The sequence below is a fragment of the Eubalaena glacialis genome, chromosome 3, assembly GCF_028564815.1.
Source record: "Eubalaena glacialis isolate mEubGla1 chromosome 3, mEubGla1.1.hap2.+ XY, whole genome shotgun sequence".
NCBI lineage: Eukaryota > Metazoa > Chordata > Mammalia > Artiodactyla > Balaenidae > Eubalaena > Eubalaena glacialis.
This window is the reverse complement of record NC_083718.1, coordinates 54,145,686-54,276,959: the sequence shown is the minus strand read 5'-3', so window position 1 is coordinate 54,276,959 and position 131,274 is coordinate 54,145,686. Positions and strand designations below refer to the sequence as shown.

The window sequence follows — 131,274 nt, the reverse complement described above, 5'->3', positions numbered from 1 at the left end:
ATGGTGTGTTAGTTTCTGCTTTATAACAAAGTGAATCAGTTATACACATACATATGTTCCCATATCTCTTCCCTCTTGTGTCTCCCTCCCTCCCACCCTCCCTATCCCACCCCTCTAGGTGGTCACAAACCACTGAGCTGATCTCCCTGTGCTATGCGGCTGCTTCCCACTAGCTATCTATTTTATGTTTGGTGGTGTATATATGTCCATGCCACTCTCTCACTTTGTCACATCTTACCCTTCCCCCACCCCATATCCTCAAGTCCATTCTCTAGTAGGTCTGTGTCTTTATTCCCATCTTACCCCTAGGTTCTTCATGACCTTTTATCCCCCTTAGATTCCATATATATGTGTTAGCATACAGTATTTGTTTTTCTCTTTCTGACTTACTTCACTCTGTATGACAGACTCTAGGTCCATCCACCTCACTACAAATATCTCAATTTCGTTTCTTTTTATGGCTGAGTAATATTCCATTGTATATATGTGCCACATCTTCTTTATCCATTCATCCAATGATGGACACTTAGGTTGCTTCCACGTCCTGGCTATTGTAAATAGAGCTGCAATGAACATTTTGGTACATGACTCTTTTTGAATTATGGTTTTCTCAGGGTATATGCCCAGTAGTGGGATTGCTGGGTCGTATGGTAGTTCTATTTTTAGTTTTTTAAGGAACCTTCATACTGTTCTCCATAGTGGCTGTATCAATTTACATTCCCACCAACAGTGCAAAAGGGTTCCCTTTTCTTCACACCCTCTCCAGCATTTATTGTTTCTAGATTTTTTGATGATGGCCATTCTGACTGGTGTGAGATGATATCTCATTGTAGTTTTGATTTGCATTTCTCTAATGATTAATGATGTTGAGCATTCTTTCATGTGTCTGTTGGCAATGTGTATATCTTCTTTGGAGAAATGTCTATTTAGGTCTTCTGCCCATGTTTGGATTGGGTTGTTTTTTTGTTATTGAGCTGCATGAGCTGCTTGTAAATCTTGGAGATTAATCCCTTGTCAGTTGCTTCATTTGCAAATATTTTCTCCCATTCTGAGGGTTGTCTTTTGGTCTTGTTTATGGTTTCCTTTGCTGTGCAAAAGCTTTTAAGTTTCATTAGGTCCCATTTGTTTATTTTTGTTTTTATTTCCATTTCTCTAGGAGGTGGGTCAAAAAGGATCTTGCTATGATTTATGTCATAGAGTGTTCTGCCTATGTTTTCCTCTAAGATTTTGATAGTGTCTGGCCTTACACTTAGGTCTTTAATCCATTTTGAGTTTATTTTTGTGTATGGTGTTAGGGAGTGTTGTAATTTCATACTTTTACATGTACCTGTCCAATTTTCCCAGCACCACTTATTGAAGAGGCTGTCTTTTCTCCACTGTATATTCTTGCCTCCTTTATCAAAGATAAGGTGACCATATGTGCGTGGGTTTATTTTTGGGCTTTCTCTCGTGTTCCATTGATCTATGTTTCTGTTTTTGTGCCAGTACCATACTGTCTTGATTACTGTAGCTTTGTAGTATAGTCTGAAGTCAGGGAGCCTGATTCCTCCAGCTCCATTTTTCGTTCTCAAGATTGCTTTGGCTATTTGGGGTCTTTTGTGTTTCCATACAAATTGTGAAATTTTTTGTTCTAGTTCTGTGAAAAATGCCAGTGGTAGTTTGATAGGGATTGCATTGAATCTGTAGATTGCTTTGGGTAGTAGAGTCATTTTCATATTGTTGATTCTTCCAATCCAAGAACATGGTATATCTCTCCATCTATTTGTATCATCTTTAATTTCTTTCATCAGTGTCTTATAATTTTCTTCATACAGGTCTTTTGTCTCCTTAGATAGGTTTATTCCTAGATATTTTATTCTTTTTGTTGCAGTGGTAAATGGGAGTGTTTTCTTAATTTCACTTTCAAATTTTTCATCATTAGTGTATAGGAATGCCAGAGATTTCTGTGCATTAATTTTGTATCCTGCTACTTTACCAAATTCATTGATTAGCTATAGTAGTTTTCTGGTAGCATCTTTAGGATTCTCTATGTAGAGTATCATGTCATCTGCAAACAGTGACAGCTTTACTTCTTCTTTTCCGATTTGGATTCCTTTTATTTCTTTTTCGTCTCTGATTGCTGTGGCTAACACTTCCAAAACTATGTTGAATAATAATGGTGAGAGTGGGCAACCTTGTCTTGTTCCTGATCTTAGTGGAAATGGTTTCAGTTTTTCACCATTGAGGACAATGTTGGCTGTGGGTTTGTCATATATGGCCTTTATTATGTTGAGGAAAGTTCCCTCTATGCCTACTTTCTGCAGGGTTTTTATCATAAATGGGTGTTGAGTTTTGTCGAAAGCTTTCTCTGCATCTATTGAGATGATCATATGGTTTTTCTCCTTCAATTTGTTAATATGGTGTATCACGTTGATTGATTTGCGTATATTGAAGAATCCTTGCATTCCTGGAATAAACCCCACTTGATCATGGTGTATAATCCTTTTAATGTGCTGTTGGATTCTGTTTGCTAGTATTTTGTTGAGGATTTTTGCATCTATGTTCATCAGTGATATTGGCCTGTAGTTTTCTTTCTTTGTGACATCTTTGTCTGGTTTTGGTATCAGGGTGATGGTGGCCTCGTAGAATGAGTTGGGGAGTGTTCCTCCCTCTGCTATATTTTGGAAGAGTTTGAGAAGGATAGGTGTTAGCTCTTCTCTAAATGTTTGATAGAATTCCCCTGTGAAGCCATCTGGTCCTGGGCTTTTGTTTGTTGGAAGATTTTTAATCACAGTTTCAATTTCAGTGCTTGTGATTGGTCTGTTCATATTTTCTATTTCTTCCTGGTTCAGTCTTGGCAGGTTGTGCATTTCTAAGAATTTGTCCATTTCTTCCAGGTTGTCCATTTTATTGGCATAGAGTTGCTTGTAGTAATCTCTCATGATCGTTTGTATTTCTGCAGTGTCAGTTGTTACTTCTCCTTTTTCATTTCTAATTCTATTGATTTGAGTCTTCTCCCTTTTTTTCTTGATGAGTCTGGCTAATGGTTTATCAATTTTGGTTGGTTCAGTGGGCTGTGTAGGCTTCCTGGTGGAGGGGACTGGTGCCTGTGTTCTGGTGGATGAGGCTGGATCATGTCTTTCTTGTGGGCAGGACCACGTCCAGTTGTGTGTTTTGGGGTGTCTGTGACCTTATTATGATTTTAGGCAGCCTCTCTGCTAATGGGTGGGGTTGTGTTCCTGTCTTGCTAGTTGTTTGGCATAGGGTGTCCAGCACTGTAGCTTGCTGGTCGTTGAGTGAAGCTGGGTCTTGGTGTTGAGATGGAGATCTCTGGGAGATTTTTGCCGTTTGATATTACGTGGAGCTGGGAGGTCTCTTGTGGACCAGTGTCCTGAAGTTGGCTCTACCACCTCAGAGGCACAGCCCTGATGCCTGGCTGGAGCACCAAGAGCCTTTCATCCACATGGCTCAGAATAAAAGGGAGAAAAAATAGAAAGAAAGAGGGGGCTTCCCTGGTGGCGCAGTGGTTGAGAATCTGCCTGCCAATGCAGGGGACATGGGTTCAAGCCCTGGTCTGGGAGGATCCCACATGCCGCAGAGTAACTGGGCCCGTGAGCCACAATTACTGAGCCTGCGTGTCTGGAGCCTGTGCTCCGCAACAAGAGAGGCCACGATAGTGAGAGGCCCGCGCACCGCGATGAAGAGTGGCCCCCGCTTGCCGCAACTAGAGAAAGCCCTAGCACAGAAACGAAGACCCAACATAGCAATCAATCAATAAAAAAATAAATAAAAATCTTTAAAAAAAAAGCTTTCATTTAAAAAAAAAAGAATAAAATAAAGATAAAATAAAGTTATTAAAATAAAAAATAATTGTTAAAAAATTTTTTTAAAAGTAAAAAAAAACAAAAAAAGACGGACGGACAGAACCCTAGGACAAATGGTGAAAGCAAAGCTATACCGACAAAATCTCACACAGAAGCATACACATACACACTTACAAAAAGGAAAAGTGGAAAAAATAATATATCTTGCTACCAAAGTCCACCTCCTAAATTTGGGATGATTCGTTGTCTGTTCAGGTATTCCACAGATGCAGGGTACATCAAGTTGATTGTGGAGATTTAATTCGCTGCTCCTGAGGCTGCTGGGCGGGATTTCCCTTTCTCTTCTTTGTTCGCATAGCTCCCGGGGTTCAGCTTTGCATTTGGCCCCGCCTCTGTGTGTAGGTCACCTGAGGGCATCTGTTCTTCGCTCAGAGAGAATGGGGTTAAAGGAGCAGCTGATTCGGGGGCTCTGGCTCACTCAGGCCGGGAGAGGGAGGGGTACGGATGTGGGGCGAGCCTGCGGCGGCAGAGGCCGGCGTGACGTTGCGGCAGCCTGAGGCTCGCCCTGCGTTCTCCCGGGGAAGTTGTCCCTGGATCACGGGACCCTGGCAGTGGTGGGCTGCACAGGCTCCTGGGAGGGGAGGTGTGGATAGTGACCTGTGCTTGCACACAGGCTTCTTTTGGTGGCGGCAGCAGCAACCTTAGCGTCTCATGCCCGTCTCTGGGGTCCGCGCTGTTAGCCGCGGCTCGCGCCCGTCTCTGCAGCTCCTTTTTTTTTTTTTTTTTTTTAATTTTTATTTATTGGAGCTCCTTTAAGCAGAGCTCTTAATCCCCTCTTCTTGCGCACAAGGAAACAGAGAAGAAAAAGTCTCTCGCCTCTTCAGCAGGTCCATACTTTTTCCCGGACTCCCGGCTAGCTGTGGTGCACTAACCCCTTCAGGCTGTGTTCGCTCCGCCAACCCCAGTCCTCTCCCTGCGATCCAACCGAAGCCCGAGCCTCAGCTCCCAGCCCCCGCCCGCACGGGCGGGTGAGCAGACAAGCCTCTCAGGCTGGTGAGTGCTGGTCGGCACCGAGCCTCTGTGCAGGAATCTCTCCGCTTTGCCCTCCGCACCCCTGTTGCTGTGCTCTCCTCCGATCCTCTGTGCGGGAATCTCTCCGCTTTGCCCTCCGCACCCCTGTGGCTGCGCTCTCCTCCGTGGCTCCGAAGCTTCCCCCCTCAGCCACCCGCTGTCTCTGCCCGCGAAGGGGCTTCCTAGTGTGTGGAAACCTTTCCTCCTTCACAGCTCCCTCCCACTGGTGCAGGTCCCTTCCCTATTCTTTTGTCTCTGTTTTTTCTTTTTTCTTTTGCCCTACCCAGGTACGTGGGGAGTTTCTTGCCTTTTGGGAGGTCTGAGGTCTTCTGCCAGCGTTCAGTGGGTGTTCTATAGGAGCAGTTCCACGTGTAGATGTATTTCTGATGTATCTGTGGGGAAGAAGGTGATCTCCGCGTCTTACTCTTCCGCCATCTTCCTCTGGAAGGGTTTTTGAAGACCATGTAGGTTCAACCCAAAGAAGGGAGACTTATGAATTACCCAAAATTTGAGAAGCAGCCCACTTGAGAAACTATCTTGGTATTCTAGCAGCCCTACTGCTATCCAGAAAGTTTTGAGAAATCTTTTTCTAATTGTTTTCAAAAAGTTAGTTTGAATCTCACAAGAAGGTAAGTAGAGTTTCTTAATAGTCACAACTTAATTTGTACCACAGGTTCTCAGCTAAGTTTTCCATACCTTTGGTCCAGTTGAGTTTAGGCAAATCCAACCTCAACAGACGAAAGTGTACCTCAAAGAAGGTTCTTTTTAAAAGGGTATTCCAGGACTTCCCTCGTGGCGCAGTGGTTAAGACTCTGCCTGCCAATGCAGGGGACATGGGTTCAAGCCCTGGTCCAGGAAGATCCCACATGCCGCGGAGCAACTAAGCCCGTGCGCCACAACTACTGAGCCTGCGCTCTAAAGCCCAGAGCCACAACTACTGAGTCCACGTGCCACAACTGCCGAAGCCTGCATGCCACAACTACTGAAGCCTGCACGCTTAGAGCCTGTGCTCCACAACAAGAGAAGACACCACAATGAGAAGCCCACGCACCGCAACCAAGAGTAGCCCCTGCTTGCCGCAACTAGAGAAAGCCCGCGCACAGCAACAAAGACCCAATAAGAAATTAATTAATTAAAAAAAAAGAAAAGTAATGAGTTTAAAATTTCTTTCCTATAAAGTATTAATGATAGTAATCATTACTTTGGGTGTGTTATATAAGAGAACAACTAAGATCTCTAACTTTGTCATAAATTTGTTAGAAGCTGTTATTCTCAATTCTGGGTAGAGAGGAAAAATGGAGGGGTTTTTTGTTTGTTTTTGGTGGATTAATTACTGCAATTGCCTAGGTAAAGTTGCTTCCTCATGTTAGAGCTTAATTAGAAAATTGAGGCTGCTTTTACGCCTCTCGGTAACCACAACATTTGGAAGCAAAAGGAGTAGTGGAAATGTTTTTTTCCATTTTCAATAGTTACAGGGTGTAAGTGGGTGATATTTGCAGGTTAAGAAAGTACAGTGTGTAAGTATTCTATATTTGCATACACAGATTATGTTGTAGAAGTAATTCATTTAGTATAGGCAATTTTCATCATAGTTTAAAAATTATACTTACCTGAAAAATTGAATCCTGAAGTCTTTATAGGAAACCTAACAGAACATTTTATGTTTTAGAAGTTGGTCATGTGGGCTACATAGCCTAAAAAGATATGTTATGAATTCTTAAAGTCCTTTATGCAAACATATTTTTGTTTTGTGCGGTCACAAGTAATTTTGAGTAAAGTTCATTGTTTTCTTTGGCGGAAAATAACGAAGATGAACTAACATAGCTGTAGTAAGCAGGTGGCCTGGTGTAGTATAGTAATTTATACATGTTAGTTTTGAAACCTTTAAAAAAAATTGTTAGGCTTAAGCCCAGCATGTAAAACAGATAAAATATAGCTGTTTCTGGTTGAGAAAGGGATGCAGGGCTGGAGCCCTTGTTTGGCTATATCCATTTCCTCCTACCCCCAAATACCCAGTTTGAAAACCACTGGTGTGGTGAAAAAAGTCCATGCACAGACTTGTGATTAAGATAGCCCCATACTTACTAGCAGTGGCACCCAAAGTTGCTTAATTTATCAGAGCCACAGTTTTCCTCATCTGTAAAATGGGGATTAATAACTACCTCATTCGGTTGCTGCAAACCACTAGCCCAGGCAGAAATAGGGCCTCGTTATTTTCTTACTCTCTGTAAATTCCAAACCTAAATCCTTACTATTATTTCATTGGAATCCTTAAAAAAAGACCTGGGATTGGGGGGGTGGGTGTTTCAAATGCTGCACACTCCCAAGAATATATACTTTTAAATAGACTCTCAGGCTGATGGTGAATTGGCTTTGCACCTTGATAGATACAGGCTCTCACATAATAGAATTGGTAAGAATTTAACAGGATTGCTAAAAGCATTCTTGTTTCCAGCTCTCCAAAATTATTGATACTTTCAGATTTATCTGTTTAGCATTAGGGTAGGGTGGCAAGCTTCTGAAAAGAAATGCATTTCTGCTTTTACCTAAGCATTAAATCAAGTGTTTAGAACTAGTGTGTATACTTTATACTTAAGTTTTAGAAATTATGGAGAGGAAGGAAACTAATGAGGCCTTACTTTTGCCAGTGTAAGGATGCCTCTAGTCTTGGAAGGCAGAATGAATTTCTTAATGGAAGATAGTTCAATGACTTGCTTGCTGATGCAAAATTTCATGTAACTTATGTAGTTTATATAATAGTTATATATGTGTGTGTGTATATATATATTTACTATCAAAGAAAGACCTGTCTTGGACATTCTTTCACATATCTTATCTCTAGGCTTTATGATTATGGCTCAGAAATGGAGGGAACTGGGATGTAAATGTTTTGAGGAACAAAATGAATATTGTTAGTGAAGCTTATGTAAGTATTTGATTAGTTTCTAACATCACTAAAGTCTCTTATCAGGTCACAGAGTGTTGGAACCCAGTTTATAAAGGAGGTAGAATACATCTACTCTGGTTGAAGTGGAGAGGAGTCCTTACTTGGTCCACCCGTGCTCTTCCCCACCCTGAATTTAATGTCCAGTGTGAAAATCAGTAGATACTGATAAAATTCATAAGCTTTAGGTTAGTAGGAAAGCTGTACAATCTATATAATCTGCTAAATCCTTAATAAAGTTTCCTTTTTTTCTTGTAAAGTATAAAGACTTTTAAATAGCTAATTTGGATTTGAGAAAAATAAAGGCTTAATTTCAGAAGTTATGCAGTTTTTAAAAAAATCTAAAACTGTCTCTGTGCTCTTTTTCTAAATGCTTTCTTCCTTCTGCATTATTACATTCACATTTCTGCTGTCAATATGCCCTTCCCAACAGAGTGCTACCCTTTATGCCAGCAGATACTTCACCATGCTTTGTGGTGTTCTTTAGTTTGTCTTAATGAGATGGTAGGTGTAGTTCTCTTCTCTTAGGGATACAATTTGAATTCCCATGTGCAAACCTGCCACTTGGGTGGGAAGAGAGCTGAAGCCCTAGTCAAGGCTCTGCCATTGGGGCCAGTAAGGCAGTTTCCTTCCTGTGTTAGTACCTTTCCAGCATGTGCATTAAACCCATAGTGTTTTCGTTTTTTTTTTGGAGCCTTGGCTAAACCTTTTTTTTTTTTTTAAATAAACTTATTTATTTTATTTATTTATTTTTGACTGCCTTGGGTCTTCGTTGCTGCGCGCGGTCTTTCTCTAGTTGCGGCGAGCGGGGGCTACTCTTCGTTGCGGTGCGCGGGTGGCTTCTCTTGTTGTGCAGCACGGGCTCTAGGCGCACAGGCTCAGTAGTTGTGGCTCACGGGCTCTAGAGCACAGGCTCGGTAGTTGTGGCGCACGGGCTCAGTTGCTCCGTGGCATGTGGCATCTTCCCGGACCAGGGTTTGAACCCGTGTCCCCTGCATTGGCAGGCGGATTCTTAACCACTGCGCCACCAGGGAAGCCCTAAACCCATAGTGTTTTAAGAGCTGCAGAAAAGTCCCGGGAATCTGAAGTTGTTATAAGGGTTATTCTGTAATTAACGATGTTTTTTCTAATTCGTTCTTGTTTACTCTTTTCCTGAATTACTATTCCTCCTCCCCCACCCCCTATATCTTTGTCTAATCACTGGTATCATCACTTTGTTTAGCACACATTGTATTAGCATTAACATTTTTTAAACTTTAAAAAGAATACATACAAAAGGGCAAAATAATTGCATATGTGAAGAATGTGGTAAATAAATTTGGAAAAACATGTCTCGTTTTAAAAGTAACTCAAGTTTGATATTAACCCTATATTAACTATGTATTTCATGTTCATAAATGGTTTTCACCTTAATATCACACAGCTTTATATGCTGAATATAGCCAATAATTTTTATTGGAGTATAGTTGATTTACAATGTTGTTAGAATTTTCTTTTTCAGGATAATGGAGGGAGCCATGTTACAGATTACAAAGAAATAATGGGGCCCAGTTGTGATTTTGTATTTGCATCAAGAAAAGCAGTGACACTGGTTCTTCAGCCTCCTCTCTTTCTGTGGTCATTATTTGTTGCTTGACTTCTTTTCCTGTAGGCCTTTTAAAACTTGTGAATGGGTATTTCTAAAAGTGTACTGCCCACCCCGCTCCCCAGTGGGTAGAAATGGATTTAGGTTTCTAATGAAAAGAGAAAATCTGTTGACTGGGAAGTGTGCCTTTTCAAACAAGACTTGGGGAAACTAATTTTGAAGCAAGATAGGTTACTTCCCTTCCCTCCAAAGAATCTCCTTATAATAGGAAACTACTATGAGTAGGATTTGACATCATAACATTCTATACATTGAAGCATATATCATAGTAACAGCCAAGAAGTACTGAGTTAGCCTCCATGGTCTGGCTCTACCCACCTGCCTCTGCAGTGCCAGAGGAGTGGGAAGGGGGAAGTCCCTTCAGAAATTAGATGTGCTCCTGATTCTTGGACCAAGTGACTATTCTTTGCCACTGGGGGTGAATCCACAGTGTGGCAATTTTCCTTGATGAATTTACTAAAGTTTAGGGTCTTGTCCTTTTAGGCTCAGCTTGTGTTTGGACCCAAGTTAACTGCATTCATGAATCTGACTTACAGAACTGGAACACCAGTTTGTAAATGTAGCATGAGAAATTGCACATGGGGTGGCATACTCAGGTTGGCCATGGTCACTGAATTTACTCTCTTGCAGAAGCCCAGCTTACTGTACAATGAGAAAGATGAATTTTTTTGCCTAGATGGCATCAATACCATGTGATGCGCACTGAAGATAGGCTTGTGAACCAGACGAAAAGCCTATTTCTTCCTCAAGGCACAGCCATGTTGTTACCGGAACGCAACTCTGTGTGCCCGATGCACAGTGAGGCCAAACACCACCAAAACACTGGAGTTTGGGACAGAGAAAGGTTTATTGCAGGGCCATGCAGGGAGATGGGTGGCTCATGCCTTAAAAAACCCCCCAAACTCCCTGAAATCTTTCAGCAAAGCCCTTTTATAGGAAAGGTGAGGGAGGGGCATGGTTAGTTGTTGCAAACTTCTTGGTGTCAGATCCTTTGTTCTTGAGGTCCGGTCATGGTCAGGTCACGATGTAACATCGTGGGACATAACAGGGACAGGTTTACAGGGACATAACAAATAAACGTTATCCTTTGTTCTGACAGGAAAGGGCAAGGTTCCAAGGCTCAACTTTCGCCCTCCGAGGTCCAGGCCTGGCTAAGAGAAGGGAGTCCCTGCGAGGTCGGGCGCGGGGAGGGTGGGCGGTTACCGTGCCCCAGAGCGTTCGTCCAGCACCCAGTCTGGGTCCTCCCGCCAGTGCCCAGGCCTGGCTGAAGAGGCAGATCTCAGTTGGTGGCTCCCTCAGGGCCAGGTCCCCAGACACTGCCCAGCTGTCATCACTGAGGGAGCCAGGCGCCCAGGACCCAGCCGGCCCTCAGGCTCCTCAGGCTGCCCAAACGGTGGGGGCCAGGTGCCCCAGGCTGTGTCCCATGCAGACGGCCGCTGCCATTAGGTTGCAGAGGCAGGGATGGGGGAGAGGTTCACTTCCGCCTCAGGGCCTGGGCCCGGCCAGTGGGCGGTCCTGGTGAGGCCTCTGGAGCCCGAAGCTGGGTGAGCTGGAGGGCCCCAGGGAGAAGGCTGGGATCTGCCTCTTACTCTCCACCTGACGACCACCACTCTGCCAGCCCCTCTAGGGGTCGCCCATTGACGCTGGCTCGCTTGGGGGAGGGGCCCACTGCGGCACCGACCAATGGCTGAATGGGGCCCCCTGTGGCGCCGACCAATGGCTGAGCAGGAACCTCTAACGCTGGTCTAACCGTCCCGCATTAATGGTCTCTCTATTATAAGGTGAAATCCGAAGGAGGGTACTTGGGTGAATTGCATGACGTAAAGACTAAGACAGACTGAAGCATCATTTCAGTTTTACAGATGCCATTGTTTTATGGAAGCAATACTCTTCCATACTACTCTTCCCCTGGGAAGTGTTTGCTGAGCAGTGTCCAGGTTTCTTTCTCAGTGTCTCCTTTTAAACATTTGTGATTGATACCTTCATTTTTCTGTTATGTTAAATACAGATACTGGCTTACTTCCCACTCAGACTTAAGGGAGCTTTGCGTGCTATATTTAAGCACCCATGGATGTGTGTATCACCCTTGTTCACACTTAGGAAATGAGTTGGTAAAAAGATTGGTGCATAAGCACACACTGTCTGTGTTTGTTTGGTCCTAGTTCAGGGTATGTTTGGTGATTTCACTGACTGGCTGTCTTCCGAGATATTGTTTTGTCCACTTGAAGCCCTGGAAGACTCTACTGCTGAGTGGGTATAAAGCTGCCACAGAAGTCAGCCAACATCAAGAAGCACAGTTAGCCCTGTTTCTAACTGTGTCACTTTTACTATGTCTTGAAATTTTCTATTTAGGAAAATTATTATCTGCTTGCATTTTGCTATGGTATTTTCCATCAAAGACCTTAGTAATACTTTATCTTAACAACATTTCAGCGTTCATCATTGTGTATAATTCACAATGATGAGAGGAGTTTCCCAAGAGTAGCAATTGTATTCTTCAATAGTTATGGTCTTATTGTAATGTTCTTATGTTATCTTTTCTTGTACTTATATTTCATATACTTCTACAACTTTAACCCAGACCTTTGGTCAGGAACTGGTATGTATAATCACCACACCATTGTACAGGATAGAAAATGAGAAGTAACATTTGATGTCTTTTTCTTCACACCATAGAGCCAATCACTTCCCAAATCCTATAGATTTTACTTTCTATGTATCTCTTGAATCTGTTCATTTATCCCCATCTTATCAATGCCCTACTTTAGATTTTTTTAAAACTTAAGAATGTGAAAGATGAATTACTCTGTTCCTCTAATACCTAAAAGCTTGATAAACCATGTATAAACTGATGCTGGAGTTTTGGGACCGCTGAAGTTCAGTATCCTGGTTATGGTTCCAAACTCTAATGTAGAGTCAGGACACCAGTGAAGAGGGAGGAAGACAAACTTTGGAGGAAAATTACCTTCCACCTGCTTGTGCATTGCTTCTGCCCCTCACCTGTTTTGATGGCTGCCAGTCCTTAAGGTGAAATATGTGTGTGCCATGTGTATTTTAATTCTTGGAAAATCTAGAAAAAACCTAGGATGATGGGAGATAGGGCTAAAGGCTAAAATGTTTAGATACCCAAGGTGTTTAGAAGAATTAAAAGGGGCATAGAGAGTGTACTGTTTTTGTTTTCAACACTTTGCTCATATTTCTTTGAGTTATTATGAGTCTCCCAAAACCCAGAGACTTAAGCATATAAACACAGAAGTATTAGAACTGTCCAGCTGATTTTCAAACATCATGTATTGAAGGTGTTTGTGCCAGGCACTATGCTTGGTACTAAGGAATATGATGACTGAACAAGAGAAGTTTTCTTCCCTCCTGAAATTTATTTTTCAGACTAGAGGCATCTAGATGCTGGGAATCCACCAGCATTACTTGGCATTAAGGTTCCATCCTAATACAAAATGATCCTGAAACCAAGCAGCAGGACCCTGTGAAGCCCTTCGGGGGAAAGACACCGCGCCACACCTCCATTCCCTGCCTCTTGTTTGCAGAAAAGCTTCAGCCTCCTAGGCCTTCCCCAAGTTCCAAAGAGCAAATTCAGAGAAGTGAGAAAATGCAGAAAGAAAGGAAAACAGTTCAAGTAAAATAATAGTTTAGCTGTAAAGCAAAACTCAAGGACCCTTAGTTTCTACTCAAGGGCTATAGATAATATTCTGAGCCATATCCTTGAGTTTTTTACATACACTAACTCCCCCACCAGATGGAAGAAGTTGACTGCATGTTAACAAAAGCACATAGACCCCAGACCGTTTGGAACCATAAGGCTGATGATGTTGCCTCCCGAAATACCACCTGGTTACCTCCCCACCAACCAGAAATCAATCAGAAAAATGTCCACAAGCAGATCAGGCACCTGTGACTCTCTCCCTCACCCTGCCTTTAAAAACCCTTCCCTGAAAGCCACTGGGGAGTTCAGGTCTTTTGAGCCTATTCTCCTTGCTTAGCACCTTGCAATAAACTCTGTATTTTCCTTCATCACACCTTGTAATAAACTCTACTTTCCTTCATCACAACCAGGCTATGCTTTGGGCGAGCAGACCCAAGTTTGGTTGGCTAACAATCCTGGTGGTGGTAAGAGGCGGGTTCTCAGCTTCTCCGTTCTAATGTGTTTATCCCATTACCTCCTGAGAACAGGTTTTTAAGCAGTAAGACCCAACGATTTGACTTGGGTTGGCTCTGCCTGAAGTGCAGTCTCCTTACCTGCCTCCAGCCAAAAAAAGTCTGGACCTAGGAATGCCTTCCCCCTGCACGGAAAGGGAAGAGTAGGATGGGAAGGGGGGCGGGGGCGGTGCTTAATTATCCAAGAAAGACTCGATGGAAATGCCAAGGACAGGAGCAGCTTCTGCAATAATGCCTCAACTGATAGGAACACAGAGTTTTTGTTTACCCAATTTCCCCCTGAATGTGGCTTTTAGAAAAACAGAGGAAACAAAAAAAAGTGGGAGAGAGTGATGCGAGAAACTCTTGCTCAAGTCCTACCCCGCCTTTGGTCACAAGCCTGAGAAGTCTTCCCGGGACAGGGGGAGAGCGACCCCAGGAACCGCTAGCGCCTGCGCACTGGCGCCGGCCTGCCGCGGAAGCGCCGGCATCCAGACACTTTCTGACTCCGTGAGAACCGCCCTATTAAACATTTTTATTCTTCATTGGTGTTGAATCTATGTTGAGATTTAAAACACATCGGATCCCCGAGAGACTCTTTCTTAGCCGTCTCTGTCCTCCGCCGGCACCGCCGAAGGCAGCCGCCATTGAGGGTTGCTAAGGCTTGGGGTCCTGGGTTTCTATGACGACACGCAGGCGTTTGGGAAAAGGTGCGGCTACAAGATATCTGGCGGGAAGCACAGTTTACCGGTACGGGCTGCAAGTGTCGGTTTCCCATCACTTCTGATGCAGAAACGGTGCGAACTCTGCCCGACCGCGAGTCGGTGGGGTGCGTGCGCCAGGCGCTGCCTGTGGGGAGGCCGGGACGTCGAGCGAGGGGCGCCTTCAGGTGATGCCGGTGGCCGGAGGGGTGGGCCGAGCGTGTACTTCCCGACCTGGGCCCAGACTCCAGGCTTCTCAGTCGCATCAGAGGACTTTAGAGCCCAGAAGTCTCCCCAAAGAAAACCCATGCTAGATGAATTGTAAACTCCAATTTTAACATAAACAGTTATCGGGTCTCTCTCTCTCTCTCTTTCTCTCTTTCTTTTCTCTCTCTCTCTTTCCTGCAGGTCAATGTGGCAGCCCTGCCAAATCCCAGTAATGCCGCTGATTTGTTTCTAGGTTAGCTTTCTGGAGTAATTAGTAATTTCAAATTACTAGAGAGTGATAGGAGGCATTGCTTACTATGTCGCTCCCGAAAACGCCCTCAACGTCAATACCTGAGGACAAAAATGTGAAAATCTCTGCATCCAAGGAAGAGACAGGTAAAGTTCTTCAAGGCATAAATAATCATGGCCATAGTCAGAAATCACAATACGTTCACTATTTTCCTTAATCTGAGATTTCAGGATACTTTAACTAGTTTCGTTTTTCCAATACACTTGTTTCAATAAAATCAAAAGCCATTCCTTTTATAGTATTTTTCACTACTCTGCGTAAGGACTGTGTTTGTAAGTTTTTTCAAATGCTAATGAGTTTTATATTGTTCTAAATTCAACCTATTTTAAATACCAGTGGTTGTATGAAACAGTACCTTTTTTGGGTATTTGGTAAGGAACCAGTTTGTATCAGGTTTTAGTAATTCTTCTGAATGAAAGTAATTATTTGTATAAGATTTTCATTCATATATAGGTAAATGCAGATCTGTACTGGAATAAGAATCTGCTAGTGACTTCCCTGGCGGTCCAGTGGTTAAGACTCCGCGCTTCCATTTCAGGGGACTCCGGTTCGATCCCTGGTCTGGGAACTAAGATCCTGCATGCCAAAAAAAAAAAACCCAAAGAATCTGCTAGACTCATTCCTACCCCTCATTATGTTAAAGCTTCCTCCAACTCACCTACATCTTGTTTTTAGGGGAGATTCTGCTGAAGTCCCACCTAACTTTTTTTTTTTCCTTATTTCCTCTGATATTCTGACTCCATCCCAAACTTTCAAGAGATAGGCATTTGGTAATGTGAACTTCAGAGGTTTTGGTGGTGATCAAAGCATGATACATCCTTACAGAAATTAACATAAACCATTCTATGTGAGGGGCATAGATTAGTTGAGAGTTCTTTAAGAAGAGTGACAACCCAACCCTCCTTGCTGACTGCATAGGAGACCTTTTCCTATATTAGGCCTACTCCCCTACCTTTATAACTCCTCTGCCCTAGTCAAGCTGAGTAGAACACTCTTTGTACTGAGTCTTACTCCACTAATCTGCTCAGATTATTCCACTCTCTTCATTTCTAAGGATCCCAATTCTACATTTAAATCCAACTCAGATCCCTTTCACTCTATAAATATTCAAGTTTAATTTTCACCTTTGAACTTATATGGAAAAAATTACTAAATAATTTGACAGTTTTGAGGAGAGGACATTTCTTTTGTCATTTTCACATCAAAGGGAAAATAGACATTCCCATCATCTTCATGCTATCTCGGTTAGTTGATCAAGTGAAGTGAGTTTAATTTTCAACTTTGAATTTGGAATAATGGAGGTTCATCTTTGTACCTGAGTTTTTGAACTCATGTCTGATGTAAGTGTGAGTAGGGCAGACAATATGAGTTTCTTTTTCTTACCTAGTTGATTTTCAGTGTTTTAAATATTGCTGCTATTCTTGGCAACCGGAAGCAATGTTTCTCTCTGTTAGCAACATATATATGGGATTGATGAGGTAGCCTGGGAATCTCTAATTAACTCTCAAAAAAACTACAGTAAGCTTTTCTTTCCCATTATTTTCTTAGGACTTCCTAAGCTAAGGGAGAAAAAAAGTCTGGTGGATCCATCAAAACCCCTTCCTACTTCCCTTCAGAATGAGTTCATCCCTCAGGAAGTTCTACTTTCTCTGACCTATGCAGCTAATGCTGGTCCTTGTCCTGAAAACTTACTGCCTCCTAAGAAAATTAAAACCCCAAAGGTGTGTATATACATATATAAAGTACTTGGGAACATTTATCTTTTGGTATCCAGTTCATTAAGTATTTATTTAGCATATGTTATATATTCCAGATTGTCTTAAGAATATTTTAAAATTAATTTCCTAGATTGAAAACTAAAATCTTTTGCATGAATATTTTCAAGGAAATACTTGAGTATTTCCATTAACCTGTTTTTATGTGATTTACCTAAATGATCATTACTACTCTTAGTCTTGATATTTTTCTTTCACTATTGAATTGTCCTAGTTTCAGTCTTTCTCCTTGGTATTAAATAAGAATTCTGCTCTCTTTTTCCATAGAATATTCAAATGCCTTTAATGTAAATACTCAAAAATGATTAAGAATAGATTTCACTTGACTAGAGCACCCTCTGCTGTGTAGTCATGTTTTTCTTTTTCCCAGGGTACTCTTCCACGCCCTGTAGACCACGTCTGGCATAACCCTATTCGAAGAAATAAGTTCAAATATCTGATTGACCATCCTGTTTCCCTAACAGGAGCTGGAAGGTAAAGAAGGAAGATAGTTGGGTAGATGCAGATGAATAGAGTCATTATCTCATTTTGTATGATTTCCTTGGGAGGAGCAGAATCAGAAAAATTGTAAAATCATAGAATCATCAATTTTAAATCAGAGAATAAAATCATAGAATCAAGATTTCAAAGCTTGAAGTATCTTTTTTCTTGAAATAAATTTATTTATTTATTTTTGGCTGCATTGGGTCTTCGTTGCTGTGCGCGGGCTTTCTCTAGTTGTGGCGAGCGGGGGCTACTCTTCGTTGCGGTGCGCGGGCTTCTCATTGCGGTGGCCATTCTTGCTGCGGGCTCTAGGTGCACGGGCTTCAGTAGCTGTGGCACACGGGCTCAGTAGTTGTGGCTTGTGGGCTCTAGAGCGCAGGCTCGGTAGTTGTGGTGCACGGGCTTAGTTGCTCTGCGGCATGTGGGATCTTCCCAGACCAGGGCTTGAACCGGTGTCCCTTGCTTTGACAAGCAGATTCTTAACCACTGTGCCACCAGGGAAGCCCGCTTGAAGTATCTTTAATGAACCAGAATACAATCTGAAGAGGACATGGGTCTACATTTTTGTGTATGATTATTAACAGGATGGCAATAGGTGCTGGCTCTGTTGACTTTTCACTTGTTTTAAATTTGCTTTTGCATGCCTTCATGTACTTGTCCCCTTACTCTCCTATTCTTTGTTGTACCCTAGTAGAAGGGACAATATCAGGCAGAATGCCTTTAGGGCCTCTTTTATTTGCACATCTGAGAAGAGCTCGGTAAAATAGCTTCATCACCTGCAAAACCTTGAAAAACAAGTGCTTAATCCCTGCTTTTCCTCAAAGCGAACCCTTAACCTTTACACTGTTTTAGATCAAATCAGCAAATTATATTTGTTGTTTTTATATCATTCCTAAAAATATCCAAAATGTCAACATTTTCCCTGTGAAGATTGTAATCTGCTAATTTTCTGTGTATGGTTCATTTATCAATTTACTCCCTCCAAAAAAAAATTTACTCCCTCCATGCTCCTTACTGAAATATCACTTAATAGTAAGTTTACAGTTACTAATACTTGGGTAGGTTATTTAGTCTTTCTGAGTTCCATTTTCTCACTTTTAAAAAGGGAATAATAGACTTGCTCCATTTTGTGTACCTTCCAGGGATATAGAAAGCACAAATGAGATAATGCAACAGCACTTGTAAAACTATACACTGCTATGTAAATATAAGGTGTTATTACTCAGCTATGTCTCAGTGCTAGAAAAAGTGGCAGAAATTTAGGCTATTCACTTCTGTGTCCTGGGGCTTTGGTGTTATAAGTATTGGTACTTTATGCCATCAGACCATGGCTATAATTATTACTATATAATAATTAGTAATTATGAGATGTTTGAAGTACTTTAAAAAATAATTAGCTATATCTGAATGCAGCAATAAACTGACATTAAAGTTTTAATGTCAAATGACATCTGAGTTGGCATTTTTTAAAATGTGAAGATCTGTAGTGTGATAGACAGGATAATGACCTCCCTGAAATGTCCTCACTGCAGTCCTTGGAACCTGTGGATAGATACCTTACATGGCAAAAGTTACCTTGATTTGGCATTGGCAAGAGACAAGAGCAGGGTGACTGTAAAATTAATAAGTGTTAGTGATAGATATTGAGGACAAAGGATGGGACGGAATCAATTATGGATGCTGAGATTTTTGATGAGTTGAGTGGTGGTGCTAACTGACAGAATTAGTGAATATAGAAGGGTGAAAAGTGAGAATGAAGGAGAATTATTCAGTCGTATCTAGAGGTAACAAATATGATAAGGTGAGATTTGATAGCATTGCCAAGGGAGAAAGTGTAGGGAGAGCGCAGAGGGATGACGACAGGACGTTGTGGAGCATTTCCATTTGGTAGGCAGGAGGTCACGGAGATGTTCAAGAAGGGGTAGGTAAGATGAAAGAACCAGGAGAGTCCAGTCATACAGAGGATAGAGGAGAGGAGAGTGTTTTTAAGAAGAGAGGTGATCAACCCTGGAAAATATTCCAGGAAAATAGTGGAAGATGAGAACTGATGACTTAGCTTAGAAAGTCATCCTCAGCTTTCTGGAGAATGATTTCAGAAGAGAAATGGGAATGAAATCCGATTGCAGGGAAATTTTAAGAAGTCTGATGTTTAGCAGAAAGTGAGAGATAGATAGATCAAGGTAACTTGACAACAATGCATGGTCAAGGGAAGATTTTTAGAAGGGGAGAAGACTTGAGTTATAGACCAGGGGGAATGTTCCAAGAGAGAAGGAAATACACAGAAATTAGGATTGATGGAATGAGGTCCCCAAGGATGTGGGCAAAGATGAAATGAAGGACTTAAGTGGAGGAAATAATCCTGGGGAAGAGAATACATCTTAACATGAGGCTGAAGGAAAGGCGAATGAGAAATTTGAGATGGAGAAGAGGAAGAGTGCGGGGGCGGGGGGAACCCTAGTGCCTCAGCCTTCTTAGTAAAGTATGAGGTAAGGAGACCAGTTTTGTGTCCCTTTTTATCCACTAGAAGGATGTGTGTGGACTTTACCCACTCTTATCCAGTAGCCAGACAAAATTTATTTTGTAAATATATTTTTCTTATCTTTCAGGGATATTTCTTTTCTGTACGATGTTAAATATGTTAAAGGAGAGACAAGGGAGAACACAGTTTGTCCCCCACAAATGGACCGTTCATTTCAGCCACGTGATGGTGTCCTTGTGCCTCATAAGGTAAATAAAGTATTTGACAAATAATTTCCTCTCCCTCTCTCTACTTAAAAAAAAAATTTCCCCAAAATATAAAGCCATGTCATACTATAACAACCTGCATTGTTTATGTTTTCCTAGCACTTTCTAATTATTTCTAGAAAAGGGCATTTAGTGGGAGATGATCAAACATATCTTATTTTAAGCCATTTTCCAAGCTACAGTTATTTAATCTAGATAATACAGTGTAGGAGACTAGATTTTTTAAAAAAAGAAACCAACAGCTTAAAGTTGTAGAATTCTTGAAAGTAACACAACATTGTAAATCAACTATACTTCAGTTTAAAAAAAGACAGAAAAAAGAATTGTAGAATTCTTTTGGCTTGTTGCTAAGGTGAATTTTAAATTCCTATTGAATTTTAAAGTTGATAGATTTTTGTGTAATTAATACTAAAACCAAGATTGTTCTTTAGTTCATGGCTAATTTTTTATTTTATTTATTTATTTATTTTAACATTTATTTATTTATTTTTGGCTGCGTTGGGTCTTCGTTGCTGTGCGCGGGCTTTCTCTAGTTGCAGTGAGCGGGGGCCACTCTTTGTTGCGGTGCATGGGCTTCTTATTGCGGTAGCTTCTCTTGTTGCGAAGCATGGACTCTAGGTGCGTGGGCTTCAGTAGTTGTGGCACATGGGCTCAGTATTTGTGGCTTGTGGGCTCTAGAGCACAGGCTCAGTAGTTGTGGTGCACGGGCTTAGTTGCTCCGCGGCATGTGGGATCTTCCCAGACTAGGGGTCGAACCCGTGTCCCCTGCATTGGCAGGCGGATTCTTAACCACTGAGCCACCAGGGAAGCCCCATGACTAATTTTTAAATTTGTGCTCTGCTAAAAGTTTATTACTCCTTGCCATGACCCATATTACTAATATTGTTATTTCTTTAATCAAAAACTCTTAATAAATAGTATCCCTTTGGTATAGGAATTAGGATTTGTGAAACTCAATTTTTTTCATCTGCTTGTTTTTATTCTTGTTGTTCTTTGTTTCTTTTTAAGCCAAAGAAACTATCAGATACTTTGATTCCTGAAGAATTTCATATTGTGTCAAATACAGGAGTTTCAGGTTTGGAGTGTTATGATGAGTGAGTACTGTGGTATATACTGAATATCTGACAAGTTGAACTATTTCCTACTTCCCAGACATAGAGGAACCTGAGCAGTTCACTCATGTTCCCAGGCAATATCTACAGTGAAATGAGTAAACATCTGGCTTACCATCCTAATACAATTTAAGAAAGGTATCAAAAACTAATGAAAAAAGTCTTACTTAAAAGAGTTTGAAGCAACAAGAATTTACTGTATAGCACAGGGAACTGTGCTATTACAGGATATTGAATATCTTGTAATAATCTATAATGGAAAAAAATCTGAAAAAAATATATAACTGAATCATTTTGCTGTACACCTAAAACTAACATAATATTGTAGATCAATTATATTTCAATTTAAAAAAAGAGTTTGAGATTTTAGTTTAGATTAAATTGTTCTCTGTCTTTTCCTACTGTTTAATTTTGAATTAAAAAAAAAAAAGATCTTTGTTCTGAATGCTTGCTATGCCTCTTTGGGAATGGTTTTGAGCAATGACAAAGGAAAGTAGCCCTCTAAGTTGGAATCTCATAATGCACACTCTAGGGCTTAGCTCCAGACTTCAGACTAGTCATTTCAAGTTTTCTTTGATTCCTGCTAATGGGATTGAAAATGGGATCTTGCTTTTATTTTCTGAAACAACACTTGAATGTTTCATAGTTTAAAAAACTAGAACTTTGGACTAGGTTTTATAGTAAAATATCCAGAAGCTGTCACTCTTTTTACCTTATCCAGTACATATGTTAAACGTCATTTCCTTATGATGGTGGGTTTCAGAATAATATTTTGCCAAAGGGAACTAAATGGAACTCATTTTTGGGGTAACTTTTAATTCTTATATAATTTCAAAGTTATAAAGAAGTTACAAAAATGAGACAGGGAACTCCTGTATACCCTCTATCCTGACTCACTGAGTGTTTACATTTTGCCTCATTTGCTTTAATACACACACACACACACTTAAACTATTCAAGAGTAAGTTGGAGGCCCTCATGACCCTTTGCCACCAAATACTTTAGTGTGTATTTCCTTGTAACCCACTACTTTTAGATCTTTTTGATGACTTTTTTAGCTCTGTCATTCTTGTATATATTAGTTGCCGTTTTACAATATAGACTCATAGATTTCTGTTTTTTTCACTGAGTTATAATTCTTTGCTATCGTTGATGTTCAGATTTTTCCTGATTTTGCTAATGCCAGATCCTTTGAGCTGGCTCTTGTGTTCTTTAGGCATGTCCCCATCATTCTTTGAATGTTCTCTTATTTTCTGGCTCAATGAGATTTTTAGGTTCATCTTGTATTTCCCAACTCCAGCTTTGGAGTGAGCTATGAGTCACTTCTCCACAGAGTACCGTTTTCCTTTTAGTGGAGAAGGGTTCTTAGAAACCAAGATCTCGGTGCTAGGTGTACTCATTGCTCCTGGGGTGTCATTGCTTCTAGTCCCGCTCACATACTCATTTTTGAAACTTTATTTTGAGTCTTTATATTCCCTGGATATTTTTCACTAATCTAAATTCTGAAAATGGACCTTATTAACCAACTGTGTTCCAGTAGGGGGCAGAACCAAAGGAGATGTTTTTTAACTAGGGGAAGAAAAAAGATATATAAATAATAATGAATTTGAAGAATTACCATGAGGTTCTCATTGTGATATCCATTTAGGTATAAGCAAGTACTTCCGGAGGACAGATATACATGCTGGGCATCAGGAAAATTGGGTTCTAGTTTCATCTCTGCTTATTAGTTTTACAACCTGTTTAGTCACTTAACTTTGTTGACTTTAGTGTTCTTAAAACATTCTTCCACCTTTGAAATGTAATTTTTTTTAATGAATCAAAGAAATTTTTGTATTGTGATACATTGAGGAATGTGATTAAAGCTCTTTTACTTAAAATTTTTAAAAATATGATAAGTATCATTATATCTGTGTCTGTAGATGTCTAAGGCTATTCAAGTATCCTCTTGTGTGTAAAACGATGGACCTTTCTGATTGTCTCCAAGCTTCTCAATTCTGTGAGGTCTTAAGTTTTTCATGTGCTGTTATGTGATAAATAGGCCAGACAGTTTTCTTACAATAATATTTACCTGTCTTAATTATTTCAGCAAATATACTACTCTCCTCACAGATAGTGAGAATAGACTATTGCTCTTCCCATCCATGTAAGTACAGTTTATTTTTGAGAGTGTTTCTAAGAAAGAATAACTATATACACATATTTTCCTTTTTATTGGTACTTTATTACACAAAAATATTAAAATTACTGCAGAAAGCCAAGACAATAATTGCCTACAATTCTATCATTTAGTCAGTGTTTTCATTTGTCCAACTGCATATTGATTTTTTACATATTTATAATAATATCAAAGTGCTAAAAACACTTTTTTTAAACCATTTTAAATGGTTTTTTTTGGTTTGGTTTTAAATTTTATTTTATTGTGGTAGGAATACTTAACATGAGATCTACCCTCTTAAAAAAATTTTAAGTGTGCAATACAATATTGTAATTATAGGCACAGCATTGTATAGCAGAACTGTAGAACCTTGCATAACTGAAATATTATGCCCATTGATTAGCAACTTTCCATTTCCTTCTCCCCTCAGCCCCTGCATACCACCATTCCACTTTCTGATTCTATGAGTTTGACTATTTTAGATACCCCATGTAAGTGGAATCACACAGTATTTGTTTTTCTGTGACTGGCTTATTTCACTTAGCATAATGTCCTCTAGGGACATTCATGTTGTTGCATATTGCAGAATTTCCTTCTTTTTTTAAGGCTGAACGATATTCCAGTGTGTGTGTATGTATGTATGTATGTGTGTGTGTGTATACATATATATATATGTGTATACACACACACACCACATTTTCTTTATCCATTCATCAATGGACATTTAGGTTGTTTCCACATCTTGGCTGTTGTGAATAGCTTCAATGAACACGGGAGTGTTAATATCTCTTCAAGATCCTTTTTTTTTTTTTTTCTTTTGGCCACACCATACGGCATGCAGTATCATAGTCCCCTGACCAGGGATCAAACCCGTGCCCCCTGCAGTGGAAGCATGGATTCTTAACCACTGGACTGCCAGGGAAGTCCCTCTCTTCGAGATCCTGATTTCAAGTGGGATTGCTGGATCATATATAACTTTATAAAAGTTATAAAAATTTATAACTTTTATATTCTAAATTTATCCATTAGTGTTTCTCCATTTTGCTATAGGCTTTTTTTCTTATCTATCCCTTGTCCCTTTTCTTTTATATTGTGAAGTAGCGGATCTTAGCAGCTTGGTGTTTATTACTCCACATTTTTCTGTGTTCTTACAATCTTACACAATAGGGGTATAGAGTTTATTTGGGAGGTGGAACATTATTTTCTTTTATGAAAAAGAGGATCATACATTGCGTTTTTGTTGGTTTTTGTTTTGTTTTGTTTTTGTATTTTGTTTTACTGTATTATTGATATCCCACTAGATTAGTATTGTACATATAGGTATAACGCTTTAAAATACCATTAATATTCCATAGTATGTACATTTTCTTTATACATATTATGTTCCTTTTGCCATCTGAGCATGACCAATTGTAACACTAATTATATATGTCTGCCATCTTAATCTTTTAGGAAACCTAATAAAAGAGTAGAAGTGGTCCAGCTGAATGATGTGATGGATACTATGCTAGAGAGGGCTGGTGTGGAAAATCAGGCATATACAGGGCCAACCAAGGTAATTGCAAAGATCAGTGTAAACCAGTGGTTAAGAGCATGCACTCTGGAGGTAGAATGCCTGGATTGGACTCCTGACCCTGCCGTTTATTAGCTGATGACCTTGGGCAGGTCATTTAGTGTATTTGTATCTTGATTTCCTCATCTGCAAATTACAGATAATAATATTATTTACCTCGTAGGGTTGTTGTAGAGATTAAGTGACATAATGAATGTAGATTGCTTAGGACAGTGCTTGGCATGTGGTAAACATTGTATAATTAATTTTTAGTCATTATTATTGTACTTAATTGAATATAAGGCACCACTGATTATAAGACCCTTATTATTTTATGTACCACTAAAAACACTGCCAATTAAACCATGCTTTCTTATCACTTATAATTTTTATTTTGCACCTAATGAAAGAGCTCTTTCAGTCTTACATAGATACAGATTTTTTTTCTTTATGGGGCTATTTCTCTTTTGTTTTATAAATTTTTATTTTTATAGAATTTGAAACTTATAGACAAGTTCAATACAAGGCACTCCTATGTAACCTTTACCCAGGTTTGCTAATTGTTTACACTGTGGCCTATTTGCTTTATCATTCTCTTTCCCTCTCTATGTATCTCTATGTGTATGGTTTTTTTCTGAACCATTTTAGAGTAAGCTGGCAACCTCATGCCTCTTTATCACCAAACATTTTAGGGTATATTTCCTATAAATAAGGACAATCTCTTATATATCCATAATACAGTTATCAAAATCAGGAAATTTAACATTGATATGATAGTATTATCTAATATAGTTCATATTCAAGCTTCAAATTTTATTAATTTTCCCTGTAATGGCTTTTATAGCTATTTTCCCCTCCATTTCGGGATCCCAGGATCACACAGTGCTTTTAGTTGTCATGTTCCTTTAGACAGCTATAACCTGAAACTGTTCTTTGTTTTTCTTGACCTCAATATCTATAGAATGTTCCTCAATTTTGGTTTGTCTGATGTGTACTTATTCAATTCAGGTTTTGTATTTTTGGCAGGTATAACATAGTGGTGATATTGTGACTTTCTCAGTGCATCATATAAAGACGTGCATGATTAGACATAGATTTGTTTTAAATGTATCATTTTTTATATATGTTTATAAAGGAAAATGTAAGTGAACAAATTAATCAAGGTATTTCTAAAACTTATTCACATTGAGTGCTTACCTCCTAAGATGTTTTTTCCTGCAAGACTGTGATAAATACTGATTATCTTACTTATCTTTTGCCAGATGCACAAACTACTTCATATATTAAAGAAGGAACAGACCATTTATAATACAGTATTTCATGAACTTATTCGACAAGTCAGTGTGGACTGTGCAGATAGAGGAGAACTACTATCCAAAATCAGGTTAGAGCTGTTATTGGAGTACCCCAGTTTCCTCCTGAATTTTATATTAGAATTATATTTATATCTGCTTTTAAGAAAATCACAAAAGTAACTTCTCTACTCTATTGATAATAAGGGACCTAAGTGCATTTCTATTATATTTTCTATAGTAAAAATATATTGGTTGAGAACTTCCTTAAGGTGATTTCTGTTCGGATGTTTGACACCATATTCTTTTATGATTGGGAGTGAAGTGTCTCTTAGGCCTGTTACCATAGAAGGAGGGTTTCATATGAAACAGAGGTTCATAATAACCATTTTTCATAGAGGGAAGAATAACTGACAGATTGGTTATAAGCTGAATAAGACTCAGATTACACAGAAATAGGGCTACTGCAGTAATTAATTTTGGTTGACACTATAAATATCTTTGGATGTAGCCATCTGACATTTTTCAGTTATTGTTATTTTTATTTTTTCCAATATTTTATTAAGGGAATTTCCAAATACCCACATAAAAATTGAAAGAATTTTACTGTGAGCACACATATATCTAGATTCTGCCATTAACATTATACTGTTCTCGCTTTATTGCTTGTCTGTCCATCTAGCCATGCTTCTATTTATCCACCAACTTCATGTACTTCAAAGTAAAATGCAGACATCAGTGTATTTCCTTCAAATACTTCAGCATGTATATCATTAATCAGAGTTCATTATTTATTTGCCTTTTTTTCCATTTTAAGTAAAATTTACATATAATAAAATGAACAAATCTTGTCTGCATTTGTTGACTTTTGACAGATACATACACTTAAATAACCCAAACCCTTATCAAGATATAGGGTATTATGGTCACCTCACAAAGTTCCTTAATGCTCTTTCCCTGGAAATGCCCACCCCTGCTTCTCCAGAAGTTCTGACTTCTTTGAATCTTAGATTAGTTTTGCCTATTTAGGAACTTCATACAAATGGGATCATACAGTATATACTCTTTTATGTAAGGCTTCTTTCACAGAGCATGCTTTTGAAATTCATCCACATTGTGCATATATGGGCTGTTTGTTCTTTTTTATTGCTGAGTGGTATTCCATTGTATGAATGGAACAAAAAGCAGTTTATCTGTTTTCCTATTGATGGGCACTGTTTCCAGTTTGGGGCTATTATGAATAAAGCTACTGTGACCATTCTTGTAAGAATCTTTCTGTGAACATATGCTTTCATTTCTTGGGTAAATATGTAGGAATGGGATTGCTAGTTCATAAGTTTGTTTTTTTAAATTTTTTTCGAAAATTGTTTATTTTTATACAAATTTTAAAGATTACTTTCCATTTACACTTATTAAAAAATATTGGCTATATTCCCCATGTTGTACAAAACATCATAAAGTAAGTTTAAGTTTATCTATTTATTTATTGGCCATGCCTCATGGCATGCGGGATCTTAATTCCCCAACCAGGGATCGGACCTGTGCCCCCTGTAGTGGAAGCACGGAGTCTTTACCATTGTACCGCCAGGGAAGTCCTGGTTTAAGTTTATTCTTATAAGAAATTATCAAGGGGTGAAGTCAAGATGGCGGTGTGGGAAGATGTGGAGTTAGCATCTCCCCACAACTAGGGTGCCTGCTGCTGGTGGAGGACTCTTGACACCCAAGGAGATGGGAGGAACCCCAAACTGAACCGGTAGGACATGGGGGGACTGAGGGGGGAGGAGAAGTGGAGGCCAGACAGGATCGGTGACCCTGAGGCAGGGGAGATCAGGAGAGGCAGGCAGGAGGGGCACTTGGGGAGGAGTGGGAGAGAAGCGGAGGGCGATTGCCCCGCCCACTCAGGCCTGGGGAGCCTGCTGAGCTCCCAGGCGGGTCCCCTGCCCTCCAAGCCTCCCCCCTCCCCGCCCCAGCCGCATTGGTCCTGGAGGCATAGGAAGGAGGCCAGGGAGATCAGGAGAGGCAGGCAGGAGGGGCCCTCCCAGACTGGAGGAGCAGGAGAGGAGAGGAGGGCGTTTGCCCCACCCACTCGAGCCCAGGAAGCCTGCTGGGCTCCCAGGTGAGGTCCCCTGCCCTCTGAGACCAGGGGTGGGGGGCACGCCTGGGCCCCGTCTGTTCTTTGAGCCTAAGCCCCACCCCCCACAACCCCCAGGGCCTTTTCCAGCCCTGTGGGTCCTGAGCATTGGCCCCGCCCACTCCCAAAGCTCGCCCTTGCTTAGGCCCTGCCCTCTACAGCCAAGGCCTTCCCCCTCCCTTTTCTTTTTCCTTTTCCCTCCTCCCCTTTTTTACTATTATGGTACTGATGTACCTTCTGGTTGTTGATTCACCTATATTTTAATTGTTATATTCTTTCTAACATATCTGTTAGTTTCCTGGTCTAATTTTATTTTTTACTTTGTTATTGTTAGTTTTTGGTTTGTTTTGCTGCCCCATGCGGCTTGCAGGAACTTGGTTCATGAGCCAGAAGTTGGGCTGAAGTTCCTGCGGTGGGAGCTCCAAGTCTGAACCACTGGACTAACAGAGAACCTCAGACCCCGGGGAATATTCATCGGAGTGAGGTCTCATGGAGTTCCTCATCTCAGCACCAAGACGCAGCTCTACCCAATAGCCTACAAACTCCAGTGTTGGAAGCCTCAAGCCAAACAACCAGTAAGACAGGAACACAATCCCACTCATAAAAAAAAAAAAAAAATGATGGCAAAAAAATATGTCACAGATGAAGGAGTAAGGTAAAAACCTAGAAGACCAAATAAATGAAGAGGAAATAGGCAATCTACCTGAAAAAGAATTCAGAGTAATGATAGTAAAGATGATCCAGAATCTCAGAAATAGAATGGAGGCATGGATTGAGAAAATACAAGAGATGTTTAACAAAGAACTAGAAGAACTAAAGAACAAACAAGGATGAACAACACAATAACTGAAATGAAAAATACACTAGAAGGAATCACTAACAGGATAACTGAGGCAGAAGAACGGATAAGTGAGCTGGAAGACAAAATGGTGGAAATAACTACTGAGGAGCAGAATAAAGAAAAAAGAATGAAAAGAATTGAAGACAATCTGAGAGACCTCTGGGACAACACTAAACGCACCAACATTCAAATTATAGGGGTCCCAGAAGAAGAGAAAAAGAAAGTGTCTGAGAAAATATTTGAAGAGATTACAGTCAAAAACTTCCCTAACATGGGAAAGGAAATAGTCACCCAGGTCCAGGAAGCACAGAGAGTCCCATACAGGATAAACCCTAGGAAAAAAACACCAAGACACATATTAATCAAACTAACAAAAATTAAATTCAAAGAAAAAATATTAAAAGCAGCAAGGGAAATACAAAAAATAACATACAAAGGAATCCCCATAAGGTTATCAGCTGATTTTTCAGTGGAAACTCTGCAGGCCAGAAGGGAGTGTGATGAAAGTGTGTGTGATAAAGTGATGAAAGAGAAAAACCTACAACCAAGATTACTCTACCCAGCAAGGATCTCATTCAGATTTGATGGAGAAGTCAAAAGCTTTTCAGACAAGCAAAAGCTAAGAGAATTCAGCACCACCAAACCAGCTTTAAAACAAATGCTAAAGAAACTTCTCTAGGCAGGAAACACAAGAGAAGGAAAAGACCCACAAAAACAAACCCAAAACAATTAAGAAAATGGTAATGGGAACATACATATCGATAATAACCTTGAATGTAAATGGATTAAATGCCCCAACCAAAAGACACAGACTGGCTGAATAGATGCAAAAACAAGACCCATATATATGCTGTCTACAAGAGACCCACTTCAGACCTAGGGACACATACAGACTGAAAGTGAAGGGATGGAAAAAGATATTCCATGCAAATAGAAATCAAAAGAAAGCTGGAGTAGCAATACTCATATCAGATAAAATAGACTTTAAAATAAAGACTGTTACAAGAGACAAGGAGGGACACTACATAATGATCAAAGGATCAATCCAAGAAGAAGATATAACAATTATCAATGTTTATGCACCCAACACAGGAGCACCTCAATACATAAGGCAAATGCTAACAATCATGAAAGGAGGAATCGACAGTAACACAATAATAGTAGGGGACTTTAACACCCCACTTACACCAATGGACAGATCATCCAAGCAGAAAATAAATAAGGAAACACAAGCTTTAAATGATACAATAGACCAGATAGATTTAATTGATATTTATAGAACATTCCACCCAAAAGTGCAGAGTACACTTTCTTCTCAAGTGCACATGAAACATTCTCCAGGATAGATCACATCTTGGGACACAAATCAAGCCTTGGAAATTTTAAGAAGACTGAAATCGTATCAAGCATCTTTTCTGACCACAGCACTATGAGATTGGAAATCAATTACAGGAAAGAAACTGTAAAAAACACAAATACATGGAGGCTAAACAGTGCACTACTAAATAACCAAGAGATCACTGAAGAAATCAAAGAAGAAATTTAAAAATACATAGAAACAAATGACAACGAAAACACGATGACCCAAAACCTATGGGATGCAGCAGAAGCAGTTCTAAGAGGGAAGAATCAATCTCACCTCAAGAAACAAGAAAATCTCAAGTAAGCAATCTAACTCTACCCTTAAAACAACTAGAGAAAGAAGAACAAAGAAAACCCGAGGTCAGTAGAAGGAAAGGAATCATAAAGATCAGAGCAGAAATAAATGAAATAGAAATGAAGAAAACAATAGCAAAGAGCAATAAAACTAAAAGCTGGTTCTTTGAGAAGATAAACAAAATTGATAAACCCTTAGCCAGACTCATCAAGAAAAAAAGGGAGAGGACGCAAAGCAATAATATTAGAAATGAAAAAGGAGAAATCACAACTGACACTGTAGAAATAAAGGTTTATAAGAGACTACTCCAAACAACTGTATGCCAATAAAATGGACAACCACGAAGAAATGGACAAATTCTTGGAAAGGTACAATTTTCCAAGACTGAACCAGGAAGAATTAGAAAATATAAACAGACCTATCACAAGTAATGAAATTGAAACCGTAATTTAAAATATTCCAACAAACAAAAATCCAGGACCAGTTGGCTTCACAGGTGAATTCTATCAAACATTTAGAGAAGAGCTAACACCCATCCTTCTCAAACTCTTCCAAAAAATTGCAGAGGGAGAAACACTCCCAAGTTCATTCTACGAAGCCACCATCACCCTGATACCAAAACCCGACAAAGATACCACAAAAAAAGAAAATTATAGACCAATATCACTGATGAACAGATGCAAAAATCCTGAACAAAATACTAGCAAACAGAATCCAACAGTGTATTAAAAGGATCATACACCATGATCAAGTAGGATTTACCCCAGGGATGCAAGGATTCTTTAATATATGCAAATCAATCAATGTGATACACCACATTAACAAATTAAGGAATAAAAACCATATGATCATCTCAATAGATGCAGAAAAAACTTTTGACAAAATTCAACACCCATTTATGATAAAAATTCTCCAGAAAATGGGCATAGAGGGAACCTACCTCAACATAATAAAGGCCATATATGAGAAACCCACAGCAAGCATCATACTCAATGGTGAAAAACTGAAAGCATGTCCACTAAGATCAGGAACAAGACAAGGATGACCACTCTTGCCACTCTTATTCAACATAGTTTTGGAAGTCCTAGACACAGCAATCAGAGAAGAAAAAGAAACAAAAGGAATACAAATTGGAAAAGAAGAAGTAAAACTGTCACTCTTTGCCAATGATATGATACTATACATAGAAAATCCTAAAGATGCCACCAGAAAACTACTAGAACTAATCAATGAATTTGGTAAAGTTGCAGGATACAAAATTAATGCATGGAAATCTCTGGCTTTCCTATACACCGACAACAAAAAATCAGAAAGAAAAATTAAGGAAACACTCCCATTTACCATTGCAACGAAAAGAATAAAGTACCTAGGAATAAACCTGCCTAAGGTGGAGAAACACTTGTACTCAGAAAACTATAAAACTCCGATGAAAGAAATCAAAGATGACATAAACAGATGGAGAAATATACCATGTTCTTGGATTGGAAGAATCAATATTGTGAAAATGACTGTACTACCCAAAGCAATCTACAGATTCAGTGTAGTCCCTGTCAAACTACCAATGGCATTTTTCACAGAATTAGAACAAAAATATCTTACAATTTGTATAGAAACACAAAAGACCCCAAATAGCCAAGGCAATCTTGGGAAAGAAAAACAGATTTGGAGGAATCAAGCTCCCTGATTTCAAACTGTACCACAACGCTACAGTAATCAAGACAGTGTGGTACTGGCACAAAAACAGAAATATAGATCAATGGTACAGGATAGAATGCCCAGAGATAAACCCACACACATATGGGCACCTAATTTACGACAAAGGAGGCAAGAACTTACAATGGAGAAAAGACAGCCTCTTCAATAAGTGGTGCTGGGAAAACTGGACAGCTACATGTAAAAGAATGAAATTAGAACACTACCTGACACCATACACAAAAATAAACTCCAAATGGATTAAAGACTTAAATGTAAGACCAGACAGTGTAAAACTCTTAGAGGAAGACATAGGAAAAACACTCTTTGACATAAACCACAGCAAGATCTTTTTTTGACCCACCTCCTAGAGTAATGGAAATAAAAACAAAAATAAACAAATGGCACTTAATTAAACTTAAAAGCTTTTGCACAGCAATGGAAACCATAACTAAACAAAAAGACGACCCTCAGAATGGGAGAAAATATTTGCAAATGAAACAACAGACAAAGGATTAATCTCCAAAATATACAAACAGCTCATGGAGCTCAATATCAAAAAAACAAACAATCCAGTTAAAAAATGGACGGAAGATCTAAATAGACATTTAACCAAGGAAGACATACAGATGGCCAAGAGGCACATGAAAAGATGCTCAACATCGCTAATTATTAGAGAAATTCAAATCAAAACTACAATGAGGTATCACCTCGTGCCAGTGAGAATGACCATTATCAAAAAATCTAGAAACAATAAATGCTGGAAAGGGTGTGGTGAAAAGGGAACCCTCCTGCACTGTTGGTAGGAATGTGAATTGATACAACCACTATGGAAAACTGTATGGAGGTTCCTTAAAAAACTAAAAATAGAACAACCATATGACCCAGCAATCCCACTAGTGGGCATATACCCTGAGAAAACCATAATTCAAAAAGAGACATGTACCACAATGTTCATTGCAGCACTATTTACAATAGCCAGGACATGGAACCAACTGAAATGTCTATTGACAGATGAATGGATAAAGAAGATATGGCACATATATACAATGGAATATTACTCAGCCATAAAAACAAATGAAATTGAGTTATTTGTAGTGAGGTGGATGGACCTAGAGTCTCTTGCACAGAGTGAAGTAAGTCAGTAAGTGAAAAACAAATACCATACGCTAACACATATATATGGAATCTAAAAAAAAAATAAGTACTGATGAACCTAGTTGCAGGGCAGGAATAAAGAGGTAGACATAGAGAATGGACTTGAGGACATGGGGTGGGAGGGTGAAGCTGGGATGAAGTGAGAGTAGCATCGATATATGTACACTACCAAATGTAAAATAGTTGACTGGTGGGAGGCAGCAGCACAGCACAGGGAGATCGGCTCAGTGCTTTGTGATGACCTAGAGGGGTGGGATAGGGAGGATGGGAGGGAGGCTCAAGAGGCGGGGGATATGGGGACATGTGTATGCATGTGGCTGATTCACTTTGTTGTGCAACAGAAACTAACACAGTATTGTGAAGCAGTTATACTCCAATAAAGATCTATTAGAAATATATATATATATGAAAAAAAAGGGGGATAATCATATCATACTTTTCCCTAAAGTGTTTGTACCATTATATACTCCTGCTAACAATGTGTGAGAGTTCTGGTTGCTCCATATTTTTGCCAACATTTAGTTATGTAGTTCTTTTTAATTTTGGACATTATGGTGGATGTATAATAGTATGTTATTATGCTTTTAACCTACATTTCCCTGCCAACTCTTTTTTTTTCTTTTAAGATTTATTTATTTATTTATTTTTGGCTGTGTCAGGTCTTAGTTGCAGCACATGGGATCTTTTTTGTTGAGGTATGTGGATCTTTTGTTGTGGTGCGTGGGCTCTTTGTTGTGATGTGTGGGCTTCTCTCTAGTTGTGACATGCGGGGTTTTTTTTTTTTCTCTTCTTTAGTTGTGATGTGCAGGTCCAGGGCGGGTGGGCTCTGTAGTTGTGGTGCATGGGTTCCAGAACGCATGGGCTCTGTAATTTGTGGCATGCAGCCTCTCTAGTTGAGGCATGCAAGCTCAGTAGTTGTAGCACACAGGCTTAGTTGCCCCGTGGCATATGGCATGTTAGTTCCCTGACCAGGGATCGAACCCACGTCCCCTGCATTGCAAGGCAGATTATTTACCACTGGACCATCAGGGAAGTCCCTCCCTGCCAACTCTTGATGTTGAACACTTTTTCATGAGCTTATTGACCGTATATTCTTTTTGTGAAATGTCTGTTCAAATCTTTTGCCTAGTTTTAAATCAGGTTGTTTGTCTTTTTATTATTGAGCTTTAAGAGTTCTTTATACATCTCAGAAACTAGTCTTTTGTTATATATATAATTTTATTTTATATTTACATATATTTTAATGTATTTAAAAATATACATACAGCTGACCCTTGAACAACGTGAGTTTAAACTGCATGGGCCTACTTAAGCATGGATTTTTTTTTTTTTTTTCTAATAAATACAGTACTACATGATCCATGGTTGGTTGAATCTGTGGATTTCAAACCTTAGATACAGAGGGCTAACTATGGGACTTGAGCATCGTTGCATTTTGGTGTCCACAGTGGGTCCTGGAACCAATCCCCCACAGATACCAAGGGATGACTGTTCACAGATTTTCAACTGCAGAGGTGTGGGCGCCCCAACCCCTGCAGTGTTCAAGGATTGACTATACTTAATATTTTCTCCCAGCTTGTTACTTGCCTATTCATTTTTTTAAAAATGTGCTCACCTTACTTTCTTTTAAAAAATAAAAAGTTAAAAAAAAAAAAATTTTAGGACTTCCCTGGTTGTGCAGTGGTTAAGAATCCGCCTGCCAATGCAGGGGACACGGGTTGGAGCCCTGGTCCGGGAAGATCCCACATGCTGTGGAGCAACTAAGCCCATGCGCCACAACTACTGAAGCCTGTGCGCCTAGAGCCCGTGCTCCTCAACAAGAGAAGCCACCATAATGAGGAGCCCACACACCGCAACCAAGAGTAGCCCCCGCTCGTCGCAACTAGAGAAAGCCCGCGTGCAGCAACAAACACCCAATGCAGCCAAAAATAAATAAATAAAATAAATAAATTTATTTAAAAAATAGTTTTAGATCTACAGAAGAATTGAACAGATAATACAGAGAGTTTCCATATACCCCTCCTTCCTCTATATACAGTTTGTCTCATTATTAACATCTTGTGTTAATGTAGTATATTTGTTATAATTAATGAACCAATATATCAATATTATTGACTAAAGTTCATAGTTTACATTAAGGTTTAGTCTTTTGTTATACAGTTCTATGGGTTTTGACAAATGCATATTTTTCAACCATAGAAAGGAATGAAGTACTGATACATGATTTACCATGGATGAACCTTGAAAACATTATGCTAAGTGAAAGAGGCTAGTCACAAAAGATCACATATTGTATGACTCAATTTATATGAAATGTCCAGAAGAGGCAAATCTAGACAGAAAGTAGATTAGTAGTTGCCAGGAAATGAGAGAAAGAGGAATGGAGAGTGACTGCTAACGGGTACCGTTAAGAGGTGTTTGAGGATGATGAAAATACTCCAGAATTAGACAGGTTGAGGGTTTCACAACTTTGTGAATGTACTAAACACATTATCATACACTTTTTTTTTTAATAAATTTATTTATTTATTTTTGGCTGTGTTGGGTCTTCGTTTCTGTGCGAGGGCTTTCTCCAGTTGCGGCGAGTGGGGGCCACTCTTCATCGCGGTGCGCGGGCCTCTCACTGTCGCGGCCTCTCCCGTTGCAGAGCACAGGCTCCAGACACGCAGGCTCAGTAGTTGTGGCTCACGGGCTTAGTTGCTCTGCGGCATGTGGGATCTTCCCAGACCAGGGCTCGAACCCGTGTCCCCTGCATTGGCAGGCAGATTCCCAACCACTGCGCCACCAGGGAAGCCCTATCATACACTTTTTTTTTTTTTTTTTTTTTAAACATCTTTATTGAAGTATAATTGCTTTACAATGGTGTGCTAGCTTCTGCTTTACAACAAAGTTAATCAGTTACACATATACATATGTTGCCATATCTCTTCCCTCTTGCATCTCCCTCCTTCCCACCCTCCCTATCCCACCCCTCTAGGTGGTCACAAAGCACCGAGCTGATCTCCCTGTGCTATGCGGCTGCTTCCCACTAGTTATCTATTTTACATTTGGTAGTGTATATATGTCCATGACACTCTCTCACCCTGTCACATCTCACCCCTCCCCCTCCCCATATCCTCAAGTCCATTCTCTAGTAGGTCTGTGTCTTTATTCCCGTCTTGCCACTAGGTTCTTCATGACCTTTTTTTTTTTTTTTCCTTAGATTCCATATATATGTGTTAGCATACTGTATTTGTTTTTCTCTTTCTGACTTACTTCACTCTGTATGACAGACTCTAACTCCATCCACCTCATTACAAACACCTCCATTTCATTTCTTTTTATGGCTGAGTAATATTCCACTGTATATATGTGCCACATCTTCTTTATCCATTCATCCGATGATGGACACCTAGGTTGCTTCCATGTCCTGGCTATTGTAAACAGAGCTGCAATGAATATTTTGGTACATGACTCTTTCTGAATTATGGTTTTCTCAGGGTATATGCCCAGTAGTGGGATTGCTGGGTCATATGGTAGTTCTATTTTTAGTTTTTTAAGGAACCTCCATACTGTTCTCCATAGTGGCTGTATCAATTTACATTCCCACCAACAGTGCAAGAGTGTTCCCTGTTCTCCACACCCTCTCCAGCATTTATTGTTTCTAGATTTTTTGATGATGGCCATTCTGACCGGTGTGAGATGATACCTCATTGTAGTTTTGATTTGCATTTCTCTAATGATTAATGATGTTGAGCATTCTTTCATGTGTCTGTTGGCAATCTGTATCTCTTCTTTGGAGAAATGTCTATTTAGGTCTTCTGCCCATTTTTGGATTGGGTTGTTTGTTTTTTTGTTATTGAGCTGCATGAGCTGCTTGTAAATCTTGGAGATTAATCCTTTGTCTGTTGCTTCATTTGCAAATATTTTCTCCCATTCTGAGGGTTGTCTTTTGGTCTTGTTTATGGTTTCCTTTGCTGTGCAAAAGCTTTTAAGTTTCATTAGGTCCCATTTGTTTATTTGTGTTTTTATTTCCATTTCTCTAGGACCTGGGTCAAAAAGGATCTTGCTGTGACTTATGTCATACAGTGTTCTGCCTATGTTTTCCTCTAAGAGTTTGATAGTGTCTGGCCTTACACTTAGGTCTTTAATCCATTTTGAGTTTATTTTTGTGTATGGTGTTAGGGAGTGTTCTAATTTCATACTTTTACATGTACCTGTCCAATTTTCCCAGCACCACTTATTGAAGAGGCTGTCTTTTCTCCACTGTATATGCTTGCCTCCTTTATCAAAGATAAGGTGACCATATGTGCGTGGGCTTATCTCTGGGCTTTCTCTCCTGTTCCATTGATCTATATTTCTGTTTTTGTGCCAGTACCAAACTGTCTTGATTACTGTAGCTTTGTAATATAGTCTGAAGTCAGGGAGCCTGATTCCTCCAGCTCCATTTTTTGTTCTCAAGATTGCTTTGGCTATTCGGGGTCTTTTGTGTTTCCATACAAATTGTGAAATTTTTTGTTCTAGTTCTGTGAAAAATGCCAGTGGTAGTTTGATAGGGATTGCATTGAATCTGTAGATTGCTTTGGGTAGCAGAGTCATTTTCACAATGTTGATTCTTCCAATCCAAGAACATGGTATATCTCTCCATCTATTTGTATCATCTTTAATTTCTTTCATCAGTGTCCTATAATTTTCTGCATACAGGTCTTTTGTCTCCTTAGGTAGGTTTATTCCTAGGTTTTTTATTCTTTTTGTTGCAATGGTAAACGGGAGTGTTTTCTTAATTTCACTTTCAGATTTTTCATCATTAGTATACAGGAATGCAAGAGATTTCTGTGCATTAATTTTGTATCCTGCTACTTTACCAAATTCATTGATTAGCTCTAGTAGTTTTCTGGTAGCATCTTTTGGATTCTCTATGTATAGTATCATGTCATCTGCAAACAGTGACAGCTTTACTTCTTCTTTTCCGATTTGGATTCCTTTTATTTCTTTTTCGTCTCTGATTGCTGTGGCTAACACTTCCAAAACTATGTTGAATAATAGTGGTGAGAGTGGGCAACCTTGTCTTGTTCCTGATCTTAGTGGAAATGGTTTCAGTTTTTCACCATTGAGGACAATGTTGGCTGTGGGTTTGTCATATACGGCCTTTATCATGTTGAGGAAAGTTCCCTCTATGCCTACTTTCTGCAGGACTTTTATCATAAATGGGTGTTGAATTTTGTCGAAAGCTTTCTCTGCATCTATTGAGATGATCATATGGTTTTTCTCCTTCAATTTGTTAATATGATGTATCACGTTGATTGATTTGCGTATATTGAAGAATCCTTGCATTCCTGGAATAAACCCCACTTGATCATGGTGTATGATCCTTTTAATGTGCTGTTGGATTCTGTTTGCTAGTATTTTGTTGAGGATTTTTGCATCTATGTTCATCAGTGATATTGGCCTGTAGTTTTCTTTCTTTGTGACATCTTTGCCTGGTTTTGGTATCAGGGTGATGGTGGCCTCGTAGAATGAGTTGGGGAGTGTTCCTCCCTCTGCAATATTTTGGAAGAGTTTGAGAAGGATAGGTGTTAGCTCTTCTCTAAATGTTTGATAGAATTCGCCTGTGAAGCCATCTGGTCCTGGGCTTTTGTGTGTTGGAAGATTTTTAATCACAGTTTCAATTTCAGTGCTTGTGATTGGTCTGTTCATATTTTCTATTTCTTCCTGGTTCAGTCTTGGCAGGTTGTGCATTTCTAAGAATCTGTCCATTTCTTCCAGGTTGTCCATTTTATTAGCATAGAGTTGCTTGTAGTAATCTCTTATGATCATTTGTATTTCTGCAGTGTCAGTGGTTACTTCTCCTTTTTCATTTCTAATTCTATTGATTTGAGTCTTCTCCTTTTTTCTCTTGATGAGTCTGGCTAATGGTTTATCAATTTTGTTTATCTTCTCAAAGAACCAGCTTTTAGTTTCATTGATTTTTGCTATTGTTTCCTTCATTTCTTTTTCATTTATTTCTGATCTGATCTTTATGATTTCTTTCCTTCTGCTAGCTTTGGGGTTTTTTTGTTCTTCTTTCTCTAATTGCTTTAGGTGCAAGGTTAGGTTGTTTATTCGAGATGTTTCCTGTTTCTTGATGTAGGCTTGTATTGCTATAAACTTCCCTCTTAGAACTGCTTTTGCTGCATCCCATAGGTTTTGGATCGTCGTGTCTCCATTGTCATTTGTTTCTAGGTATTTTTTGATTTCCCCTTTGATTTCTTCAGTGATCACTTCGTTATTAAGTAGTGTATTGTGTAGCCTCCATGTGTTTGTATTTTTTACAGATCTTTTCCTGTAATTAATATCTAGTCTCATAGCGTTGTGGTCGGAAAAGATACTTGATACGATTTCAATTTTTTTAAATTTACCAAGGCTTGATTTGTGACCCAAGATATGATCTATCCTGGAGAATGTTCCATGAGCACTTGAGAAAAATGTGTATTCTGTTGTTTTTGGGTGGAATGTCCTATAAATATCAATTAAGTCCATCTTGTTTAATGTATCATTTAAAGCTTGTGTTTCCTTATTTATTTTCATTTTGGATGATCTGTCCATTGGTGAAAGTGGGGTGTTAAAGTCCCCTACTATGATTGTGTTACTGTTGATTTCCCCTTTTATGGCTGTTAGTATTTGCCTTATGTATTGAGGTGCTCCTATGTTGGGTGCATAAATATTTACAATTGTTATACCTTCCTCTTGGATCGATCCCTTGATCATTATATAGTGTCCTTCTTTGTCTCTTGTAATTGTCTTTATTTTAAAGTCTATTTTGTCTGATATGAGAATTGCTACTCCAGCTTTCTTTTGATTTCCATTTGCATGGAATATCTTTTTCCATCCCCTCACTTTCAGTCTGTATGTGTCTCTAGGTCTGAAGTGGGTCTCTTGTAGACAGCATATATATGGGTCTTGTTTTTGTATCCATTCAGCCAGTCTGTGTCTTTTGGTGGGAGCATTTAATCCATTTACATTTAAGGTAATTATCGATATGTATGTTCCTATTCCCATTTTCTTAAATGTTTTGGGTTTGTTATTGTAGGTGTTTTCCTTCTCTTGTGTTTCTTGCCTAGAGAAGTTCCTTTAGCATTTGTTGTAAAGCTGGTTTGGTGGTGCTGAACTCTCTCAGCTTTTGCTTGTCTGTAAAGGTTTTAATTTCTCCATCAAATCTGAATGAGATCCTTGCTGGGTAGAGTAATCTTGGTTGTAGGTTTTTCTCCTTCATCACTTTAAGTATATCCTGCCACTCCCTTCTGGCTTGCAGCGTTTCTGCTGAAAGATCAGCTGTTAACCTTATGGGGATGCCCTTGTGTGTTATCTGTTGTTTTTCCCTTGCTGCTTTTAATATGTTTTTTTTATATTTAATTTTTGATAGTTTGATTAATATGTGTCTTGGTGTGTTTCTCCTTGGATTTATCCTGTATGGGACTCTCTGTGCTTCCAGGACTTGATTAACTATTTCCTTTCCCATATTAGGGAAGTTTTCAACTATAATCTCTTCAAATATTTTCTCAGTCCCTTTCTTTTTCTCTTCTTCTTCTGGGACCCCTATAATTCGAATGTTGGTGCGTTTAATGTTGTCCCAGAGGTCTCTGAGACTGTCCTCAGTTCTTTTCATTCTTTTTTCTTTATTCTGGTCTGCAGTAGTTATTTCCACCATTTTATCTTCCAGGTCACTTATCCATTCTTCTGCCTCAGTTATTCTGCTATTGATCCCATGTAGAGTATTTTTAATTTCATTTATTGTGCTTGTCATCGTTTCTTGGTTCCTCTTTAGTTCTTCTACATCCTTGTTAAATGTTTCTTGCATTTTGTCTATTCTATTTCCAAGACTTTGGATCATCCTTACTATCATTATTCTGAATTCTTTTTCAGGTAGACTACCTATTTCCTCTTCATTTGTTAGGTCTGGTGTGTTTTGACCCTGCTCCTTCATCTGCTGTGTGTTTTTCTGTCTTCTCATTTTGCTTATCTTACTGTGTTTGGGGTCTCCTTTTCACAGGCTGCAGGTTCGTAGTTCCCGTTGTTTTTGGTATCTGTCCCCAGTGGCTAAGGTTGGTTCAGTGGGTTGTGTAGGTTTCCTGGTGGAGGGAACTAGTGCCTGTGTTCTGGTGGATGAGGCTGGTTGTTGTCTTTCTGGTGGGTTCGTCCACGTCTGGTGGTGTGTTTTGGGGTGTCTGTGGCCTTATTATGATTTTAGGCAGCCTCTCTGTTAATGGATGGGGCTGTGTTCCTGTCTTGCTAGTTGTTTGGCATAGGGTGTCCAGCACTGTAGCTTGCTGGTCGTTGAGTGAAGCTGGGTCTTGATGTTGAGATGGAGATCTGTGAGAGATTTTCGCCGTTTGGTATTACGTGGAGCTGGGAGGTCTCTTGTGGACCAGTGTCCTGAAGTTGGCTCTCCCACCTCAGAGGCACAGCCCTGATGCCTGGCTGGAGCACCAAGAGCCTTTCATCCACACGGCTCAGAATAAAAGGGAGAAAAAATGGAAAGAAAGAAAAAAAGAGGATAAAATAAAATAAAATAAAGCAATTATAATAAAAAATAAGAAAAAAAATTATTAAGAGTAAATTTATTAAGAAAAAAAAATTTTTTTTAATTTTTAAAAATAGATTTATTAATTTTTTATACTAAAAATAAGAAAAAAATTATTTAGAAAAAATTTATTAAGAAAAAAAATTTTTTTAAATAAAAAATATGAAAAAACTTATTAAAAATTTTTTTAAAAATAGAAAATAAGGAAAAAATTATTAAGAAAACATTTATTAGGGAAAAAAAATATTTTTAAGCCAAAAAAAAAAAAAAAAACAAAAACGGACGGACCTAACCCTAGGACTAAGGGTGAGAGCAAAGCTATACAGACAAAATCTCACCCAGAAGCATACACATCTACACTCACAAAAAAAAGGAAAAGGGGAAAAGTTAATATATCCTGCTCCCAAAGTCCATCTCCTAAATTTGGGATGATTCGTTGTCTATTCAGGTATTCAACAGATGCAGGCACATCAAGTTGTTTGTGGAGCTTTAATCCGCTGCTTCTGAGGCTGCTGGGAGAGATTTCCCTTTCTCTTCTTTGTTCGTACAGCTCCCGGGGTTCAGCTTTGGATTTGGACCCGCCTCTGCATATAGGTCCCCTGAGGGCGTCTGTTCCCCGCCCAGACAGAACGGGGTTAAAGGAGCAGCTGATTCGGGGGCTCTGGCTCAGTCAGGCCGGGGGGAGGGAGCGGTACGGAGGAGGCGGGGCGAGCCTGCGGCGGCAGAAGCCGGCGTGACGTTGCAGCAGCCTGAGGCGCGCCGTGCGCTCTCCCGGGGAAGTTGTCCCCGGATTACGGGAGCCTGGCCGTGGCGGGCTGCACAGGCTCCCGGGAGGGGCGGTGTGGAGAATGACCTGTGCTCGCCCACAGGCTGTTTGGTGGCGGCAGCAGCAGCCTTAGCGTCTCATGCCCGTCTCTGGGGTCCGCGCTGATAGCCGCGGCTCGCGCCCGTCTCTGGAGTTCGTTTAAGTGGCGCTCTGAATCCCCTCTCCTTGCACGCCGCGAAACAAAGAGGCAAGAAAAAGTCTCCCGCCTCCTCGGCAGCTGCAGACTTTTTCTCGTGCACCCTCCCGGCTAGTTGTGGTGCGCTAGACCCTTCAGGCTGTGTTCACACAGCCAACCCCAGTCCTCTCCCTGGGATCCGACCGAAGCTCGCGCCTCAGCTCCCAGCCCCCGCCCGCCCCGGCGGGTGAGCAGACAAGCCTCTCGGGCTGGTGAGTGCTGCTCGGCGCCGAGCCTCTGTGCGGGAATCTCTCCGTTTTTCCCTCTGCGTCCCTGTTGCTGTGGGATCCGTGCTGATAGCCGCGGCTCGCGCCCGTCTCTGGAGCTCGTTTAGGCGGCGCTCTGAATCCCCTCTCCTTGCGCGCCGCGAAACAAAGAGGCAAGAAAAAGTCTCCTGCCTCTTTGGCAGCTGCAGTCTTTTTCCCGGACTCCCTCCCGGCTAGCACCGAAGCCCGAGCCCCAGCTCCCAGGCCCCGCCCGCCCCGGCGGCTGAGCAGACAAGCCTCTCGGGCTGGTGAGTGCTGGTCGGCACCGCTCCTCTGTGCGGGAATCTCCGCTTTGCCCTCCGCACCACTGTGGCTGCGCTCTCCTCCGTGGCTCCGAAGCTTCCCCCCTCTGCTACCCGCAGTCTCTGCCCACGAAGGGGCTTCCTAGTGTGTGGAAACCTTTCCTCCTTCACGGCTCCCTCCCACTGGTGCAGGTCCCGTCCCTATTCTTTTGTCTCTGTTATTTCTTTTTTCTTTTGCCCTACCCAAGTACGTGGGGATTTTCTTGCCTTTTGGGAGGTCTGACGTCTTCTGCCAGCGTTCAGTGGGTGTTCTGTAGGAGCAGTTCCACGTGTAGATGTATTTCTCATGTATCTGTGGGGAGGAAGGTGATCTCCGCGTCTTACTCTTCCGCCATCTTGCCCCTCCCTCTATCATACACTTTTAAAGGGTGAATTTTATGGCATGTAAATTATATCTCAATAAAAATTACGAAGTGTACATCAGTAGTCATCTCATCATTGTGATTCCTCATTTACATTGCCCATATTACTTTGTGTATCAAATTTCACATAAGAAAAAATTTAAACACCTTCTTTATATAAGTGTAATCTACCTTCCTATAACTTCTACCTGCTAATCCTAATTTTGTACTCTGAAAATCCTCAAAAGTAGTCCATTCTTTCTTTCACCTTATAGCTCTTTAAATATTTGAAAACAGCCATTTTGTCTTTCCTCTTATGCATTCTGTTACTTAGGCTAAATATCCCCAGTTCTTTCAAGTTTTCTTAGTGAAATATACTACACATGGAAAGCACACTAATTTGTCCATGTTGATTTCAAAATATGGTATCAGTCGGTATCACAACATTACAGTATCATACAGAATAGTTCACGGTCCTAAAAACCCTTGCGCATCACCTATTTATCCCTCCTCCCTTCCCATCCCCCCTCACCCTGAACCTTCAGTAACCACCGATCTTTTTACTGTCTCTATCCTTTTTCTCTTTTCTAGACCATCATACAGTTGAGGTAATATGTTATGTGGTCTTTCCAGACTGGTTTCTTTACTCTCACTTGAATTTTAATCTGATGAAAAATTTCCTGACCATTATTTTGTGGAATTCATTAAATTCTGGGCACCATATCATTGCTTTGGAACAATTTGACTATGATGTGTCTTGGTGTAGTTTTCTTCATGTTTCTTATGCTTGGTATTCATTGAGCTTTTTGGATCTGTGAATTTATATTTTTCATGAAATATGGAAATTTTTTGGCTCATTTTTCTTCAAGTATTTTTTCTGCCCTCCCCCTCTTCAGGGGAGTCTATTTATATATATCTTAGGCCACTAATAATTAAATTATCCCACAGGTCACTGATGTTGTGAAATCTTTAAATTATTTTTTTCTCTTTTTCTGTTCATTTTGGATAGCTTCTATTGCTGTATCTTCAAGTTCACTAATCTTTTCTTCTGCAGTATCTAATCTGCTTTTAATCCCACCCAGTGATATTTTCATCTGAGATGCTGTAGTTTTCATTTCTAGAAGCTCAATTAGGGTCTTTTAAAAAATACTATCCATGTCTCCTTAACTTTTTGAACATATGGAATATAGTTATGATAACTTTTAATGTTCTTGTCTGTTAATTCTAACATTTATGCCATTTCTGGGTCAGTTTTGATTGACTGATTTTTCACCTCATGGTTGTGTTTTCCTACTTCTTTGCATGCTTGGTAATTTTGATTGAATGGCAGACATTGTGAATTTTACGTTAGTGGATGCTATGTATTTTTGTACTCTGAAAAATATTCTTGAGCTTTATTCTGGGACACAACTGTTACTTGAAAACAGTTTGACCTTTTGGGACCTTTAGGCAGGACCAGAACAGTGCTCAATTTAGGGCTAATTATTCCTGAATACTGAGACTAGACTTTTCTTTGTATTTTATCCTCTTCCCCATGAATCATGAATTTTTCCAGTTTGGCTAGGTGGAACAGGCATGATTTTGAGCCATGTGTGAGTGCCAGGCACTCTTACCTTTGATCCTTTCAGATGGTTCTTTCCCTGGTCTCAGATAGTTTCTTCGCATTTATGCCCTGATCATTACTTAGCTGAATACTTGAGGGGGTCCCTCTGTAGACCTCCAGAGGTCTCTCTGTGCAGCTCTTTTCTCCCTGGTAGCTTGTCCTCTGAACTCTAGCCACTTTCATCTCTCTAGACTCTTAGCTCTGTCTCCTTAAATTAGGGAGTCCAGTGGGGTCCTCATGGGTTCCATCTCCTTATTGCATGGCCTGAAAACTCTCTCAGGCCAGCAAGTTGGAGCAATCATAGTGCTTACCTTATTTATTTCTGGTGTCTCAGTAATCACTTTCTTTCATTGCTTGATACCCAGTGTCTCAAAAATTGTTTCACATACTGTGTCTTTTTTTGTTGTTGTCATTGTTATTTTAGGAAGGAGAATGTATTTGGTTCCTCTGGATTTCTTTTTTTATTTCTTGTACCTATATCTGTACCACGATCCTATGTATAAATTAATGTCCTTCATAAGTTTTGGAGAAGTATCAGTGATGATCTCTTTGATGAATTCTCTCTGTTTTCTCTTTCTGGAACTCTAATTAGACATATTAGATCTTCTCATTCTATGCTCTTTGTCTCTTTATCTCTATTTCATAATTTCCACCTCCTTGTCTCTGTGCTGCATTCTCGGTATTTTTTCCAGGACATTAATACCCTCTTTAGCTACATCTATTCTGCTGTAACTCATCTATTGAGTTTTACAGTTTGATAATTACATTTTTCCCCTGAGAGTTCTGTTGGTTTGTGTCCATATCTGTCTCATCATATTTGATAAGTTTTTTGTTGCTTATTCATGTTTAAATTCCACCTTTTATTTCTCAGACATTTCATGCATAGTTTTGTATTCTAAATCTGATAATTCTAATACATGAAGACCATTGGTATTTAAATCTACTGTGTTGTTTCTTCTGCATCTCATTCATGATGGTTTATTTACATGAGTATTTTCCAGTCTTTGCTTGTGTGACTAATATTTGGCTAATCTTAATCATGAAATCCTCAGGGTATAAATCATGGATGCTTCCTGAAGAGATGATTTGTATTTTTTCTTTTCTGGAATCTTGGCTTCATCCAATAGTCCTACTCCCAGGTTGCCCACTTTGAAGAAAGCCCAAGGCTTAGTCTCTGGGACCCAATGTTGGTATTTTTACTGGGCCACCTCTGACCTTGGGTTTTCCTAGTGAATACTGGTTCCACCTCCCACTCCATTGTTATCTTACCGTATTTAGTTTGTTGTTGTTTTTTCATCCCTAGAGACTTCTATTTCTTTCTGTGAGCCCAGTAATGCTTCAAGAAGTATGCTTTATCATGGATATAGTTGTGTTGTAATGGGAAGGCCCTTCAGAATACTTTGTCCCTATATTGCCATGAGGGAAGGTCCTAAAGAAGGTGTTTTAAAAATTGATACGTCCCAATGTATGAGCTGCACATTGAGCTGATAAACTCCCTGTCACTTTAAGTGTTTAAGCAAGGGCTGGATAATTCTTTTTGTCAGTGGGTGAGAGATCAAGCTAAATGATTATTTCAACTCAAAGATATTAAAATTCTAGGGTCTCAGGCTTAGAATACAATACCTAGATCACTTTTAAAATAAATGAAGACTGCTCAGTTACGGTATTTATAATTTATCATCTGTGATCATTTCCAAATATTTTGTTTGGTTTTATTCAGAAGCAAGAGAAATTACTTCTTAGTACTTAAAGACTTCTTTGTCTTTGTTTATTTTTAAACAGTTGGTGTCTTTTTACATTTTGGTCAGTTTGAGAAAGTGGTTTTATTCATGAATTCAACTATTTACAAAAAAAACTATTTAGAAAAATTCTAATATATTCAAGGCACTCTGTTAGATGTTGTAAATGTGTAAATATGTAAGACATAGTTTTTATCCTGATAGAGTTTATAATTTAGAAGAAGAAATTAAAAAGTCCTTATTTTGTTTTACATCTCAGACATTTATATTCCAAATAATTATGACTCTGATTAAAATTCTCCACATTTCATTCACTTGGAATGCTCATTCATTCATGAGCATGGCAGGAATTCACAGCCTAGATCCTTTTCTTTTTCTGTCTTTTTCTCCCCACGTATCTTTTGTGAGTATCTGTTCACTATTTCTTTCCCTAACATTACTTTCTCTCTCACATATTTTCTGGCTCGTTTTTCCTTTTCTTCTGCATGATGTCTTGGTTTCCTTCTTTCTCATACAGAGAGCGGTATGTACAAATGCTTGACCAAATTGCCTGGCATATGACTGACTTCTACAAAGACATGGTAACTCAGCGAGTGATGGACCAGCGCATTTTAGAAGAACTGTACAATTTTAAGAATGTTATTGAGGAACTGACCAGGTAAAAACTGTGCTTATCAAAGCCCTGTCTCTAAAGAGAGTAAAAAATACTCAGGGAAAGTAGAATGATTAAAGGTGAGGACTCTCTGATTCTCTTTTCGTGTTTTGCAAGAGAACAGAAAGACCTGGATATAACTGTAGAAACGGGTTACACAGGTTAACACAAAACTAGGGCTCTGTTGTATGTTTGATAGGGAAAAGACTCTTGTTCTTCCTTCCAAAATAGAGATGCTTATCTTAGTTTGGTTTACAGAGCAGTGCCGTGATTATGGATGTTAAGGTTCAAATCCCAAAGAGAATAAACATTATATATAATAGCAATCACATTTAGTGATCAACCAGCCTTGTGGCAAGATGATTAGTGGCAAGAATGAAGAGGATAGGATAGGCATGTCAGAGGGTAGGATAGAGCAGCCTTAAGGCCTTGCCTGCCAGCATCTGCCTTCACTCCATTCTAAAGAATCCTCCCCATCTTCCTTCTGCCTTTTCTAGCCAGTCTGATACCATTTCCAAACCTGGTAAGAGTCCACCTGAATGAACACTAGATTTCTTGATTTGGTTTATAAGGTAGAAAAACTAGGAAGAGATGTACACATAATAACTGAGAAGATTCCTGAGTATAAATCTGATTTCCTAGGTAGAAACATTTTCAAAATCTTCAACTATGAATACAAAATTTCCTTGCTTTATTTCAGGGAGCTGTGTTTGGTTCGGGCACATGATATGAAATTAACAAAGGAAGCAGAGAAGGCCCACAGAGCTTTGGCACAAGCTCTTTTAGACGCTGAAAAGAATGCCAGGTGACTTACCGAATGTTAGCCATTATGTCATACTTGCTTCACACCTTATTTCAAGAAATAAAATTTTTTAGAAGCATTTGAAGTTTTTTGAATTACAACAGTGCTTGAAGGAGTTAATATATGTTAAAGTTCATTGTATATATTAACTCTTCCACACACTGTTGTAATACACATCTTGTGTCGTCCTTGTGTGAGAATTTTCCAAGGGGGGTAAACCTAGAAGTGGAATTACTGGGTCATAGGATATGCATAGCCTTGTCTTGCTGGATGTTACCAGATACTCCACAAAGTAGTTGTACCAGTGTATCCTCTAATCAGTGTATGAGATTTCCCTTTTGCTCATATCTTTTATCAGTCTGATAGATATGAAATGTACCTGGTTTTTGTTTGCATTTTCCTAGTTAGTAGTGTGAGTCTAGTTCTTTTTTAGATTTTAGTGACTCTACTGTGGTCCTAATGTTTTTATTCTATTTCAGGGGTTAGCAGACTTTTTCTGTAAAGGGCCAGATGGTGAGATATGGTTTCTGATGCAACTACTCAATCAACTCTTCCTTTGTAATGTGTGCCACTGTAGTGCAAAAGCAGCCAAGGACAATACCAGAACATGATTGTGTTCCAATAAAATTTATTTATTGACACCGAAATCTGAATTTATAATATTTCCATGTGTTACAGAATATTATTCTCCTATTGTTTTTTAACCATTAAAAAATATAAAAAGTAAATCAAATATATAAAAAATAAAAAAAGTAAAATTCTTCGCTCATGTGCTATATAAAAACAAGTGGTGGGCCGGGTTTGACCCACAGGCTGTAGTTTGCTAACCTCTATTCTATTTCATTTTCATATTCTATTTTGTTTTCTGTTAGAGTTCTGATTACTAGGAAGCTCTTGGGTATGTATCAAAAGATATATTTGATTGCATTTTAATTTTTTATTTAGTTGATTTAAAATATTATTATATTATCATAGAAGCAGTACATGTGCCTTATAAGAAAATTAGAAAACACAGACAAGTGAAAATAAATTTTTAAAAATCACAATTTCGGGACTTCCCTGGTGGTCCAGTGGTTAAGACTCCGCTCTACCAATGCAGGGGACCTGAGTTCAATCCCTGGTCAGGGAACTAGATCCTGAATGCCGCAACTAAAGATCCCGCATGCCTCAACGAAGATCCCACACGCAACAATGAAGATCCTGTGTGCTGCAACTGAGACCTGATGCAGCTAAAAATAAAATAAAATTAAAAAATAAAAAATAAATAAATCTTTAAAAAATAAATAAATTAGAATTTTCTTTTGTGCTAATGTCGATTATCAGAACAAAACATCTTCTAAAATCAGAGAGAAGGGGAAGAAAAGACAGAAAAAAAAATCTCATTTTCTTTAAACATTGATGGTTCTGAAGTATGATGGTTCATTTTTTGTGTGTGTGATTAGATATTGTAGGTAATATTTTTTTCTTATAATGACTAATTATTTTGTTGAAAATTTGGAAAATACAGAAACATAAATAAAAAAATTAAAAACATTCACAATTCTCTTACAGTTAACTACTATTAATATTTCAATATATTTTTCTTTTTTCTATATATTTTTTATAAAAATGATATAAACTGAATATGTACTATTATCATTTGGGTTTTCTTGTTTTATGTTGTACACAAAAATTTTTCCTATGTACCAGAGTATTAAGAACATGATCTTTATTTTTTATTTATTTTTAAAATTATTAATTAATTAATTATTTTTGGCTGTGTTGGGTCTTCATTGCTGTGCATGGGCTTTCTCTAGTTGCGGTGAGCCGGGGCTACTCTTCGTTGAGGTGCGCAGGCTTCTCATTGCGGTGGCTTTTCTTGTTGCGGAGCACGGCTCTAGGAGTGTGGGCTTCAGTAGTTGTGGCACGTGGGCTCTAGAGTGTAGGCTCAGTAGTTGTGGCTCATGGGCTTAGTTGCTCCGCGGCATGTGGGATCTTCCCGGACCAAGGCTTGAACCCATGTCCCCTGCATTGGCAGGCAGATTCTTAACCACTGCACCACCAGGGAAGTCCTAAGAACATGATCTTTAATTAGCTACAGAATATTTTCATCATAGAGCTGCATTATATATTTTATTTGGCCAGTCCCTTGTTGTTGGACATTAAGATTGTTTCTGAATTTTTTCTTTGGCTGCTATAAATAAGGGTCATTCATATATACACTACCAAATGTAAAATGGGTGGCTTTTTGGAGCTGCTGCGTAGCACGGGGAGATCAGCTTGATGCTTTGTGACAACCTAGAGTGGTGGGATAGGGAGGGTGGGAGGGAGGCTCAAGAGGGAGGGGATATGGGGATATATGTATACATATAGCTGATTTACTTTGTTGTACAGCAGAAACTAACACAACATTGTAAAGCAATTATACTCCAATAAAGATATTTTTTTAAAAAGATAAATAAGGATCATTAATTCCCTTTTTAAAATTGAGGTCTTTTAGATAGTAAAGTGCATAACTCTTAAGGTTATTGCTTGTTGAATTTTTATATGTATATTCATCTGTGTGCCACCTACAGTGATTAATTTTTTCTCAGTTTGAACACGTGGAAGCCTCCAAATAGAAGGAGGCTTTAGGAACTGGTGTTGGCAGTTAATGGCTTTCAACAAAATTAGAAGAATTTTGTGTCACTGGCCTTTTATTCTTACAGAAAAGTTAATATTCCTTAGGAGGAAGTGTTTCAAAAGGTTTGTGAAAGGCTACCAATCACTTTACAAATTCTGTGTTTGTATTTAATCTCAGAAGGGCTTTTAATTCTAAAAGAAGCTTCAGTGTAAGTTAGAAGGAAAAGGTATGTTCTGGTAAACAAGAAGAAAAAAGATTTAAGAAAAATGTACTTAATTATACTTAAGCTTTTGGTTGATTGGTAGAGAATTTCTTTAAATCTTATACTAATTATATATAATTTTTAAATGTAGCTCACAATTATTGGGCTTTGTGCCTTTGTATCTTCTTAATAAAGAATCCTAAATTCTGTGAGAAAAAAATAAATGAAAACAGCTATATTACTACTACTTGTATTCAGAATTTTTCATTAGATATAGTGTTGTTATACCACTGGAGTACCATGGTGTGAAAATTCTAGTGAATAAAGAAGAATATGATGAAAAGTGTTTAGAGCAGGGAACAATATATTGAACTTTTTACTTTAGGACCTTTGTAAGATTTATTCATGAAATGTGAGTATTTTTCTTCTATTTCACTGTATATTAGTGTTACTAATATATCCAGAAGTTATACCATAATTACCTTGTGACGAGTTTTAAAGGAACAAATTGCCTACTTTAGAACAAAGTTATTTTTTAAGATATGTATTTATATAGCTGTTTTTAAATTTTTCTTTTAGAATTGTAGAAGAATATCATGACTTATATACATTACAAAGAGGAAGGATGGAGAGTGATATTAAACAGTTAATGGCAGAAAGAGATATCTGGAGCTCAGCCACATATGAATTGTCCGTAAAGGTTGGTTCATCTGAAATTGTAACTTATTTTTTGGCTAGATAAAGTTTCATTTTACAGTTTTCAATAATCTAGACAAAATTTTTATTTTTATTTTAATTTTTAATTTCTTTTTTACTTTTTTTTTTTTGGCTGCGTTGGGTCTTCGTTGCTGCATGTGGGCTTTCTCTAGTTGCAGTGAGCGGGGGCTACTCTTTGTTGCAGTGTGCGGGCTTCTCATTTTGGTGGCTTCTCTTGTTGCGGAGCATGGGCTCTAGGTGCGCGGGCTTCAGTAGTTGCAGCACGTGGGCTCAGTAGTTGCAGCATGCGGGCCCTAGAGTGCATGGGCTTCAGTAGTTGCGGTGCATGGGCTCTAGGGTGCGCAGGCTTCAGTAGTTGTGGCCTGCGGGCTTTAGAGCGTAGGCTCAGCAGTTGTGGCACATGGGCTTAATTGCTCCACGGCATGTGGGATCTTCCTGGACCAGGGCTTGAACCCATGTCTCCTCCATTGGCAGGCGGATTCTTGACCACTGCACCACCAGGGAAGTCCCCAAAATTTTATTTTATTTTTAAATTTTTATTGAAGTACAGTTGATTTACAATGTTGTGTTTAATTTCTGCTGTACAGCAAAGTGACTCAGTTATACATATATATACATTGTTTTTCATATTTTCCATTGTGGTTTATCAGAGGATATTGAATATAGTTCCCTGTGCTATACAGTAGGACCTTGTTGTTTATTTGTCCTATATATAATAGCTTGCATCTGCTAATCCCAAACTCCCAATCATTCCCTCCCCGATCCCCCTTACCTTTGGCAACCACAAGTCTGTTCTCTATATCTGTGAGTCCGTTTTTGTTTTGTAGATATGTTCATTTCTGTCATATTTTAGATTCCACATGTAAGTGATATTGTGGTATTTGTTTCTGACTTACTTCACTTAGTATGATAATCTCTAGGTCCATCCATGTTGCTGCAAATGGCATTATTTCATTCTTTTTAATGGCTGAGTAATATTTCATTGTGTGTGTGTATATATATATATATCTTTTTAAATTTTTTAAAATTTTTATTTTTTTAATTAATTTTTTATTGGCGTATAGTTGATTTACAATGTTGTATTAGTTTCTGCTGTACAGCAAAGTGAATCAGTTATACATATACATATATCCACTCTTTTTTAGATTCTGTTCCCATGTAGGTCATTACAGAGTACTGAGTTCCCTGTGCTATACAGTAGGTTCTTATTCATTATCTGTTTTATATATAGTAGTGTGTATATGTCAATCCCAATCCCCCAATTTATCCTTCCCAACCCCTCTTTCCCCCTTGGTAACCATGTTTGTTTTCTACATCTTTGACTCTATTTCTGTTTTGTAAATAGGTTCATTTGTACTTTTTTTTTAGGTTCCACATGTAAGAGATATCATATGATATTTGTCTTTCTCTGTCTGACTTACTTCACATGGTCTCTAGGTCCATCTGTGTTGCTGCAAATGGCATTATTTTGTTCTTTTTAATGGCTGAGTAATATTCCATTGTGTGTGTGTGTGTTTGTGTGTACCACATCTTTATCCATTCATCTGCTGATGGACATTTAGGTTGGTTCCATGTAGACAAAATTTTAAAAAATGAAGATGTATATTTAATTGATGAATAATGCAGCTATTCTATTATGGGCCTTGAAAAGGAAAAGTTACATTGTTTTCTTTTGTTTATTCTCTATTGGATAGCTGGCTATTGTCCAATTAAGGGCTCTTTTTCCACCAGAACCTATGAGTATGAGCCAGAATTCTATTTCTGTTGTTTGTGAACATGTTAAAACTTTCAACTTTAATTATACACTAATAAACTAGGGAAAGTGGTTCTTATTTTTTTACATAATGTAACTGTATTACGATCACTTGATAACTCACTTTGGTTCTATTACCTTGGTACCCAAGATGACAACTGACTTGAAATATAGCAGCCTGTGGACAATTATAGTGATGCTTTAGGAAAATAGTAATGTCCCACAATACAGTGTTCTATTTTTCTAAAATGTTTGCTGGTTGGTTGCCTAATTTCACATCTGAGAATTATAATATTAACAATAAATTATGACCCTCAACAGATTCAAATTTTTATCCCATTTTCCTCTTTAATAGTCAGACCTCATCTACGACACAGATGTTCCATTCTGATGCAGAACTTTAAAAGGGACATTGACATGTCGGAGAAAACAATTGTGAAAGTAAATATATAATATAAGAAACAAACCTGGAAAAGAAACAGACTCACAGATTCAGAGAACAAACTAGTAGTTACCAGTGGGGAGAGGGAAAGGGGGAGGGGCAAGATAGGGTAGGGGATTGAGGTACGAACTACTAAGTATAAAATAAATAAGCTACAAGGATACATTGTACAGCACAGAGAATATAGCCAATATTTTATAATAACTATAAATGGAATATAACCTTTAAAAATTGTCTGTCACTATGTTGTACACCTGAAACTTATATAATATTGTACATCAACTATACCTCAGTCTAAAAGAAAAAAGAAACAAATCTGGGAGCTAGCATGTTCAGTAGGAGAAAAACAGATGACAAGTGAGTTCCCTCACTCTAGAAGTATTTAAACAGTAGAGAACTAACTGACCAGTGGTAAGAGATTTCTGTAGAAGAATACCTTGAATTAATGGGGCTTTGTGTTGGATCATCCCTAATAGGAAATAACAGCTATAATGTCAACTCCCTGAAAATAAGGACTTTGTTCACCGATATACGCACAGTGTCCTGAACAGTCAGTCATTCACTGAATGACTATATAATTGATTCAGTATATCAGTGGTTCTCAAAGTATGGTCCATGGACCCCCTTGAAGGTCCATAAAACCCTTCATGAGGTGAAAACTAGTGTCATTGTAACACTGAGTTATCATCTGCCTTTTTCATTCTCATTCAGATATGAATGTACAGTGGATTTTTCTTGAAGCTACATGGTATGGGATATTGCAACAGATTGAATTCAAAAACAAATGAAAATCCAGCTCTATTCTATTAAAACAAACATTAAAGAGATTTGTAGAAATGTGAAACTGCGTGTTCTTTTCACTAATTTTTTTTGTTTTAGAAAATATAGTTATTTTTCAGAAAAACTATGTTAAATATATAATGGGCTTATTAATGTTTAAGTGAATTAACAAATACATATTTTAAATAATTTCAGTTTTCCAATGCAATAAGTAAAAATAGATATAATCCATATAAACAAAAGCTCTTCGGAGTTCTCAATAATTTTTAAGAGTATAAAGGAGTTTTGAGATAAAAATTGAGAACCTCTGCTATATACTATGTTCAACTTGGTTCCAGTTCAGTAGTTTCAGAAAACGAATTTATGATTCAAGTTAGTTCATGATTTAAATAAGAAATTGTGATTGAATTAATGATTCAATGAAAAATTGGTACGTGAAATTGGTTTGGGTTTAAAAAATTATAATGGTTTGTTAATGTTTTAGGTTCCTAATCTTAGTACTTTCTAAAAATAGGTAATTGAAAGAAATAACGTCATGTTGGCTAAAAGACTTTACCTCAATGAAAAAGGCTGGAATAAATATACTAAGCATTTCATCATACTGCTGTCAACTAAGGTAAAGCTCAATTCACTTAAGTCATGGGAAAAGCGACTCCAACTGTTGAGGGTTGAGGCTACAAGAAGCCTTTGTTAATTTATAGATTTTTTTAAAATTTAATTAATTAATTAATTTATTTTTGGCTGTGTTGGGTCTTCGTTGCTGCGCATGGGCTTTCCCTAGCTGCGGCCAGCAGGGGCTACTCTTCTTTGCTGTGCGTGGGCTTCTCACTGCGGTGGCTTCTCTTGTTGTGGAGCATGGGCTCTGGAGCACAGGCTCAGTAGTTGTGGCGCACGGGCTTAGTTGCTCTGCGGCATGTGGGATCTTCCCCCCCGAACCCGTGTCCCCTGCATTGACAGGTGGATTCTTAACCACTGCGCCACCAGGGAAGTCCCTAATTTATAGATTAAATTTTAAATATAGTTTTATATTTGTGCTTTATTGGGAGCAAAATGAAAAATCTAAGGAAAAGTGAATAAAGGCCCTTCTTTACATTTGTCTTCTATAATAATTAGAGCAATTTAAGCAATTTGTCTAAGTTAATAACACTGCACATGTTACTTATAGTGTTATAGTGCTTAAACAAAAGTGTAACTGTGTTCATTGAAATAATTGCATTATTGATGCATTCTGTGCAATATTATGGAAAAATTCAGTGAGCACACTAGGTTGAAAAGGAAGGAGGTGACATTTAGTATGTTTCTAGAGCCAAACCATTTACACTAGTCATTTCGTTTAATTCTTATAACAGTCCTGTGAGATATATATTAGGGTCTTTATTTTATAGATAAGAAAACTTAATCTCAAGTTAAATAATATCCCCCAAGATTATACAGCCAGTCAATGGCTAAGATTTACATTTGGTTCTGTTTGGCTTTGAAATTCCTGTTCTTTCCAATGTACTGCACTGCCTGCCAAATCCTATGAGGAAACTGGGTTCATGTTGCAAAGGAAAAAATCTTGTTCCTAATGCTTTTTTTATTGTGGAAAAATTCACCACCAAAGGGACTGTGTAATAGTGTCACTGATATCTTGAAAGAGGAATATCTTTTCAATTTTTGGATCCATTTTCTACATATGACTCTAGTATTGCAATATTAATAATGGCCTGGTGTATGCTAATAAATATTTGTTACATGAATAAATGGATCAATGGTTTAATTCCATGCATTTATCTAGGACACTGCAGACCTTGCACTGTTGCAGAAGTTGACGGAGAAATGGAGAAATTTAGTGAATAAATTTAAACAGGAAGTGGAACAAAATGAAGAGTCTACAAGAGAAAAATTGCAAAGTGTTAAGGATGGCCTTGTCAAATGGCAGCAGTTCTTCAGAAATAATACGTGGGTCTCCAAGAATCTTGTTTTTCTGATTATGTGACATCATGTTTGATAACTCAGTCCAATTCTTCCTCTCTTTTTATCTTGTTTCTCTTTTACCTTGTAATTACTCTACCATTGATTTTCGTTAGGTAACCAGCTGCCCTTACATGGGCACAATCCTGCTAGGAGCTTGAATGGTCTTGCAGTTTCTAGTGCTAATCATCTCTGATCATCTTGATCCCTGTACCCAACTGCTGCTGCTTCCACTTAAGTCCAACTCTTTTTCTTTTCTTCTCTTCACTCTCTTTTTAAAATCAAGTCAACTTATGTCATTACTCTTGGCAAACTTGAATATCTGGATCCATCTGCAAATTCTGTAGCATAGTGCATGTGCTGAGAAGTGGAATCAATGACTGGCAGTTATAAGGAGGTTGATTCTGATTGGATATCATATCTTGTAACAATTAGAGAAATTTGACAATGGAAGAAGCTGCCTTCCTTTGTTAATTAACAAAGTAGTTAATTGGAGACTGGATGACTACATCACAGCCAAGGTTAGTGGGAATCCATACTTTGAATGCAGGCTGGACTCAGTGATTTCTAAAGGTTTTTTTTGTTTTTTAAACTTTAAGATGCTTCGTCTGTTGAGGAAACACATTTAGGTACCATTTCCATTTCAAATTGAGAAGAGCGGTTTCAGCTTTTCATATCCTCTAAGACAGCTGTCCCCAGCCTTTTTGGCACCAGGGACCGGTTTCGTGGAAGACAGTTTTTCCACGGACTGGTTGGGAGGGATGATTTCGGGATGATTCAAGAGCATTACATTTATTGTGCACTTTATTTCTATTATTATTACATCCGCTCCAGCTGAGATCATCAGGTATTAGATCCTGGAGGCTGGGATCTAAACCCAAACTGCCTGGATCTAAACCTGCTCTAAGAGGTTTCCCAGTGAGTAGATTTGGAAGTTGTGGAAGCTGAAGCTGGTACATATCCGAGCTGGTTGCTGCTGCCATTGCCGGCTTCTACTGTGTGTTGACGCTCAGCTGGGAGAGGAGCACAGGTGGCAGTGGTTCCCTTCTCCCTTTCTCCTCAGGAACTTCTTTACCAAGAGCTTTCTCCTTGTGAGGCTTCAAAAGATACTAAAGGAAACTCTTAACAGAAGTTGGGGCTCCTGACCTAAATGTTGAGTTTTAATTGTTCTTTAGGCTTCCTTTCTATTTATATATTGTTTTGGCCGCTGTGTTCCACAGGAATCATTCTTATGATGACCTAATTTTGGGTGCTGAGGACCCAGAGACCACTCTTTTAATACTGTCATGGCCTCTGACCCTGTAACTTGCTTACTCAGGTCTGATTAGGGTCTAAATTTATATTTATATTTGTAAATTTAAAAATAAATGCCTATGAGGGAGAGGCTGAACCTGAAAGGCATTTGGGAAAATCATCAGGGAGAAACATATTATTAATTGTTATAAATGTGTGGATTCACGATTTTCTCTGTTTATATCTTGTTATGAGACCATGCTCTTGCTCTTTTTCCTTCTTTCAGTGGAAAAGACATTTTATCCCCTAGTAAAGAAAATACATTTGAATCAGTTGTTCCAGACTTCAAGCAGTGGCGAAAGGTAAGACTTTCTAGTAAACAGCTTGGTAATCAAAATGCTGTTTGTAAACTTGTCACTCTTCACCTACAACTGAGTCACATCTCATCCTTTAAAAATGCCATACTAGGTTTTACTAGGAAAGCATCAAGACTACAGGGGCTTTTAAAAGTACTCTTAAAGATTCTATTTTCAGTTCTATTTTAGATTTTCGAGTCAAAGTTAGGCTGCCAGAAAAAAATTGGGAAAAGATACTTGGATGGCAGTTAGGGTAGTTCTGATTCTCTCATCTAATTGTCGGACATAAGTAACATCTGTGCCTCTCATGTACCTGGCTTTTTTCTTTCTTTTTTTAAAATAAATAAATTTATTTATTTATTTTATTTTTGGCTGCTTTGGGTCTTCGTTGCTGCATGCAGGCTTTCTCTAGTTGCGGCAAGCGGGGGTTACTCTTTGTTGCGGTGCACGGGCTTCTCATTGCGGTGGCTTCTCTTGTTGTGGAGCACGGGCTCTAGGCACAAGGGCTTAAGTAGTTGTGCTCGTGGGCTCTAGAGCACAGGCTCAGTAGTTGTGGCGCATGGGCTTAGTTGCTCCGTGGCCTGCGGGATCTTCCCGGACCAGGGATGGAACCTGTGACCCCTGCATTGGCAGGCGGATTCCCTGCCACCAGGGAAGTCCCTACCTGGCTTTTTTCTTAAGGACAAATTGGACTTTTAAAATTAATAACATCTTTTTTAAAAATTGTGGTAAAATATACATAACATAAAATTTACCATTTTAATCATTTTTAAGTGTACAGTTCAGTGGCATTAAGTACATTCACATTGTTGTGCAACCATCACCACCATTCATGTCCAGAACTTTTTTATCTTCCTGAACTGAAACTCTACCCATTAAACAAACAATAAGTCCTCATTTCCTCCTCCTCCCAGCCCCTGGCAACCACCATTCTACTTTCTGTCTTTATAAATTTGACTACTCTAGGCACCTCATATGAATGAAATCATATAGAATTAGTCCTTTTGTGACTGACTTATTCCCTTCAGCATAATATCCATAAGGTTCATCCATGTTACGGCATATATCGGAATTTCCTTCCTTCTTAAGGTCAAATCATATTCCATTGTATGTATATATCACACTTTGTTTATTAATAACATCTTTTTAAAAGGGTTCAAACTTTGAAAATAGGTTTCATTAATCAAATTACTATCATGTTATAGTAGTCTGACAAGGAAAAATATATGATATTGAAATCCTCCAATGTGAACATCAAACTCATGACCTAATGAAATCTCATCCAGATCCCAGGAAACCATTTTCTTTTGTTTTGGAATGATTTGAGCAGAATATTCTAAGAATTGAAGATGTTTGTTGTCATATATACAACATAGCTAGTTTAGTGACTTTTTTTTTTTTTTTTACTGTTTATCTGTTTGACATTGCATAGATAAAATTGAAAAAAATCATGCTTTTTTTAGTAGGAATAATAATAATTCTCATTCATTAACTTGTCAGGCTGAAGGTGCTTTCCACATGTTGCTTTACTTATTCTTCATAGCATCCACATGATGCAGGTTTTATAATCCCCATCTCACAGATGTGGAAATTGAAGGTTAGAAATGTTAAGTAACTTGCCTTAGTTTTCTGTAAATGGTAAATGGCTGAGTCAGAATTTGAGTCCATGTCTCTCCAATTCCAAAATTCTTACCCTTAATTGCTCTGCTACAGTGCTTCCCTATACTGATTACTGATAAGTGTGGGTGATTTGTTTCCATTATCTGAGTCACAAATAATGGCAAGCTTTATATATAGGTTGCACTTTATTTTTTCCACAAATATTTATTGATATGTCAGATATAGCACTTGGACTTGGGGTTAAACAGATAAATGAAAACCTATACATTCTACGAACTTTCCCAGTTTAGTGGGGATCATGTAAACAGAAATATTACATCCTTACCAAAGCAAATAGTAATTAAAAATGCTCAGCTCTCTGAGACTTAATTGCCTATCACTAATTTTTTTACCTATATAGGATATAATATAATTATTTTCATCCCTGGTAAACTATGGGTTATCTTACAGAGTACCAAAATTAATTAAAATTCACTTTAACTTTGAAAATAAAGTATATGTCATATGAAGAAATGGTACGACAAATAATAATAAGATATGTAATTCCAAAATATTTAGGAGTCACCTGAGTAGACTTTGAAATCAGTGAACAATGTGCTAACTTCCTCATCCCCCTTTCACTCTCTAGATGTTGACTGAAGACAAAGACAAGTTTTCTGGGGATCTTCTAGTGTCAAAATATGCTTCTCTCAAGATTATTAAACATTTACAGGAAAGCTGGACAGATATTGGGCTTGGGATATTTAGTCGCCATAAAAGTATGGAGGGAAGGATACCACCAGAGCAGAAGCACATGGAGGAAATTGTGAAAAGTACAGGAAGACTCTACGAAGAATTTGAAATAAGAATAAATGGGGATAATGGTAAGGAAAAAAAAAACAATGATAATGATAATTAGATGGCTTGACAATATAAAGCATTTTAATAGTAATTATTTTCAATACAATTAATATTTAAAAACAAAATAATACATATAGTTTTAAAAATCAAGGAATATAAAGCATGGAGCATCACTTTATTGAGATATAAGTCATATACTGTACAATTCATCTATTTAAAGTATACAATTTGATGATTTTTAGTATATTCACAGACATATGCAACCAGATGGTAAATGGTTTAAAATAAAAGAGGAAGTCAAAATGATGAATGAGAGTGAAATTAACAAATCATTTTGAATACTCCTAAAAGATTAAAGTTTACTGATGAAGGCAGTGGGAATATTTTCATCAAGGACAAGAAAAAGTTTGTTTTTAAATTATTTCTCTTTATATATCTCTGAGATGGGAGCATTTTCATATCTTATTTTGCAAATGAGTTTAGACAAAATTATAGAGAGGGTATTTTGCCATGATCTCACAGTGACTCAGTCAAAAATTAGAATCGGAACTTGATACTTATTCAGACCAAAACGATAAACTTCATGTAAACCTGAACAATGACCTAAAAAATGACTCGGGCTTCCCTGGTGGCGCAGTGGTTGAGAATCTGCCTGCTAATGCAGGGGACACGGGTTCGAGCCCTGGTCTGGGAAGATCCCACATGCCGCGGAGCAACTGGGCCCGTGAGCCACAACTGCTGAGCCTGCGCGTCTGGAGCCTGTGCTCCACAACAAGAGAGGCCACGATAGTGAGAGGCCCGCGCACCGCGATGAAGAGTGGCCCCCGCTTGCTGCAGCTAGAGGAAGCCCTCGCACAGAAACGAAGACCCAACACAGCCCAAAAAATAAATAAATAAATAAATAATAATTAAAGGTGCTAAAAAATAAATAAATGTATTAAAAAAAATGACTCAAGAACTATATCTGTTCTAGTTTCTGTTATTAACTATCTTATAATCATGAAGAAGCTGTTTTTCATCATTGTCTTCTTAACAGGATAACTCAGTGAATTAATACCTTTAACAGAAACTGCAGTTCATGGTTTCTGGGTTTAATGCATTTCATTCTCAGCTGAGAAGAGAAGACAGAGTAAAAACTGTCATCAGCGAAATAGTCCATCAGTCAGAAAAGCACTGATTACGTAGTTTTTATTCACTAAATATTTATTTAGGAACTACTCTTTGCAAGATTCTCTGCTAGGCAAGCTGTAGGATAATAAGAAAATGAAAAAAGATATGCACCTGCCCATTAGTATTTCATAATTTATTATTGAAATAGTAGACTTACAAGTACTTCTAAAAGTTAATGCTTTTCTCACTTTTCCAGGTATCTCTAAAATTCTTCCAGATTTGGTTAGTTCTCTTGAATTCTGTTTTTTCAAGTTGGAAAACCTCCTGGAGTTTCCTGAACTGCTTCTTGAAGAATGGGAGGGACTTAATGAAAAAATTAATGAAATGAAATCTCAGTTGGATGCATCGTTAAACATTATTGGTACTGTTCCGCAGTACATAGATGTGGATTCTGGCTCGTAAGTTCCCATAGGTCTCTGCTGGGTAGAAGGGAATCCCCACTTCTCAACTGCATTTTCTCGGTACTTCGCCTCAGCAATGGGTATTTGAGGTCAGATAAAAAACCTTGACATCCTCTTCCTCCAAGTAAGAAAGCCATCTGACTGGGAGCTGGAGGGTGAGGGAGTCCTGGCTTCTTAACTACAGCAGTCTAGGATGGAGTTTCTGCCTCACTGAGCTGAGAAGGGGAAGAGCGGGAGTAGTTTTGGTTCAAATACCATAGACTCTTGCCTTTCCTACTGAATCTTCATAAATTGTCTTGAATATAAGTTTCTTCAGTTGCTGTTTGTCCTTAGAACCATTTCCAGAAGCTTTCAATGGTTTTTGTTTTGTTTTAGTAATTTTCACTAATTTCACTGGAGAGTGGGTCACCTTTTCTCCTCCCACTGTCATGTTGGAAGTTGATCTCTTGAGAGGGTTTTAAAACTCATTCTTCTCACTTTGTGGCCTCAGTGGTCTAGAAGTAAATGTAAAGGGAGTGAGTGTAAGTTTTTACAGTAGAGGTCTAACACTGAAAGTAAGGTCTACATTGTCCAGAGTGCATTACACCTAACCTACGTGAGGTTAGGAAGGCTGTCAGTGAGTAGCCATTCTACCAGATAATTCAAGGATTTGATTCACCTTTCTCTGAGTTCTCAAACAGTTGTCCACACTGAAGTTTACTAGGCCCAGCCAAATAAAACCCTTTCTTTTATCCGATAGTTACTTTCATACTCTTAAGTAAGTCACTTATCTTTATCTTACTTGCTTTTTCCTTCAGGGTACTCCAAACACGTATATTTAACATGATTCAACAATGGCTTTTGAAGACAGGCAATGAGATTAACAATGGTAACATGGAACTTCAGCACCAAGTATGTACTTGTAGGAATTTGTTAGATTATTTTTTGCCTTGGCTGGGAGTTTTCTTCAAGGAAAAACCAAGTTATGCCTATCCAATTGAAGCAGGAGGTTGGGAGGGCAAAATGGGAACTTATATAATATAATTACTGAAATGATTTTCAGTGGATTTTTAAATGCGGTATGTTCCTACCTTTGGAATGAAGTTTCACAGATGATCAAAAGTTTTTGTGATCTAATTAATATCTTTACTCTTTACTCAGTATACCGAAAAAATTTTCCCTCAATAGCATTAATCATTTTAAGAATTTATGTTGGCGCCCTTGACTGGCTGAAGGGATGACAGAAACATGTTTCTAAGAAGAAAGACAAGATGCTACAGTACTATTGGTCTACAGTTATTAGAAGAAATAGGGAATTGTCCTGCAGTTCTGAAGAACTAAACCTGTGGAATTCTTAACTAGCACAACATGAAATAATAATTTCCAAAGGATGTCTTAGTTTTTTACATTTACTGCCACTTCCTAGTCTTAATTATAATCTAAATTTATACAGGAATCTCTTATTATAAGTCAACTTAATATGCAAGTATTTGACCTTACAAAATTGATAAAATGAATTTAATTAATTTTAATATTGCTTAAATTGGGAATTTGAAAGGCAGAGATCAGCATGTTGTATGGGAATACTACTTATGAAGCATTATATCACAGTCTATGAGCATGTTGTGAACATAGAGACATCAAGAGTTGAGGAGCAAATGTGTTAAGACTGGCAGTATGGATCCAGGGGATCCCCAGGCTTGGGAGAAATTTCTATGACTTAGAACACAACCAAAATTAAGAAGAAAAAGGGTAGGAGAGTGCCTGTCACATAGTGGAACTCAATAAATATTTCTTGAATGAAGTAAGGAAGAACATTCCAGCATTGTTGATGTTTTATGGTGTTGCTACATTAACCCCTTCTTTGGTAAGTTTACCATTGGATACTCAGTTTACCATTGGGGATTATCTCTGGGGAATCATATTCTCAATTTTTAAAATTGTGGAATTCAATTTTTATAATATAGGATTATTTAGAAAGTACCTTTATATACTTCTCATTTTTATATTTTATATACTTCTCTATTTTAACACTACAGCATTATAATATAGTTAAGCTGCCTAGAAAACTTGCAAGATTATACATTCCTCGAGGAACTATGTGTATCTATATTAACTGGTATAAGTATTTAAAAATGGAAAAGTTTATCTTTTTTTAACCCACCATTCATTTTCCTTTCTGATCCATTTTCTTTCAGATTTTTTGGTTTTGTTTTGTTTTTTTCTTTATACCTTTACTCCATCTAATCTGTGCTGCTTGGCAGTCTAAAACAGTGATCTTCAAATATTTTTTATCATGTATCTCTATCAGCAAAAAATCTTTGAACAAGTCATTTCTAACTTACTATTTCTAACTTACTTATGAGAATTTCTCTGTTAACCTTTTTGGTACATTATAAAATATAAACAAATAGTCAAAAGAGATGAAATGAATAATATTTAAAAATAATTTTTAGTAATGGTTTTAAAAAAACTGATGTGATTGAACAGGCTTCATAATTTTTTTTACAATCACAGGTTAATACTTAGTGATAAAACCATTTGAAGGTCTGCTCCTAAGTTCAGTTTACTTCGTTACTTGTTTTTAAGGACTGTCATTGCTGAAATAATAGCTCACAAAAGAACAATGCAAATTGAAGAAGTGCATTATTGGCAGTATTTATTAAATAATGCTCATTTTTCAATTCCATCAATCAGTTATGTAAAGATATTTTAAAAATTGATCAGTAAAATTTTCCATCTACCATAATGTCAATCAGTTGTTCTTATAAACATTAGGCAATGTAGCATTTCTTTTTTCTAACAAAAGATCCCCAACCAATTGATACACTTTATTTGTAAGATTTTAAAAGAATTAGAAACATATTTCCAGATTTTCAAGTATATAAATTTGAGAGTTTTTAAAAGTGAGCTATGTATCATTTTCAGCAACAAAATCATACCAAGATGGAAATCCTTCCAACTCTCCATTTTCAAAATGACTGCTCCATAATGTAAATTTCTTTTACTCATTGTTAAACATCAATTATATTTTGAAGGGACAAATTAAGTGTGATTTTTTTTTTTTTATATCAGCTAGGAGATGGGCATGTTGCCACTTGCCATCCCTGAAAAGATTAGTAAATTTGAAACAAGCCGTTTTATAAAAAAACACTTCATATTAAAGTTTCTCTTAAGAATTTTACATCAGAATCACAGTAAATCTCTGGTTTATTATACAAATTATCATTTTCACTCTCCATCTAATTAAAGAGAATGATTCCATATCTTAGTGAAAGTAAAAGATATTCTGTGTTTATTTTGATTCTAATTTTAAATTCACCTATGACCTATTGCATGACCTTGATTTTACCATTTAATCTCTCTAATATAACTATGAAATGAAGATAACACATATTTGTGTTTATTTCACAGGGGTGGTTTAAGGATTTATTAATATTTTATGTAAGCAAAAATGAGTTATTTCAATGACAGTATCATCTAGGCCATAGGTATATGAAAGAACAGTTTAGAGAATTAATTAATTCTCTAAGAAGAATTAATGCAATTGAGTAGCAGCAGGGGCTTAGTGGGGAAAATATCTTTGGCTTGTGAAAAGAAGGTCGTAGTTTTTTAAACTCTTTCTCAGGAAGAGTTGCCCTTTTCCTGACGTGTTAATTCAGGTGTAAAAATACACTAATCAAGATTACTTTAGGGACTTCCCTGGTGGCACAGTGGTTAAGAATCCGCCTGCCAATGCAGGGGACATGAGTTCGATCCCTGGGCTGGGGAGATCCCACATGCCACAGAGCAACTAAGTCCATGAGCCACAACTACTGAGCCCGCATGCCACACCTACTGAAACTTGCACGCCTAGAGCCCGTGCTCCACAACAAGAGAAGCCACCGCAATGAGAAGCCCGCGCAACGTAGCGAAGAGTAGCCCCCGCTCGCTGCAACTGGAGAAAGCCCGTGCACAGCAATGAAGACCCAACACAGCCAAAAATAAATAAATAAAATAAAATAAATTTATTTAAAAAAAAAAAGATTGCTTTAGGTCGTTTATGGCCTTTTCTTTTGAGGCAGGAAGTTTGGGTTTTAGTACAAGGATAGACGACCAAGCTTCATTTTTATTCATTAATTTAACAAACATTTATTTATTTTTTTTTTAATTTTTATTTATTTTATTTATTTATGGCTGTGTTGGGTCTTCTTTTCTGTACGAGGGCTTTCTCTAGTTGTGGCAAGCGGGGGCCACTCTTCATCGTGGTGCGCGGGCCTCTCACTATCGCGGCCTCTCTTGCTGCGGAGCACAGGCTCCAGATGCGCAGGCTCAGTAATTGTGGCTCACGGGCCCAGTTGCTCCGCGGCATGTGGGATCTTCCCATACCAGGGCTCGAACCCGTGTCCCCTGCATTGGCAGGCAGATTCTCAACCACTGCGCCACCAGGGAAGCCCTAACAAACATTTATTAAGCACTTACTCCCTGCTAAGTACTGTGTGTGGTATTGAGGGATAAAATGATGGTGCATGCCTTAAAAAGACTCACAGACTAAATGAGGAGACAGATACGCAAACAATTATAATAGAGATATGTACAAAGTACTATAACAACATAGGATAAGGAGCAAATTAAGTCCAGTGAAAGTTAAAAAGTCTTCTCAAAGTAGATTATATTTAAGCCAAGAAGAACACTTAGGAACTCACCAGAGAAAGGGACTAGACTACATAGGGCATTGAGGAGAATGGTTGACGTTTGCATTTCATAAAGTTTTTTGCATCTTATTTCTGGGACCCAGCCTCAGCAAACGCCATTTGCGAAGGTTCCCAAACTTTCTCTGTTCTCTGTGCCTAAGGGTACCCCAGTATTTTCACACTCCTAAGCCAAAAAATTACCACACAGTCCAATTTATTATTACATAGGTAGGTTCAAACAGCTTACTAAATATTTATGTCCTAAATATTAGTATAACTTTTGGAAAAATATTATAATACATGTTAAAATAGTTAAACAAGGAGACCATTGGACTGTAGCTTTAGTGCTTTTAGTAGCCTGTGTAAACAAACCAAAGCCAGAGTCGATGCACTCGAATCCAAGAAAACGAAACTCAAGAACAACTAATTCTAAACAGTCCACTAGATCTTCTCGAATATGAAAAAATGAAACTCAAGAACAACTCTCATAACAGCCAGATAACTAAATTTTCCTAAATAAGGCAAACATTGAAATTACAGCCAATTAAATAATTGCTTTGCTTTGCTTAGTGTCTTCTCTGTAGAAATCTCTGTCCTAGCTCCCACCTACAGAGTGCCTCTAACCATTTTTTGGGTTTGGCACTGCCTGATTGGAATTGTTGTTTGCCCAAAGATATTTTGTAAAATTTAATGTGTCTCAGTTTAACTTCATTGAAAGAAAAAACCCTTTTATTAATTAATTAATCTTTAATTGAGGTATATTGACTTAAAATATTAGTTTCAGGTGTACAACATAGTGATTCGATATTTTTATACATTACAAAATGATCACCATGATAAATTCAGTTACCATTTGTCACCATACAAAGTATAACAATATTCTTGACTATATTCTCTATGCTACACATTACATCCCCATGACTTATTTATATTTCATGACTGGAAGTTTTTTTTTTGTTTGTTTGTTTTAGAATTTTTTGGTAGGAACTTTATAAATTTATTTATTTTTGCTGTGTTGGGTCTTCGTTTCTGCGCTAGGGCTTTCTCTAGTTGCGGCAAGTGGGGGCCACTCTTCATCGCGGTGCGCGGGCCTCTCACTATCGCGGCCTCTCTTGTTGCGGAGCACAGGCTCCAGACGCACAGGCCCAGTAGTTGTAGCTCACGGGCCCAGTTGCTCTGCGGCATGTGGGATCTTCCCAGACCAGGGCTCGAACCCGTGTCCCCTGCATTGGCAGGCAGATTCTCAACCACTGCGCCACCAGGGAAGCCCTGACTGGAAGTTTTTACTTCTTAATCTTCCTCACCTATTTCACTCATCTCCCCACCTCCACTTAAAAAATCCTTTTATTTTATTCTCATTTAATCAAAGTTACTTACTAATGGAATGTATATACTTTTGCACTGTAAAACCTCTCTAACCTTGAAATCAGATTGGACGTTGCCATCCTCACTTCCTGTCCCACCTTGATTTTCACACAGTAATTGTTTTTAATCACACAACCACCAATAAAACCAGCTTTCAAAGATACAGTGTCATCAAAAGTGATATAGTGTATCTAAGTTTGAAACTGTGATCATGTCAAATTCATGCTATGTCTGACAGGTGTCACATATCATTATTATCTCCCTCAAGAATTTTAAATCCCATGGCATCCTTGAGAGCTCACTGTGAAGCCCTGGAATGCCTTGGTGCACACTGGTGGGAACTTAACTGTGGCCTTAACTGGTTAATATGCTTGACCAAGCTAAAGAAGAGGGTAGTTTAATGTAGTATAGTGAGCAAAAGAAAGTAAGGTTACAGTAGTTGAGTAGTGATGATTTGATTTCATTAAGAATAATAGTGTTGTTGAAAATTGGACACAGGTATGATCAGTTCTGTTTTTATATGGTTTTTACTGTTTGATTTATTTTAAATGGGTCATTTGTATTATAATCATTTTTTTAAACAGATGGATGAATTGCATATACCCATGATTCAATGGATGGTAAATTTGCTGATTTTAATGGTACCTGACTTTCCTGATCCAGATACTCTCATAAAGTTGGAGGAGGAAAGTGCTGAAAAACGTGACCTAGGAATTGCCAAGTTGGAGCTAGATGCGATTGCCCTGGCAAAAAAGTTGTCCCAATATTCCATCTATTTGAGCAGGTGAAACTATCTGGTTATTTTATTACTTCCCTTTTGAAGATTAAATGCAACATAAAACAGAGGAGAAACTAATGCAACATTGTAAATCAACTATACTCTAATAAAAATTAAGGAAAAAAAAAAGCAGAGGAAAGGAGGGCAGTTAAGTAGCAGCAATAAAAGATTGTTTTAAAACCTTGAAAGAAATGCTAGTTCGGTTTTTAAACTAGCTTCAACACTGCCATGTTGGAATATGAGATTTTGGTGTTTTCTTAATGGCTTTAGAATTCCTTTGAAAACAATGTTAGCATAGGCAGGATGGGAAGTGTATATGTATGTGGGAGTGAGAATTAGTAAAAAAACAAAACAAAACAAATCACTTGCATAAATAAGTTGCATCTTGCATTTTTGCACCTACTGTGGGGGGGGTAGGTATCATTTGCCTGTGTAATTCCATGCAAAGCTGAAGGTATACTTTTATATATATCACTAAACACCAACCAAAACATCTCTTAAAAAAACAAAAAAGTGAAAAAAAGCCTTATATCTGAAAAGCTAGAAGATTCCTGTCAAATAAAGAAGATGTCTATAAAAATTGTAATTCATTAACTAGGAAGCATACTGTCACTATGATTACTTCAAATTCGGGAAGTAGCTTTTACAATCTAGCCAGTTTCCCCTTCATTTCCATTCAGTGTTACCAGTGGTCAAGAGTGACGGGAAGGGAGGGGAGGAAGAGGACAAGAGTGAGAAACTGAGCAAGAAACAAATTATTCTCTGGTCAGTCAGTAGCTTAATTATTATGGTAAACTTCTACTGTATCTGGACTTAGGAGAGGAACCAACAATAAAAAGGTCATGCTCTGTATGTGTGCTCTTTTTTTTTTTTTCCAGTTGTTGGAAAGAGATGGTAACAGCTATGGCTCCGAGTAAAGCAGGTCACTTAGAAAAAAATCCTACTAAGGAACTTAATGAACTGGATAAGATGAAGGTAATAACTGTATTCCCCTTACTTCTGTTTTGTTGTTTTAAGTAGACTTTTTAGGTTTAATTGATTTACAACAAACTGCACGTATTTAAATGTGCAATTTGATAATTTCTAAAATGTACATACACCTGTAAAATCACTGTGATTAAAAAAGGTACATATCCAACAAACTCAAAGTTTCCTTGTACCCCTTTTTAATCTCTCCTTGCAGCCTCCTCCTGTCCCGAGACAATGTCTAATCCACTTTCTAACACCAAAGATTAGTTTTCATTTTATAAATGGAATCATATGGAATGTATACTTTGTCTGACTTCTTTGACTAAGCATAATTATTTTGAGATTCACACATATTGTTGCTTTTATCAAAAGTTCATGCTTTTTAGTGCTGAGCAGTATTTCATTCTACAGATCTACACAGTTTATTTATCAACCATTCTTTGTTGATGAACGTTTGAATTGTTTCCATTTTTTTATTATTACAAGCAAAGCTTCAATGCTTATCCTTGTACATATGCATTGCTTTCATTTGTCTTAAATAAGTGCCTAGAAATGGAATGGCTAAGTCATATGGCATGTATGTTTAGCTTCTTAAGAAACTCAAACTGTCTTCCAAAGTGGTTAAACCATTTTACATTCCTGCCAGCAGTGTATGAGAGTTCCAGTTGCTTCACATCCTCATCAACACTTGATATGGTCAGTGATTTCAATTTTAGACATTCCAATAAGTGGGTAGTGGTATGCCATTGTGGTTTTAATTTGCATTTCCTTCATGATCAATGATGTTAAACATCTTTTCATGGGCTTATTTGTCATTACATCTCCTGTGGTGAAAGTTATATTTGAAAGTTGCTAAGAGGGTAGATCTTAAAAGTTCTCATCACAAGAAAAAAAATTGTAACTATGTGAGGTAATGGATGTTAACTGAATTTGTTGTGGTAATCATTTTGTAATACGTACATATATCAAATCATTATGCTGTACATCTTAAACTTACACAATGTTATATACATCAATAATATCTCAATAAAACTGGGGAAAATGCTAAAAAAATGCAATTGTTTTATAATTTGGGTAGTGGATAATTGAGATATTTAAACCATTACAAGTGAAATAAAATTAACTATTTATGGGAAAAAACGTGAAATGTCTGCTCAAATCTTTGGCCATTTATTATTGGTTTGCTTGTTTTCTTATTATTGAATTTGAGAGTTCTTTATATATTCTTGATACAAGTCCTTTATCAGATATGTGATTTAGAAATATTTTCTCTCAGTCTGTGACTTGCCTTTTCTTCTCTTAACGTCTTTCAAAGAGGGGAACTTCTTAACTGTGATGAAGTTCAATCTATCATTTTTTTTCTTTTATGGGTCTTGCTTTTGATGTTGTATCTAAGAAAAATTTTGTATAGTAACATCATGAAGATTTTCTCCTAGAAGTATTACAGTTTTAGGTTTTGTATATTCAGATCTGTGACCCATTTTGAGTGACCCATTTTTTTTCTTATCTGGTGCCAGGCAGGTATAGGTTGAAGTTCAATTTTTGGCATTTGGATATCCAATTGTTTTAGCACCGTTTGTTGAAAAGACTATCCTTTCTCTATTAAGATGTCTTTTCATCTTTGTTGAAAATCTATTGACCGTATACATGTGCATATTATTCTGGACATTCTATTATGTTCTGTTGATCTTTGTGTCAACATTGTCACCATTATCAAACTGTCTTGATTACTGTAGTTTTAAAATAAGTTTTGAGATTAGGTAATGTAAATCCTCCAAATTTTTTCTTTTTCAAGTTTGACCAGGCTATTCTAGGTCCTTTGCTTTCCATATTTAAAGTTTTTAGAATTAGCTTATCAATTTTTCCAAAAAAGCCTATTGGGATTTTTATTATGATTATATTTTATCTATTGATCAATTTGTGGAGAATTGACATCTTAACAGTATTGAGTCTTTGGGTCTGCGAACATGGTATATTTCTTCATTTACTTAAGTCCTTCTTTATTTCTTTCAACAAAATTTTGTAGTTTCAGTGTACAGGTCTTACATATCTTTTGTAAGATTTGTCCCTATGTATTTCATATTTTGGTACTATTACAAGTTATATTCTTCTGTAATTTCAATTTCTGATTATTCTTTGCTAACAGAATTATCATTGATTTTTAAAACATTTTAATTTTATTGGAGTATAGTTGATTTACAATGTTGTCTGAGTTTCAGGTGTACAGCAAAGTGATTCAGTTATACATATACATGTATTCATTCTTTTTTAGATTCTTTTTTCTTATAGGTTATCACAGAATATTGAGTAGAGTTCCCAGTGCTATATAGCATGTCCTTGTTGGTCATCTATCTGGTATAAAGTAGTTTGTGTATGTTCATCCCAAGCTCCTGATTTATCCTTCCCCCCAAATTTCCCCTTTGGTAACCATAAGTTTGTTTTCGATATCTGTAAGACTGTTTCTGTTTTGTAAATAAGTTCATTTGTATCATTTTTTAAAAATCAGATTCTAGAATGAGTGATATCATATGATATTTGTCTTTCTCTGTCTGACTTACTTCACTTAGTGTAATACTCTCTAGGTCCATCCATGTTCCTGCAAATGGCATTATTTTATTCTTTTTTATGGCCGAGTAATAGTCCATTGTACATATGTACCACATCTTCCTTATCCATTCCTGTGTCGATGAACATTTAGGTTGCTTCCATGTCTTGGCTATTGTAAATAGTGCTGCAATGAAGGTTGTATCATTGACTTTTTTTTTTTCTTTAAAGTTTCCTTTTTTTTTTTTCACAACTCACACACACACACTGTATTTTAGTTTTACAAGAGATAAAGAAGCTGACACCAAGCATTGTAACTGGATGACCACAACAAAAGCAACAGTGATTGCAATTACCAAACACGAAACACACTCATACTATGTCATAACATTGACATTCAGTCCAGTAATCCTCCACTGTAACAGCTCCTTTACTTTGCAGTGAAAATTGATTTGCATATTTTTTGCCTCTGAGTCCTTGTGGGATTTTTTTTTTTATTCAAACAGAAAGTCACAAAAATTATAATCATCCTCATCAGTTCACTCAGTCCCATGTAATTAATTTTTTTTTCATCTTGATCTTTTGTTAGCACTTTTATGAATTCATCAGTTTTCCATTAGAGTTCTGAAAATGCTTATTCATTCAGTTCAGCAGTATAGTCAGTTACCAGAAACCTGTACTTGTTAGAGTCTTTTCCATGAATTCCTTGAAGATGAAACCCTTTTATAGGAACATTTTTGCGAAAGCATCAGAGTACACCCAGAACTGTCTGTAAATGACAAAAGACTTAAAAATGACCACAGTTAAAGATTTGATGAAAGTTCATAATAATGCAATTGACAAGGAAATTTAGTTATTTCTGAGATATACATTTTAAACTAATAACTAGAATTATGACTTATAACATTATACCAGAACATATAAGATTTTTAGAAATTTCATGTAATATCTGAAACATTTATATTAACATATTTCCATACAAATACCCAAAGAAAGTTTAGTGTTAGTTGTTTTTTTGTTTCTTTGTTTTTTTATACTGCAGGTTCTTATTAGTCATCAATTTTATACACATCAGTGTATCAGTGTATACATGTCAATCCCAATCGCCCAATTCAGCACACCACCATTCCCACCCCACCGTGGTTTTCCCCCCTTGGTGTCCATATGTTTGTTCTCTACATCTGTGTCTCAATTTCTGCCCTGCAAACCGGTTCATCTGTACCATTTTTCTAGGTTCCACATACATGCATTAATATACGATATTTGTTTTTCTCTTTCTGACTTACTTCACTCTGTATGACAGTCTCTACATCCATCCACGTCTCAACAAATGACCCAATTTCATTCCTTTTTGTGGCTGAGTAGTATTCCATTGTATATATGTACCACATCTTCTTTATCCATTTGTCTGTCGATGGGCATTTAGGTTGCTTCCATGACCTGGCTATCGTAAATAGTGCTGCAATGAACATTGGGGTGCATGTGTCTTTTTGAATTATGGTTTTCTCTGGGTATATGCCCAGTAGTGTGATTGCTGGGTCATATGGTAATTCTATTTTTAGTTTTTTAAGGAACCTCCATACTGTTCTCCATAGTGGCTGTATCAATTTACATTCCCAGCAACAGTGCAAGAGGGTTCCCTTTTCTCCACACCCTCTCCAGCATTTGTTGTTTGTAGATTTTCTGATGATGCCCATTCTAACTGGTGTGAGGTGATACCTCATTGTAGTTTTGATTTGCATTTTTCTAATAATTAGTGATGTTGAGCAGCTTTTCATGTGCTTCTTGGCCATCTGTATGTCTTCTTTGGAGAAATGTCTATTTAGGTCTTCTGCCCATTTTTGGATTGGGTTGTTTTTTTAATATTGAGCTGCATGAGCTGTTTATATATTTCGGAGATTAATCCTTTGTCCGATGATTCATTTGCAAATATTTTTTCCCATTCTGAGGGCTGTCTTTTCGTCGTGTTTATGGTTTCCTTTGCTGTGCAAAAGCTTTTAAGTTTCATTAAGTCCCATTTGTTTATTTTTGTTTTTATTTCCATTACTCTAGGAGGTGGATCAAAAAAGATCTTGCTGTGATTTATGTCAAAGAGTGTTCTGCCTATGTTTTCCTCTAAGAGTTTTATAGTGCCTGGTCTTACATTTAGGTCTCTAATCCATTTTGAGTTTATTTTTGTGTGTGGTGTTAGGGAGTGTTCTAATTTCATTCTTTTACATGTAGCTGTCCAGTTTTCCCAGCACCACTTATTGAAGAGACTGTCTTTTCTCCATTGTATATCCTTGCCTCCTTTGTCATAGATTAGTTGACCAAGGGTGCATGGGTTTACCTCGGGGCTTTCTATCTTGTTCCATTGATCTATGTTTCTGGTTTTGAGCCAGTACCATATTGTCCTGATTACTGTAGCTTTGCAGTACAGTCTGAAGTCAGGGAGTCTGATTCCTCCAGCTCCGTTTTTTTCCCTCAAGACTGCTTTGGCTATTCGGGGTCTTTTTTGTCTCCATACAAATTTTAAGATTTTTTGTTCTAGTTCTGTTTAAAATGCCATTGGTAATTTGATAGGGATTGCATTGAATCTGTAGATTGCTTTGGGTAGTATAGTCATTTTCACAATATTGATTCTTCCAATCCAAGAACGTGGTATATCTCTCCATCTGTTGATATCATCTTAATTTCTTTCATCAGTGTCTTATAGTTTTCTGCATACAGGTCTTTTGTCTCCCTAGGTAGGTTTATTCCTAGGTGTTCTATTCTTTTTGTTGCAGTGGTAAATGGGAGTGTTTCCTTAACTTCTCTTTCAGATTTTTCATCATTAGTGTTTAGGAATGCAAGAGATTTCTGTGCATTAATTTTGTATCCTACAACTTTACCAAATTCATTGATTAGCCCTAGTAGTTTTCTGGTGGCATCTTTAGGATTCTCTATGTATAGTATCATGTCATCTGCAAACAGTGACAGTTTTACTTCTTCTTTTCCAATTTGGATTCCTTTTATTTCTTTTTCTTCTCTGATTGCCATGGCTAGGACTTCCAAAACTATGTTGAATAATAGTGGTGAGAGTGGACATCCTTGTCTTGTTCCTCATCTTAGAGGAAAAGCTTTCAGTTTTTCACCATTGAGAATGATGTTTGCTGTGGGTTTGTCACATATGGCCTTTATTATGTTGAGGTAGATTCCCTCTCTGCCCACTTTCTGGAGAGTTTTTATCATAAATGGGTGTTGAATTTTGTCAAAAGTTTTTTCTGCATCTATTGAGATGATCCATATGGTTTTTATTCTTCAATTTGTTATTATGGTGTATCACATTGATTGATTTGTGTATATTGAAGAATCCTTGCATCTCTGGGAAAAATCCCACTTGATCATGGTGTATGATCCTTTTAATGTGTTGTTGGATTCTGTTTGCTAGTATTTTGTTGAGGATTTTTGCATCTATATTCATCAGTGATATTGGTCTGTAATTTTCTTTTTTTTGTAGTATCTTTGTCTGGTTTTGGTATCAGGATGATGGTGGCCTCGTAGAATGAGTTTGGGAGTATTCCTTCCTCTGCAGTTTTTTGGAAGAGTTTGAGAAGGATGGGTGTTAGCTCTTCTCTAAATGTTTGATAGAATTCACCTGTGAAGCCATCTGGTCCTGGACTTTTGTTTGTTGGGATATTCTTTTTTTTTTTTAATAAATTTATTTATTTATTTATTTATTTATTTTTGGCTGTGTTGGGTCTTCGTTTCTGTGCGAGGGCTTTCTCTAGTTGCGGCGAGCGGGAGCCACTCTTCATCGTGGTGCGCGGGCCTCTCACTGTCGCGGCCTCTCTTGTTGCGGAGCACAGGCTCCAGACGCGCAGGCTCAGTAGTTGTGGCTCACGGGCCTAGCTGCTCCGTGGCATGTGGGATCTTCCCAGACCAGGGCTCGAACCCGTGTCCTCTGCATTGGCAGGCAGATTCTCAACCACTGCACCACCAGGGAAGCCCTGTTGGGAGATTTTTAATCACAGTTTCAATTTCATTACTTGTGATTGGTCTGTTCATATTTTCTGTTTCTTCTGGTTCAGTCTTGGAAGGTTATACCTTTCCAAGAATTTGTCCATTTCTTCCAGGTTGTCCATTTTATTGGCATAGAGTTGCTTGTAGTAGTCTCTTAGGATGCTTTGTATTTCTGCGGTGTCTGTTGTAACTTCTCCCTTTTCATTTCTAATTTTATTGATTTGAGTCCTCTCCCTCTTTTTCTTGATGAGTCTGGCTAATGGTTTATCAATTTTGTTTATCTTCTCAAAGAACCAGCTTTTAGTTTTATTGATCTTTGCTATTGTTTTCTTTGTTTCTATTTCATTTATTTCTGCTCTGATCTTTATGATTTCTTTCCTTCTGCTAACTTTGGGTTTTGTTTGTTCTTCTTTCTCTAGTTCCTTTAGGTGTAACGTTAGATTGTTTATTTGAGATTTTTCTTGTTTCTTGAGGTAGGCTTGTATAGCTATAAACTTCCCTCTTAGAACTGCTTTTGCTGCACCCCAAAGGTTTTGGATTGTTGTGTTTTCATTGTCATTTGTCCCTAGGTATTTTTTGATTTCCTCTTTGATTTCTTCAGTGATCTCTTGGTTATTTAGTAACGCATTGTTTAGCCTCCATTTGTTTGTGTTTTTTACGTTTTTTTCCCTGTAATTGATTTCTAATCTCATAGTGTTTTGGTCAGAAAAGATGCTAGATATGATTTCAGTTTTCTTAAATTTACTGAGGCTTGATTTGTGACCCAAGATGTGATCTATCCTGGAGAATGTTCCGTGCACACTTGAGAAGAAAGTGTAATCTGCTGTTTTTGGATGGAATGTCCTATAAATATCAATTAAATCTATCTGGTCTATTGTGTCATTTAAAGCTTTTGTTTCCTTATTAATTTTCTGTTTGGATGATCTGTCCATTGGTGTAAGTGAGGTGTTAAAGTGCCCCACTATTATTGTGTTACTGTCGATTTCCTCTTTTAGAGCTCTTAGCAGTTGCCTTATGTATTGAGGTGCTCCTATGTTGGGTGCATATATATTTATAATTGTTATATCTTCTTCTTGGATTGATCCCTTGATCATTACATAGTGTCCTTCCTTGTCTCTTGTAACATTCTTTATTTTAAAGTCTATTTTATCTAATATGAGTATTACTACTCCAGCTTTCTTTTGATTTCCATTTGCATGGAATATCTTTTTCCATCCCCTCCCCTCAGTCTGTATGTATCCCTAGGTCTGAAGTGGGTCTCTTGTAGACAGCATATATAGGGGTCTTGTTTTTGTATCCATTCAGCAAGCCTGTGTCTTTTGGTTGGAGCATTTAATCCATTCACGTTCAAGGTAATTATCAATATGTATGTTCCTATTACCATTTTCTTAATTGTTTTGGGTTTGTTTTTGTAGGTCCTTTTCTTCTCTTGTGTTTCCCACTTAGAGAAGTTCCTTTAGCATTTGTTATAGAGCTGGTTTGGTGGTGCTGAATTCTCTTAGCTTTTGCTTGTCTGTAAAGCTTTTGATTTCTCCATCGAATCTGAATGAGATCCTTGCCGGGTAGAGTAATCTTGGTTGTAGGTTCTTCCCTTTCATCACTTTAAGTATATCATGCCACTCCCTTCTGGCTTGTAGAGTTTCTGCTGAGAAATCAGCTGTTAACCTTATGGGAGTTCCCTTGTATGTTATTTGTCGTTTTTCCCTTGCTGCTTTCAATAATTTTTCTTTGTCTTTAATTTTTGCCAGTTTGATTACTATGTGTCTCGGTGTGTTTCTTCTTGGGTTTATCCGGTATGGGACCCTCTGCGCTTCCTGGACTTGGGTGGCTATTTCCTTTCCCATGTTAGGGACGTTTTTGACTATAATCTCTTCAAGTATTTTCTCTGGTCCTTTCTCTCTCTCTTCTCCTTCTGGGACCCCTATAATGCAAATGTTGTTGTGTTTAATGTTGTCCCAGAGGTCTCTTAGGCTGTCTTCATTTCTTTTCATTCTTTTTTCTTTATTCTGTTCCACATCAGTGAATTCCACCATTCTGTCTTCCAGGTCACTTATCCGTTTTTCTCCCTCAGTTATTCTGCTAATGATTCCTTCTAGTGTATTTTTCGTTTCAGTTATTGTATTGTTTATCTCTATTTGTTTGTTCTTTAATTCTTCTAAATCTTTGTTAAACATTTCTTGCATCTTCTCGATCTTTGCCTCCATTCTTTTTCCGAGGTCCTGGATCATCTTCACTATCATTATTCTGAATTCTTTTTCTGGAAGATTGCCTATCTCCTTTTCATTTAGTTGTTTTTCTGGGGTTTTATCTTGTTCCTTCATCTGGTACATAGCCCTCTGCCTTTTCATCTTGTCTATCTTTCTGTGAATGTGGTTTTTGTTCCACAGGCTGCAGGATTGTAGTTCTATTATCTGTTCTTGAGTGACCTCATTAACTATGGTCCTGTAAGGAATTTGTAATTTCATCTAATTTGTCTAATTTATTGACATAGAGTTGCTCACAATATTCTCCCATTATCCTTTTAATAATTATAGGATATCCACTCTTTTGTTCCTGTTATTGAATACTTGTGTCTTTTCTATTTTTGTCCTCATCAGTCTATAAACAGATTTATCAATTTTCTTGCTTTCAACAACCCAGCTTTTTTTTTTTTTTGGCTTCATTGCTGCACGTGGGCTTTCTCTAGTTGCAGTGAACGGGGGCTACTCTTCGTTGTGGTGCACGGGCTTCTCATTGTGGTGGCTTCTGTTGTTGTGGAGCACGGGCTCTAGGTGCACAGGCTTCAGTAGTTGTGGCACGCGGGCTCAGTAGTTGTGGCTTGTGGGCTCTAGAGCGCAGGCTCAGTACTTGTGGCGCGTGGGCTTAGTTGCTCCGCGGCATGTTGGATCTTCCCGGACTTGGGCTCAAACCGGTGTCGCCTGCATTGGCAGGTGGATTCTTAACCACTGCACCACCAGAGAAGCCCAACAACCCAGCTTTTTGTTTCACTAATTTTTCTCTAGTTTGTTGTTTCCTTAATTTCCACTCTGCTCATTATTATTTCCTTTTTTTCTACTTACTTTGCATTTAATTTGCTCTTCTTTTTCTAGTTTCATAAGGTATAGCTGAGCTTATGATTTTGAGACCTGCCCATAAACAGTGGAATGGATAAATATATTATGGTGTATCAGGACTGGTATATAGAATGCAGGCAATTTTCTATTCTTTGGCCTGTATGATATTTAAATGACTGTTATCATTAAATTCTACATATGTATTTTATATTCTTCTGTATATGTGATAGATCTCACCATTTTTAAAAAGTGGATTATAAAAAATTTTTAAGTGTAATATCTTACTAGTAAATTTTAAAGTATCTAGGAGATGGAGACTTTTCTAGGAAAATATAAAGTAACATTTACTTTAGAAGGAAGAAACTGGCCAATTTTCAGAGAAGAAATTGATGCCTTTGTAAAAAACAGACAAAATACCTCAAAATTTTGCCTGGACTCCATAGATAAGTGAGTTCAGACTTTCAAGGAGCAGGTAATCCCCATGCTATATAAGCAGTTTAAGAATATAGGTAATGACTGAAAGTTTTCCCAGTTTATTTCATATAGCTGGCAAAGTTTTTTTAGCCCCAGTAAATATAAGACAAATCAACTTCATAACTATAGATGCTGAATCCAAATTTTAAAATAGCAATTCCATTCAGTAGAAAATTAAAATAATAAAACACTATGAATAACTAGGGTACATGTCAGAGGAGTAAGAATATTTTACTATGTGAAAATGTGTTCTTATAGGTATATTTCACTTCTCATCCAGGAACTGAAATGTCTCAGTTTTAGTTTTGTTTCTGGGAAGACCTCAGAGGTATTGTTTATAGCAGACTGCTGTGCCTCTGAACTGAACAGTCTATTGGAGCTTGTAGCCCTTACTGTGCATCTGGAAATGTGCTCACATCTTCTCAGGTCTGCTGCTACCCACCCCAGATGTGGTGGATATCCTGGTTTTGGTAGACTGGATCTGCCATAGATGGTAATGGGGACTCACTGGCCTGTTCCATAATACACCTTAGTCCTCATTTACTTGAATGGGGATAGGTCTGTATGTGGTGAGACCATGTTTACAGATAAGGACAGTTTTAGAATGAGGATTCAGGGTGTATTTTTGAGGTGTATCTCCCCATTGAAGTTAAAGGTATAGCAACACAGGGTGACATTGTTGTGAGGGATGCTTCCGAAGGGGATCTTGGGGACTTATATAAAGCCATCCAGGGAATTCCCTGGCAGTCCAGTGGTTAGGACTCAGTGTTCTTACCACCAGGGCCCCAGTTTCGGTCCCTGGTCAGGAAACTAAGATCCTATAAGTTGCAGGCATGGCCAAAAAAAAAAAAAAAAGCCATCCATATTAGGAGATTTTGTGAGAGCTTTGTGCAGTGGGCCATTCATTGCCTGCTCCACCCCAGGCCCTGACCGGAGGTCCATGACCTGACCATCTCTGAGAAACCTACACTTTCCACCAGGCTAATTAGGTCTTCTCTTAAGCTGTTTCCCATTTACTAACCCTTTGCTAGCAATTTCAGATTAATAAACTGGGGAAGTGTTATCAGAGGAGGCTGAGGATCTGCTCTTGCAGCAGAAGTAACACTCTAATTGGTCCCATTCTCAGGCCTTTTTTCCTACCAAATGAATATGTCCTCTCTTTAAGCCTGAGGCTGAGGCCTTTCAAGGGTACATCAAACTATTTTATGGCTCAACAGGCCACACACCTGCCCTGGGAGTGCCTCAGTACTCTTTATTTAAAAAAAAAATTAATGGTTAATTCTGCTTTCATTAGGGCTATCTTCATTTCAAAGTCATCCCCATCCTGACTACTGTCTTCCCCTGGTCTCCTGAACAACCTGTGTAGTATGTGAATCCTTATGACATCAGACTCTGGGACTTGTATGGCCTTATCTGTATCCCACATGCTGTGTGGCTTGTGTCACACCCCAGCTACATTCCAGCACCTGAAGAAGAACATCTTGTGAACATACTGGACTGATATTTGAATGACATTAGTGATGGTTTCCCACAACCTAATATTTCTTGGGCTCCTTTCTGATAAATGAGAGTTGCATGATGCTGGACCGGGCTCTGGAGTGGAAGACCTCTTAAGTAAGCATCCTTTGGAGCTTGATCACTCTTACTGATGGTTCTTACTCCACTCTTCCATAATAACCACCTAGATAAATTACTTCCTCATGAAGTCCTGGGGATTATCTAGTTCCCTAAGACTATCAAGGCAGTCCAGTAACTAATGACCCTATTTAGCTCCCACCTGATTCTGGCATATTCAATCTGACCTCACACAGCTGTGCTACAGATAAATGCTGGAGATCGTTTTCCAAGAGGACTCAGTTCTTGGGATCCTTACCCCTGTGCCTATTTCTGAAAGAAGTTGATCTCAGTGCATACCAGCTGCTTCACTTGGGAATGAGGATTGCTTGTTTTCATTTGAGGTTTAGAAGCACTATGTCAAATAGTCCTGGCATCCAGTGAGAGTACACTGGGTCTGCTACAGCCAAACCAGCTGCTGAAAACCTAGAAGAAACTTAGTCCCCAATAAGCTGGATAGATGTCTTTTTTCAAGTGCTTTAGGTTGATCATCTATAATGTGCCAGGTGTCTAGATTTAGAGTCACTGATGCCCTGAAGTTTGGTCATAATCTGAGCAAACAGCAGACTACCTGGAAGGGTTTCTGTGATAACTTCAGCAGGCCAAGACTGGTAAAAGACACACATTGACCAGCACCTGATAGTGCTGAGAACATGTGGGAAGGAAAAATCCCTTCTCAATGCCAAAGAAATACCTACCGTGATGGAAATGAGAAGACTTCTATCTGGTGCCCTCCAAACTGACTTCTGACTGCAATTGACTCTCTCCATGCCATTCTTTCCCGTCTCTGCCCTGTGTAATCTATCAAGACCCTGCCATCCACCTTGGGCTACAGTAACCTCCTTTATGTTGCCCAAGATACTACTGCCAGTTTCAGGATTTGGCCCTCCAGCAGGAGTATGACTTTGAAGAGTGGTGCTGGGGAGTTGCCTCTTTCAGTGTTGCAGCAGGTAAATGCAGGGATCTCAGCTTTCCTGCCCTTTTGGGGGGACCTGGAGATGATGGATTCTTTCTTTTTTTTTTTTTTTTGATGTGGACCATTTTTAGACAGTTTTTTAAAAATTTGTTTGTTTGTTTATTTATCTATCTATCTATCTTGGCTACACCGGGTCTTAGTTGTGGCATGTGGTATCTTTAGTTGCAGCATGTGGTATCTTTTCTCAGTTGCAGCATGTGGACTTCTTAGTTGTGGCATATGAACTCTTAGTTGCGGCATGCATGAGGGATCTAGTTCCCCAACCAGGGATCAGACCGAGGCCCCCTGCATTGGGAGCTTGGAGTCTTACCTGCAGGACCACCAGAGAAGTCCTGACGGATTCTTAATAGCTACATTACCACCGTAGTCTCATCACTTATAAAAGACTATCCCTGTAGCCTTTTGTTCTCCTGTTTTTGATCCACTACAATAGGCTTAACATTTAGGACCATCCCTTCTTAAATCCTCCTTCACCCCAGACATGAATTTTAGTCTTTTTACTTCACACAGGAAGCATTTATTAACACAGCCCTGAATCAGACATTATCAGAATTAGAGTATTGATGGAAGGAGATCCACGTGTATTGATTCGCAACCAAGCTATCCTCGTCTATAGCTGGTCAAAGGTGATGTTGGAGGTTTTGAAGGAAAACTTGCTTACCTCTATGAAAAACTTGCTTGACTCTATAGATTACCATGAAACTTTTATCAAAAGGCTCCCACTGATATTTTCCCCATCAGAAGTCCTATGGTAGTATTTTCAATGTCTCAGAAGTTTATAAGAAAATGACTAGGATCTGCTTCATAGAATGCAAATACAGCTGAGAATAGTTTAATTATTTCTCATGGATGGTAAGTTAACTCTGAAGAACTAAGTTTTTTAAATGTAATTACTGTTTTCAAAATTAACAAATGCTTTTGTTCTAGGTACGATAAAGTTAAAATATGCATCAAATTTTGTAGTTGGAAGGATCTTTAGGAGCAGTGGTATGATGCAGGCTCATGCTGGCTCACAGGAGCTGACCGTGCAGACCTCTTCCCAACTCCACATTCAGTGATAACATACTGAATTAATGAATACTATTGAAATTGCCATAGTGGGAGTATATACTATGGAAATCAACAAATGCTACAAATTAGGGAATCCCCCCCCCCCACTGCCAGTGAATGTTTTTACCAGCTCCCCAGTGCATAGGGCCCATCTAGAGTAAACCAACAACCTCATTTGTTTTTGTTTTTGTTTTTTAAATTTTTATTTATTTTATTTTATTTATTTATTTATGGCTGTGTTGGGTCTTCGCTTCTGTGCGAGGGCTTTCTCTAGTTGCGGCAAGCGGGGGCCACTCCTCATCGCGGTGCGCGGGCCTCTCACTAACGCAGCCTCCCTTCTTGCAGAGCACAGGCTCCAGACGCGCAGGCTCAGTAATTGTGGCTCACAGGCCTAGTTGCTCCGCGGCATGTGGGATCCTCCCAGACCAGGGCTCGAACCCGTGTGCCCTGCATTGGCAGGCAGACTCTCAACCACTGCACCACCAGGGAAGCCCCACCTCATTTGTTTTTAATAAATGAAGACTATTAAGAGTTTACTCAAGAAGTCACAACCAATTAGGTGAACTTAGGACTAGAACCTAATAGTTTCATCTCCCTTGTTTGACACTCTTTTCTGATATGCAGTAAGACATCAACCTAACCCTTTGAATGCAGAATTTAAACTTATTAGTGACATTAACAGAGCTGTGGTAAACTTATTTTACCCATAGAGGCTTCCATTCCTTATGCATAACACAAGGGTTTGGATTTGATTTTTTAAATTTTTTGGCTCTGACATTTCACAATAATTCCACAATTAAAAATAAGTCTAATCATGGGGAAAATGTGAGACGTATTACTGCTTTTTATGGGTTATTTCAAGGACCTAAAGTGGGTGTGAGTGAACAGATCACCTTCCCCAGAGGAAATAATGTTTCCTAGTTCCCTCTGTTTTTTCTCACTAATAAGGAATAATGCATCTTTTAAACATTGAAACCAGGTCTTAGCTGTTGGAAGATCTTGGTAAAGTAAATGTAGTTTTTCTATTCTCTTTGCAGGGATGAGACCTGCTATGGTGAAATCCTATATCTCAATAGATAAGGGGTGAGCACCTTTTCCAAAAAGTGCTTCAACTCTTTACTCATTCACTTTATTGGGGGCAGGGGAAATAATATTTTTGTAGTGGTTAAGAGCCCTGGCCACCTGGATTAGAATTGAAGCACAGTGCATAAATGTAATATATGTGACCTTGAGCGAGATATTTAACTGCTCTGTTCCTCAGTTTCCTCATCTTAAAAAATGAGGATAGTAATAGTCTCATAATGAGGATCAAATGAGTTGATAATGCACAATACTTAGAACAGAGTCTGGCATATAATTAAGTGCAATGTAAGTGTTTGCTGTTGTTATTGTTGTTATTGTTATACAATTATAGTTGACCCTGGTCAGTTGCATAACATTTATTGAGACAAACCATTAGGCCTTAGTAAATCCAACAATCTTTCTGCATCTAGTTTTATAGCACTTCACTACTTGTCCCATTTCAACCCAGATCCCAAACCCTGTCAATAAGAGATGATATGATTTAGGTCTATATTAATAGAAAATCACTTCTGTACAAATCTTTGAACTGAACTGATACAAAGTTAATTGAATGGAGTTATATTTAGAGGAATTGTTCTTAGCAGTTCCTCAGTAGGAGTGAGTGAATAAATGAGTTGGTGTAATCTGATTTTTTCTGCTTAGTGATTATCTTTTATCTCCTTTCAGAGAGAATGTTATGAGTGGATCACCACATGCTCTCACCTCCTTTCTGGCCTCAAAGGCAGGAAAATAAAGTTACTGACACGTGAAGAAAAATGGCACCTACTTGGAGAAGAGGTATTTGCCATGTGTTAGCACTGGTCATTATTCATGCTCTTTCTGTATTTCAATAGATAAGGGTACTGCGACTTTTTCCAGTCAATGTTTTGAATCCTCATTCATTTACTCTATCAGAAGAGAATTTTGGTTATGACCAAGAGCATTGGCAACTCTTTTCCCTTCTAAAGGAGAGAATCATCACCCAAATGTCTCTCCTCACTTTCTTGGAGGGTGATTTTGCCTCCTACTTTATGGAGGAAAGGATGGCTTTCAGAGGGGAGTTACCTGCCACTTCCTGAGTCATAGCCTCAGACTTGTCTGCTTCTGCATGCACCCTCCCTCCTCCCTTCCCACTGAAGTCTCAGTCTTCCCATCCAAGGTTATTTCTTCCTTTGAGTACTTAATCCCATGCACATTTTCTTCCTTCTTTTCTATCTTTAATGCCTTCCTCTCTATAAACATGGTCTGTCTCCCATCTGAAAAAATACGCCCCTTGATTTTGTCTCTTTCTTTACTACTTCTTTCCCTCCTTCCTATCACAATCACTTTTCTTAAAACTCTAAAACTACTGTAAGGTCCCTAATGACCTTATTGCCAGATCTAAGTATCTCCAATCCCATACTTAACCTGACTTCTCTGTAGCATTTGATCCTGTTAACCATTCACTTTTTTGGTAATCTCTCCTTGCAAGACCAAAATTCCGTCTTTCTCCTACTTCTTTATTTCTTTTCACACTCCTTCTTTTAGTCTTCGACCTCTGCCTGCCTCTTAAGTGTTGATATTCTGTCCTTGGCTTGTTTTCCCTTCTCATTCTACACTCTCCATATTACTATGTTAATCCTGTAGTTTTAACCACCTGTTTACTGAGGATCCCAAGTCAATGAATATCATGTACTTAATGGCAGTCACAAATCTTTATTTTTACTTCAGTCTCTTTGAGGAAGTTCACCTCCAGCAAAGTCTGAAGAAGCTCCTGTTGCTATCAGAGCCATAAACTATACAGGTATGATCTGATGGCATGTATGTCAATGCTCTTGGGTCTAAGAAGGAAGGTTCTATCTACACACTTGCAGCACTTTCATTTTACATTTATTTATTTAAAAAATATTTTTTTTAAAATTTTGGCCACACTGCATGGCTGTGAGAGTTCCCCGACCAGGGATTGAACCTGGGCCACAGCAGTGAAAGGTCCATATCCTAACCACTAGACCACCAGGGAACTCCCTTATTTTACATTTAAACACTGAAGAAACACCACCTTTCTAAATTATACACCTTTAACAAATTCTCATTTTTCTTTGCTGCCCATGTCTTGGCCAGAATTATTTTGAATTAACCACTGAATGATCTCAACAACATTATACATCTTAATTACAGTACAGTTTTAGAAACTTAGTGAAGTACCATAGACATGATCTTGGCTGCACATCACATCTAGGAAAAAATTCAAGACCTATACAGAATCACAGAGACTTAAGAACAAAAAGGATTTTAAAGGTGGTTGAATTCAGCCAACCATCTGATGCGTCAATCTTAGTATAACACCTATGCTTGATCATTATGCCTATGTTTGAGTATCTGAAGTGATGGAGATCTTTCAGAGTTAGTCCCTTCATTTTTGGTGAGCAGTGACTATTAGAACATTATTCTTTTATTGAACTAAATGATACATGTTTCCCTGTAGCTTTTTTTCTACCTAGTGGTCCTAGTTCAGTCTTTTGGGTTGATATGAAAGGGCTGATTTGTCTCCCACATTATAGTATTTCCATCTATTCTGTTACAGTATTTCTAATATTTGAAAATAGCTATAGTCAACCTAAGTCTATTTCTGGGTTTTCTATTATTTTATATTTATCTGTCTATTCACAAGTCATCACCACAATCTTTTAATTATTGAGGCTTTTTTTAGATCTGGTAGGGCCAGCCCTTCCTCGCTGATCTTTTTCAGGTGTTTTATGGCCATTCTTGCTTACTTATTCTTCTATATAATCTACCTCTAGAAAATATATGATTCTTAAAAACTGGGATGATATTAAATTTATATATTAACTTAGAACAGACATATTTATGCTGTTGAGTTGTTCTATGAAGAATATGAGATATAGGATGTCTACTTTTATGCCTTTCAGTACTGTTTTATAGTTTGCTCATTTTGCACGTTGCTTATAAGGTAGGCCTGAGTATTTTATTTTATTTTTTGGTATTTTAAATGAGATCTTCTTTTCCATTATATCTTCTAATTGGTAACTGTATATATTACTGATTCCTGTATTTTAATTTTATGTATGGTGACTCTACTAAATTATTTTATTGTTTCAGTAGTTTTTCAATAGATTCTTTTGGGTTCTCCAGATATTCAATCAAATCACCTACAAATAGAGACAGTTTTACCTTTCTTTCAATTATTATGCCTTTAATTACTTTTTCTTATCTAATTGCATTGAATAATTCTTCTCTTTCATTCTGCCTTAACCTTTAGAATTTTCATGAGTGAGGATCTGTTGGAGGCAAACTCAATTTTTGTTTGTCTGAAAATATCTTTATTTCACCCTCATTCTTAAATTTTTTTTTGCTGGGTATACAATTCTAGGATGATTTTTCTCTCAGCACATATTATGATACTATTTCCACTGTTTTCTGGATTTTATTGTTACCAAATTGACAACTGAAAATCCAGCTGTCAGTTCTTTTGAAGTTAATCCATCTCTTCTCTCTGACTACTTTTAAGATATTCTTTTTGTCTTTGGCATTTTGTAGTTTCACTCTGATACATGTGGGTGAAGATTTTCTTTTCTTTTCAAAGTTTGCTTGGGATTCTCTTGGTTTTCTGACTCTTTGGCTGGGTATTTTTCATTAGATTTGGAAAATTTTCAGTCATCATCTCTTCAATTATTATCTCTTCTATATTTGCTCTCTCCTTTCTTTCTGGAACTTTGAATGGATATATATTGGAATCTGTCCCCCGTGTCTGTTAACCTTCTTTCATATTTTCTATCTCCTTGCCTCTCTGCATTGCATCCTGGATGATTTCTTCTGACTTACTTTCCAGTTTACTAATTTGCTCTTCATCTGAGTTTAATCTGCTGTTAAAGCTTTCTGTTGAGTTTTTTTGTTTTGTTTTGTTGTTGTTTTTTTTTAATTTGTTGGGTTTCATTTATTTACTCAGCAGATATGTAGGGAGTACTCGCTATATGTTCAGCACTATGACAGAGGAGCTATGTGTACAATGTTGAATAGCACGTTTACCATTCTTGCTCTGTGGGACTTAAGAGTCCAAGCTTGGGCCCAGAGAGGGAAAGGAAGGGATCCAGGGCTCGTTGAAGTTTCCATTAGGGCAGGTGGAGTTCCTCAAACCAAAGTGACCAATTATTGACGGGTGCAATCACTCCAATGGGTGTTGAACAGCATCTTACTTAAGTAAAACAGAACATATCAGAGTGACTTGAACGCCCTAAGGAAAAGAACAATTTCCCCCAATTTCGTTTCTGTCATATACGTCCAAGTCTGTATTGGATCAATATGTGCAATGTACTTCTTACTGAGGGTCAAGTTAAAAATAGAAAAAAATAAACCTTGTGAACCTTCGGTGAAGGACGACCGCTCGCCTATAACTCTATACTCCTTGAAGGAACAATCATGCCTTACTCATTTTTTTGTTCCTATAACGTGGATAGATGAAAGTGGATGGATAAATGGATGGATGGGTGATGCATGCATATGATGGATGGATGGAGAGATAGAGGGATGGATGAAAAATGAATGGTTATTTGGGTGGGTGGATGCATGCGTGGATGGTGAATGGAAGGATTATAGATGGAGGTAAAAAGATCCACAGGCGAAGTTGGTGCCTGCTGAGGGCAGGCAGCAAGAAAGGGGTGAATTGGTCTGAGGAAAGTTGGAAGCACCCAAGTTTTCACGCGAGATTCTTTGATCTCACCGCCACCCAACTGCGCAGCGAGCTCGATCCCTCCAGGTTGCTACAGACCACGCCCTCGAGCGCTGCAGCAGTGAAGATAGAATCCTCCCTACCACGAAGGCCTCTGGGTAGAGGGGCCGGAAGTGCACGAGAGCACCAGAGGTTGGCCGCCGCAGTCCCCACCCTTTTGGGTGCATCTGGGGACGGGCTTTCCTGAGCGGCTGTTGGACCCTCTGCGTCTGGCTGATTAGAGCGCTCAGTGGCTTAAACTGATTCTCTCGCCACCTCCACCCATTCTGACCAGGCCGTCTTTCCTGTCTGAGGCGGCTGGATGGGCTGCAGGGGTTTCCGGGGGGCGCGTCGCCGGGGGAAACCATAGAGAGGTGGCCCTCCGTCCGCCCAGTCTGCCCCCTCTCGAGTGTGGGTTAACGCGCCTACGTCATTTTCGGTCACCTCTGGCGGGGTGAGGAGCGCCGGCTTCTGAGGTGGACGCCGCCGGGTCAGGCAAACCGGGAGGGCGGGATGAGGAGCGCCGGCTTCTGAGGTGGACGCCCGAGGTGGACGCCGCCGGGTCAGGCAAACCGGGAGGGAGTCGAGAAACGTGGAGAGAGCTGAGTTTGCACGCTAAGTCTCGAAGGGAAGTGGGGCCGCAGCCTGGTTCCGCCCCCACTGCCTTCCGAGGGCAGCTGTGAGCTCGGGCCTGGGGCTTTCGCACTTAAAGCTGGGGAGAGTCTGAGAGAGGGGAGCAAGGCTTCTCTGAGGGCCCGAGTAGGCAGAGCAGGGTTGGGGACAGCTTTGGATCACCAGCGTAGCTTGGAGGCAGGCCTGCAGGTGTGTCCCCCGCTTCTCAGCTGTGAGCTGACGCATCCATACCAACCGGCAGCGCGTTAAGATGGCTGGCTATGCCGCTGCTCCCAACGCCTTGCAGACACTTCAGGAGGAAGCGGTGTGTGCCATCTGCCTGGATTACTTAAAGGATCCCGTGTCTATCGGCTGCGGGCATAACTTCTGCCGAGGGTGTGTGACGCAGAGTTGCGCCCACGAAATTACACTGCCTCTCCGTTGCCCTCCAAGCCACCAAGCGGAAAGGGCGGGGTTCGCGCTGAGCCATGTAGGGACAGTGAAGACGCTAGGCGATCCTTAACGGGAATGGGGCGTGCACTTTCTCTCTTCCGCTTCTTAGACCTCATGCCCCAACCGTGAAGAGCTTTTTTTAAATATTTTCTGTTGAGTTTTAAATTTAATTGTTGAAGTTCTGTTTGGTTCCTTTTCAAGTCTGATTATTTTTGTAATCTTTCACAGTTTCGATCCCTTATTTCTTTAAAAGTGTAAATATAACTATGTAGTCTATCTGATAATTCTAACATATATCTGTATAAGAATATTAATTACAACATTATTTATAATTGCAAAATACCAGAAACAATATAAATATTGATCAATAGGGAATTGGTTTTATGAATTATGGTACATTCAAATAATAGGATTCTGTACAGATAAAATAGATGATTATGTAGTGAAATAAGAATCACCCATGATATGTTATTGAGAAAAGCAGATTAGGGAACATAACATATATTATTATTTCATTTGTATGAACATGTTTATATGTGTATAAAGCAGACTAGAAGAATATTCAGCAAAGTGATAGAAGTTGTTACCTCTGAGGGTTCAGATTATTAATTTCTCTGTAGCTTTCAAATATTTTACATCAGTAGTGTGTTATCAGGAGAAAAAGGTATTTTCACTTTGGAAAAATATCCTAATATATTGTGAATATTTTTCTATACCATGTACATAATTTCTACAGCATAATTTTAAATTGCTATAAAATGTTGTATGGTTTATACCATAATTTTTAAGTGCATTTTCCTATCGTGGGCACTGAGCTTATATCTAGCTTTGTTTTATAAGCATCGCTGCAGTAAACTTCTGTAGGACAGTCTTCAGTCAATATTTGTGCAGACTCCGTTGAGATATTCAACACTGTTTACTCCTTCTCTCTTCCCTTTTGGCTTTCCTGGTGGCCCTCTCACACTTCTGAGGCAACTTTTACCCTCTTTTGCAGGCTCCTCTTTCTTCCCTGACCCTTTATGTGACTAGGTTCCTGTCCTAAGGCCTCGTCCTCTAGTCATTTCACAAGTTCTCCTTTGGCGATATAATTTATTTTCTTGGCTTTAACTAAATGTAGATAACTGTTAAATCTTTACCTTTAGCCAAAATCCCTCCAATCTAAACTTCAGATCCACAAATTCAGCTATTTACTTATTTCCACTTGGCTATCTTAGTGGTGCCTCAAACTCACACAGCCTAATCTGAATTCATCTATGTTCCCAAACCTGCTTATCCAATTTTGTTCACTATCTCTGCGAATGGCATTATCATCTATGCAGTGGCCTATGTAGTGGTATATAATGTATATACCAGGTGACATTCAAGATGCTTCCTTTCCCTAACCATCCTGTATCCATTCAATCAATTAATCACCCCACCTTCCCTTCCTTCCTCCTCTTTAAATCTACTCTCCTGTTGCTAGAGTGATTGTTTTAAAATGCAAAACAGGTCAATCGATTTATAGGTACCTCATTGCCTTCAGGATAAAATCCAATCTCCCTGGCATAATATTCTAGCCCTTCCTCTGTGATTGTGCCCCTGTCCATCTGCCTCTAAGTTTCTGTCCTCTTGAACTACTTTTGTTCTCAGAGCCAATCATGTGCAAATAACATTCTCTGCCTGTAACGCCCTTGTGCCATCTTTTTTCTCCTCATTCATCCTTCAAGAAGAAACTCAGACATTATGTCCTCCAGGAGACCTTCCTGATTAACCCTCTCTTTCACCCCTGCCCAATACCAGATCTGGATTAAGTGCTCCTACTCTGTGACTATGTGTAGCCATAGCATTTTCTTGTCCACTGAATTGTAAGCTGCTTAAGGGCAGGGATTATTATTAACCTTTGTATCCTTATCACTAGCACAGTTCCCAGTTGCAAAATTAATGCTCATTAAATACTTTTGAATGGAAGTATTGCTAGTATTCTAAAATATTTATATCCACTAAGCTATAATATAATATTGTTTTGTCTCATAGGACACTGTAAAAGAATTAACTACGCCTGAAGCAGACAAGCTTCTTAAAGAGGATGAAGAAGAAAATATGGAGGATAAGAAACTTGAGGAGAAAAAGGAAGAAGAGAAAGCAGAAGAGGTAAGATTAGTATTTTTTTCGTTTTCCTTTATATTTTTAAAGAATGAATATATAATGAATATATATATATATACACCATTGAAAATAGAAATAGATCATCTGGAGTGAACTCTTCAACTTCTTTCCTTTCCTCATATAGGTTTAATCATACCTGCAGACACACTTATCTCTTTGTTTTCCAAGGATAGGGTGTTCCTCTTCCTTTCTAAATTCAGCCATTTCTCACTAGCCTCATTCACCTATACTACTGTTAACTACACAATCTACCTCTCACCCTGATGCTGTTTCTTTATCCCTTCATTGCCATATTTTTCAAATAGTTGTTTAAACTCCTTGTCTCCACTTCTTCAGCTCCCATTCTGAGCTGCCTTTTCTCACTCCCCTCAGGCCATCCACACCTCTCTGCTCCTTATCCTGTCTCCACCCCTGCTGTGGCATTAGTAGTAAAAACAACCCTTCTTGGGGCATCTGTAATAATAATAGTAATGAAAATACAATGGTAACTACCGATAATTGTGTGCCTACCATGACCTATATGCTTTGCACATGTTAACTCTTATCTATACAACACAACCTCAAGGTAAATATTATTGCCCCCATTTTACAGATAAGAAAACTGAAGCTCAGAAAGGTTGACTGACTTACTGAAAATCATATAGCTATAAATGGCAGAACCAGCATTCAAACCTAGTTTAGTCTGGCATAAGAGCCCTCGCTAATTCCTGGGCGGACTACTGTTGTCTTTAGCTTTCAGAACTCATGATCACTCTCCATTTTGTCTTAACTTACTTCCCTGGGGTGTTTCTTCTGTGAATAGTTTAAATGTTGGCATGACCCCAGGCTGTGACATAGATCCTCTACTCACTCTACATGCAGTACAACAGAACAAAAATATTATATAACACCAAAGCCTCTTTTCACCAGCATTTTCTGTTTTACTTCTGGTACAGTGCTTGGCATATAAAAGGCAAAATAAATGGAAAATATTATTTTTTGGCCACTAAATCTGTCATACCTTTTAAATCCCCTCCTTCCCTTCTTCTGTGGCCTTAGTTCAGGCCCTTTTCTCTCTATTTTACAAACTCCTATTCAGCTTTCAAATATCATTTTCTCTGTAAAAAAATCCCTGAGTGTCTAGACAGAATGCAGGGCCCTTTTCTGGGTACACATAGCTCTTGGTACGCACCTCTATGCTAAAAGTAAACATGTAGACCATAATTATTTTATTGCTTATCTCTCCCACTGTTCTGTGAGTTCCTGAGGTCCGGAAGAAATCCTCTTTGTTTTTCTCACAGTTATCTCCCCTTGTCCCCACTTCCCCATCCCCACTAATTTCTCCCACAGTGTTTCCTGTAAGTCTTCAAAAATGCTTGTTGAATGATTAAAGCAAATGGAAAACTAAAGCTTCAGACATGGTGCCAGGCAGCTTGCCATGCCACTGTGTCACACACCAGCTCACTAACACGTCCGTGGTATTTCCGTGCCCTAGAAACCTTCAACATCTACAGAGAAGGAAAAACTCATTCGAGTCATTGGAGTAGACGAAAATGTCCATTCCCAACCTCTGTTTGGAACAGATGCATTGTCTTCTTGGGTATGTAGCTGAAACTCAACTAGGAAATTCAAAACTAGAGAAAAAAAAAACTAGGAAATTTAACATTTGTAAAAATGATATGGATCTAACATAACTTTTAGCTTTTCCAAGAGAACTCCTAAGTAACATTTTCCAGATATTTTTTTCTCCCAGCATCACCCTTGGAAAAACTCATTTGTTCACCTTAGCTTTATAAAAACTTTTCATTCTCTTCTTTAAGCCTCATTTTATTTTACTTAATTTTTTAAATTAATTAATTATTTATTTTATTTTTGGCTGTGTTGGGTCTTCGTTGCTGCTCGCAGACTTTCTCTAGTTGCGGTGAGCAGGGCCTACTCTTCCCTTGCGGTGCGTGGGCTTCTCATTGCGGTGGCTTCTCTTGTTGCAGAGCATGGGTTCTAGGTGCGCGGGCTTCAGTAGTTGTGGCTCGTGGGCTCTAGAGCGCAGGCTCAGTAGCTGTGACGCTCGGGCTTAGTTGCTCCGCGGCATGTGGGATCTTCTCGGACCAGGGCTCGAACCCATGTCCCCTGCATTGGCAGGCGGATTCTTAACCACTGTGCCACCAGGGAAGTCCTAAACCTCATTTTAAAATCAGCATTTCATCCCTTTCCTTAACTTAACAATGTCTTGATCAATATTTGACCAAGTTTTAAATATATTCATTCAGCAGACTCTATTGATAACTGTGATAAGAACATACCACAAGAATTATTGGGAAATTGGAAACCTTTAGACAGTAGCTATGGAAACTCAGTAGGAAAGCAGATTTAAAATTCCTTCACAAATGTTCTAAGACCATTCACACTTAAGTCAGCTCTAGATTGGTATCTCTCTGTACAGGATGCCATGACTTTAGGAGTCTCTGGGTGGGCTTCATCCCACTAATCCCCTGAAATGGTATACACCATTTTGTATGTGTTTTCATACTGTGCATTTTCTTGGGGAAGGGGGGTATGTGCCGGAAATCCATAGACATCATCAAATTTCTCAACCCCAAAGTTAAGAACCATTTCATTGCTAGGAGTCTGATGCATCTGAATAGGCACTGGTGCATGTAGGGGTGAGGAGCTGTAGTGAGGGTCCTGGTGGATGGCAGCTAGATCACTAAAGTGGCAGCATGGTCCAAAGTAGAGGCAGATTGCAAGGATGTATGTCCAGGGAGGTTGTAGGAAATAGGCTCCAACTCTGGGAGGAAGAACTGGGAGATACCATGTGGAGAGTCAGGCAGGAGCTGGCAAAATTGGAGTTAGAGTGGTACATGGGGATGGGGGAAGACTGCGATCACATTCTCCCAAAGTAATGCCTTTTCAACAAGTTTCTAAAATTATATGTTAATATGTCAGTCGTTAAGACTGTGAGGCAAAGATGTAAGGGTAAGCAATGCAAATGCAATGTCATGAGACATATTTTAAAAAGGCAGGTAAAGGGTAGCACTATACTATTTGAGAACCCCCAGCAGTCCCACCCAAAGCCCTCCTGCCCCAGATTTGCTCCCCTGAGGTGAAAACCCTGCTATGCTATCCTGGCAAGGCATCAGGGTCAGGTCCAGAGTGAGTCAGGAAGCCGACAGGAAAATAGGAACCTGTAGCCTGGGGCAAAACGGAGGGTGTGGTGCTTGTCTTTGGTGGTGCGGGGCTCCTGCTCCAGGATGCCAGAATTCCATCTGGTACAGTGTGGTGCTATGTGGCTAGCTCACCTGAGGACGATGGGGCCCAGAAAGTCTATCTCTAGGCTTTGAAAAGTTGCTAATGTTCTACTATAGATCACTGAAGACCAAACTGTCCAGGTCCTCATTGACCATAAGGCCTGGGGAGTAGACTAAGATGCCATCCAGATGTACTTGCAAATTCCTGGAGGTAAAGAAGAATCACATTCATCCTATGGGATGGTGGCTGGACCACTGGACAGGTAGAAAGAGATCACAAGGTACTCAAACAGAGGGGCCCTAACTGTGCTAGGCAAGTGAAGACAAGGTTGATCTTTGGAGATGTTGGTACCCAGAGAATGAAGAGTCCTTGACCTGGCTTGTGAGGTCATAGATTCGGGGCAGGAAGTGGAGCTGGGGGAAGTGCTATCTTGATTTGGACTGCACTGCAGGCTCCATGGGGCAGGAAGGGCCTTGGCTCTGTGCTCCTTCCATTCACAAAGACATTGGGGCTCCCTGAGGGCAGTTTAAAGTTTCAGAAGTTTCACTGTAAAATTTTCTTTTGCTTTTGTTTGCTTGTTTGTATTTCCTTTATTTAAAAAAATTTTTTTATTTATTTTTTGACAGACACTTAGCCTCTGGCCCTAAGAACATAAGCAACCATTTAGCAAGGATACAGATCCAAGGCGCCAGTCCTATTGGGCAGTGGCACTCTCTCTTTCTGGTCTGAAAACACAACTCCCAAGAGGCAGTACGTTTGATTGACACTGGGGAAGGAAAGAGAAAAGGAAAGAAGGGATAGGGAAGCAGAAACCTTGTGGTTTGCAGGTATAACTTGTCTTGTCTCTGGGAGCTGAGTTATAGAGCAGGAGAGTGCCAAGAGATAGCTGGGTCCTGGGTTTCCAGTGAGAAGTAGCTCCAGACCACTGGGAGGCTAGGGACCTGAGCACGGAGAATTCTCCTCCTTCAAATGACTCCAGCACAGGATTTTCTGGGGGTTGAGATATGAGTGATAACAGGAGTAGTGGTGGTAAGTCACCACCAGCTTGGACAGGCTAACTGCTTGGCCTGCTAAACCAGGGCCTCATTCATATCGTTACCTGATGCCCTAGTGTCCACCATAACTAGGAGGAGAAGGGGTGAACTATCAATTATTCAAAACTTCCTCAATTAGCTGGAAATTAGGACTTTTTGGGAATTCCTGAAGACCATACTCAAAGCAGGAACCATGTACAAAGCTTGGCCTGCTGTGCCTGTTTCAGGCAGTACCCAATTTGGCACTTGCCTGATTCACTGGTGAATCAAGTGACCCCAGTAAGCAGCATTGACTCTGCCTCTGCTCATCCTGGGGAAAGGCCGCTCTGCCTTCAGGTGCAGCCCAGTTTAATCAGGTCTGAGATCCTGTTGCACGGCACCCCTTGTGGCCCTCTCTGAACTGGACTCATGCCAAAGTTGTCCCTGGAGGAGAAGCAGCCTGAGCTCTAACATTGTAACCGAGTGGTGGAGATATGGGATGACTAAATTCAGCAGGCTCTCCCTGAGGCTATCCAAAGTGCTCAGAGCTACAGTGGACCCTAAGCACTGCCGCCTGGCTGCATGAGTTGGGTTGCCTACAGCTCAGCTACTTTAACAAGCAAGATGTTAGAAACCATCTCTTTCAGGGCTATCTTCAAACCATAGGTCCTGGCTGTCTGTAAAGAGTTGTAAGTATGAGGAAAATGGGAGATTTTGCTGGATCACCTATGAACTCCTTTGGAAGGGAGAGTAGGGGCCAGACTTGGGGGATCAGCAGTATTTTTTCACCAAGCTGAAGGAGGCCCTTAGAAGCCTGTGTTTTCCTCCCACAATACCATGTACCCCAGGCATAGGTATTAAGAGCAGTAACTAAGTTACCCATCTTATAACAGCAACAGGGAAGAGTCCTTGGAATTGGTTCCAGAAAATATGTCCAAAGGTGACAGGGGCACTGTGGCTGGCTAGGAGTTCAGTACTGAGTGTTGGATTCCAAGGAACTGGGTCTAGAGCCAGATCCTCCCTGAGATAGTCTCAAGCCAGAGGTATTAGTCCAATCTAAAGTCCATTAGTAGAGTCAAACCTCAGGAAGACCAAGCCAAAAAGGCCAAAGGCATAATTGGAGTCAGAGAGAGAGACTAGCTCAAAGCTACAGCAGGTTGGCACGAACAAGAAAGGTCTAATGCGATTGCTTCCAAGAGCCGTGCAGCCCACGTTTGTCTCTATTACACAGCTGGTAAAAGAGCATAAAAGCCAGAGGAAGCTTCAAAATATGAGAAGAGGTCCCAACGTAGTATCTGTGATAAGCCTTGAGGCATCTGTGTCAGTACATGGGTGATGCAGGGAAGGTTGTCATCTGGCGTACATAGGGGAGGCCATAATTCTAGAAGCCCAACATCCAGCATTTTGGACCATGGGAATTTCCTGCTGAAGGGTTTGAAATGGACCACAAAATATTAATCTATACTTGCTGGTGTCAAAACAGAGGGATGTTTTCCTCGCACATTGTAACTAAATATCTGTTGAATTAATAGAGAGTCGGAAGGCTCAAATGTACACGGCAGAGTACAGTCCTGGTTTACTTTGGTTTCCACCTACAGTTAAAACTGTTTCATGCAGCTATATAAATCATGTGTGGAATTGCATTTCCAGATGCGTCTGCTCTGAAAGCCTTTCTTTTGGATTCAAAGAACAAATAAATTAGCAGTATGTGTTGTATAGGCACAGCCACATCACAGGTTGCTGGTCCAGGCTGAACAAAGATAGCATTTACTTCCCAAACAAACTGCCCAAAGGGGAAGCAAAACAGAAAGAGGAAAATATGTGACTGGGAAAATAAGAAGAGAGTAAAAGAGCTAGAGTAAAAGTGACAATGTTTGATACAGTTTCTTTTCGCTGGTTTGCTTTTAGAAAAAGCGAGCATAGTGCAATGGAATGTGTGATTGAGGATGGAGAGGCCTAGATGAGGGTTTTGCTTTAACCCGCTAGATCATTCTGTGATTATGGCAGGCTGCCTATCCTCTTAGATCTCCCTTTCCATCTGTAAGGTGGGGTTTAACTTTTACTTGCCTCTGTTTGGGAAACATGAATAAATGAGATTTTTTAAAAGTACACAGTTCTAGGAAAATGTCTCATAATATTCATTTTAAAATATGCTTATAGTTTTTGTCTTCTAAATTTTCTCTTTTATCTTCCTCTTATTTTGTTTTCTGGAATATAGAGTCAAAATAAGTAAAAGAGGTTTTGTTTTGTTTTTTCATATTTTCTCTGCCTTGATATTTATGAAGTTCCCTAAGGAACTGAAAGACCTTATTGAATTTTGCAATTTGCAATTTGTTATGTGCTTAATGAAGTAAATTATTAATAAGATAAATATAGTTAATTTCCTTGATCTTTAACTTAATTAAAGAAACATGTTTACCCTTCTCTTTATTTTTTAAACCTTTCCTTTTTCCCTGCTTCTTTTTGTTGATATTGTTCTCCCTGCTTCTTCTTTACAACTCTAATCAAATTTATGTCCACCAGAGTGTGAATAATTTGCAAGCTGGTATGGTATTTGGCCACAGGAAACCCCTATTCTTCTTTGGTATTACGAGTGTGCTTAATCATCTGCTATATAAACATGAATAGTAGAAAAAGAAGGCTTGGTCCAGAACATACTGAAGAAAGAGGCTGTTTATCTTTGGGACTCTCAGTTCATTCACAGTACATACTTTCTTTGTCAGAGAGAATCAGCTAATGAAGGTACATTGGCCCCAAAGTATCTTGAAGCAATGGCTATAATTGAACGCATGCAGGAGAAGTTAATGTAAGTATGAGACACCACAATGGTAAGAAGACAAAGATTGCTGACCAGGAGGTCTAGCTGAGAAATGCACGCTTCTTGGCTTACCTTTGGTTCTCCTGCTTCCTTTTTCCTTACAAGTGGGATGGGTATCTTCAAATCTTCTGCTAGAGGCAGTGAACTACACTGCTCCAGGAGGGACATCTGTCCTCAGCCACATTGAAGATGGAGGAAGTCAAGTGCGTATGTGTATATCTGGGGTGGGAGTAGAGTGTTAGGAGAGATCCAATTCAGTATGTTTCTAAGAGATGAACTAGAGAAATAAATGGAACTGGGAGAAGCTATTGTGTGCAGGAAAGAAGGTTACATAACCCAAATAGTAGGAATGACAACAGAGTTAAATAGCTAAGAATGCTATGAGAAGAGAATATAGACATATAACATGTGCCCTAGTAATTAAGAAACACACTTCAAACTGGTTTTCTTGATTGTAAGATCTGGTTTTAAAGGTGCTGGAAAAGAAGGGACACTATTTTATTTGTTTGTTGGATCACATCAATAAAGAGAAGCCAAGATTAACCACTGTAAAGGGGTTCCTTGGCTATTGATGGAGAATTCCAAATACCCAAAAGTCAGATTTCACTAAGAAATGATAAATATATTGTATTCTTAAATCACACCATGACTGCACTCTGACATTACCATCCAGAGTAGCTCCTAGGCCCCCAATTCTTGGCTAAACATTGATGCTGCTGCTTCCCTTATTTGTACTGTTCAGATATATTCTTCTAATCCCACTGCCTTTTTTGGATAATGAGTTTCTAGATATGAAAGACACTTTTCCAAACCTTTCCATTTTATTGTGTTTCTCTGGATTTTGTCCACATCAGAGAGGTTGAAAGCAGAGCCAGACAAGCAGAGGAGAAGTTTGATGATGCAAATGAAAAACTTCATTATACCCTTATAAGAAATAAAGAACTGGAGAAAGAACTAGAGGAAATACTGATGAAGTATAAAGAGAAGGAATCTGAAGGAGAAGAAGAAGAAAATGAAGGAGAAAGAGAAGAAGAAATCAGGCCAATAGAAAGAGCCTCAAAATCTCCAAAGAAAGGTGAGGATTGCTTTCTCATTTTGCTTTATTTAGGTTGTATTTACGAGCAAAAATTTGATTGGGTCATAAATATTTTAGAAGAGTATCAATATCTTTAGTGGTGATCTACTAGTTCGTACTTCTCCTAGGGACGCGCACACATATAATTATATAATTATCTTGTTCAGACAAGTCACAAAAAGGAAAACCAAATGACTAACAATGGTAACTAATAAACTAACATGGGATACAATTTTTACTTATAAAACTGGCAAAGCTTTTTAAAAGCAAAGAATACAGTGCTGGCCAGAGGGGGCAAAGTAATTAGTTTTACAAATAATACTTGTGGGTGGACAGACAGATATAGCTCTTTCAGAAAATAATTTGAGTGTATGTATGGATATGCCTTAAAAATACACATATACTTTGACTTAATAATTTCACTCTTGAGAATCTAGTCTAAGGAAATAATCCTAAATACAGAAACAAAAATTAATGCACAAAGATGTTCAGTGTATCATTGTATCTAAGAAGAAAAAATGAAAACCTACCTTTCCAATCATGGAAGAAAGATTAAATAAATTATGCTACATTAAAATACCTGAATATTATACAACCATTAAAATGGTATTTACAAGGAATTTGTAATGACATGAGAAATTCTTATGTTAAGATATCAAATGCAGGAAACAGGATATGACACAATATTTTAAAGCTAGAAAAAAGACCAGAACAAAATATGCCCAAACATTGATATACATTGTCTCTGGTTGATGGAGGTTTACGGGGAATTTTGTCTTTAGTTTTTAGTACTTAGTGGATTGTTTATGATGAAAATAATCTTCTTTATTCTATAGGAAAAGGAATTTAACTCTTCATTTTCTTATCTGTAATTAATCTATAATCTGCCCTCAAACAGTTCTTAATATCCCCAGTACTGGAGGCTATTTTTTTATTTTTGTTTTCATCTTCAACCTGCGTCAGGTTCCTAGGACAAGTCCTGGTGCCAGGGATAGTACTGGGCAGATATCTACTTTCTGTTTTCTCTGTCACCCCTGTCTCTACCTATGACCCCCCCCACCCCGAGCAAAAGCAGTAAGTTAGCCAATCCCTCACAGTCTCTGGCCCAGCTATGGTATATCATATCAGTGTTGGAGGAGGAGTGTGAGCCCATTTTCTCCCCTTCTGTTAACTCTGAACTGGTAAAATGTTAATCATTACAGGTGTGAAAATCCTTTAGCTTTAGGTCTGAATATATGTGAGGGAGTTTTCATGAATTAAAAAAAAAATTGTATCTTCTCCTATTGTGGTGTAATTTTATCCTGATAATCTGGAAACTAAACTTTTTCCAGATTACAGAAAAGTAAATACTGTATGCAAACCACACAAAAAGTCTATGTGTTAAACTGGAGCGGTTACCTCAACATGGAATGAGTGACTTTAGTTTTGTCCATTTCCATAAAAGTCTTGGGGATTAGTTTAAATCCAGAATTAAAAGGTTTTAATAATTTTAGGTAGAGGATAACGATATACAGTTAGGCCCCAACCTGCAAACAATAACCTATACAAGGTTAGGTTATTGCCACTCTTCCCCCTCCTCCACACCCTCATCAAAGTCATTGCCAGGGGCTCAAAAGTAGAGGATGAGAAACCTTGCAAAGCTTAGGGGAACTGGCGGCTAAGCAAGGCAGTCCCCATGCCATGCGGTGACCTGAACATTTCTCTGAAAAACCCACAAGTTAGACATTTCTAGAATTAGCAGGCAGCTCCTTTAAAAAATGCAGACACCCCTGGAGCAATCTGACATGCATATGGCATATACTGGGTCATATTTATATGAGTTAGTGCAGGGAGATCACTTCTCTCCTGATAGTTGTGCAGTGAAGGAATGGAAAATCATATGGCAAAGGTAGGAGCCTTGTGAATGCTGAGTAAAGAGAAGATTTGGATGGAGTAGGAAGACATTTATTTTTGTTTTATGTCATTTTTAACAATTAGCAAATCACTGTGTTCTGAGAGTTATTAATGAAGAAAGGAATCGAGAGGGGAGTTTACAAAGGTGAATATGGCTTAGTCTCTGATCAAAGTGAGGCTTATGATTAGGAATGGGGACAAGACAGGGTGTGAACAAGGTGACCGTCAAATGTGGGATGAAGGTGGCAGCAGCCAGTTGGAAGGATTCCAGTTGAGAACCTTGGTGTCATGGAGCAGCCAGGGAGAGCAGGCTTGACAGCAGAAGTCCTCCTGCACCCATCGCAAGGGTAGGGCTTGTGTAGGGTCTGTGCACTGGAGACTGGAGGGAGGGACCAGGAGATAGAAAAGGGGTACAGTGATGGATTTGGGAGGATTCTGGATACTAGTTCTATTTGAATTTTTTTTCCCACCAAGCTTGGGGTATGTACTGGAAGGAAGAAATATTCTTCTTCTTTCTCTTCTCTCCTTGACCACATACTACTCTTTTCCAGGACGCACTAACTGACTACACTGAAACTTTGAGAAAATGCATTCTCAATCCCAATAACCAATGTAGAGTCAAGTTTTGGGCAAATAGTTTGTAGCTTGGGGCTTACTCATGCAGAACAGAATTTTAAAAATGCTTTGTAAAGTTAAAAGTCCTTAGTAAATACATTGTTACTACAATATTTGTTTTTGTGTTTTCAGAGGTGCAGCGCAAGGAGGGTTCTAAATCCAGAACTCGGACTAAAACCACTTACAGGATGAAGTCCAAACAGCAACCATAGGACACTAGGCTTCACCGTGGCTTCTGTCACTGTACCCACCCCAGATATCTCTGCACTTTTGAGCTGACACTGTGGCTTGATTGAAGGGACTCCCTTTGCAACAGCTACCAGAAAAGCCATGACAGACAACTCAGGGACATCTTCTCTTTAAAAGTCACAGTGATGGCTGTAAGGAATCGGTGTATTAGCTTATTTCCAAGATTAAAAATAGGCTGTGCAAAGGTTTTCTAGCCTCTTCAATCGATTTCCCAGCAGAAGTCTATGAAAAGTATCAGTTTCTGTCAAGAAAATAATGCTTTTTGAGGACTTTGAACTCTGCAGAGAAGAGTGGCAAATAAAAAGCATTATTTTTTCAATTTAAAGAGAGGAGTCTGGGCTTCCCTGTTGGCACAGTGGTTAGGAGCCCGCCTGCCCAATGCCGGAGACACGGGTTCGAGGTCTGGTCCGGGAAGATCCCACATGCCACGGAGCAACTGGGCCTGTGCGCCACAAGTACTGAGCCTATGCTCTAGAGCCGGTGAGGCACAACTACTGAGCCCGCATTCTACAATTACTGAAGCCCACGTGCCTAGAGCCCATGCTCCGCAATGAAGAGAGTAGCCCCCTCTTGCCGCAACTAGAGAAAGCCCATGTGCAGCAACGAAGACCTAATGCAGCCAAAAATAAATAGATAAAATAAATAAACTAAAAAAAAAAGAAAGAGAGGATCCTGATAATGCTCTTAGGTTTCTGTAGCGTTTTCAGATTTCTTATTTCAGGCATTCTTAAGATTTATCTGGTCTTCACAATAACCCTGCAAAGTAGGTGGAGGAGACACTGTTATCCCCATTTCTCAGAATGAAATAGAGGCCCCAAATGGGTATAAGACTCCCCAGGGCCACAGAGCTGATTGGTGCCAGAGCCCCCAACTTGCTGGACCTGTGTCTGGATTGTTTGACAATGGCGATGGGCCACCAGGCCATTGCTCAGATGGCTTCCTTCACAGGGGTTAGTGTTGCTGAAGATTCAACCAGAATCTCCATTTTTAACTTTTATTGCCTCATTTATCTGCTCTGTTCGTGACCCTGGATGCGTTTAGGCTTAGAGATGGACTAAGCTGCAAAAATATGTTGCAAATGACAAATGGATGTCTGGGCAGTCGCTCAGCAGGGGCCCCTCCTACTTCACTGCTCCTGGCTCGCTTGCATTTGCTTTATCTCCCCCTGGCTCCAAACACCTCCGAGATTTCTGCACCTGCTTTGGCTCCGCCTATTTGGTGTTCCTTTGGATTTATCTCCTGGAATTGTAGGCCTTTGCCTGCTCCTTAAACCTCAGAAACCCTCTGACTCCAGAGTCCTCAGTCCTATTTAAACCCAACCACTGGTCAGGCCTGCCTTTGCCCACACATCTCAAAGTGTTTGTGAGGTGGGTCTCAAAAATGTTTGGGGTCAATCTAAGCCTACTGGATGACTTCTTAATTCTGGGGAAAGAAAACATGAAATTCTTCAGACAGTTGACTGGTCTCATGGCCCAACTGAAAGCCACAGCTCAGGCTACTGGCTCATGCTTCCAGTTACCACTTGCTGGGGCAGAGCCAGCCCTACCCTTTTCACTTTCCTGAAGAGATTCTTGAATGATTCTAGCAAATTTGGGGCTTTTTAGTGGGACTTCAGCCTACTTTTTAAAAAATTAATTTCCTACTTTGTAGGAATGAGTCGTCATTTCCATACAAATCAGCAGCCCCCATCCCTGAACATGAGAGTCTTGCCCCTCAGACTGTGTCCGCTCCATCGGGTGGAAGGCTGTCCTAAAGGTCAGAGTTCTGCCTGGTGCCACTACGATTAGAATGAGATGTTTGGTACCATAGACCTAGTTGGGGTGGTTTGGTTGTGAGCCACAAAAAGCCATTCTTACAAACCACAAGAGGAAAGATAATTTACTGAAAGCATGTTGGGGAGCTCAGGAGATTGAAGGAAAGTCTTAAAGAACCAGGCTAGGAGCAGATGGGATGAGGTAGTTTTAGATTTCAGAAGCAAGAACTGCTTCACCATCTCACCCAGTTGCTACCACCAAATGAACACCAGTCATTTCTTCCATCCTTACATTATTCTTAAAGTCCCATGAGGGAGAAAGGCTACCTCGTAGTCACAGACCCCCCCATGGATGTACCAGGGATGGTGAGAAGACTTCAGGGATCTCTTTAGCTTCCTTAAAGGGAAGCAAGGACACCTTGCTCTGCTGTTCCACCAAGACAACACACAGTATGGGGAAAGGAAATGCCCAAAGAGAATCAGGATGCTGGTAGGAAGGCATAATGAATGTTAGGTGGTTAAAAAAAAAAAGTATGCTACAGAGAAGGCCTCTGCACTGCTGCTCCCTGAAAGTTATCATGGGCAGCTCCACTTTCCCAAGTAGCTGATGTGTGGGAAGTTTTAGATAGTCCTTGAGTCCTGCCACACCTTCTCAAGATCACCCTGAGGTGGTCTCCTGAGCAGAGTGGAGAGAGGAGCTCTTGCTACACTTCTCTGTCAGTGGGGCTGCCAGGTGAGGCTGTTGTGCTTGTGTTAAAGGAGACCAGCCACTCTGTGTTCAGATGTCCAGGCAGCCGTGCTGACTGGAGGTGCCTCATCACACTCCACTGGGTCCCAGTCCCCAGTCTCAGTGGTGATGTGGTCCACGTCCCTGGGAAGCCAAGGTGGTAGTGTCTTAGGAATCCTAGAACTTGGAGCAAGTCCCCAATCCACCAGGCCTGGTTCTTCATCACACACCCAGACCAACTCCATGCATGTGGGCACTGTGTGATTCTCTCCCAAGAGTTCTGGTCCTATGCTATGGTCCTACTGACTTGACTGTGGTCAGGTCACTTGTCAGGTGCTGTCTGGCACACATTGACTGGGCTTTCCTCTTGTTCTTGGCCTTTGCTAGCTGGAGATCAGTGACTCTGATATTGCCTGGGGAACCTACATTTTGCATTTCACTTTCAAAGACTGCTGAGAATTCTGCCTGTAGGCCCCAAATCTCTAGAGCACTATTTGCCCACTTCTGGAATTTCAAATAAGTGTGCCACCTACCAGCAAGCATTTTCCCACAGGAAGCAGAGGAGCTGCTCTAAAATTAGGAGTCTAACTGCTGTAGCCCTGTTGCCTAGGGCCTGCATACCTCCAAAACAGGAGTGCTTGCTATCTGTGCCTGAGGCTGAGGTCCTCTGTAGCCATATTGATGGGAAGCAGTGTCTAGAATTCATCAGGACTTCTACCTCTGCCTCAGGAGAATGGAGAGTTCATTCCAGCCAGGTCTGCCACAGCCTCAAGACAATCTCCTATTCAGGACTGTTGAGCAAGTCCACCAATCCCCCTGACCTCAAAGATGAGCTCTGCCACGTGCAACTTTTCAGGAAGCAGGACTTCTTAGATGGCGCATCTGAGAGCAAGACCAGTGAAGGCAGCCTTCCAGATGCTCCCTAGACAATCCCAGTACACAGCAGTGTCATTTGGCCTGGGCAGTGTTCCTGTTGTTCTGGAATGGCTGATGAAAGGGCTCCTGAATGCCATTCTGGATTGCAGTGGCTTTTGTTTGGAGGGCATCCTCTTGTACTTGCAGGGGTTGGGTTCCATGAGCCCCTGATCTGACAGAGGCATACTTCAGGCTATCTCTAGGCCAGCTGTGAGAAACAATTTTGAAAGTCTGAAGATAAGATTAACAGTTCGCATCATCTGTCTCACCAAGGCAAACTGCTTTTTGGCAGACAAGATATTTCCATCCCAGATGTCCAGCAGATCCTGAAGTTCACAAGGTACAGCTGGTAATCCATTCCCATTTTCTACTCTGGCCACCCAAATAGTCAAACCCAGGTAAGAAAGGAGAGTGTATCTGATTTCTGGCCGGAACTATTGCTCATCAAGAGAAGAAACTCCTCTCTTCTGTCTAGATTTTGCTTTACTATCATGCTAAAGAGCTCTACACCTTTGAAACAAATGCTTGAAATATTGCGGGGAGGATTCTAATACAGGAGACCTCATATACAACTTCTTAAGCTGGTTCTATCCAGAACAACCACCCTGGGGACAGGAGCTCCTAGCCATTGGGGCTACCTTTGAAGCATGGGGACAACAACCTGTATACGGGGCCAGGCTCCCATTTGGATGAGCCCAATTACTGTCATTTAGAGCTATTGGGCTAAAACCAGAAATAGAGTAATAGTCATGATTTATTGAGCATTTATCTCATGTAAGCACTGTGCTAAGCACTTCACATGTATTATCGCATTTAGTCACAGCAACTCTGTGAGGTGGGTTCTACTTTTACCCCATTTATGTCAGGATAAGTTGCATGTCCAAGGTTAAACGTCTAGTAAGTTACAGAGTCTGGATCAAATCTGGTATATCTGACAGCAGAGTCCAAGCTCTCAGTTACAGTGCTACTTTTCCTCTGCAAGCTCAGGAAAAGCTAGAAGCGCAGTTGATGAACCCTCTTTGAAGGGATTTGACTTCTACATTCTCTACTTATTGCTCAGCTCAAATACTCAGCAGTGGCATTGACACACAAGCCAAAATTCTAGAGGACATCAGAACCTGCACAGTCCTGATAGACTTTGCCAAAGAACATTGTAGCAGCCAGGAGCAATCTAATGAGGAGGAACATACTTACTCTATCATCCAGACATGATCCCCAGGAATATGGAACACAGAGGCATTGGCAGAATGACCTGCTAGGCCTCCCAGATATAGGGGAGTCCAAACTGCAGAGCTCCAGCATTACCCTGATACACTGGTGAGCTGGGGTTGCCCTTGACGTTCTAAGGAAGGCCTGCTAAGCCCCCTTAGGATGACCCTCTCTGTTTTTTTGAGTTGTATGAGCTGTTTCAATGTTTTGGTTGTTAACCCTTGTTGGTCTCATCATTTGCAGATATTTTCTCCCATTCCATAGGTTGTCTCTTCATTTTGTTGATGGTTTCATTTGCTGTGCAAAAGCTTTTAAATTCGATTAGGTCCCGTTTGTTTATTTTTGCTTTTATTTCTTTTGCCTTGGGAGACTGATCTAAGAAAATATTGCTATGATTTATGTCAAATAATTTTTTGCCTATGTTCTCTTCTAGGAGTTTTATGGTGGCATGTCTTACATTTAGGTCTTTAAACCGTTTTGAGTTTATTTTTGTATGTGGTGTGAGGGAGTGTTCTAATTTCATTGATTTACATGTAGCTGTCCAGCTTTCCCAACACCGCTTGTTGAAGAGACTGTCTTTTCTCCATTGTATATTCTTGCCTCTCTTGTTGAAGGTTAATTGACCATAGGTGCATGGGTTTATTTCTGGGCTTTCTATCCTGTTCCATTGATCTATGTGTCTGTTTTTGTGTCAATGCCACACTGTTTTGATTACTGGAGCTTGATAGTATAGTCTGAAGTCTGGGAGGGTTATGCCACCAGCGTTGTTCTTTTTTCTCAGGGTTGCTTTGGCAATTCTGGGTCTTTTGTGGTTCCATGTAAATTTTAGGATTATTTGTTCTAGTTCTGTAAAAAAGGACGACCTCTTTCTGATGATTTGGAGTCCAACAACCTGCAGTACACCAGCCCTTAAATCACATGCCTGCGCAATAAATGCAGGTCTAGACCAGAGTCACTGTCAATCCCCAAGTGCCCTAGAATACCATTGTCATAGACTTGTTCCACTCTTACAACCATGTTGTTTGGTTGTGGTGTACTCCAATACCAAATTAGAACATGTTATCCCTTTTATCAGCTTACAGCCTGCAATAGACTGGATGTTTGTGTCCTCCCCCCACCGCACCCCCCAAATTCATATGTTGAAATCCTAACCTTCAGTGTGATGGTATTAGGAGGTGATGGTATTAGTGTTTGGTAGGCGATTAGGTCATGATGGTGGAGCCCTCGTGAATGGGACTAGTGCCTTTATAAAAGAGACCCCCAAGAACTCTCTTCCCCCTTATGCCATGTGAGGATATAGTGAGAAGACGGCTGGCTATGAGCCAGGAAATGAGCCCTCACAAGATGCCAAATCTGCTGGCATCTTGATCTTATACTTTCCAGGCTCCAGAACTGTAAGAAATAAATTTCTGTGGTTTATAAACCACCCAGTCTATGGAATTCTGTTATAGCAGCCTGAACGGACTCAGACACTGCCACTCTGTTAATGTTAAAGTAAATTTCCAGCAAAAAACTGTATGTATCCCTAGTATGTATCCTAGATTTGGATTATACTGTTCAGCTTGTCCTCTACCTATCATTTCAAGATCAGTAACCAGTTGGAATACAGCACCTGGGTCTCAAGAGAAGACTCGTGCTGCTAGGACCCTGTGGACAACACTATCAGCTCACCTAACTGGTCTCTGAAGAATTTGCCTTTGACTATTCAGTATACCCTTTCACCTAGCACACAGTTTCATAGCAGCTTATCCCCATTATTCTTTCCCATTAAGCCCTCCTACCTTAACAGCTGGGAAGTACCTAAAGATACCATAGATTACTCAAGCAGATCTGGAAGGTGCCTCTGCAAGGTAATGAGCAATTTAAATGTTGACTAGAGACAGACATCAGAGGAGACCAACCAATGGGTGATACCACAGATACTCCTCAGATATATAGGCAAATCTGCCTTTGACAAAAAGAACCTTGCTATAAGGAATTATTAAGGGTCATAAAGGCCATTGTTGCATTACTACCCTGGCATTCACTTATTGTTCTGTTCCTGCCTCTGGTTATGCCTGAACCAGCATGGCCCTACCTCCTCCTTCATTGCTCTTGCCAACATTTGCCAACCTGAACTCAGGAACCATCCATGTGGGGGTGAAGAGTGACCAGCAGCCCTTGATGCCACCTTAACGCCAATAACCAGTACACTGGGATGGGTATGGGCCAACCCTGAAAATACATCAGCCCCATATTTATAGTGATGCTTCCTCAGATTTTAAGCCACATGTACCAGATAAATGTTTTTGTCCTTTTATTTCTCTATTTAAAAAAAGAGTCTCTATAAAAATAATTCCTTCTAAGTTCTTTAATTAGGTGTAAATTTTATATCCAGCCCAAGTACATCTCTTTTTCTTTCATTCACTCAGAAACACGGAAGTGTCACTTGTGTGGTGCAACTCTCAGAGTTAGGTGCAAATAACCTGGGGTGGAGCACACAAGCTTGAGTGTGGTGGAGGAGGGGAATGATTAAGACATGCCTCTGGGGAGTTCACGGTATAGTTGGAGAGAAGCCTGCATCTCAAGATTACAACAGTGTGATAAGCATAATGATAGGGACATGTAGAAAGGGCTGTGGGAGCAACAAAGACCTTGCCAAAGGGGCCAGAGGGCATACAGCGAAAAGGACATTTGAACTACATCTTCAGAAGTCAAAATTTAGCCACATATAGACCCAAAATTCTTTCCAAAGTAGAATGCTGGCTAAAGCTCTTTCCCATAATTACTCTGATTAGATGATCCACCTAAGCATGTTATATGGCTTCTCTGTCATTACATGATTTCACTGTCTTCTCATGTGTGTTGCTGCATTGTGACTTCATACATTCCAAGGGCATTCCACATGGCAACCAAAGGAAAGGAAGTGAGGACAGAGGGCCTTGCTCAGGGCTGTAGCAGTTATATGGCAGCCCTCTTTGCAGTCACATTATCCTTGTTTCCTCCTATAACATGGGAGAGTCTTTCTTTTTAGGGTTCAGTGGCTCAACAGGTTTGGAAGGATTTGGTAAAGGGATGCTTCCTTGAGTTCTACTGCTTGAAGAAGACAGGAAATTTAGCAAGTCAAATGGCAAAGGTAAAACCACTGTGGAAGGTTTCTCTGTGGACAAGGATTGAAGGGTGTGGAGGTACCGAAGCTGAACAGCAGCTGGAGTGCCTGATAGAATCTCGGCTGCCATCCTCAGGGACTCAGACGCAGCCTTCTCCCCTTCCGCAGCGATCATCTAGACAAGGGATGTGAAGAAAAGCAAAGTGATTTTTCTTCTTCGCTCCATGAAGGTTTTAATCCTACTTAGTGTGACTCAACAAACAAGCACTAGTATCTACTGTGTGACAGGTGTTGCTAAGCTCAGGGCAGCAGACTATCTTTTGTTCTTAAGGATCTTGATCTAGGCAGAGAGATTACACTGTTAATTGTAATTTAGGGTAGAATTTTTTAAGGGCCATGACAGGTATAGAGGAAGTGTTAGGGGAGTTATTATGTCTGGTGGGCCTTGGAAGAGTAGTAGGATTTTGCCATTTAGAGGAAAGGTTGGCCAGCATTCCAGGCAAAGACATGGAATCCTGAAAGAGTGACTCCCAACTCAGGTTAGCATTTCAGAAGAGAAAGCATGAAGCTCACCAGCCAAATGTCACCTTAAAGTGGGCAAAGGGCACTGGACTCAGAGATCTAGAAGCAACTCTGCCCAGAGGACTGCCTTCCTCCTCCACCAAAGCTCCAAAGTTATCCACCCTCTTACATAGTTAGGGGTTTTTCTTTACCTACGTTCTGTCCTTTAAGGGAAATCCACCTCCCCTCCAGTCCTCATTTTCTCTTCCCAACACCCTTCCCGCCCACACCTCAATCCTCAGGAGCTGCCGGCAGCCACATCTTCTCCCTGGCACGCCTGAGTAGAGGCTATGAGTAGCACAGCCTTCTCTCAGCTCTGGCATTGAGGGAATTGGGCCCTGATCATGGTTGTCCCTCCAGAGCTTGTGCAGAGCTAGGGATACAGGTCGGGGTGTCATTAACCTAGAGGTGACAGGTGACTGATATTACCCAGGGAAAGATGCCAGTGCTAGAGAAGAGGGATGGAGCGCAGGGAGATGCCTTTAGGGAGAGGGAGAAGGCAAGATCCAAGGAGGAGAAGGTCACTGTTATGAATAGCTTCAGAGAGAGGGAGTAACAGGAAAAGAGACCTTGCACTGGTCAGTTAGGAGGCTGCTAACACACTCGAGGAGAGCAATTTTAATAGAGTGGTGTGGGCACAAGCCAGATTCCCCCCAGCGCCTGGATGAATAGTGAGGAGCGAAGGGGAAATGTTCTCCATGAGGAGGCCTTCTTTTGGATTCTCTGGTGATCCTCAAAGAGCAGCTGTGCAGGAGGACGGCCCGCTCAGGGCTGGCTCACCCGCACTTTGGCCTGTCTCTGTGCTTCGGCTTCCACCGCCAGCGAGTGCTGCAGCCCGGCTGGCAGCCTCACATCCTTACTGAAAGAGAAAGGGCATGGGTAGGTAGGTGTGCAGCACTGCTTTTAGCAGCCGGAGCTTTCATACAGACCTGCCACCTTCTCTGCTGTCATTTCATGACGCACAGCGAATTCTGATTTAGCAGCGTGTGTGGCCCCAGACCTCTGCGCAGACAGTGGGCAGGGAAGAGCAGCTTCAGGGCAGTGCCTCAAATGCTGATTTTTCTTATCACTGATGCTATAGTAGAGTTATGGTTTTCTCTTTACAAGTGAAACAAATTTTGTGTTGATATACTATGAACATTTTCCCACTTAAAGTTTAATCTAAATCCTGGCTGTTGAATTTCAATAATGAAGAACAGCCTTGAAGAACTGTACTATTAATAATGAGGGAAGTCATCTAAGTTTATAAAAGAGAACTGATTTTGAAAAGGGTAGAACTGACCAAATAAGAACAATACTTAATGTATTGCACGAAAGATACAAACTTGTATTTTTCCCCTGATTGTAACTGTAAAAAAATACATAGATAGAAAAATTGGCAGTTCCTCAGAAAGTTAAATATGGAGTTACCATATGATCCAGTAATTCCACTCCTAGGTATATACCCAAGGGAAGTGAAAACATGTTCACACAAAAACTTGCACATGAATGTTCATTGCAGCATGATTCATAATGGTCCCAAGGTGGAAACAACCCAAATGTCCATCAACTGATGAGTAGATAAACAAAATGTGGTATAGCCAGCTGCACAATAGAATAGTATTCGACCATAGAAAGGAATGAAGTACTGATTCATGCTACACCATGGCTGGATGCTGAAAACATTAAGGTAAGTGAAGGAAGCCAGACTCAAAAGGCCACCGATTGTGTGATTATAATATTTATATTAAATTCATGGAATAGCCAAATCCAGAGAGACAGAGAGTAGATTAGTGGTTGTCAGGGGCTAGGGGTTGAGGAGGCAACAAAGAATTTCTGCTTAGTGGATGCAGACTTTCTTTTGGAGATGATAAAAATATTCTGAAATTAGATGGTAGTGGTGGTTGCATCACTCTGTGAATATACTAAAAACCACTGAGTTGTAATTTAAAATGGTTAAAAATGGTGAGTTTTATGTTATGTGAATTTTATCTTTAAAAAATGTTTAAATCCATAGAAATATGAAAGTAATTTGCCCAGATGTTACCGTGGTTATGTTATGGCTATGAGATAATAGGTAAATTTTTTTCTTTCTTCCAAATTTATGCTAATATGGCTACAGTACTCATTCAATGAAAATAATTTTTCAAATAGAAGTTTTTAAATAAAACCAAAATATCTCCCTTTATCATATTGTTCTGCTGGTTAATTTCCTACCCACATTTCTGTTCTCTCCACTTTGATTCCCCAAATACAGGTCACTGCATCCAAGGCAACCTGTGGAGGGAAGAGTTGAGATGTCAGTAAGAACCTCCAGGTGGGAGGAGGGCACCCCTATGCCCCGATGGCCGTTGCACTGAGAAAGCACATTTCTTCTGAAAGGACATTATGTACTTCCCTGTTTTGTTTTAACATTATAGGGCCTTGCAAAAGTTGTTTAACTTGCACAGTGCCACTCAACAAATATTTGTGGAATTAAAGATGGTGTGGTAGGCTGACTAATGGCTCCTAAAGACATCCATGCCCTAATCCCTGGAACCTGTGAGTGTTACCCCAAAAGAGACTTTGCAGATGCAATTAAGTTCCAGGCTCTTAAAATGGGGAGTTTATCCTGGATCTTGCTGGTGGGCCCTAAAAGCAACTGCAAGTGTCCTTATAAGAGGGAAGCAGAGGGACATCTGGCTACAGAAGAGGAGAAGGTGGTGTGGTGATGGAAGCAAGAGGTTGGAGTGCTGTGCTTTTAAGATGGAGGAAGGGGCCATGATCTGAAGAATGCAGGCGGCCACCTGAAGCTGAAAAAGGCAAGGAAATGAATGGATTGGGTAATTAATCACATAAGGGTCTGTGACATCTTACCTCTTTTCATCTGAAAGTCTTATTTGAACTTATCATTATTTAACTTTGCTTGTTTCCCCAACTAGACTGTAAGGTCCCAAGATGCATTGCTTATCATCTCTGTATCCCACCAACCCACCCTGTCCAGCCCCACCACCCCTGCCAGCTCCCACTCCCACCACCTTGTGCTATGTGGGCACTTTACAGTGAGTCTAAAGCCACTTTTTGTTTTGAGAACAAAAACTATGGCAATGACTGACTAATCAGCACAGATCGGTGACTATGATTGGCTCAGGGTCAATTTGGCAACCTCTTAACTGTCAGCTCCTTACAGGACGGTACCTTTAACAGTGAATGCATGGCACATGGAAGATTCAGTAAATGGCCAATGAAGAAAGGAATAAAAGATAAAGGGATATTTCAGCATACTTGGTGTTAAATTCATCTAAGTACCTTTACATCTTGCGCAATGCTCTTCCTCTCTAGAAGAATTTCAGTGAGGGATCGATGTGCTAGGAGACGCTTCATGGTGGTTTGCACAAGGAATTGGACCGCTTTGGACACATGAGCAAGACTGCTTAGGAGAAGAGAGGCATTTTCCATTCGGTAGTAGCAGATGGCATCTATCTCCATTACAAACATGTCTTTGGTTACAACCTAGGCAGAAAAAAAAATTTGGATGACAACACTGATTCTTGGGTTCCTTTCCCACATGAGGATAGAGGAGCTAAATATGTTCAAAGTGTATTTTCTCAGAGTAAGATGATGGTAAGAAGAAAGAGTAGTTGGCTCGCCCTTTAATCAAAATAGACGTGTTTTTTTTTTTAATTATGGAGTTTGTATTAAATACACTAAAGAACTCACAATCTAAAGGAATCCTGTTGTAAATCCTTTTGTAAAAAAAAAAAATCAGGAATAATTTTCTTACATGAAAACATTCAGTTGATTGTATATCAGGTCTTTTTAAACCGATGCCAAAAAAATCTCCTAAAAGAGCAACATGTTCTGGGAAACAAGCACTCAAATGTATTGAGTGTGCATTTAGAGGGCAGTTTGGTGAAACGTATCAAAAGCCCTAAAAGATGTATGTGCACAACATTTCCATTTTTAGACATTAATCACAAGGATATACTTCAAGGGTTTAGCTGCAAGGATGTGATTCACAGTATTGCTTATTGTAATAAAAAAAGTAGAAATAATATCAACAATAGGGAATTAGTTGAGTAAATTCCAATTACTCAATTAGTTGAGTAAATTAGTTGAGTAAAATCCATACAATGAAATGCTGTGTGTCTGTTTAAAACAAAGAGGTAGAAACATAGGTAATATATGAAAAGATGATAACAATAGATTGTTGAGTGAAAAAAGACATGTTGCAAAATAGTATGTATGGTGTGATATATATATATATATATATACAAACAAACGCACACACATATGTATGTCTGAAACTACAACCACATATATAGAAAAGTCTGAAAGGATACATTCTAAAATATCAACTCTATGGGTGATAGGATTAGGTATAAGTTTTACTCCTTTTTATATTTTATTATATAAAATAAGCCTTTTAAAAGTATATTATTTTTATTCACATTTCCATTTACCAAAAGAAAGAATGAGAAAGAACCTCAGACTGAAAGTGGGAGACAGTTTAGGAAAGGCTTATAAATCTGAATCAGTAACAGGAAAGTCTAGATGTTACCTCTACATTAACTTTTTTTTTTGTTACCATCAAAAGTCTTTTATTTTATTTTATTATTTTTTTCACACACACACACTGTATTTTATTTTTACAAGAGATAAATAGACTGACACCAAGCATTGTACATGGATGACCACAACAAAAGCAACAATGATTGCAATTACCAAACACGAAACACACTCATACTATGTCATAATATTGACATTCAGTCCAGTAATCCTCCACTGTAATAGCTCCTTTACTTTGCAGTGAAAATTGATTTGTATATTTTTTGCCTCTGAGTCCTTGTGGGATTTTTTTTTTTTATTCAAACAGAAAGTCACAAAAATTATAATCATCCTCATCAGTTCACTCAGTCCCATGTAATTAATTTTTTTTTATCTTGATCTTTTGTTAGCACCTTTATGAATTCATCAGTTTTCCATTAGAGTTCTGAAAATGCTTATTCATTCAGTTCAGCAGTATAGTCAGTTACCAGTACATTAACTTTTAATTGTGGTAAAATACACATAACATCAAATTCACCATCTTAACCATTTTTAAGTGCACAATTCAGTAGTGTTAAGTACCTTCACATTGTTGGGCAACCAGTGTCCAGAACTCTTTACATCTTGCAAAACTGAAACCTGGTGAACAATTCCCCATTCTCTCCTCCCGGCAGTCCCCGCAATCATCATTCACTTTCTGTTGCTCTGAATTTCACTACTCTAGGTTCCTCATATAAATGGAATCATACAGTATGTGTCTGATTTCACTTAGCATACTTTTCTCAAGGTTCAGCCATGTTGTAGTATATGCCGGAATTTCTTTCCTTTTTAAGGCTGATTATTATTCCATTGTCGGCATATACCACATTTTGTTTATCTATTCAGCCATCAATGGGCATGTGGATTGCTTCCACCTTTTGGTCATTGTGAAAAAAATTGATGCTATGAACATAGGTATACAAACGTCTCTTCAGTACCCTGCTTTCAATTCTTTGGCATCTATACCCAAAAGTAGAATTGGTGGATTATATGGTAATACTATTTTTAAGTTTTTGAGGAACTGTCATACTGTTTTCTACAGTAGCTGCACCATTTTACATTCCCACCTACAGTATACAAGGGTTCCAATTTCTCTACATCTTTGTCAACACTTTTGATTTGTATTTCTCTGATGATTAGTGATGTGGAGCATCTTTTCATGTGCTTTTTGGCCGTTGGTATATCTGCTTTGGAGAAATGTCTATTCAAGTCAAGTATATATACTATCTACCATATATGGAGGACAATCTGCTTTACTCAGAGTCATCTGATTTAAATATTAATCTTATCTAAAAACATACCTTAACAGCAACATCCAGATGTATTTGACCAAATATTTGGGTACCATGGCTTAGCCAGGTTGACACATAAAATTAACCATCACAAAAGCCTTTGTCCATTTTTAATTGGATTGTTTGCTTTCTTGTTGTTGAGTTATAAGATTTTATATATTCTGGATATTAACCTCTTATCAGACATAGTATTTGCAGTTTTTTCCCCATTCTGTAAGTTGCCTTTTCATTCTGTTGATTGTGTCCTTTGTTGTAAAGGAGTTTTAAATTTTGATGTAGCCCATATCTCTTTTTCTTTTCTACTTTTGAGCAAAAATAGTCATTTTCCTCTGGGCCAGAAGTGGTAGCTTGGCCAGGGAAAATGTAGAAAGAAAGCAAAATCCACCACTTGGCTTACCTCGTGAAAGGGTATCTCCAAGGTTTGGAGGCGAAGGTCAACCTTGTGGTAGGTATCCAGGCAGGGCAAAAAGAAGAAAAGGCCTAGAAGAGGGGGCCAGGGAAGTGACAGGTGAATGGCTAGCATGGAGGCCATTTGGGGTTCATTCTTTTGGCGTCAAGCTGCATGTTGCATTGCTTTTCTTAGCCTCCAACTGCATATAGACCATTGGGCCATCCCACCTCCACCCATGGTGTGTTTGTTGTTACTACGGATATCAAATAATTTGTTGTTCAAGCTGGGACACTGTTGAGGGTGAAAGGAGAGCACTATTATGACTTATACCAGGACAACAGGCATAAACAGGGATTATCCCCAGCAAAATGGGCTGTATGGTCACCTTGGTCATGGTGCTGACCTGTCCAGATACTGGGTTACATATCTGTCTCCTTCACTAGATTTAAACTCTATAACAAGAGCATCTTATGCATTCCTGTTAGCCTTAGTGCCTAACTTAGTGCCTTTTGGGTGCTCTGTAAAACTATTTCTTGAATCCATGTGTGTACGAACTTTAGAGCCAGCAACCTCCATGTGGTATTTCTTAAAATGTGAGCCCCAAAGGAATCAGAATAGCAACATCATGATACCAGCCTTCTGGTTGGCTAGTTAGTCCTCACCCACCCAATATAATGTATAGGGTCAATGTGCAATCAATATTTTAGCCTGATTTATTGAGATTTTCTGAGAGACCATTGGACACTGTAGGCTTGTATAAGAGCCAAAGCTTTGTTGGAATCAGCAGTACCTCACAGTGCCCATGATCTCTCTGAGGAGCCACCCAGCTACTAGCCCTTCTCAGACCCAATCGAGAAGGATGCCAAAAACTAGAACCAGAACAAGGCAGTCCCTGTTCTGGAACTACAGGGTCTGGTTCTATTTTTGTGTGAACCAATCTGTTGGTTCTGAATCTTCAAACTGATTTGTGTCTCCTAGTCTGGTCTCTATTCTCTATCTGTTTCTGTAGAGCTGGCTTGGAACTTGGACCCTTTCCAATCTATGCACAGTGGGACTTTGCTTCTTCTCATGTCTTCCTGGCTTAGCTCTTCAAACCCCAACTATTAGACTTTTCAGACTAATGATACTTCTGTGCCCCATAATCAGCTTGGACTTCTGGATACAAACTCTGTAAGACTTTAAGGTCCTAGAGACTACAGACCATGTCTAATTCATCCATCTTCATATCCTTTGTAGTTAAACAATGAAACACGGGAAGCGCTTAATCTATGTTTCTTAAATTTCATGAACTGAAGGCCAATTTGTTACTTGGATGCTGAACTTTGCCTATCTTGCCTGGTTTGTTCTGATTCCCTGGATCCTGAACTAGCTCAGTTTTGCTCTGAGAATTCACAGGACTCAGACCACTTACATGTTCTACTCAAACCAGTGCCTGGTCATAGGTCCTAGCCTACTTGCTACTCCAGCCAGCCTGGCCCTGGCATTCAGTTTTTTGCATCCACTCTCTCTTTTGGTCACTGTGACCTGGTAGTAATGCTCTCTGAAGAATTTCTTAATAACCTGTGTTACAAGTAACAGATTGAAAAATGAAGATATCATGAATCAAGTTACTTCATGTAATCTGAGGGCTGTATTACAAATATGCATGGACTGAAGAAATTGGCAAGTCTCTGGGGGGTAAAAAAGGTCATTCTTACCAGGGCCTTTGGCTCTTCCAGGAAGCAGGTGTCCCAGTCGGAATATAATTACTCTCTCATACTCCTGTATAACCTAAAGGAAAATTTAATACTTTTGAATCACTCCAAGTAATTAAAATGAAGTCTTCAAAAGACCCTGGTGTGAGAGTGATCCTAGGTATCAGAAATCTTTTGCTTTGAGAACCAAGAAAAAATTTCTGTTAATACTTACATTTCCAAAATATACACTTAGTAAATGAAGAATTTCAGAAACCAATGAAAAAGTATAATAATTTTTGAGCCTGTGGACAGAATTTTGATTAGAGAGTCATGGTTGTCTAAAAAATAATTGCTTCCACCAAATCAAATAAGTCACAGCATATTTAATCTTGTATATTGCTGTGATTGATGCATTATGAGCTTTTACATGTATCACTCATTAGCTATTTACAGACCTTATGGCAGCCATGCAGGTGCTCAGATCACCTTTCAGGAAGAGCCTGTAGTCAACTATATGTTCTCTGTAGGAGATACACTTTCTATTTAAATATACAAATAGGTTGAAAGTAAAAAGATAGAAAAAAATATACCACATAAAGAGTAACCAAAAGAGAGTAGGAGTGACTATACTGCTATCAGACAAAATGAAGTTTAAAACATGCAAAAATGTTACTAGTGATAAAGAGGGACATTGTGTAACGATAAAATGGCCAATGCGTTAGGAAAGTATAACAATGGTAAACATATATATACCTAAAAATAGAGTTCCAACATATATAAAACAAAACCCGAAAGAACTGAAGGTAGATATAGACAATTCAATAATAAAAGTTGGAGACTTTACTATCCCACTTTCAATCATGGATAAAACAACTAGACAGAAGGTCAACAAGGAAAGAAAAGACTTGAACAACACTATAAACAAACTAAACCTAATGGATAGCTATGCATAACTCCACCCAACAATAGCAGAATACATATTCTTCTCAAGCATACATGAAACATCTCCAGGATAGACCATATGCTGGGCCATAAAAAAAACTCAATAAATTTAAAAGGATTGAAACCACACTAAGTATATTCTCTGATTACAATGGAATGAAATTAGAAATCGATAACAGAAGGAAATTTGGGAAATTCATATATATATGGAAATTAAACCACACACTCTAAAATAACTGATAGGTCAAAGAAGATATCACAAAAGAAATTAAAAAACACTTTGAGGGACTTCGCTGGTGGCGCAGTGGTTAAGAATCCGCCTGCCAATGCAGGGGACATGTGTTCGAGCCCTGGTCCAGGAAGATCCCACATGCCGTGGAGCAACTAAGCCTGTGCGCCACAACTACTGAGCCTGCACCCTAGAGCCCACGAGCCACAACTATTGAAGCCTGCATGCCTAGAGCCCATGCTCCACAACAAGAGAAGCCACAACAGTGAGAAGCCCATGCACCGCAACAAAGAGTAGCCCCCGCTCGCCACAACTACAGAAAGCCCGCATGCAGCAACGAAGACCCAATGCAGCCAAAAATAAATAAAATAAAAAATAAATAAATTTTAAAATGCTGTGAATTCAGAACACAATGATAAAAAAAGTTTATTTAAAAAAAACAAAACACTTTGAGATGAATGAAAACAAAACCTCAAGATACCAGAACCTATGGGATGCAACTAAAGCAGTGCTTAAAGGAAAATTTATAGCTGTAAATGCCTATAACAAAAGAGAAGAAATATCTCAAAATAATACCCTAATTTTCTACCTTAATATACTGGAACTAGAAGCACAAACTAAACCCAAAGTAAGCAAGAAGAAGAAAATAAAGACTAGAGTGGAAATAAATGCAATAGAAAATAGAAAAGCATCAGAGAAAATTAACTGAACCAAAAGTTGGTTCTTTGAAAAGATCAACAGAATTGACAAATACTTAGCGAGACTGACCAAGAGAAAAGAGAGGAGATTCAAATTGCTGAAATCAGGAGTCAAAGAGGAATGACAGAGACATCACTACTGTCCTTACAGAAATAAAAAAGATTATAAAAGAAAATACTATGAACAACTATATACCAACAAATTAGATAACAGGTGAAATGGACAAATTCCTACAGAGTCATAAACTATCAAAACTGACTCGAGAAGAAAAAGAAAAATGAAAAAGACCCAGAATTAAAAGACTGAATTAGTAGTTTAAAAATTTCCCACAAAGAGAAGTCCAGGACCAGATGGCTTCATTGGTAAATTCTGCCAAACATTTAAAGAGGAATTAATACCAGTTCTTCACAAATTCTCCCAAATAATAGAAGAGGAGGGAAATCTTTCCAACTCATTCTCTGAGACCAGTATTACCCTGATACCAAAACAAGACAAGAAAACTACAGACCAGTATCTCTCATGAATATAAATGCAAAAATCCTCAACAAACAACGAGCAACTTGACTCCAGTAACATATAAAAAGGATTATACATCATAACCAAGTGGGACTTATTCTAGGGATACACAGTTGATTTAACATCCAAAATTCAATGAATGTAATACACCATATTAACAGAATAAAGGGCAAATACCATGGAATCATCTCAATGGGGGAAGAAAAGGCATTTGACAAAATCCAACACCCTTTCACGAAGACGAAGGAGAAGAAGAAGAGGAAGGAGAGCTTGCGTGAGAAGTGAAATCGGCCACAGCCCCAGCAGCATCTGTAGCATTCCAGCCAAGGACATGCTCTTCCCTGACAGCTCTGGCCAATGACTAAGAATGGCAGCGATACAAGGGCTTGGCCATTTCTGCCCATTGTGAGACTCATCTATGAGGCAAACTTTGCTCTGGAGTTCCCTTTCAGTCTGGCCAAGACTTTCTTGGAGTTTTCCCACAGTCTGAGGCACTCTCTGTCCAATCCTTCCTTCCCCTTCTCATATCACAGGTGTCAGATCTGCATCATCCTCTGAAGGTTTTCCCTGCCTACTCTTATTCTCTCTCCCCTTAATCTTTCACAGACAATGCCACACCATAAATCCCTTGCACTTCTAATACCATCTTGGTATGTGCTTCCCAAACTGACACAGGTCTTCATTTACTTCAGGGACAGCCATGTGTAACCACCTGTGGGCCCAAGATAATTATCATTTGTGGTCTATAGAAGCTGCCTGAGAAGTTTCCTGGAGGTGTCAGGAGTAGGCATCATGACCTCTTCTGGGCTGGTCTTTGTGTTGTAGAGTGTAGATGAACTAGACAGCTCCTGTCCTGAAGGGGCTCTCAGTCTAATGGCAGAGATTGTGTATCCACAAATATTATACATGTGGTAATTGCTAGAACTGATGTGAAAGTAGGATGACACGAGAGCACAAGGAAGGGAATGACAGTCTGGAGGAGTCAAGAAAGGCTTCACAGTTATCTCTGAGCAGGTATAAAGGAGTAAGAGCTCTCCTGGAAGGTGAGTGGGAGTGAGGGCATTCCATGCAGAGCAGACAGCACGTACCAAAACACAGAAATGAGAGCGGACATGGTGTGGTCAGTGAGAGGCACCAGGAAATTACTTATTGGGTCCTCATGGAATCTCACCTTTATGCAGAACCAGATAGAAAAAGGGAAGGTCACAATGACGAAGAGCAGGGATGTGAGGACAAGAAGCCACTCACAAGCCCCTAAACTGGAAGACTTGGTACCTTAAAAAAAAAAAAAGCAAAAGAATAATTATATTGGAACTTCACCATATTCACTGACTAGCACCTCTAGTCCAGTCCTTGGTATTAGGGTCAGAGCAGTTTGCAGACTTTGCTGGAAATAGTAGAATGAGCTGGATATCAGCGTGGTCAGTTCCCAGAGCCTGGGGCGCGGTCTGTGTGAAGGGCTTCGTGGGCAGAAGGAAGGCGGAGCGGGCTCCTGGAAAGGCAGTGGAGGGTACACTGGAACAAGCACAGAATCTGGGCAGAAGGTCTGGGTTCTGGTTCTGGCTCCACCATTTTCTGTCCAAATGACCTTAAGCAAGGTACACAACCTCTCAGTTTCCTCACCTATTCAAGGAAATGCTATTGCATAACTATTTCATAATAACTATCTCATGGAATAGCTCATATCTCTGGCATAAGAATGAAATGACATATAAACATAAAAGCACCGAACTGTGTTTTTTTACATGTCTGGTGTTGTCATTTAAAACTCATGTTTACCTAGCGGTAACTGCTACAAAAGTACTTTTTCTATCTGAGCCCCTCTTAAATTGGTACCTTAAAAATACATGATCAATGAAATTGCTGCAAAATAGATTTATGTTCCAAAGGCTCTTAGCATTACAAAGGTTCCATTTAAGTCTTTATTTTTCAGTGTGAAAAGCAGATTGCTGTCAACTTTGTTAGACACGATTGGCTTTACTTTTGAGCTATCCATTTCCAACTAGAGGACAGAAGCTGTGCTCCTTTTATATGCATGTGCCAAAAAGGCATATACACACACACACACACACACACACAGCTATACTTAGATGATATTTCCTTAGCATCCTCTAGAAGTATAATTTTGAGAAAAAACAGGACCCTTTGTCCCTCTCTGCATGGTTTCTTCTATTTGAAGTGGTTCAGACCACATGTGTCCAGAGGTTCATCTTCCCTGAAATTACAGCTCCATCTACCACTTGCCCCAATGTCTGAAATTCCTCCATGAGAGCCCCTTCTTTGGCTTCAGGTGTGGATCTTTAGACAGTCTTTGAAAATCACCTATATGGGGTAATATTAGCCCATTTGTGCCTATAAAAAAGTGGTAAGGAACTGGAGTACAGGCCATCCAGGTTGCTTGGGTGATAAATGAAATGGTATCAGGGAAAATTCAGTCTCAAGAACATAAGCTTCTTGGGGCCTTGTCTTGTTTAAACCGTGTCCCAGGACTGGAATAGTGCCTGACACATACAGGTGCTCAATAAATACTTGTTGAATGTAGGAAGGAAGGAGAAGTGGATAGTGAAAATGATTTAAATGTAATGGTTATAGAAATCTCAAGAATTTTAATCCATAGGTACTAGAAAACTGGCCAAAGGGATACTATTTGTCAGTTTAAAAATCTTATAGAGGAATAGAAGGTGACTAAAGATTAGAAATGGTGAAAAGTCTATTTTTAAGGGATGGGAAGGAAATGGATAACTAATTAGTAGGCCTGAAAATTTGATTTCCGTGCTTGCAAAATAACTGGAAAGGTCATCACCAAATTGATGCGCAGTTTACTTGAAGAGGGCAGATATACAAGCTGCACCAGCACAAAACCAAACTCGGTGCTAAATGCCAATGTATGGCAGTTCCCAAATGGTGTCCCACGGAACACTAATCCTCCAGGGTGCTCCACAAAGCAAGTGTTCCTGGAGCAAACAAGTTTAGGAAATATTATGTACTGTATCCCACTCCTGGAGCTTCCCAACAGTCACTGGCATATTGAAGCTAGGAGAATCCCTGCAGCAAAGAAGCATTCTTAGCTTTGTTTAACCTAGTATTTCCCAAACATTTGACCAGGCGATGTCTTCTCCAAGCAAATTCATGTTTTATGGAATTTATTTCTCATGTAACCTACTCTGGGAGATGCAGTTTTGGGAAAGGTGGCTCTATCAACATCGTATTAGGTTTTGCAATATTCTTCCCTAAGAGCAATAACAGTGTTATTGCCATGTTTACTAGTTTATAAATATATTTCATTTGCCAGTGGTAACCATGGTAAGTAAAAATAAATAAATGCACATACCGACAAAATTTATATTTTATAAGTGAAGAAAGTCCTCAAAATTCCTTCATACCATAGTTAGGAATGTGAACAGAAAACTAATATGTATACCCAAATCTAACTTGAAGCTTTACTCACAAAATATTATTCTCTTAGAATGAGTTCCTTGAATATCCAATTTGTTTAGTGTAAGTGAATAGTGAAACACTACATGTTAAAGCAGGAAGCGCCTTTAGATATGACAGTCTGAGAATCCTCAGCATTTCAGTAAAGTGAAGCTTCTCTTAGTTTCTCCCAAATCTTAGGTAGCCTGGCTGTGGGAGTGTGGTACTAGTGAGGAGGAGAGGGGATGTTGATGTGTCTGCTCCCCTTTCCTCTGGGAGCCACAGAAACCTCCCAGACAAGGGCTCAGCAAGGGTGTCTCATTCTTAATGGGCTCATCCATTGCTCGAGGGGGCCTGAAGCTCTAGTCACTTTATAGCTGAACAGACTGAGTGAGGCCCACAAGGTGAAGCTACTAGCCCAAGGCCACAGCTAGTTGGTGGCAGTGCTGGAACCATGACCAGAAATCAGAGACAGCACCCTGCAAGGATGGGCTTTTCAATAAGACTGTTTTATTCTGGAATGCTGGCTTCTCCACTTCCCACCTGTAGGTCTTGGGCAAGTTACTTAATTTCTCAGCATTTTTTCTCATCTGTGCCACGGGAATGATAATACTCAGTAAAACACCTAGCATGTGCCTGGCACATAGTAGGAGCTCCAAAAATGGGGCTCCCTTCCTTCCCTACCCCACCGATGTGGTCTGAATCACAATACTTACAGACCTCTAACCTCAGCACTACTGTAGCAGTGAATCCAATAACCCTTTAATGACCAGAAGTTTCTGACCCGTGAAAGGGCATCAGTTAGGCAAAACAGCATTAACATGGTCAACATAAACTACATCCCAATTGCTGGAATCTTTCTCAAGTCATAGCTTTCAGTGCTACAGCATATAGGGCAGTGCTGGTAGCCAGGAAATGTTAAAATTTCATAGCAGAAAGTAGTATAACACACTATTCCTTATTTACCTTCCTTTAAACCTCCCTCACCCTGAAATTAAGGTGTAATGAGTTTTTTCTTCCATTCATTATAGAAAGGATTGGAAGCAGATAAATTTGTTCCTAAGAGTTGCTTCACCTGCAGAAGCCAAAGAGACACCTTTCCCTGTGATTCCCTCCCTTTGGTCTAACTTGCCTCTTTTAGCTTTCAAGGATTTTTTTTTCTTTCCCTCCAGGCTTTGCGCAAGATAAGTGCTTTGAGTGTCTTATCTCATTTTATCCTCACAATTACCCTCTGAGGTGGGTACTATTGCTGTCCCCATTTGATACATGGTTAAGTCCCTGACTATGATCAAATAGTTAACTGAGATTCAAACTGAGATCTAGCTTTTCTCTACTTGGCTCTGCTGCCTCTACTTTTTAGAAAGTATGATCACTGCAAAGTGTAAAATACTTTTAGGTAAGTCTGATGAGGAGAGAAGAATAAGCTACATAGTTGCCCTGAACCATGTTGATTGGTCCCCAACCTGGATCACACTCCCTCCCACCTCCCATCCATGGCTGACCCCTGAGAACAGCGGTATTTAGCTGATGTTATTTTTATTTCTTCTGATGCATTTTGGTCTCCACCACTGAGGGGTCGGTTGATCCTATCTCGCGTCTTTCATTTCCTGGGAAGCTGAGCAGGTCCAGCAGGCTGCTCTGGCCTCGGAAGCTCTCAGTGCGGTGCCTCATTGCACCTTAACTGACATCCCTTGGGGACCACTTGGAAAGGCCGCACCCCCTCCCGGGGCCTCAACCTGACCGCTGTACCTTCCTCGGGCCGGTCGCTCTCCAGCAGCGCCACCACCTCGGTGCCCTCCTCGCCAGAGCCCCGGACCTCATCCACGTCCACCACGGTGGCTGCAGGCGCTCGGGGCTCACCCGGGCTCCCTGCCCGCCCGAGGGCCGGCTGCTCCGGCCCGGCGTCCCGGCGCCCGCGGCCTCTGCCGCCCCTCTCGGCCTTCGCCCTCTTGTTCTCTTTGTGGGCGGACCCGCTGCCTCTCCCGTGGGCCTCTCTGGAGGAGCTCCGAGCCCTTTTCTCCATCCTCAGAGCGACCGAATCCAGGAGCGCGGTTCCTGCAAAGTCGCTGGCAGGGATGCGGGGCGCGTCCCGGGGGGACTATAATGACCTTGGGCGGGGGCGGGACCTGGGCGGTGGGCGGGCGGGGCTCTGCTCGGGGTGAAACCCGACAGCTGTTTCTCAGGGGAGCTGTGGACAGGGCGCGCCACCCCTGAGACTTGGTGCCACCTTCAACAGTGAGTTTTTGTGAAAACTCATGTGCCAGTTTATGGCGTTTTAAAATGTGTTTCTAGAGACGAAAATTTGAGCTGAAATACTACGGAGGCCCACAAACCGCTGAAGGTGTGATGGCACTTTGCTTTATGGTTTGTAAATATCGTATAGAATGGGGTATGTGGTCTTCGCTTAAGACTAGAGAGCTTACGGGAAAGAAAAGGTCGTCCAGTTAGGGTAACTTTAAGGTAAAATTAGAAACTTCTTCCCAAGCAACTCCCTCTTCCCCCTTAACATCTTCCCAAGGTTACCTTTCCTCTTTCTCCTAATTTATTTTGTATCCTGGCCCTACTCTTTCTGCTGAGATTTTCACTGGTAAAGGTGTTGACTGACTACTCCTGGGAACATTTACGTTTTAAAAGGGGGAAGGAGAGGAAAATTCTCCCAGAACTCTTTCTCTCTCTCTCTCTCTCTCTCCAGACCTCTTCTCTCTCTCTTATGTATATTTCTTTATTTTTTACTAATTTATTATTATTTTTACTAATGCTTAAGCCTGTTGATGATGTTACTTCTTGAAGAATCAGAAGGGAAGGGATCTGATTTAACTTCTGTTTTAGGAAAGGAACACTTTTGTCCTTGGCTAGGCCCTGTTCCCATGCTTCTTTGATGAAGGCAGGAGTTTTGCTTTTTTAAGGTTCACTGGCCATGCTCCATCCAGCAGCAAACTGGGGTAGCTGCCCCACCTGCATCTGAGGAAATTGAAACATTGAATAGATCTATTTCTTTTTTATTCTCTATTAATAATTTCTCACTGAATGCTAGGTTGGTCTAGACAACCATTCAAACTAGAGATTTATGACTCTACTCAGATAGCTCAGATCACATTATTGTATTGTTCACTTACTTTAAATTTTTCAGTATTTATTGAGTTCACATAGTGATAGCTTTTTCTCCTCTCAAAAAGTTTTATTAAAGAATGAGGACCTGAAGTAACTCAAATTGGCTCTGGAAAAACCGTTCCACTACTTTCTTCCATATATGCCATGCTAGGCCACTGGGAATAAAGTAATTAAAAGATTAGTAATAAAGTAGCTTAAATAGATCTGTTTTTTACTCTCTAAACCTGATTATTGTGTGGGCTACATAGGGAGAACAAATGTTTCCTCTCAAGTGCCTGACTCAATTAATAGTTCCTGCCCAGAACACTACACTGAAAAAAATTCTGAAGCTGCATTTGGCCCACAGGGGGAAAAGTATCATGATTATTTAGTATTCACTCAAAATTAATTGTTGATATTTAACATAATTAGTTTTTTTAATCATCCTGAAAAGATTTCTCTATTTGGAAAAGCATGAAACTGTAGCATTTATTGATTTTTTTTTCTCAGCCTTTGATTCTGTTATGAATTAATTTGATCTAGAGTCCTAGCTATAAACTCTTAAACTAAAATTGTACCTCAGTTTTTGATCCAAGAATTGGCAGAATAGTTGGCCAAATGACATTCTCAAAGCTGTACCCTGTCTCCCAATAAGATAGAGGGATTTCTTGTAGGAAAAAAATTGATGAGAAAAAGCCATACTTGGTGTTGGAGCCCATGTTGGGTACTTGTTCTCAGTCTCCTTTGCTGTTATATCATCACTACTTCATTTTCTATATCCATTTATAACAGTAACACAAGCACTTGCTTATAACACAAGTCTGTTGGGATTATGAATGACAATGACAATATCTGAGAAAATGTGTAACATTCCATGTTAAAAAAGTCAACACAATGGTGGTGCGCTGAATTGGGCGATTGGGATTGACATGTATACACTGATGTGTATAAAATTGATGACTAATAAGAACCTGCTGTATAAAAAAATAAATAAAATTCAAAAATTCAAAAAAAAAAGTCAACACAGCATCTCGAAGGTGGAGGAGTTGGGGAGTGCTGAGGCAGCAGCATGAGTCTCTAGCTGGCTGGCCTCATCTACTCTTAAAATGATGTTGCTGTTTTCTTTTAGATTCCTTTTTAATTGAAAGTGTTGGTCATCCCTTTGCTGAAAATATTAATGTACACATCTTTAAACTCTTAACACTTTAGTCCTTGTTTGGGTTTGTTGCGAGGCTGACATCTGTGGGAACGGAGTTACTAGGAGAGGAGGAGGACCAATTAAAGTTGCTGGCTATGAGTTTGTTTCTAAAACAAAGGTCATGAAAGATTTCAAGGCTTTCTAAATTAATATACTTATTCTCATTTAGTGGTTTGAAATTTTATATCCATAATGAAGAGTGAATATTGATTTATATGACTTATGTAATGGAAAAACTGGAATTCATTATCACTAGATGAAATTGCAAATCTTATCATTTTAAAGCTGGAAGAAACTACAGGGAGTTAAATTTGACTTTCTCAATTTGTAGATGGCAGAGAAACCAACCAGGAGGGCACAGCAGTGGTCTAGGAAAGTGATGCTGATGAGAGCTGACTTTGGCAATGGGGATGGGTTAGATTAAGGAAATATTTCTGAGGTAGAATATCAGCAGAATTTGGTGACCACGTGGGGTTATGAAGGGGGGGGAGGATGGTGAGGGGATAGAAGACTTAAGAGATTTTGACCTTTAGAGGTTGAGCAGTTGGTCATAACTGCAGGCATCTCTGTCAGACCCACTTCCCCTAATTATACTGCTCTCAAGCGTTTTATGTTCTGGCCTTCTTTGCCTGGAGATGCAGTTGTCCACTTGTTAGGTGCAGATAAGACTGACTTGACTCCTCTCTCATTAATTCATTCCACAGATACATAGTGAGCACCTACTATACGTTTAGCACTGCTCACCTCTGAGGATGTAAAGGTAAGACATGCCCTTGAGGAACTTAGAGTCTAACAGGAAGAAACAGATATGTAAACACATAGATGTGATAAAGTGTATGTTATGACAGAAGGATCTATAGCAGGGTCTCTCCACTTCAGCACTGTTGACATTTGGGACCAGATAATTCTTTGTTGTAGGGGGCTTTCCTGTGCATTGTAAGATCTTTAGCAGCATCCCTGGCCTC

General features: G+C 39.3%; 2 protein-coding genes across 2 annotated transcripts; one reads left to right on the top strand and one right to left on the bottom strand.

Moving 5' to 3' along the window:
• The first annotated feature begins 14,349 nt into the window (after positions 1–14,349).
• On the top strand, positions 14,350–104,252 carry AXDND1 (axonemal dynein light chain domain containing 1). The gene is made up of 26 exons (XM_061185665.1): positions 14,350–14,504; positions 14,725–14,919; positions 16,382–16,554; positions 16,979–17,082; positions 19,698–19,818; positions 20,845–20,930; positions 23,038–23,094; positions 24,559–24,661; positions 25,921–26,042; positions 47,738–47,878; positions 48,573–48,677; positions 52,058–52,178; positions 55,685–55,786; positions 56,948–57,111; positions 58,643–58,718; positions 60,961–61,195; positions 62,539–62,740; positions 63,541–63,634; positions 69,345–69,544; positions 70,417–70,513; positions 85,949–86,059; positions 93,045–93,161; positions 94,651–94,755; positions 100,138–100,220; positions 101,087–101,307; positions 103,948–104,252. Exons 2-26 carry the CDS (start codon positions 14,841–14,843, stop codon positions 104,025–104,027), a joined length of 3,099 nt encoding a protein of 1,032 aa, XP_061041648.1. The 5' UTR covers positions 14,350–14,504; positions 14,725–14,840; the 3' UTR covers positions 104,028–104,252.
• Positions 104,253–111,003: 6,751 nt separating this feature from the next.
• On the bottom strand, positions 111,004–128,099 carry NPHS2 (NPHS2 stomatin family member, podocin). The gene is made up of 8 exons (XM_061183071.1): positions 127,771–128,099; positions 123,779–123,882; positions 120,243–120,315; positions 118,552–118,634; positions 115,585–115,788; positions 114,518–114,573; positions 113,098–113,176; positions 111,004–111,931 (listed from the first exon to the last, which is right to left on the bottom strand). The coding sequence occupies exons 1-8, from the start codon at positions 128,042–128,044 to the stop codon at positions 111,653–111,655; spliced, it is 1,152 nt and encodes a 383-aa protein (XP_061039054.1). The 5' UTR covers positions 128,045–128,099; the 3' UTR covers positions 111,004–111,652.
• Between the last annotated feature and the right edge of the window lie 3,175 nt (positions 128,100–131,274).

What these genes read in the sequence shown, in the direction of transcription:
- AXDND1 (XM_061185665.1), top strand. Translation starts at nt 14,841, where the DNA reads ATGTCGCTCCCGAAAACGCCCTCAACGTCAATACCTGAGGACAAAAAT. An exon ending in GACGCTGAAAAGAATGCCAG is followed by an intron (nt 48,678 to 52,057) that starts GTGACTTACCGA and finishes TTTTTCTTTTAG; the next exon opens with AATTGTAGAAGAATATCATG. An exon ending in ACTTCAAGCAGTGGCGAAAG is followed by an intron (nt 58,719 to 60,960) that starts GTAAGACTTTCT and finishes TTCACTCTCTAG; the next exon opens with ATGTTGACTGAAGACAAAGA.
- NPHS2 (XM_061183071.1), bottom strand. Translation starts at nt 128,044, where the DNA reads ATGGAGAAAAGGGCTCGGAGCTCCTCCAGAGAGGCCCACGGGAGAGGC. An exon ending in AAAGTGGAGAGAACAGAAAT is followed by an intron (nt 113,177 to 114,517) that starts GTGGGTAGGAAA and finishes TTTCTCTTTCAG; the next exon opens with TAAGGATGTGAGGCTGCCAG. An exon ending in AGAGACAGGCCAAAGTGCGG is followed by an intron (nt 111,932 to 113,097) that starts GTGAGCCAGCCC and finishes TCCCTTGTCTAG; the next exon opens with ATGATCGCTGCGGAAGGGGA.